We start from the raw sequence: 135,281 nt of genomic DNA, 5'->3' as shown, positions 1-135,281 counted from the left end.
TGGCTTTAATACTGGTATATTGGGCAGGGGAGGGAGCTTTCACTTTGGGGTATCACATCATTGGTTGCAATTAATTCCTTTGGTTTTGTGAGAGTGTGGGGTGTCGTTGCATTAGAAAGCATGTTTATGGAGGTAATCCACTTATCAGGCCAAGAACACGCTCTCTTTCTACTAGACAGCAAATTAGTTCTTCCCTTACCAAGAGAGATAATAAGGGATATTCTGACCCAGAGGAGCAGGGGAGGGCATGGCATGCAGCTGACAAGATCAGAAACAGAAGCAGAAGCAGGAGATGAAAAATATATTTCTTGAAGAATGGCTGCAAAATACAAGTGATCTACTGCAGCAACTCATTCATCAAGGGAATTTGGCCTTGCCTCACTCTAATCTAAATTGAATCTAATTTAGATTCCAAGCAAGGGATGGGAATCCTTTCCTGAACCAAAACAAGCCTTGCCACCTCCTACCTTCTCATTACTCATTCCTTAATTTGTTTGGGTTTGTTATGTAGGGCACTCAGGAAGAATAGCTTAAAGCTGTGTGTGCCTGTGCTAAATCTGATGTTATAATCACGGCTTTGCTGTACATTGGGTTGATTTTTGATGCAGTCGGAGCTGGTAATGTGCCTCTGCCTGGGGCCCCCAGGAACTCGGGCGTGAACGTCTTTCTCTTCCTGCCTGAGCGCTGAATTACTTGCACCGCTGCTTGACTTAGTCTGGGGGAGACTGCTACAGCCCTGGGCTCAAGCAGTTTTCTCTGGGCCTTTTTGTTCTAAAAATCAGCTCTGCTCATGCCTACGTACATCGATCAGAACAGTCCTGGAAGAAGGGGCTGGAAGATAAGTTTTTTTCATTTTTGAGTTACCATGCTTGCTGACCTACTTTCTGTTCTTGCATTATAAGCTGATAAACAGCAAAACTTGGCCTCCTAGTCTGTGCATGTCTGGGAAGACTAAATGGCATAATTCCTTCCCTGAGGCTTGTCAGGACTCCCAGCACCTGAACGGAGGTTCAGCCTGCGCTCAGGGCTGTGGCAGCATCGGGTCGGGGCTCTCTTGCCGATTGCCTCTTGAAATGTGTGCCGTGTCTTTTCTGAGCCCGTTTCCTGAGGAGTGAGAGGGGACGGGATTTGGGCATTGATTCCAGTAGAGAATCCCGTAACATGGGGCACGTCAGGACGCTGCCTTGGAGCATGTCCCAAACCATCACGCTACCTCGTAATTTTCAGACTCACTGCCTGATTCTTTGAACATGTGCTCCTCAGAGTCCAACCTCTCTTGCTCCTGGAAACCCATCCCAGTCAGAGGTGTTTGCTTCCCTGTGAATACTCTGCTGCCTTACAGAAACCTCCTGTGCTCCTGTGGGTACGTGCCCCATAGCCTGGTCACTGTCTTAGTACCGTAAATCTCGTCCTACCTACCTGTGTCGTTCCCATGCAACTAATTTGTCTCCTCCTGATTCTAAACAACATGCCTGGATCTGAACAAAATGGTGGGTTGAGCAGGTTGCTACGCCCCAAGGGTAAAGAAGTTGGTTGCCAGTTCAGGACATGGACAAAACCTGCCTGCAAGCAGTGCGAGTCCTGCTTTGGGGAACAGGAAAACTGAGTGGCTAAACAGGGATGGTCGGAGCGGCTTGGAAGAACTCAAAAAAAAAAAAAAAAAAAAGGGGGGGGGGGTTTGTGGGGTATCACGATGTCTCTTGAGAATTTGCTGGAAGGAAAATCAAATGATTAGTTTCCCTGCAGAACTGAAGGTATGAAAAGGGCTAAATATTTGCACTGACCCAGAGCGTATGTAGTTTACGTATCTGAAGTCCTAACTGAGAGCGAGTTTTCTGCCATCTCTATCTTAACGCTCATCAGGACTGTGTGCCCTATTTTAGTAGGGTTTGCCAGTTTGTACTCGCCGGCCTCCTTACGGAAAGTATTCTAAGCCACGTGAGACAGGTGGGTAATAAAACGCTTAGTAGCAACCAGCTGGTAATGGGAGTAAGGATTGTGGGCAGGCTGCTTCCTTCCCACTTCCGAGAACTGCACCAAAAAACAAGAACCTCTATCACATGCGAGCGCGCTGCACTCCCGACCGCTCCAGGCAAGGGCTGGGAAGCTTTGTTCTGGTTGCAGGAGGAAATTCCTGTCGAAACCAAGACTGGGTTGGCCTCGTTAGAGCAGGACACAGGCGGCAAAACATTTCCTTTCCCAAGATTCCTGTCTTGTTACGGAGATGAGCATCGGGGTCTGCTATTTAATGCATCCAGCCCCTTCCCGTGCTGCAGTCATTGTGCCGTCTTCTCCTCCAACCCGTTTTAGTGATGCCTTGTACTCTCGCCTGGTTTTTATCTCTGAAGTTTTCTCTCAGCTGCTGCTCGGCACTTTGATGCAGTTTAGCATGTACATACCTGGCGATACTACCATTTTGTTACATTTTGAGCTGAAAAGAATTTGCAGTTTGGTGTTTAGGGAGGTTTTTCAGACGTGTGGAGGACACCCCATGAAATAGCTGTTTTTTAAATTCTTAATAATTACATTGCCAAGGGAGGATGAGCCTAAATTCTTTTGGGTTTAAGAAAGTGTTTTTAAAAATAATTCTGAAACAGCTGGAAATAAAAAAAAAAAATTAGTAACTGACAGTCTTAACATGCAGCTGATGAGCTTTTCTGCCTGCTTAGCTAATTGACAGGTAGGACTTTATAGCTAAGCCCAAGTTCTGCTCGAGTAGACTGGGTCTGAGAGCTGTTTGTGAGGGCTCTTTGGAGTGAGCTGTGAGCTCTTTTTTCTGTGACAAGTGTTTCCATGTGACTAGGAAACGCTGCCACTGTTAGCATCCATAGATCCCTTTGGTGACAATGCCAATATTCAAATCAAAACTAGAACAAGCCAAGGAGCTAACTCCTTCTCGCAGCAGGGCCGTTGTCTGTGTTTTGTATCTTCCAACATAATCAGAAGACTTGAACCTTCCAAGCCAGCATTTTGGCTTTGAGGCTAAAATAACACACAGGAAAATCTATACGCTGCTGGAAATGTTCCTGGCTGCATTAGATCTTCGTTATCAATCTAAGCCTGCATTTGGAGCTGTGCCGTGGATTCCCAGACTTGTGTTCAGTGTTGCTCCATTTCGTGCTTGTTTTGAGCATGAGGCATGGCATGTCTATTGAGCTGGCTGATGACTATTTTCGCTGGAGAAGAGTAAATTAGCAGAACGTGGAGTCAGTATATAAAGAACTGTGTAGCTATTTGCATATTTAATAATTTGCAATTCATTAAATGCAAATGACTTAATGCCCCAAGAGGAAAAATGTATGGGAAGAGGAGGAAAGAACCATGAAATGTTTCGTTGTGAGATATTGCCAAGAGGAAAGCTGGTTGTGTCACCGGGTTTCAGTCTGTCAAGGACTCTCCGAAGGTGAAAAGCGAAAAGCAAAGGTTTTCAGTACTGTAAAGGTACTACAGCAGTTCCTGTGTGTGTTGGCAGCCCGTGTGTTCCCAGAGCGTGGTACAAGATGGGGAAAAGCTGGGACTGCAAAGCTTTGCCTAGAAAGGAAAGTGAGGTGAGCAGGTTTTGCTGAGCCAGGGGCACAGGGGCAGGAGAAGGACCGACGTTGCTAAACAAGCCCACGCGCGATCATGGGACAGCAATGAAGGTATGGGGGTCAGTGCTGGGGCGGAGGCTCCCAACCTGGTCATCGGAGCAGGAAACGGGAAATTACGGGCCCTCACCTCAACCCCGGAGCTAATCTGGGACCTTGAGCAAATCGCTTCACCTTGACTTACCTCTCTTTCCACTTTTCCCCATGGGAGGGAGGACTCAACACCTCACGGGTTCAGATGTTAAAAGACTTGATTCCTTTATGGGTGGATGTGCGTGCCGTACCCCCTGAAATCAGATGCAGGTGCCGCACTGACCTTTCTTGTCTGTGTCGTCTTTCAGATTCCACATTTACGGACCCCACAGTAGCTGGGAAAAGAAAATCACACTTAATACTCTGTCACAGGCGCACTCAGGCGTGTTAGAGAAAGCACTTTTCTTTCTAAATTGAAATAAGCTTCCAGCTTCTGCTGAGCATGTGTGAAATGTTATTTATGCCTCAGAAATAGCTTCATGCAGCACATGGCACTGGTGCATTTTATTTCTCTGTTTCTTAGAGGAACAGCCAGTGTTGACACTCATTTGTGTGCTGTTGCTCTTAGATGTCAGGAAAGGGTGGGAATGTCTGTGGTGTGGGAGAAAAAGACTATTTATAGAACAAACATCTCCTTTGTTAGGAAGTGTCATTCCTTGTATGGTTTACATCGGGATGGGTGTAAGAGGAGGAAGGATTATTGTCGGAGCACAGGGAGTTGCCCTCTGTGGTGAGCCATCAAACCCCACTGAGCATCTTGCACAGCAGCTGTCCGGGAGCCTGGAGTAGCTGCGATATGCCGGAGACCAGAACGTAATCCTTGCCAGGCAAATGGAGTATGGTTAAGTGCAGCTGACTGAGAACATCTGTCAGGGCTCTGGTTTATAGTGCACAGCTTGGTTTTTAATGTAATGAAAACCTAAAGATAATGTATTTCATTGGAAAAGTTTATTTTGTCTCTTCCCCCAAAGGCACTTCTGACAACAAGTGGACCCCCGTTACCATCACTCACCAAGTGTGCGGGCTCAGAGCGACCTCTGCTTCCCTCGGCCTCCCAGTTGTTCTGATCCTCTACAGAAAAGCCCACAGACAGTCTGGATAATACACCGTGTCTTGGGGGTTTAGAATGAAAGCTGTGCTTCCAAAAATGTTTTTAATCCAAGATTGTTCCCACTGAATGACAGAAGTATGAACTAGCTGCCGTAAATGTATTGTGAGCATCCTGAGTGCACGAATGATCAGAGTTTAATAGTTCAGGTACTGTTAGGGGCTGGTGGTGGTGTGTAGTGCCATTGGAATGGAAATGATCATGCCACCACTTAGCGCATCACATAAGTGGCCTTTCACCTCATTCTTACTGGGCATTTGTGACCGTGTGGACAGCTTCCAGCATAGCTGCTTTTATAGAGGCACATAAATGCGTCTCTAAGTGGAACATATGTTCATAGGGTCCTTTCATACAGTGTTCTCTCTCCCATACGTTCAGTATGACTCCTTATCAAAAATCACTTGTTATCATTGGATAATCGTACCTGAACGAGGATCTAATCCAAGTGGTTTCCTGTTTTGGTTATTCAAATGTATGCATAAGAATAACGATAAGGAAAAGGGTATGTAAGTTGCAGATAAAACTTAATTCTCTTCAGAACAGCAAGCTTGCCTCTCAAGTATGCGTAATACCAAATACCTTTTGTTTTTTTTAATAGGAAGCTGTACTCATAATAATAACCTTCTGGCAACATTGTGCCGATGTTTTGTATTTCTGCATGTGCGAGGGTGATCAGGGAGTGTACATCAACAGCGTCCCTTGCTCCCGAGTTGGACAGCCCCATCTCTGGCACTAGAAGGAGACTGTTTCTGTTTCCAAAGTAAGTACCATCCAAAAAGCTGGGTTTGGTTTTGTTTAATTTTGAAGGTGGGCAGGTAATAACGGCACCATTAGGACCAAAGAACACTCTTGAACTTGATTCATCTTCCATACGTTGCTGGCAGTTGGCACTGTATCTTTTTTTTTTTTTTTTTTTTTTTCCTCAGTCCTAGCTGAAGCACAGACTCGAGCAGATGACCTAGTTTCAGCTGAACTTGAAATAAGCAACCTCTGTGACCTTCAAGCAATTACATGCCTTGGGTAGCTGGCTATCCTGGCTGTGGAGCCAAGAGTGCTTTTGTTGGGCTCTGTTCAGGGGCTGTTGGTGCAATTGAATTATTCCACGTGCCTTCCAGCTTGGCCAGTCTCACAGACATGTTTTGATTTCTTATTATTTCATTTATCTTAAAGAACTGGCTGATGTCTGGCAGAAATACGCTGAGGTTTATACCTGATATCAGCAGTTATGGATTCATTCTTCCGAGAGCATCAGGGGGGTTTAATTATAGCCAAAGCCAGTGTTTTATTTAGCCTGTAGTTTCATGTAAAAAGTAATGACTTACTGTAATTGCTTACTGCATGCAATACAGTCTATTTTTGTGTAGCATCCTCTGCTCAGTGCAAACCACCTGACCTTTAGATGCTCCACGGAGCAAAGAGTCAGCACCTGCCGGTGGGCAGTGAGAGGGGACAAGGGCAGGTGAAGCCTGCAGGTAATGCTATGCAAGCTGGTGAAGCAGGAGAAAGTAAGGGCTGCAGTGGAGGGGCAGGAGTCAGGCAGGGCAAAGAGGGCAGCAGGAGTGAGGGAGAGGAGGAAGGCAAGGCAAGCATGTGGAGTAGAGTTGGTACTGTGTTCCGGGGTTTGGTCTGGACAGGAATTTCTGCATCCCTCCTGCTTCTATTGTGTCACAGAAATCTAATTCTGAAGCCTGTATCAAGACAGTGCATCACTTAAGTCCTTTATGACCAAATGCTTTTCAAATGTGACAGGTACCGACAGAAGAGCTGTTCTGTTTCAGGGACTTCATGGTTTTGCTAAATCAAGAACTTCAGATCTCTGGGGTGAAAAGGGAATATTTGCACGTGCACGCAAAGTGTTAAGTTTTGCAGCTGATTCAGTTGCTATGTGTGACTTTAATGGGGGTTGCACCCCCATGTTTTCCTAAGAGAATTGATCTACTTCTGTAGAGTTTCACAGTAACTGGGGGAAAGGTGTGATACAGCACATCATCTATTTGTAGATAAATTAGAGTTTTCATAGAGAGATTACTTTAACCAGTCACCAGCTGGATACTGAAGTAGTGACAGTCATTAGATCGTGGGACTGAGGCTACACTGAGCTCTTAGCCCAGCATCTGTAAAGCGCCTTCTCTGTGCTGGGGACTCTCCGAGGCGAGTAATTAGCAGTCATAACATCAGATGACAAACGGATGCAGCTGGAAAGACGAGGAGGGTCCAGAAACGGCAAGTTTCTGTAGCTCGGGGATGTGCCTTGCCTGAGAGCTGCTGCGGCGGGGAGCGGCGCTGGGCGCAGAGGGGACAGCGCTATCTGCCGGGCTGGGACAGCCACCGGCACTGCTCAGCACCACTTACCTGCACACAGCACACGCTTACGTACATACGTGCACACACATGTTCTCTCCCTCCCTCTTTCCCCACCCCCCACCCCGCCCTCCGGGATTTTCCCCCATAGTCTCTCCTTTTCCTGTGCATTATTTGGCCTCTGGATGGAAACCTAGGATTACTCAAAATTTGTTTGATTTTTCCTGGTTGTTTCTTTGTTTAAAGTTAATAAAACAGCTATGAAAAGTAAGCAAACTGCAGCGGAATACCTAGCCAGGAGAAGGTGCCTGCTTAGATGCTGCAGTGCTAGCGAGGAATTCCCTTTGAAAATGGTGGGTTTGAAGGAGGCAGTGACATTGTACAGATTCAAAGCTCTGTGTAACTTCCACTGTTTTACAAAGCACCTTTGAATTTGACCAGGGAGATGTTCCTTGCTGCTAGAAGACAAAAGACCTTTCAGTTCTGTTGTATTGAAGCTGGGAAGAACTGTTTCTCCTTTCTCTTGTGTCATGTCTAATATATTACATACGTGCTTGTCATTTTAGTTGAAAGACAATGACAATTGTGCGACTAGGAGGACAAAGCTGGAAACCCACAGGTGGAAGGCGTAGAACACAGCCAAAGATGTTTTCTTTCACAGTGGGAAGCTTGATTCTGCAAGATAATAAGTATATCCAACCAAACATCTCCAGTACAAGAAAAGTCTCTCAGCATCCTTCGTATTTCCTGAAGTCCTGTGAAAACAACCCACATTTGAGTAGTAGCCGAGAGCTGCCTTCTAGGGGACTCGGAAATGAACTGAAAGGTGTATGCCCGTGTTTATTGATGGCTGGGAAGGAGATGCAGCCTTGTTCACTGTTTAAGGAAAAAAGCAGCAGCTAGCGCTTCAGTCCAGCCAAGGTAAGACACCAACACTTGCTGAAAAAGCTTTTCTTTATGAAAACGCAATCATTGCACAGTGCTAAAACAATCAATGCATTTGTGTATTTTACTAGCAGTAAGAATTCAGAAATTAAATGAGCAAATGTGAATGAATATATGTGGCAGTCTAACATGCTAATGGATTTTCATCCACTGCTAAAGTGAATGAGCTGAGGAGAGGCCTAAAAGCATCTCTGCAAAAGTGCCACCTCATTAGACTCCAGATTGGTAAAACAGCACTTAGGTTACAGCACACAAAGGCTCGCCTTGTGCATATGCGCTACTTGATTTTGTTGGCATCGAGTCACAGAAAACAATACCCCAAAAGCACCTGGACCAACACCAGGGCTTAGAATTTCCAGGATGTATACAATAACACACTTCTAAATATGGCCTGTATTAAAGGTCTGAAAAAAAATATGTTTATTTAGTTGCTGACCACAAAATGTTAGCAGCATGTGGGAATGTAGCTCGGTGTGTTTCCTGGACCCAGAGGGGAGAATTTTCAACGTGCCTGCTGCTCAAAGGGATCCAGGTCCCCAGACCCTGCTGGTCCTCCGGGCATGCGCAGGCTTTGGCTTGTGCAAGGTTGTTGTGTGTTTGAGGAAGGATTTCTCCCACAGGGAGCACCGCTCTGAAGAGCACTGAAGGCTCAGCCACAGCTCAGGTTGCCTGCTGGCGGGGGCAGTTCACAGAGGGGAGGACGCTCACATCCCATCCTCCTCATTCTTAGGCCTGAAGGGAACACAGTTCTCGGAGCCAAGGATAAACAGAGGCGTGTTGGGCAGCTTCTGTTTTCTCTGGGAGGTAAAGGAGGAGCCCCTTTGCCATCTCTGATGGCAAAGGGGCTCCTCGGTGAAAGCAGCTGGCTAAAGGGTGAGAACATTGCCCATCCGCCACAGAGGCTGTGGTGGTCAGCTGGCATCTTCTGCAGGCACAAGGAGGCAGCTAAGCCAGGTCAGGCAGGAGCAGTACATCGGGAACGTGCATGATCTATATACAGTGGGGGGAGGTCCTGCAGCACGCGTGTGACAGCAAACAGAGCGGTGGCTCAGTACGGAGCAGAGCTTTCAGGAACCGTAGGGGTATGCGCAAGGGGAACCCCGCTTCGTTACATTGCCTGGAGAAATAGATCTGGCGGAAAAACAACGCAACACAAAATACCTGCCTGCTTTGTGCAGAGAGGGCACGTAGGACAGCTGGGCCACTCTGGGTACCTGCATCTTAGGAGCATAAACGGGGGCCGACCTTCTTGAGTATCGGGGCGGTGTGAGAAGGGCGTGCAGCTGGGGCTAGGGGCGCTTGAAGACGGCAGACCTAGTCCCCAGCACGGGGAGCTGTGCGTCAGCTGCAGATGTAGGTCTGCAGATGCAAAGATGTGCAGAGTATAGCTGGAGTTGTTTGTAGTTCAGAGCATACGATGAGGCTCTGGAAGTTGGCAGCTACACGGAGAATGCGTTTTAAAACTTGGGTGTGAAAAAGAGAAAACTGAATGAGCTTTTATAACCCTCCAGGCACCCTGTAAAGGCAACTAGAAAAGTCTTCCCTTGCTGTAGATTGCTGTGGAATGGTTTTTAAGGTGCGTGGGAAGAATGCCTTCTTCTATTAAATTCAACATTGTTAAATTGGTATGCATTATTCTGTAAGATTTCTCCTGCAAACCATTACTGGTTTCATACCGGCTCGAGGCTGCTCTGTGGGAGCAGCAGTGAGCAAGTGTAAAGGCTGCTCGCTTCATTTTCATGCTCTCCTTCTAGCAGCTGTGCATCGGCGGATTGCACTGCTGTTGTTTGCTTGTTGCACAGCTCTGGTGGCCTTGAGGTGGGGACGGTTGTCTGGGAGCAGTGGCAGGTCCGTGCTGGCTCCTGGCGGTCAGGAGGGTGCCCGTAGCATCGCTGGTGTTTAGCTGCACAGCAGAGGGAAGGCTCACACTGAAGTGCGGTGCTGTGATGCGGTGCTGTGATTGCGGGTGGCAGAGGCAGCGGCCGCGGTGGCTGTCACAGGGCAGCCAGGCAGGCAGGGTTTGTGTTCCCACTCCCGTAGCCTGGCTCCAGGACCACAGGAGTGACGGATTAGTGGGGGCAGGGTGCTGAAATTATTTTTATCTCCTCGTCTTGTTGTGCCTGTGCAAAAGTGCCAGCCTTCCCCCCCCCCTTTTTTTCCCCCTTGTGAAGCATGAACTGGGTGGGTTGCCATAGCAACCCCTGCATGATAAGTTGGGCTGCTGCTTGCAGCATTCAAGATTTCTCTCTCCCAACGTTCAGCCCCCTTCACCGTTTCCCCTGGAGTGCCAAAATGGCTGAGGGCTCTGCAGTGCCAAGCATCCTGCACCCTACAGGTTTCACCCTGCCCCCAGCCTGCTCACTGGGGTGCCCAGGGCTGTCTTGGGGCAAGAAGGAGCAGTGGGGCAGCCTCATGGTGGGTTTGGAGAAGATGGGCTCTCCATCTCTTGTACAGCACGCCAGGGCTGAAAATTGAAACAGGCTCCCAGTGTGGCATCCCATTTCTTTGACAGTTTTCCTGAGGAGGGCTGGGTTTGTTGCCCATTCAAAACAGGCACATGGAGATGTTGGAGTGGTTCCCAGCTAAGCCCAGATTCTAGCAAGAATGAAATTATCTTATCCTTTTATTCGAAAAACACCCAGTATCCCTAAGTCCAGAGAAGTTTTTCTTAAAAAAAAACCCAACAAAACCAAACCAAACAAACAAAAAAAACCAACCCACAAACCAAAACCAAACAAAAAAACCCCCAAACCCAACCGATTCTGGCAGATCAATAAAATGCAGAGACTACAAGTATTTATTTCAAATCACTTTTGTTTTTGTCTGTAGTACACGAAACGTGCTCTGGGTGAAGAATAAACTTCTCCAGGGCTGGGGGAGATGGTGTGAGCTCTGTTTGCTGCCTTGACCTATGGCTTTTTGTCCTACCATCCACCCAAAACCCAGTTTCACCAGAGATTGTCTTCACCTCTTGGCCCAGTTTCCCTTCTTTAGATAGCAGCTGGAACACTGGTCCAGCACGGAGCGCTTGAGGTCTGTACGTGAGTGATTCTGAGGGAGAGCTCGTTACTTTTTTAGGATGTTTGTTTATCGCTATAATGTAAATTGGTGGGCAGGTGTGTTCTGGAGTGCCCGGGGTTAGAGGAGAACAGGGCTCCTGCTCCTACCTGGAGGAGCACCACGGCACTGCAGGGCAGGAGTAGAAGGGGGTTGAAGGGTCGGGCAGCAGCTGCCAACTGAATCGGTGTTGTAGAGCTGCTGCTTCCTCTTAATCCTCTCAGACCCTCTCTCCCCTCCCTGGCAGGATGCTCCGTAATAGATGTAATTAGAGCAGCGGCAGCACAAACAGTACAGCTCTGCTGATCCGTGCCCCGTGTTTTCTGGCAGTGCACCTGGCTTCCTGGGAACAGATGTGATTTCCACTGTACTCCATGAGACAGGTGGTTGTCAAATGAGATAGCTGGGGCCGTTGTCCAGTAGTTCCTGTGTCTATAAAAAACCCACCATCAGCACTCATCTGCCACACACGGGCTGGATTGTTCCGGAAGAGTTAGGAGCAAATCCAGTGGCTTATCCCTCCCTTTGTTGGGTTGTTGTGGATATCACAAGGGGCAATGGGAGAGCAGCAAGGGGCTTAACGAGGGAGGCTACATCCTTCCCTCGTCTCTGGGTATCGCGGCTGCTGTTTTGTCTCCCTGTGGGGAAAAATCGGGGTTTAAGGTTTGGATATTCATGATGGATGGCTTCTAAGGGGGGAATGGGTATCTGCGGGCCACTGACTTACAAGCTTTTGGTCTCCATACTCACACCTGGCTCCTGGACCTATGCTAAGCGGGTGTTTTCTTTGGGTAACTTGCTGGTAGGGGCGCGCAGTTGCCCGAAGCAGCCTCGGAGCAGCGGGGCCAGCCAGCGAACCCCACTGGCCAGCGCGGGGCTTTGGTCAGTCCAGGCTGCAAAAGCGTTGGGGGTTGGCACAGGGCAGCGGCCTGTGCAGTGAGTGAAATGCAGCAGAACAAGGAATGGGGAAGATGCCCTTGGGTGGGAGTGACCTGGAGTTGTCACAGGAGCTCCACAGGGTGACGTGGAGGCGGTGGCTCTGCATGTGTGCATGGCAGGCGATGAATGCAGCTTGCTGGTACGAACAGGAGTTGATGATGTCTAAAGCGTTGGGTTGGCTTTGTTCTGTGGCCGGGCCCAGGCGGCACACGTGTGTCCTGAGCACCGAGCCCCGCTGCCAGGCGCAGTGGGGGCCACCGGGCTGCGGCGGTGACCAGCACTGGCAGCATCGTGCCTGGCTCAGCCCGTGGGGGCTGTGGGCTCAGGGCCGCTGCCTTCCCCCGGCCCTTTGCTCCGTCTGGGTGGGTCTCAGCACCACCAGCTGCCCGTGCGGCCAGGTTTGATCCCACGGATCGTGCCTTACGGAGCCGGTGCTGCGGGACGAGGCAGCGCGGTCAGCAGCACTGCGGGCCGTGCCCCCGCTGCCCCCTGTGCCCTTCGGGGCCGGAGAAGCCCTCGGGGCGCGGTGGCCCCCGGCCAAGCCGAGGAAGCCCGGCCCGCGGCTGGCATCCTGCCGCCGGCAGCCGGGCTGGGACGCGAGGTAATTCCCGGTAATTCCCGGCGGTGACCTTCAGCCCGGCGCTAAGCGGGTTAGAGGCGGCGGCCTCGCCGTGACCCCGCTGCCGCTCGCCCCGCTCGCCCCCCTCGGCTGCGCTCCGGCCGGCGCCCGAGCCCTGCCCCCCGCGCGGGCCGCGCCGCCCCGCTCGCTGCTGGCCGAGCCCCGCTGCCGGGAGGAGCCGGGGCCGGGGCCGGGGCTGGGGCCGGGGGAGGGAGGGAGGAGGTGGCCGCGCATGCCTGCCGCGGGCCGTGCCCCCCGCCCGGGCTTAGGCTGGGCGCCGCGCAGACGTTCGCGGGGCCGCGCCGCGCAGGGAAGCTGCGCCCCCCGCGCAGCGATGCGCGCTCCCTCGGGCCGGGCCGCCGAACAAAGAGCCGCCGGCTGCCACTGAGCCGAACCGAGCCGCGCCGAGCCGAGCCGAGCCGCGCAGCCACCTGCTGCTCCGCGCCCCGGCCCCTCCCCGCGCCCTGCGCGGCCGCGGCCCTGTCCGTGGTGCTGCCGCTCCCTGCGCGCCGCGGGGGCGGCCGGGGGGGCCGGCGGGGCCGCCCTGTTGCGCCGGGCCGGCGGGGAGCAGCGGCGGCGCCGCGGGAGCTGCGGGCCGGACCGGGAGCCGCTCCCGGAGCCCAACAATGGCTGCGCTGCCGAGGCTGCTCTGCGCGTCTTCGGCCGCGCTGGTGCTCTGGGGTAGGTGCTCCGCTCCCTCCGCTCCGGCCGCGCTCCCCGCCGGGCCTGGACCCCCCCCCCGGGGGGCTCCCCGCCGGCATCCCGGGCCGGGGACTCCCCTCCGGCACCCCGAGCCAGTCGCTGCCACCGGCACCGGCCCCTGAAGTGGCCTTTTTGCTTACGAGAGAAGGAAATCCCGCTCCTGCGGAGTTCGGGTGAATGCAAGGGAGTTGATACGAGCAGGGGAAATACGTTCCTGCGAAGCAGACTAAGGGCACAAAGCGCCGCTTTAATACGCGTGCAAGTTCCGTGCTGTGTCTTGTTCGTTGTTGCTTTGAAATTTGCAACGTAATTTGGCATTTAGCTGCCTCGGGGAGGATGTGCAAACCAGCTGGCCGTGCGTGCCAGTGCTAGTTTTCCGTGCACTCTACATAAACTGGAGTAAACGCTTTATCGCGATCAGTTTTTCTTCTGCAGCCGAGAGAAGGTTGGTCAGCTTTGCCTGTACAGCTCTATTCGATGCATGCGTCTGCCTACAGCCCTGGGTGGGCCGTATCTCCCTGCGCGTATCTAACTGAACCGGAGTAAAGCAGGATCCGGTAGCTGCTTCCTTATTTCTCCCAGCAAACTGGTGCTACCCGTGGCACTGGTAGTACGGGAGAATTGGAACCTGGCTGTCTCCAGGGTAGGTCCTGGGATGCTACAGTGCTGCGAGCGGGTTAATGGTACCTCGGGCTGGGGAGGAGGGAGCAGCCAGCGAAGTCAGCAGTGTCCAGTGAGCCACACTCGAGGCTTCGGAGACAGATTCGGGCAGGCAGAATCCGGTATGGGTTAGCCCAGGGCACAAACGTCGGCAGGGATTTAGTCCGAGATGTGCTGCAGCATTCCTTTTCTTAGCGAGTCTGTAGCTTCACAGACAAATGATTTTTGTCTTGTTTGGGCGGGCGGTATTTTAGAGTTGCCAGTACTGGCACCGATCAGATTGGAAGCGTTTTGAACAGGAATGCGTGTAAACCCAGTAACTCCTCCCGCTGCCAGGTTTACTCCACCCGAGCCCCTTGGTTCCAGTAGTGTTTATGAGACCTCGAGACAGGAAGGGCGGTCAGGCCTCCCTGCTTGTTTTGAGCACGTTGCCAGATTAAAACATCCAGGCCTCCCAGCACAAAGGGCGAGCTGGTCCTCCGTGCTTGGATTCTGCCTTTCTATCACACTAGCCTGCAGCTGCTACTGTAACAGAAGCATGCTCCGCGTGCATGGGAGAGAATGAACAATGCCTCTAAAGTGGCATCAATTACTATGGAAAAAACTAAAGTGGCAAAGCAGATACAGGAGAGGTAAATCTGCATGAAGCGACCACTCTCTGTTAATTATTATGAATTATTTCTATCTCAGCAAAGGAAGCTTGGTAAGATTTGAGACTTAACCTGTTGTCAGACAGTACTAGTAATGAATCGAATGGCTTTCCACTTTCCATCAGGTACCATGTGATCATAAATGCTGAGATGTGGATCACCGACGTCTCTCTAATTCTGTCTTATGCTTCTTCTCTGCTGATCCTTTTCCCTAGCTGGTTTTTGTTCAGCAGTCTGTGTTGAAGTTCCATCAGAAACAGAGGCTGTCCAGGGAACGCACATGAAGCTGCTCTGCATCTCCTGCATGAAGAGGGAAGAGGTCACAGCCAGCACGGTGGTGGAATGGTTCTACAGGCCGGAGGGTGGAAAAGATGAACCTGTATGTATGTTTGGTAGCTGAGCCCGTGTTTTCATAGGTCTTACTGTGAAACACAGTCCAGTGAACTCATGTGGGAGAAGCCAAAAGGTATTTATGTGAGAGCGTAAGTTTGTCCTGCGGCAGGATCCCTAAGGAAGGCTGTATTCAGGGAAGGAGAGGGACCCAAATACGAACTGAAGCTTTCTGCCACGTTCTCATTCAGAGTCCCTAGAAATGCCAGCAGGCTGGTTTTGTATCACAGAGGAGAGACGAGCTTGGAGTTCAGCTCTAAGCTGCAGATCTTCACAATTTTTGCAGCGTTTTCACCCAGAGCTTCCACAGCACCAACTCTAAGCGGTAACTAAAGTGTCTTTTCCCCGCTTAGCTCATTTCCACACTTGGGCACAGCAGGAACTCATAGCAGGAAAAACCAGAATCTGTTGTCGAGTTCAAACATTTGGGGTTGTATATACGTGAATGCCAAGTGTCCGGTTCCATTCCTTGAATACGTGAAATCTGGTGTGTGAGGAAATCAAGAAGGGAAACAGAAGTATGGAGTGACACCTGGTACCCTTGGCCACCTCTTCCTTCTTAGGACACTTCTGAATCCCAGAGCTGTTCTTTGGAGGTTAAATTGGGCTCCAATAAATCTGCAGGAGAGGAATTGCCTCTTTTTGCCTCAGAGAAAGCAGTGGTATCCTGACTGTGGGAGGATCCCTGTCAGGAAAAGGTAAAACTCGTTTTCAGAGTGAATCAGAACAGGCACCGTACAGATGAGGGGCAACTGGAATTCAAGAAAGAATGGTAAAACAGAGAGTAAGATAAAGCTTGAGTGCACACATTTCTTTCTAGCTATTTTATCTGAGTATGAAGTGTTAGGTCAGTGGTAGCGTTTCATGCTGGTTGAGCAGGGCCAGGCAAGATGACAAATATTCTCCTGCTGTCTGAGAACTGAAGGGACCGTGCTAAGGAATGAGATGGGAATTCCCTTGCAGTGACCCAAAGCCCGCTAATGAAACTGAGCTGGGGCGGGCAGTTTAATGATGGGGACTGTGGTCAGCCAGAAACTTAGAAAAGGTTAGGTCTGTGAAAGCCACCCCAGCTCTGTCCTTCTGATGCACCATTTTCACGCTGTCATATTTATCTGGCAACACTTGCATTTCACCTGAATATCCCAGGGCCTACCAAAAATGACCGTTTGTCTTTGCCACGTTTATTCTGTGGTTCCTTCTTAAGATGATCTCATGTGCAGGTTAGGCACAAAGACTTGCAATATCCTATTTTTTAGTTCCATTGCTGATCTTTTGTGTCATTGTCCACGTGTCTCAGTTTTTCAGTGCCTTGTTTTTCTACCTCTGTGATGGAGATAATTTGGCTTTCTGTTTTGTGTAAAGTACTCTTGAGATAATTGAGGTAAAGGGTGATAGAATATGAATAGCTGCTGTTACCAAGGAAGCCACAGCCCAGAACACACATGTGTGTAGCTCAGGACAATGATGATGTTCCTTGCATATGCTGTGTTGTTGTCAGAGATAATGAGTCGGTGATTAATCAGAATACCCTTTCACATTTCCTCACAGATCTATGAGTACAGGAAAACAAACCATGAATTTCCAAGCCGCTTCAGTGGTCGGTTACAGTGGAATGGGAGTAAAGACATGCAGGATGTATCCATCAGTGTGTTAAATGTGACCTTGAACGATTCTGGTATCTACACCTGTAACATCACCCGGGAGTTTGACTTTGAGATTCACCGGCCTCTCTTCACAAGCTCCAGAGAGATCCACCTCACCGTGGTGGAGGAGGGTATGAAGGATTGGCAGAAAGTGTGTTGTGCCTTAACGCGCCGTGGGCGTCGTCATCCAGGGATGTAGTTTATTTCATTGCATTGCAGGAGAGCGGTGACCGAGCTACCAGATAATTGTGGCTGTCTTTGCCCGCAACAAACACTACACAGGGTTCAGGAGAAAAGACCTGCGTTTTGTTTGCCTGCTGCGTCCTCTTTTTAGGCTCAGAGCCGTTGTGTGCGAGTGTGGGAAGGTACAATAAGCTCAGCAGGCTGGGGCACCAGCTGGGAACAGCTGGGCAGGCACAAGAAGCGAGCAGGGGTTTCCAGTTTCTCTGCTCAGAACGCTGGCTTCTCACCAGTGGCTCTAGGCTGCTGCAGCACAGCCTTTGCCAGGGTACCCGCAGCGCCCGTTTCCTTGCTTCCACCCCCTCCCTCTTGGAACGACTCAGCCTCCATTTTGATACCAGTCTTTTGCTTCCACCTTCTCCCAGTTCCTCCTTCCCTTTGCGGTGCTGCCTTTCTGTTTGTCTTGGTTTTGCTCAGTTCAGAGCTGAAATCCGGGCTTGTTAGGAATCAGTGGGAATTCTGCTGCTTTCTTCAGAGAGGTACAAGAGCTTTTAGCCCTCATCTTTTTCTGATGCATCTTCCCTTCCCTTCTTCCCCATAAGCATCTCTGTGTTTTGATCTCTTTCAAATCACTGGCGGCACAATAGAGTCAGGTAACACCAGCGAGTAGAATACACAAAGGAAGCAGTGTGAAGGCGAGGTAGGCTAACGGTGAGCAAACGGTGAGCAGCCTGTATGAATGTGTGGGCGGCAGAGAACACAAGGCACATGCGAGCCTGTGCATGTTTGACTCAGTTGGAAACGCGCAGTGGGATTGCTGCTGGCATGTCCTGTTGGCAGCCTCGCCTGTTCCCTCTTTTTTGCCCCCTCACAGTGTAGTGGCACCTGGGTATCTCTGGCAAGGTGGGTTAGGAAGGATGTCACGAGGGTAGAAAGTGTCAGTGGAGCTGCTGTGCTCCAATAGCTGCATGTAAATGATCTGAGATTATTTTGTTTTCTTAACAGCTGGAGAAGACTTCACCTCGGTCATCTCTGAAATTATGATGTATATTCTGCTGGTCTTCCTCACCTTGTGGCTACTGATAGAAATGGTCTATTGCTACAGGAAAGTCTCCAAGGCGGAGGAGGCTGCCCAGGAAAATGCGTAAGTGTGAAATCTCTCGAGATGCTAGCGGTTCCGCGAGGTTTCTTTGCATGTCTCAGTCCAGATCAGGCTGCAAGAAGACTGAACTTAGCTACTGCACGTTTCTCGCTGCTGTTTGCTGTGTCTGAAATCATTGCAATGTTTAGGAGTACCAAAGGAGATGGTGCGCTTGCACAATGCACCAGGCAGGGAGCGTGGCCACAGCGCACGGTATGCCCAAGTGGCCTGGTTTGAACTGCACATAGCTGCTCCCCTGGAAGGGCTGCGCTCAGAGCTCTGACTCACAGACACAACTGACACAGCAGAGATGTTCTCATTTTCATACTGGCCCGTTCCCATCTTTTTACGTACTTGGCTTGGATCAGGGTGCTCTTTGGATGCAGTAGGATGGCTGCATGCGTAGGATTTTACAGTAGGGAAGACTCGGTGTCTGCTCCTGACTACGCCGAGGAGAGTTCCCTACTGCGAGCATCTTCTACTGGTGATATTTGTTACCTTAGAGATACCTAGAGGCATTTAGTGTCTCTGTAAGGGTGAACGGACCTGAACTGGTTTTTGCACTGCAGCACTTGAGGTTATGCTTCCCTCCTTCCCTCCAACTGCAGGACAGACTATCTTGCGATTCCGTCGGAAAACAAGGAGAACTGTGCCGTGCCTGTGGAGGAGTAGAGGAGAGGAGTCAGCAGAACGAACGGCACCAAGGTAGGCCATGAGGAAACCGTCAACCGCTGCTTGCATTTGCCAACCTTGCAGCCTCAGCGCGGTGGGTTCGGCGTGCGTGGGGCTGTGGAGGAAAGGTGGATGGAACGAGACTCCTGGAGTCTGGCCATGCTCCTTCTCTGGAGCTTCCCCAGTGACCTCAGAAGCAATACAGTTGGTGGGTGTAGTAATACTACTTCAGTCCCCTAATCGGCACACGTGTTCGTTTTCAGGCCATGACGCAATTACTCCTCCTTTGCCTGTTCCTGTGGAGCTGGGAACAGTCACTGTCCCCTGTAGATGGGGAGCTGGGCTCGGGACAACGTACGGGCACTGTCCCCACAGGAGGTGTCTGCTAGGGAGGGCTTTGTGTACAAAAGAGCAAAATCTAGGCCTCTGATAGTCTTGTTCACATCCTGTCAGTTATTGTACTAATTATATCGCAGTCCTCGCTTCAGTACGGTCAAACGACTCGCGCTCCAAGAGGAATTCTCTCACTTGCAGGAGCTCTGAAGACAGAAGGACCACGTCATGCCAGCCAGGTTTGAGGGGGAGCTCTGTGCCGTCGGGAGGAATTACGGGGAAGTGTAAATTCTCTTCCATTTGCCTTGGACTCTGTACAGCCTTGACTCTGGCCTCATGACTCCATTCTGAGCTGCCTGCCCATTTGCTAAAGGACTCGTCTTTTGAAGCATGCTGAGCAAAGGGCAGGGGTGTGGGCAGCACGGCTCCTTCTCAAGTTTCAGTCCCATCATCACCTTAATGGCTTTGTAAATGTTAAGTGTCATTTCTTAGCTGCTGTCACCACCACCTTTATTTGCTGAATATGCTAGTTCTCCATTGCAGAGGTCAAGGGTATGTATGTCATGTCACTCTGACCTGCAGGACTGGGAATGAGGTCATCTTAGGGTGATGCTCCGCCATACATTACAGCCCAAGCAGTCTCACTGATGTTAAAGCAGGAAGAATTTAATTAATTAGTTGTTGCTTGGTAAGTTGCTCTGGACCTTGGGCTGCCCGTGCACAGGCAGAGTAGGATGAGGACTGTAACGCATTAGAATTGTTGCAAATGCGTAGTAGGAAGGATCAGTCCCTGTGCCATGTTCACACTTGCCTCTGAAGGAGGGAACTGAGAATCTAGATCCTGAAGTACTCCTACTTTGGGAGGCCATACGATGTAAGTATAAGAATCCCCCATACCCGCCCCTTCTGTTTAGTAAGCGTCAAAATTCTTAGTTCCTTCCGTTTGCCTTGCCTAGCAGGTTTACTCCTCAAGCTGGCAGAGACACAGTGATAGGAATAACCTGCGGAGCCACGTTCTACAACAACAGGCGAGCCCGCAGGACAAGGTATGCGGTTCACCTCTTTCTGGGGAAACCCCCTGAAAGGAAGATAGCCTGGTGCGAGTAGGCAAGGAAGGCAAACGGGGTGCACAGCCCTCCCAGGAAAAGGACGGAGAGCTCTGTAACATGGTAGTACTCCTCCTTGTAGCTGCGATGGTCTTCTCATGCTGTAGTGTAGCACCACCTAGGGGAACAGGCAGAAAGCACTTACTTTTTCCTAGCTAATCGTAATTTTTTTCTTGTGAGAATTAGTCCCTGGTTTGAATAGTCAGCATTCATCGTAAATGACCCGCTGCTGCACAGGAATCGTGCTTTAAATTCAATGTTTCCTATGCAAACTTACTTTTTCAATTGTAGTGGATTAAGCAGAATAAAAATTGTTTTCTGGCCTCAAGTGTAGATCACTTGAGCTCAACAGCTAGGATTACAAGGAGGAAAAAAAAGGCAGAAACATTGGCCGGGGGTGGAATTGTACCTTAAGACAAACCGGGGGAAGGTTTGTGTTCTTCATACAGCATATAGCTGTTACATCCCTGCTGCAATGGAGCCTATACTGCTTGCAAGAGTTGACAAATTTTGCTACACTGACTGCTTTTAAATAGTTACAAAGTGCTTGTGAATCAAGGCATGCTGCCCGTCTATGGAATTTCCCCTGCTTTTTTCTGCTGCTTTTTATGTGTTGCTAAAATCACAGAAATTACTCCATTTGTAAATAAGTCAGTCGGGCCCAGGCCAGATTTCTAACTGGCAGTTGTTCAAAATTCCTTTTTTAGAGTGGGTGTCAACTTCAGTAAACTACTACAATGCAGGCTTCACAGTAGGCTCGCTCTCGAGCGCCGAGCCAAGTCTGGCAACTTGAGGGCATTTTCCAGACGAAGCACGCTTGTAGTCTGGGCACCAGTTCTGTCAAACCTACTATCTAAAAAGGGAAAAGCAGCTCCTCTTCTGCTCCAGCTGGATGTCTTCATTTTCCCTAGGCCAACCTGCCTGGCCTCAGGGCAGTTTGGGGCATACTCCGAACTCTAAACCCACAGCAACAGAGGAGGGACTAGATTGTAACTCCAGAGTTTCCATCACTGACCACAGCATTGATGCCCACGGTGACGTGTAGGTAAGGTCACGTAACCTCTCACCCACTTCCACTCTCCTCCTTAGTCCCCGTGAAGCATTGATAAACCCTCTGGTGTCATAATGTGAAGTCGAAAAAGGAGTAAACTAAGAACTTCTTGAGAGCTACCTCAGGTGGTAAAGAAGGGCCGTCCTCTAGTCCTGTACCTTCCAGTATCTTACACGCATCTTCTCAAGATGCATTTTTTGGGATGTATCTTTCACTTTTCCAGTTCCTGCAAACAGATCTGACTATTGCCCTGTGTTGTTCTAGGCAGGAGAAAAATGGTGTGTAAATTTTGCTCAAGAATCTCCTAGGAAAAAATAGAAAAGACAGAAATCTGGGATTTTTCACAGGTGGTGTTCAAGGCAGGCTGTGTCCTGGAAGAGATGGTCCTGACTGGTCTCTGAAAAGACTCTCTCTGTATTTGAAAATGACAGAAGAGACTTTAGAATAGGCAGGATAATAAAAAGAACGAAACACTCACGAGTTGCGCTGTTTGTTTGATAGATATTTTTTTCTTTTTTAATTTATACCGTACTTCCATTGTACTAGCTACTTTACATTAAGTTTTGGCTGCATAGCCTTGACAATGCCTAGGTTCTAGCAGGTAAGTTTCATTATCATTTTACTGCATTTTGCGCACAGCGCAAAGTTTGTGACAGTTAGACAACTCCTAAAACAAAACCACGGTTCCTCCCCCACCCCACCCCAGAGTTCACGTTGGCGCATCCGTGGCCACCAGCCCCCTGCTTCCTGGGCTCCGGCAGTGCGATCCAGAAGGGAAGCATGTGCCTACGGGTGATCGTACAACCCACTCCCATTCCTTGCTGACGTGAAGCGAGGCGATCCTCGTTGATCCGCAGTTACGCACGGCAACAGCGGTTGCAGGATCCAGGGCCTCAGGTGGGGAGAACACACTCCAGGTTTTTAGCAGCTTTATCCAGCCCTGGAGCATGTGCTGGGAGCTGAACCGCCAGGAGAATGGCAACGTCTCGGAGGTGCCACAGCCACACGATGCCACTCCTGGGTGGCTGCGACGGTTCTGCTGCTTCTCCCTCCCTTTGACCTCGCGGGGCCAAGAGCCAGGTTAGTGCTTCCGTCTCTGCTCTGTTAAGCGCTGTGACAGGGGTGGTGGGCTCGTGCGGACGGGGAATGGCGCACGTGTGGCACAGGCTCCTCCGCTTTGCAACAGCTGCTCTCCCACATCCCAATGCTGCTGGGGCAGACGGGGCCGAAACTGAGACGCGACCGAATGGCTCTAGAACCTGAGCTGCACGTTGGTTTCATTCCCTAACTATTCTCGGAGTTTGGGTTGGGGAAGGTGGCCATTGAATGTTAGCAATGGAATTGGCCTAAATGAGTGAGGTAACAGAAACGGCCAGAGGAGGTACCTCCCTGAGCCATGTGCAAATTTAATTCCTTCAGCAGAAGGAAGTTCTTTTCCCTACTGAAAAAAACAAAACAAAACAAAAAAAAAAAACAAAACACATTCACTTAAAGAGCATACAGACTGCGGCAAGGAAAGGCGAGCAGGGACAGCACCAGGTCAGTCCTCCTATGACAGGGAATGATTGTCCGGCAGCGAAGGTGTGAGGGGAGAGGGAAAAGCCCTAACAAGCACTGCAAGACAGGGGGGAGAGGAGGGCATGGCACACCACGGGTCCATGCTCAGAGACAAGCCCGTGCTGTCTGGCTAGTTCGGGAAATAATCTCAATCGGCAGTTGATCAAGACATGAGGAGATTATTTGGCCGGTGTGCACGTCTAGAAAAAGAAAGGTATTATGGCACAGAGAGCCTCATGCTGTGGAGACTGTGAAGCACAGAGATCGAAGCATGCCAGGCGGGGGGAGAGGGCCACAACGCCGGCACGGGCGCATCCTGGACCTACAGTGATGCCAGCGTTCTGTGAGCCACTTACCTCGGGTGCTTTGGTTGGAGGCTCCGGTTCGAGCACTGTTTTAAGCAAGCCCCTGCCAAATATTTTAACTAGGGCCAAAAGTGTCTGAAAAGACTAAGCCAGAGTTCAGGTCACTGCGCCATGAAAGCCATCAGTGGCAGCAAGGCTGGCAGCGATCCCGTCGGCAAGAGCTCTCTGGAGCTCAGCAGGTAGCACGGGACACGCTGGTCTGCCAGGAGCTGCAGGGACAGACGGGACAGAATCGCCTCCCCTGAGCCAGGCGCTGCTGATGTACAATGTTTGTTACCGACTGCTTTTCCACGTGCTGTGGAACCAGAAAGGCCCACCTCTAAGGAAGTGGTTCGTTTCTGTCCTGGGAGAAGCAGACGCACACTGCCAGAGCGCTCCTGGTCTCGGCGGCGAGCTCAGCAAGCGCCACGGAAACGCTCCGAGGACACGGGGTGAGGTCCTGCCGGGAGCACAGCAGCTCCACACCAGCGGCAGAGGAGTACTTGACATGTTTGCCACGCTACAACTGAGCCACGCTGTGGACAGAGCCTCTTCCCACATCCCTGAACTTGGCTGGAGACGGGACCTTGCCTTCACAGATGGGTTTTTCGTAGACATCAACCCACACGCTGGCTTTGTGCTGTGGCCATGTGAAGGAACCCGACAGGAACAGGAGTCCCAAGTGTTTTGCCACTCCTGATAGCATGGAGAGACCCATCTAACGAGCCAGGAGGGATGTACTTCCCCAGAACGTCTGCCACTAACCTCTGTTTCACAGCTCCCTGCACCTGAGGCTGGTCTTTCTAGGGCTGGCAACTATCCCCGCCACTCTGTCCAAGTGCTGGGCGGTGCGAGCTGCAGGCTGCCCTCCCTGTCTGCCTCCTCTATGTAGGTGCCTTAGGATCACTGCATGATGATGGGAATACCTGCGAAGGCAAAGCTACCGCAAGAGCGATTAAGGCCATGTGCCACACAAGTGCTGCATTCCCCAAAACCTTCTGTTGGCATTTCTGATGTGCAGAAAGCCAAAGAGTGAGGTTTGCTGCCATCTTTCACTCTGCCTCAGTGTACCGCAGGCACCTTCTGTTGCCTTTGTACCTGCACAGAAATGACTGTAGGGTGTATCCCAAAGTTCTCGTTTCAGGTACCTGGGCCAAAAGTGTCTCCAGCCACTATTGGGAAAACAAATTTCTACCTTCTCGTATAAAGGTAGGAAAAAAGCATGTATGTAGGCTACCTGGTTTAGTGCCGAGCAGCCAGGGAGGCTGGATGCCTGTCCCCATCTACACCCAGGTGAGCTGGAACCCACGGGGTCTCTGCTCAGCGCACCGCCGGCGCACACCACGCTTTCTGAGAGGGGTTACGACAACGTAGGCACCGTTATTCCAGAGGCGGCTTTGTGCCGTGGCTCTAAACGCAGCAGGGCACCCTGCTTTGCAGCCTTGCCCCTTTCAGCGCAGGGCCGTACTGTAACAACGGCGCCGCGTATCGTTTCAGTTTCCCTTTATTAGCTCTGAAGCAGAAGGCAGGGTGCGGTGTCAGAGGGGGGCTGTGGCTGGGTGTTTGCATGCTCCGGTAAGAGAGATGAGAGCATCTGAGAGATGGTAGCAGAGATCCAAGTTATGCGACTTTTTTCTCCAAAAGGACTTAAGGGGGCCAGAAATATTTATGCAGCAGTATCAGTATTAATACTGAGGTTTTCTGACTGAAGCATGCCTTGGATTACCAGTTAATTCTCCAGCACCCAAAAAGGATGGTTATCTATTTAATTTATAGCTAACTCTTAATTCCTACCACCGCAGGTACCTTTTCTCTCTTCAAGGGGAATGTGCAGCCCCCGCACTGCCCGTCTTGGGCACATGCTTCTGATCCGATCTTACTACCTGGCACAGCCTCTGTCTTGTGTCTTTCACAGACTTTACGCACAGGTGCTGCACTCGATACGTTTGGGCTCTACTTTATGAATGCACGACTGCATAGCGGTCACCCAGGTCTGAAATCCACTCTGAGCTCAGGAACCCAAACAGCTCTTTTAAGAGAATCATTAAAAGGCGTCTATTTATCAGCAGTAAGATTGTATCAGGCTAGGATTAGTGAGTATATTATTCTCCCATATAAACAGGTCAGATCAACTTCCCAGTTTGTGTGAGCCTTCCACCCCTTCTCCCTCCTCCCAACAGGCAGCGTCTTGGCAAGAATCAGGCTACTAGCTGTTGCCATTAGCTTGCACATTGGGCTGGAGAAATGCTTTTTTAAGAATGTTGCTTTTGTGGTTGTCCAGGTTGCGCAGCTCAGGCCCCAGCTGTGCTCACCTGAAGGGTCAGAGGGGAGACTCGGTGGGGAAACATGTCTGCGAGGTGCTGTAAAAACACCTGACGTGGCATTTCTGGCAAGGCAAGCAAGTAAAGCAGCAAAACCCTGACTATGGAAGCCCAAACTCCAGCTGGGCTCTAACTGCTGGAAGGCAGAAGTACCACCCCCTGCAACGTTATTCAGGTTGCTTGGCCTTGCTTCTAGGTAGCGTTACTAATTTCTCCAGGAAATGTAATCATAAGCTGACAGGTCCCCAATTGTCTGTGGCTGCAAAAGGAATTAATCTGTCTATTGGGACTCAACTGCAGTAGCAGGCGATTCCCACCTTGGCTCTCTAGAGGAAGGTATCTAGGTGAAAACACACCGAGGTTTTGTTTAAGCCCTCAGCTATAGCGCTGTTGTGGGGTTTGCCTTAAGAAAAAGACCTTGGGCTTTTTCTCTTTTATTACTACAGTGATAAATGAAGAGGCAATAAAAGATCATGAATCCAATCCAGCTCCAAGCCCGACTTGCTGCCAAGTGGCAAAAAGAAACCTAAGGCCTCAAAGAGAAACCGTCCTTGGTCTGAAGAGCCCTGCAGGCACCTACAAGGTTCTGTTGCTGACCATCACCCTTGTGCTCTTTTATGAAAAATTTAACGTAGCTGTGTGTCAGGAATCTATCAAACATGTTAAACCCAGTTTAAGGTGATGTGCAGGCAGAACAAATGTTAGTGCTTGAGTCTGTTACAGCTGCCCCTGCGTGGCCTTGCACTAATTTAACCAACCTTGTGCAATTCTGTCTCTTGGGGCCAAGCCCAAGGAAACCACGTCAGCTGGAACATCCCGAACCTAACGCAACAGCAGTCTGGAAGAATGCTGCAGAGGAAGAAGGATGCACAGGTAAGTGAATGGATTTTTTTTTGTCTCCATAACTAGCAAGAGAATGTGAAATCGGTAAGAAACCACCTCTGATCACTAGCATTTATTTTCAACCCCCTTGGGACAAATGAGTTTGCCTCTCGGTGGGTTACGTCTGTCTATGTAACAAAACCCTCCCGGGCCTGGTGGCAGACACCCCCATTCCAGGCTTCTCTCTCAAGATGTGGCCTTTTTCTTCTCCAGCATGGGCAAGGAGGCGAGCACAGGGCTTCCTCTCCCTCTTCTTTCTTGGTGCTTGGAATTAAATTCTAGAAAAGTGGAAGATGGGCAGCGGGGGATTTTTCTGTTCTTAGTAATTGTGGGAGTGACTAATGGGGAAACAAGACTCATGGCCAGTGTGGCAAGTCACAGTGGGGAGTCGGGGCCCTCCTGTCCCAAGATGAGCCACAGAATGCCCTGCCTGGGCACTAGCACCTCAGTTTCATTGTACAGTAGCTATTTCAGCAGCCTCCCTGGAAAAAAGTCAGGGAGCAGTGAAGTAGTCAGCAGCATTAAATTAAATAAATAGTCATAAATACACATTACTCTCTAGTTGCCGAGGCATGCTTTTCCCACTTGTACCTTGCTTTCACACTCTTAAATGTCTTTTTGATACCCTGTCTTCATCCGTGCTCCTTCAAATGTGAGTCGTCTTCTGTGGGACATGTGTTCAGCACTTGGTCATGAAAATTGTAGGCAGGTTGGGAGAAATCGGGGGGTTACTTCTACATACGTTACCTTTCCCTAATTGGAACGCACGAGCAGGAGCTTGTGAGGGTTTTCCTTACACTCCACTCTGCCACCCAGCCGTGCAGTAAGAGTTTCTGCTATAGAGGTAAGAAGACCAGTTGCCCACCCTTATGTCCCCTGCTCTTTCAGCACCCACTGGAGCTGGAGACAATGGGTGAGCTGGAACTGCACCGTTTGCAGATGGGGAATATGCAGCTGACTCCCTCCTGCCATTTGGAAGGTGGAAAAATCCTGGTGTCGAACAACGAGGAGACTGAGGGCCTCACATATCACCTGATCTACACAGCTAGGTAAGATGCAGAAGCATTTATGAAACATTCAAACAAGGACCCTGCCTGCCAGCCAGGCACGGTGGTGGCTGTACACCACACGGCGCCGTCTCCCTGCCCCTCTCCCTCATTCAGCTGCTACTGGGAGTCTGGAATTAGCCCTAGAACAAGTACAAATCCACGCTGTCTAACACAGCCCCCCCAGCGCACTCGCTTACAGAGCAAATGCTTCCGAGATCCAGCTTAGGAGAGTCAGCGGGCAGATGCCTCACAGCATGCACACCCTCCGGATCCATCCTGCCGCCTCCTGACACTCCCTTTTCTCTTTTTTGGTCCCCTGACCCTTCCGAGCCTCTCCTGGGCTTCTGGAGGCCTTGCTGCTATATAGATGTGAATACCCCATGACGGAAAGGTTGTTCTTTTTCTCCCTAACGCTTTCCCGCAGACTTTGTAAAACAAGGTAAGGGCTGGGTGGTACGAGCAAAATACTCTCGCAGACCCGGGGCGGGAGAGAAATTTGCTAATAAGGGTAGTGGGAACAGTTGCAAATAAATACTAATTTTGGTTTTCTTTATAAGTTGGGGTTACTCCCCCTGTTGTGGGAAGTCACACAGGTAGTCACCCTTTCAGCACCAATGCAGATCTTCAACACAGGGATGGCTTAATGGCAGGGGCCCAAGCACAGAGAAAGCTGAGAACTACAGAAGATGAAAAGGGGACACTGTCAAAGGGAATGGAAGTGTGCTTTCTGTGGCGTGGCTCTCCTCCACCCATGCACCTTGTAGGCAGATACTCCCCTCCCCACCATCACTTCGCCTATTAACACAGTATCAATAAGAGGAGGCAGCAAACTAGTGTTTGGAGTGAACTTTTCAGGCCATTTACATTCTGTGCTTTGCTCTCTGAACCAGGCTGGCCGGCACGACAGCGAATTGGACTTCTGCTCCAAGAAGTATAGGAGGTGACTGCCAGTGAGATCTGCTTTCTATAGACCTACAGCAATTCTCCCAGAGGCCTCCTCTCCAAATGCAGAATAGTTTTGTAAGGGATTGACAGCGATTGCCAAAACCTCTCTGCCCTGAAGCCAGCAAGGTAAGAAAGTTGACAGTGTCCCCTTTGTATGTATAGATAAATACAGCCAACCAGGGACCTCCATGCACAGGGGTTGGGGGGGGGGCACTCGCTCTGATGCTTTCCTTTGAAACAACAAAAACAAATCAGACAGACAGACAAACAAACAGCCAGGAATATTACAGAAGTGGTGCACAGGCCCAGGGGAGCACACTCAGGCGTGCCCCTAAGCGCACCGCAGTGCCGGGAGAGCACAGCCCTCCCACACACGCACACGCCACGCTACCACCGAGACGCTCCATTTCAGCCAGTGTTGGAGGTCAATCCTTCCTCTCGATACGTAGGCTTTTTTTTTTCTCTTAAAATCTGTATATAATATATAGATTTATATTCTGTATATATATATATTTATATATATATATTTATATATCCTATTTACACGTATTGCACACCGTCCTCTGGCCTCCTGCATTCCTGCCTGTTAGTGGAAACGTTTCCGTTTCTCCTCTGGATCTGACCCGAAGTCCCGGGACCCGATGCCATTCTGAAGATTTATTAGTGAATCCTTCATCTGCAAGACAAGAAATTTCTCCACTGTGATGCTACCCTAGAGGTGAGGGTGCTTTGGGATTTCCTTCCCTCCTTCCATGTAAAGTACCGATACCATCGTCCCCTGGTTTTGGGGAGCAGCACATCAGGGCTGGGCTGTGCCAATGGGGACTGGAAAGAGCGGAGCCCGTGAGAGACCACTCCCCGAGATAACAAAGGGGCAAGCAGCGCTCTGCACAGAGGAGAGCAGCTTTCCCGTATGAACTATGCTCTAGGCAGCTCTCGGGAGCAGATACTGACCCCGCCGGCTTTGTGCCACCACGGGCCCATGCAAGGCGCGTCCCCTTCATCCACACAAGCTACGCAGGAATGCAGGGCTGAGGTAAGAAAGGCTGGCTTTGCAAACTCGGATGCCAGACACTTGGTACAAGAGCTGCTAATGTAAGGAGTTTGCCCCTGTAGAATTCCCTCCCTGACGTGCGTGGACCCTGTGAGGTGACGAGAATTTGTGACAGCCTGCAACCAGCCCTGGGGACCTGCTGCCCCCCACCACATCAGAACACGGATCTCAAGGGAGACAGTAGTGGAGGTGACGCACCTGACGGACAACCCGACGGAACTGGGAAGGACTGCGAGCGGGTGGCTGGGAGACGCGGTGGCCCTCTAGTCCCAGTGCTACCCGGCCATGCGGTCTCACCTGGTCTAGAAGCATCACGGAGGATTTGATGATCTCACGCCATTTCTGTAGCTCTGAGTCATGATACTTCTGCTGAGATTCTAGTAACTGGGCCCATTCTGTCTGAGACTGGGGTAACCTGTCAGGCAAAATATGAGCAAGAGTCAATCTAGGGAGACTGAAGTCAGGGGGGAGCAAAGCGGACTGGGAGAGCACGTAAATCATGTCAGCTTCTGTCTAATCATTTCACCCTTGAGGAGCAGGTTTTCTTGAGCAAAAGTGCATTTAAATGTGGTTGCTGATTTCCTACGTGTATTACAACCTACAGTGGTGCTCTGTCTTAACTGTAATAATTAATGAATAGCAAAGATGTGCCTTTTGCAGAAGTTGTTGTAGTGTGGGTGGAAGGGAAGGGCTGTTTGCCAGAAGGGAGCCTGAGGACAGGAGGCAGCGTGCTCTCACTGCCTGGGAGACGTCTGTCCTGAGAGACGGCACCGCGGCTGGATGGGGAATAGTGCAATGCAACGTCATGTTCCGGGACAGGTAGCCCTGTGCAGTGTCTTGGCTTTTCCAGACATGCTGCATCACTCTGTCTGTTAGAACAAATGGGCAGCACTGTCTCTTTCTTTAACGGCAGGTTAGTGTAGCTGGCGAGCTCCTCCCTTCAGGCCCAATTAATCCTCCAGAGCAGGGCTGGAGGCTGCCGAGTGGGGCAGAATCAGGACAGATGCAAGCACTCGAGGCAGGATCACCAGGACTGGCTGCCCAGAGCCGCTACTCAGGGCCATACGACAGGCCCCAGGACGGTGCCAGCGGAGAACCGGAGCTTCGCTGGGCCGAGACAAGGATAAATCCCAGTCGAGCAGAATGACACAAGGAGCGCAGTGACGAGGAGCGGAGTCAAGGCAGTTGGCAGGGCAGCAGTCCCCCTCTCTGCCCGTTTCTCAGGAGAGGTATGGCTCTTTAATTTTTGCATGCCCCCTGTTAAGACAGCTAAGTCATGCTACTTTCAACACAGCTAAAAATCTTTCCTACTTTGTCTTCTGCTTACCTCTTGGGGCTCTGCTGGTTTCCAAGATAGCTAAGTCGTCTTTCCTACTTCAGGCTCTGCTGCTTTCTAACATAGCTGAAATCCCTCATCTCAGGCTGCCATAAAGCTTTTCAAGCCCCCTTCATGGAAGTCCCCGTGTTAGTGAGAGCTCATCTGCAGCTGGAACTCACTTCCTGGGTTCCTCCTTTCTTCCTGGCTATGTAATGTAATAGTTGAACTTGTTCCTCTCTCACCTTAGCAAACGGGCAGAGTAGGCTGCCGCTGCAGACCAGCTGCCCTGCCAGCTGCTCCTTGCACCGCTCTGCTCAACCCAGATTTATCCTACCCTTGGCCCAGCCCCGGTGATCCCCCCATCAGCACCGTCAGTGCTTGCATCTGCCCTGCTCAGCTGGCTCCAGATCGAGAGGTAAACCAAAATGTTCATTAAGCACGACATTAAAGAAACAACACGAGTTAAAAAAATGGACCTGCTCCCCATGGTCAATAATCCTAGTGTCAACACTCTAGTACTAATAAAGACTGCTTTCCTTGGCTGAGTGGAGAGGCTACGTGCTTAGGATTGGTAGAATAGAGCTACCCATGTAATGCCAGTGCACATTACAAGCAGCATACAAACAGCATGTAAAGCCTGTACTTAAATACTATATTGTAGTGGTTCAAATAAATACCAGGAGTGCCAGAGGAAGATAAAGCAGGCAAAATCTCTTAATGTATCTATCCATGGGAAAGCAGCAGAGCTATTATGAAGAAAATAATAATTCCCTTCACTAATGAGGAGAAATGAGACAGCCTGTAACATGAGACAAATCAATCAAAAAATTCACCACGACGGTAGCACGTGGCTGTGGATGCTTAAATTTAAACCCAGCTTAGCAAAGGAACAACTGTGACCACACAAAAGTACAACCAAAAAGGGGACAAAACCACCGGCGTAAAGTGGACTCTGAATGGTCTCAGCCTCTGAAGACTGAGAAGAGACTGTTCAGAGACTATTCAAGGCAGGATACCTGGCACTTACGTACATACAAAATGCAGTCCCCTAAAAATGCCGAAGGAATTCAAAGCATGGAATTGCTGGCTATCAACTACGGGGCATCAGGTCACTGCGGTAAATGCCATCTACAGAGAAGTGCTCTGGAGCGCACCTGGGGAATGCGGACTGGCAGGGCTGCCTTTGACCCTAGACAAGATGGGGGGATCAGTAAAGACTGATCCCAACAATGAATTCAGTCTGGCTGGAGGCTGCTGGCATGCGTTCTGCAACATGGAGAAATGGTGCCATACAGCCCGGAGCTCTGCACAACTCGGCACACACCGAGTGGACACTACACGGAAACAGGGTGTCCAGAAAGCCTACCAGAACGCTACCAGTTAGTTATTAAAGAAACTTATGTCAAACTGCAATCACACTTCACTGCTTGCCATCTAGTACTGCCAGGGAATGCTCAGGTCACTAAGCAGCACCCTGTGTCCTCCTCGTGGTTTCTCCATTCCTCCCACGTGCTAACAACTTGCTGATACCTGGACCAATACCCTTCAAAGCACTCACCTAACAGCTGATTGTGTCTCAGGACCAAATCCTCCTCTGAGTACAAAGGATTCCTTCTAAGACACTGCTTTTCATACAGAGGGAAGCTTAGCCATCAAAAGAGGGGAGGTAACAACCTTGGCCCAAGATTGCAAAACATCTATGCATAACGCATCCTCGGTTACGTGGGATGCTGGGAAGAAGCTGCAGTTGTCTTAACTTTCTCTCTTCTGCTGCAGCTGCTCAGTGGTTTTGGATCTGGAAATGCTGATAGCCTTACAGCTTCAGCTAACTACCTGCTTCATCTCTTTTACACTAACAGGAAACAATCTACAAGACAGGCCAGAGCTTTGGTGTTCTGGGAAAGCCTCTTAACATCCATAGGAAGCATGCAAGAAGAGGCAAAGACAAAGCAGGCGTTACAGTACCTTTCCTGTAGCCGCAAGCCCTGCCAGGCTGTGAGCGTCTGCGTAGTATATTCCAACATCCAGAGTTTGTAGAACAGCATCATATTGAGAATGACCAGCAGCACCAGACTGAAAATAAAGAAAACTGTCAGTTTAGTGGGAGCATTCATAGGCCGTTGCTTGCCAGTTGCACCTGGCACTTTCAGAAGGCGCCTGGGGCCCAGGTCCGCACTGCAGGTGAGTGGGAATTTAATCTGAGTAAGGGCCAGCTGATCAGAACTCAAAACTTCACTTTGTGGAAGAAATGTGCGAGCAAGGAGGACAGACAGACAGGAAGACAGGGATGACGGAGCAGACAGAACAGGTTGGATGAGTGGTTGTGCTGAATGGGAGGGAAATGGAAGAGGAAAGAGGTAAAAAAAAGAGAGAGACAGTACCTGAAACAGATCCTAATAGGAAGCAGGGGAGAGAAAAGACGGAGTAGCTGCAGGTTAGAAACGGACTGACACAGAACAAGAGAAACTGGGCTGAGCGGAGAAGGCTCACAGACAGTCAGAGAAGATGGGGAGGGCCAGGGAGAGAGGAGAGAAGAAAGGAACAGTGGGAAGACAGGCAAGAAGGACAGACAAATAACCGTGTGCCTGCAATTAATGGTGAAATTCGCTCAGCAAAAGATGAGCTGCGTGTGGACAAGCCCGAAGCGCACCCATGCAAGGCACCATCTGACGTCGAAATACATGCTGCAGTCTGCGTCCAGCCTCACACCCCTCCTCCCACCCCTGGCAACGGATGCTGCCCCAGGCCGCTGCTCTGACCCGGTGCTGTACCGCTCTTCTCGCCGCACCACGCCGGGGCGTGTCTGCTCCTCCCGTCAGCCACGCTTGGGGAATAGATTCCCAAATGACATGCTCGTGCCTGTCTCTGAATAGTGCAGCTATTTTGCTGGAAGAATGGCCCACTATTGCCCAGTTTGGTCAGGCAGATGGCAACTGGCCAGAAGAGTATTCTGAAAACATTACGGAGGGCGCTCTGGACCGCTCTGAGCTAAGCTATTAGCCTGTCAGGAGAGATAGTCACAAAGCTTTTTTGCCTTCCTACCCAAAGTTTTAATTGCATCTCACCCAGCTCCAGATGCAGAAGATAGCAAGAACCTGTCTTCTCATCATTACAGCAACTAGCTGGGCTGCTGCTGCAAACCCCTGCAGTCTTTATCCCCACTGGGAAAAGGAAATGCAGGAAGGAGCTCAACTTGAAAAGTAACCGCAACCTACAAATCTCAGCTTCTTCCCACCTCAGGGAAAGGTAGGTGGTGCTTAAGAATGAGCCCAAATTCTGCTGTTCCTCTGGGGTGAACGGTATGCTTCCATTTCCCTATGCAATGAAAAAAACCCGCTGTATCTGGATTTCTCCTTTAGACCATACTGTTTCACAGCACCTGCCCAGCAACTGCTGGTGCACTAACACAGGAAAGCTACCATCAGCCCCAGAGGCAGAGGAACAGTAAATACACCTGGGTTTGGGCATAAAGGTTGAGCCACGGGGGTACGAGGGGCTCGTACCCAACTCACTTTGAGCGCGCATCCAGCCGAGACCAAGACTAGCAACTGTGAAAGGTGGTGGCAGAAACGGGACCCAAATCACATGTAGTTCTTGCTGCTGAACTAGTGAAATCATGCCAATCTCTCTTGCTTCATCTGTTTCTATCCTTATTTTGCAGAAATCATGTCTCAACAGTCCAGCTTCTTCTGAGATGGTATCTCTTGTCAAAATTGCTGCCCAAGAGCAGACCTGAATAGATTTGCCAGACCAGAGGAAAGAAGTAGCAGACAAGACTCCTCACATCAGCTGAGCCCTGTTCTGACAGCACAGTAACTCCCAGAGAGCTTTGCATGGTCATCTTTCGTGGTAACACCTAATTTGTCAGGAGATTACATTAAATGACTTAATTTAAATGTAAAAAAAAAAAATATTTCTAGATGTCACTGAAAATCTCTGAACTGAGTCCCTGAAATAAAAATAGACTCATTCCACTTGTTGGATTTCTTCTTTTTTAAGTATTGACTCTCCACATCTTGCACAGCTGCCCCGCACCCTGCTTGCGACTGTCAATGTTGCCTGTCCCCCGCAGTGTAGCTGACCTCTATTTAGGACTCCCAGAAACATGCAGATCTGCAAAGCCCGTGCTTGGTTAAAACAAGGTCACCACTGAGGGGAAGGGAGAGACTTTGATAAAAGAAGGTCCAGAGCCTACAGAGCCAGATCAGTGGCCAGCTAAGTACTGGCAAAAGCTGGGATCAAGCCAGACAAAACAGCTAATGGGGTAATTTGGGGGAAATCTCCATTAATTGTTTTCTGTCATTGCTTTTTCTGTCCTCTGTGCTGCACGAAGTCTGGGACCAGAGAGGGATATGAGGAAAAAAAAAAAAATGGCACAGGGGAGCACAGAACGCCAGAAACACTAAAGGACCACGGTTGTTAAAGGCTGACCATGACGGAAAGCAAAAAAATCGCTTACACAAAACTGATGACAAGGAGCAGCTTGGAGACACTCTGCAGGTGGAAGCCGCTGGGGCTCTCCTCAGGGATGTGCCGTGTCTGAGTGGAACCTGAGGAGACAGATGCGTTCAGGCTAGGAAGTGCTGTCCGTTGGGGAGGTCAACCCTCGTCCCTGTACCCCCCCTCCATCTCACTCAACTGTGTAATACATCCTCCCTGCCCTGGAAAGCCCTGGCCCCTCTTCCCATTAACCCTCTGCAAGCAAAGCTCCAGTTTGTCTCCAGAGGTACCCAACTCCCCAGCCCCAGGCGTGAGGGGGCTGCAGTTCCTTACCTGCCACGTGCTTGATTCGATGTGCAACCTCCTCATCTGTGGGGGTGGTGACGGGACTCAGCACCTCCTCCAAGTGTGGCACCCGCAGATGGGCATGGGCCCGTTTCCTCCGGCGCACGGTCGATTGCTTGCTCACCTTCTCTTTGGGGGATTGTCTGTGGACCTCAGCCAGGTACGTGCTTTCGGTTTTGGCCAGTTCACTCTCTGCAGAGACAGCGAGGGAAGGCATTTAATGGAAGCAGCGCTGGCCTTGCAGAGAAACAGACTGAAGCCCTCTAACAGCCCAGCTGCTGGGGCTCAGAAGTTGGCGGGGTCCAAGGCCCACGCCAGAGCACACACCACACACGTCCCCTGCACCTTTTGCCAAACTCTGACCCCAGCCTGCCTGTGCTCCTGCCGAAGAGGATTCGATGACCTGATTAATTCCAGCAAGTGCTCCCCACGCTATGGCAGTGACTGCAGCTGACCCCTTTATTCTGAGCCACTGCGAGCTCTGACCCCCGGCAGGCTGGCAGCGGGTATCACACTGTCATGCTGCCCACCTGCAGGGAGGCACGGACTAGGGAAGGTGCCACTGTGGGCTATTACCACTGCTCTGGTCATTGCCACTCTTACCCAAATGACGGAAATAATCTTCTAGGCCGCTCCAAAAATTCTTCTCAATGAAGGATTTCACCAGCCCCCAAGGCTGCTTCCTGTAACGTAACTCTGTGGAAACCCTACGTGAAGAAAGGAAAGTCTCCCAGTTTTGCTTCCTGGAGGCAATGTCAATTCTCAACCCTTCTCCATGTAAATTCAAGAAATAATCATGCATGCTGTTATTTCTGGAATGGTCTCAGCCTCCGTGTTTCTCAAGGAGAAGCACTGCATGGAAAGTCCTGCCGAAGGCAGCGGCAGGAAGGCCTCAAGGAGAGCCTCCCCCCAGAGGAGGCCTGAGACCTTCGCCCACGTGGCAGGCAGGCATTTAGGTTACTTGTTGACGTCCAACACAAAAGCCTATCGCTTCGCCTGGCACCAAATGCCTCTGCTTGTCCCCCCAAGCCCGTCTCGGAGGCGCAGTCCCTGAAGCATGTCCTGTTGCTTATCACATGTAGTTGATCGTGTGTGACAACTGGCCCTGCAAGCCACTGCTTCCGAGAAGGGGGCACGAAAGGTCTGTAAATCCTCTCCCTGACCCAGCTGTAACTCCTCGGCATTGGGTCTATTGTTTGCTCAGTGTCACCACAGCAGGCAGCTGCCCCTGCTGTAACTCAAGTGACAGAAGCGTTCTGGCAACAGGACAAAGAAGCAAGGCTAAGTTCTCCCCAGCCCCTTCTAATGTTCCAAGTGTCAGAACTCCCACCCAAAGGTGACTTTTGACCCCCAGTAATGCTCTTTATCCCACATGAAGCGTACCTGAGTCGGCTTTTGTTTCTGGCAACACGAGTCAACGTGTAGCGGTTAATGGTGTAGAAATAATCATGGTAGGGGACGTCGTGAGTTAGCACCTCTGCATCTATGACATAGCACTCGCTTTCTTGGCTGGCTTTGTACATTGTCTGCATAAAAGACAGCATGCAAGGCAACTATTAGTCTGGTTAGAATACAGCTTTGATAAGATTGGCACCTTCACTAGCACTTTAAAAACAGCTCTACCACAAACTGGAGATGACACCCACGCCCAAGCCCCATCTCTGCTCTTTTTCCATGAACAGCTCGCCTTTAAGGGAAGGCATTCTTGAGGAAATCAAGTGTTTTGCTCAGACGTTTCCCAAGGGCGTAATTCAAAAGGGCCATTCAGTTCCAGCAGCTCAACCTCAGCATTTATTATCAGAGAGGCAGCTACGTGCACTGCCACGTGAGGACCAGTTCTGTAGGACCTTTGCAAGTGGTACCTCTTCCCACTGAACTGATGCCTGGCTTGTCAGGGAGCAACTTCATCTAAAATCAGAGGTGACCCCACTTTGAGCAGAGGTCCTTTCTAGCATGAATTATTCTGTGATTCTAAACACTGTAAAAACAGGTCATTTACTTCTTTTAAGCGCTTCTGATCTGCTGCTTTCTTTGCCCAGAACAAACCTCGCAAAGGGGACAGACACAGTTAACTGCAGAGCCATATGCAAAAGCATGGCTTTTCTTCCAGACTGCCTCCACTCACCTCCGCAGTGAGGACACAGCAAAGTGCGCCTCCGTGGTTGACCCCAAACTCAGAAGAAACGAGGCCACGTCCCTGCTTGCCTGAAAGCGTACTGTTCCTTTTGCCCATGACTCTGCTCTCCCCTTTCCCTTCTCTGACCCTCTCTGCAGAGTCTTTGCTTCTGAACAGCATGCTTTATCGCATCTTCACAAGGTACACCTTGCCATTGGGACTCTCCTCTCCCTCGCACGGCATGCTCAGACACCCCATCTTTTCTTGGCTCCTGTTTAGTATTCCCTCAAGTTAACCCTCAGTATTTACCTTCGGCCACTTGAACGTATCTCTGGACACGAAACGGAGGGTTTTCCTCCCTGTCTGGCTGCAGCCTGAGTAGATACAGCTGGCCTGGCTCTTCCCGGAGCATTGCAGATGCTCCCCCGTTTTTACCATTTTAAACACATCATCTGATTGCCCTCACCAGTAATACTAAAGCCTGGACATCTCTGTGCAGAGCTGTGAGAAGGACTGGCCAGACAGTATTCACAAGTAACATCCGCTGGACTGACTGCAGCTCAAAAACCCCCAGCACCGGTGACAAACATAGTTCTTAGAATCTGCTGGCTTGTTTACAAACTCATCTGGTTTTGCCAGAAAATTTATGGTCCTTTCCTTGCAATGCAATGCAGTGCAAGCGTAAAATTAGGTATACACATTTGCAGTGATACTGGGTAGCAAGTTAACACAAGAAAAATGTGTAAAGGAAATGGAGATGGAGGATGAAAACGTGTAAAGGAGCATGCCCAAAAGAAGAAAATAAATCACAGATCTGTTTCTACGAAGCATTACACCCCTGCTCCCTATCACATACCTGCGTCTCAGTGACAGTGGCAGTTTTGGGGGCCAGAGGGTTGGTGAGGGTAATGGTATACAAGATCACTCTGGTCTGATTGCCATTTTCTTCCTTCTTCCAGGGATGAAAGATAATATCTGAGGACAAAAAGATTCATTCAACTAACTGGAGAGCTATCTCGGGTCAGTTCCCTAGGGGAAAGGCTAACCCTATAACCAAGCTCAGGACAGGAGTTCCCCTTGGAGAGCTTGGCTGCAGAAGCATTAGAGCTCAACAGAGCGTGAAAGAAAGGTCTCCTGTAATAAATGGGGAAATTTTCTCCTCTTTCAAGTGCAAGGGAAGGGGGAGAGGCTGGGGATGTATCTCCTTCAGCAAAGCTACAGTTACAGGGAAAGGAGGACTACAGCACATCGAGGGACATTCTCTTTGCATCGTCAACTGCACAGTCTGTGCCAGTGTCCGGTGTGGAGCTAGAAGAGCTTTTTCTTCACACAGTTAAGCCCCAAAACCAGGATCAGGCTTTAGCTGATGTTAAAAAATAAGACAGTCTGCTTCTTCCATAACTTAGATCTGGCTCTTAGAAAACAAAACTAGACAGCCAAACAAGGCTGGTTCTACCTGCTTTTGATTACTGTCGGTGCAGGCTACGGCTGCCCCAAGATGTGCTCAGAATATTGCCCAGTCCCTCTGCCATCGGGCAAAGCTGCACCTCCAAGGCACGGTGCCAAGACCTTCCTTCTGGACAGGCCTCTCCACCTCGGCAGGGAACACGCCAGCAGCTTACCAGAGAACCGGCGCTGCTCCATGAAGTCCCTCTGGAACTGGGAGTCCGTGAAAAGCAAGTCGTACAGTTTGTCCACGCTGAAGTTGAACACTTCGTTCACATACTGACGGCCGTTCAGATCCTCGTAAAAGGCTTGGACTTCCCCTGTGGGGAAACAGGCCCACAAAGCCCAGCTGTGATCCTCCAAGCCAGTGTCACAGGCTGTGCTTTTGCAGTACTGGGACCAGCATGTTACTTGAAGAGGAACCCAAAGAAGGTACTTCTGAACCTTTTCCTCCACTGATCCCAGGATAACAGTGGGAATGTCAGAAGGGGTAATTAACTACATAGGTTACATTAGGGACATCCTTCCCAACACCCCACACATTCGCCCTTCTGTGGCCCAGGATGGGAATTCTTTGTATCTTCTGAACTCTTAGGGTCCAGAAAAGGGATTCAGTATTTGCCGTTCCAGTCTCTCAACAAAGAGGACAGGAGAAGGCTGGAAATACCACCAATGGAACGGCCCTTCCCCGCATACCTTCATCATGGGTCTCTGATGAGTCACTGAGCTCAGTGGGAATGTCTTCGTTGTCATTGAAGTCTAGGGAAGGGGAGTTCACGGGGCCAATGATCTCTATCTTCTCTCCCATGATATTTGCAATGCCAAGGTCTTTTTCCACTGGACTCTCTGCCACTGCCTCCTCCTCTTCTGGTAGCACTCCATCAAACTGCAGCAAGGAAAGAGCATAGTGAGAGCAAGATCAGCACCTGGAAACTTGCAGTTATTTCTGAAAACTTTACAGCTGTGGGCCAATCTTCATACCTTTGGACATTTGGCCTCGACATGTCTGGAAATAAACTAATAGAGGGAGGAGGAAAGTTACCATACGGTGTTTTGTGCATATCAGATCACCTCCTCTCAAAGAACCACACCGGGCTCAAGCTTGGGACATACACACAGCTGTGTGTTCGCTCAGGCAAGCACACCAACAATCCCGGTTTTGCTCCCAAAAAAGTCCTACACAGCTAGGAAAATCTGAGGTTCTATCTAAAGAAGGTCTGCTCTGCCGTAATAGTGTGAGGGCACACACTGTTTCCAAGGGAATAACTAAAGGCAGAGAAAAAAATCATAACCCTTTTAGCTCCAACACTGCAGTTCTTCTCATCTAAAAGTATAGAAAGGAAAACACACTTGCTGCTGAGAGTCCCAGTTTACTGGCTTTTAGGACAGGCACGCTTTGCTCACTTCTTCTTGGCCAAATGCCATGCTCACAGATATGGGTGGTTCGAGGACTGAGGTCAGCTGCAGTGGAAGAGGAGCTGCAGGGTAAGCAGTTACCTCCACTGTTCAAGGATCACCAGCTGGATCCCAGAGAAAAGGATTACTGCTCCCACTGCAGCAGAGGAAGACCACTTACCGAGGCTGGCGCTTCACTGCTTCCCGTAGATGTCAGTGTGCTGGCAGTGACAGATTTCTTTGGCAGCTGAGGGCTAGCTTCTGGCTTGGCCTCCATGCTGCTTTTTGAGGAGCTGTCGTTGACTTCATTCTCTTCCACGGGGATTTCTTCACAGTAGCTGAGACGCCACAGAGAACACAGGTTTTTATGTTTACCTCTCTCAGTACAGCTACAACTGGACACACAGAGCAAGTAAGAACACCTCTATGAAGTTTCCAGTCTGACCGGGAGCAGAAACGGCTCAGGGCAGGGAAGATCAGGCCCAAACTTTTGAAATATTTATACACATACTGACAAATATCAGCACTTTCTGACCATGAAACACACTGACTGGCCTTGTGACTGGGATGCTTTGGCATCTACGAATTGCTCGTCTAGCTCAGCAAGTAGAGAGGCAGGCATTTCAGTCCGTACCGACTTCCATAAGGAAATGGTACCCTTTCAGCTTTTCAGACATTACACGTTTAAAGGTAAATATTTGGCCAGAACCCAGAATCTCTCACCGGGGACAATCAGCAGTTTGAGGTATACAATGTATCAGGACTCCTGCTCTCCTGAGGCCATCTTTTCTTCATCACAGGCAGATTTTACTCCTTCTCACTCACTCACCCCATTGTGTTGAAGTCATCATCAGGAGGCACGTAGTCTTCATCGTCACTGGTCAGACCCAGCTCATTCCCATAACACTGGTGGACAAAGTGCCAGAGCTCCTTTGGACACAGAGGCTAAAAGAGGGAACAGAGAACAGTACATATTGTCACCTGAGAATAATGAAAGACAATGAATTTTTAGAACTACCATTATCAAGAGTATTCCTTGCCCTGAAAGCAGAAGCAAGAGATTCTGACACAGCCCCTGATGGGAGGTGAGAGCTTTCTGATGGGCTCACCTCTTCCAAATTCCAGGGATGCTACAAGGCGGCTTGTGTGTGACTGCCACGCGGGCCCAGCCGCATGCTGGCTAGGGGCTGCAGGCATACGTATCCTTGTATCGTTAGGCCAAGCTGGCTTAGAGATTGCCCCCGTCAAGCAGTAAGAGGCCCTTTCACCCAGTAAGCCTTCACTGTCAGCCCAGGTTCTGCCCTAAAATCTGACTTTGTTATTTTTTCATGCCATAATCTCACGTTACTTAAGGCTATCGCAAAGCAAACATGGGGCTACACCCGGGGCAGTACATGAAATGACATTTCCCGCTTACACAATGGTGTGCACATAATAACGTAAACCATAAACTTGCACTTCCCTCCACACGTATTTTCCCTGCCTCTTCTGCTGTGCCTCCATTTAATGTTTGCTGCTATACCAAACCCCAACACCTTATGAGGTTTTTTCCCCTCCAAGTTTAAGTTAAAGCTGCTTAAAGAATTATAGCTGCAGGGAAAACCAGCTAAAACAGCAACAAAGAAAAACATTTCCTGTTACCCTTTGAAATCAAAGAGTTTCTCACTAGACACTACTGTGAAAAGCTTGTATATCCTTCCAGTTAAAAAGAGAAAAGGAATTATCAAGACCATTCACAAAAGCCCAGCTTTTTAGGGATGCGGGTCAGTTGATCACCATATGACTGCATTCCGAGGATCTTAAGAAATGGGGTAGGAGAACTTGTGATTTCAATAAGTTGTACAGGGATGAAAGGGGATGGATTTTTACCCATAAGAAATTTATGGCTAATGACAAAGATTTCTTATAAATGAGGGAAAAGAAATCTAGCGAACATTTTCCAAGTTGCTGGCTTGATTCTTCCTGCAGTTACTGCATGGGATAAGGCAGGAAATTTTTAATCTAGCTACCAAAAGTAGCAATCAAAAACATGGGAAAAAACCTCTAATGAGAAACTTTTATCCAGAAAAATGTCTAACTCTTGTTTCACCTTCTTCCCACATGCACTGTAATCCACACATCACGAAAAGCAGACCAGTTTGTTTCTCCCTCTCACCTGCCAGGCACAGATCCTACACTTGGAAAAAAGCTCTGGAAGTGTTTTCTGTCTTTATCACTCTACGTCTCAGTTCTCGTTTGCTTTGACCTTGACACCAAGGGCACTGAATTTTGTTAGAAACTTCAAAAGGCTGATCAAATTACAGCATATGGCAGCAACACAAGCTGCCCAATGCAAAGCAATCCTTTTGCATACTAAATACTACTCCGATTTTCAGGACAGAGTATTCTGGGTGTGTGATTACTTAAAGCCTTCCAGTACGGTATGAACTCAAGCCAGATCATTTCAAAATGCTCGTAGTGCTGTAACATCAGTTCATGAGTCTTACTCTCGCAGGGAGGCCAGAAATACTCAATGGACTGTGGACACTCAGATCAAATATAGGGTATCTGGGGCCTCTGGTGCACATCCCTGCCTTATTTTAACATCCAACCTCCCGAGCCCTTCCCCAGTGCACCCCACACCCACCGTATCTCGTTTGGTTTGGGGATGCCCTGAACACAAGCTTTTTCTCTCCTATCTCGAATCAACTCTACACTTCTGCAGCAGAGACTTCCCAGAAGCTTCACCTGCACGGTGAGCTATTCCTGTTACATGTTGAACTGCTTTCTCCTGGGCTGTTTCACTGGAATTGGGGACCTCAAAAAAAGCTCCTTCCCGAGACACATGCTTCCACACCTCAGCAGAGGCAAAGTGGCACCTACTGTGCGTGTAAGACATGTCTGTACATCGACAGAAATCCAAGCGAAACAGAAGAATTGCACCTGCAGTTATGTACTTGCTCTACCTCAACACAGGTGCTTACCGTCCCTACGTCATTTCATGCACATGCATTAGCCACAGGTATTATGGTTCTGCATATTTTCATCACCTCCCTTTCACCCCACCGCAACGCTGAGGTGCTGGTCTCTGTACCTTGTCAAGGAGAGCATTCTGCCAGAGTCTGAACATCATCATGTACGTCCTGTCTCGAGCCCCAAAGGAAGTAAAAAAGTGCTGAACAGGAAGAGATGGAGAGAAAAATCAGTTCAGAAAAGGCCCAAAAAAGGGAAGAAGCAGAAGAGACAAGCTGTTCGCATCATTTCCAGCTACAGTTCACAGAAACACTAAGCAAGCCACACAGCACAGCTGCTCAGTTCTTGGGCACAGGCTGAAGCTCACGGAAGCCTCGCAGAGAGGCCGAGTGTCTCAGGGAGCAAGTCTGAGCACAGAAACAGTCCCGTTAGAGATGTGCCACTGCGTCACCTGGATCTTCTGCCCAGCCCCCCACCTCACATCCGAGCTACGTGTGTTCCGGACTCAAGCCCAGGTTCCGCAGAAGCTCTGCACCCAGCCCTTCTCCCTTGGCGCTTCCTCCCGGGTAGCACAAGCAGTCAGTTTGGAAAAATCCCGCAACACATTCATATTCCCCGGCCCCTGACAGCCATAAGGGGTGGCCCCAGAGGTGGAGGCTTCAAGGATGGAGGTACCTTTTCAGTGTCAGTGCAAACTTGGATGGCATTAGGAATGAGCCGTGCTGTTTTTTCCTTGGTCATCGAGCAGATGTCCTTCAAGCGAACAGTCAGCTACAGTCAGAGCCATGCAGAAAGGGGAAGGCAGAAAAAGAACACGGGTAAAGAGAGACACCAATGAGAAAGACAATGGAGAGAGTGCTTTTAAAGCAACGTCAGCAAATATGCTGACATAAAACATGTGCTCAGCGTGGCGGTCTGACAGCCTTACCAGTGTCTCCCAACGGAAGATGTTGCTGTAAAAGCAGATCCAGTTTTCAGAGAGGTAGAGGCGGCCCTGCAGGAGAATGTCTCTTTGTAGCGCACATGAGTAATCTGTGGGTGAACAACAGATATCATTTAGGAGCACCAAAACCAGAAGACAGGACAGCCTAAAGGCGAGGATAAGCAGCAGCATCAAGAGGAGAAGCTACTCAACACAATCTTCCAGAAAGCCAAAGGCAGAGCCAGAAGGAACTGAGCCAACAGCCTCTGCTCTGTCCACTAGGTTCTGATTCCTCCCAAGGGCACGTCACAGACAATCTCTCTTACTGACTCATGATCTGCCTTAGTAGCTGGTCATTCTGTTGCACCCTACGTACTATTTTCCAGATTTTAATCTGTCTTTTCACCTTCTAGTGCCACTGTTCGTTTCTCTCACAGTTTAAGCATCCAAAACAATTTCTGTTCCTCTGCTAGGATGTGCATCTTTCAACAGTACAAGATACGGTGTGAGATCATCAGTTACATAAAATAAAAGAACAGATGCAATGCACTAGGCAATCACTAATCAGCTGCAAGGCCAAAGCCTAAGTGGATACGGGCAGGGCAGTCATGTGTGAATAGGGAGCACCAGGGATGTTAGGAAAAAGGGAAGCTCAGTGGTACTGACACATGACCCTGACTAAATGAGGAAAAAACTCAAACACTAACACACTGTCAGGTTTGGGGGAGCACTGTGGAGGAAAACACGCTCCTCAAACCACGAGGGAACCGAGCCGTGGCCGATACAAATCAGCATTGCTCCCTGAAGCAAAATGAATGAAACCCATCAGAACTGGTGAGGAGGGTTTCCATCTGCACACAAGAATAACACAATGGGCTTGCTCCTTGGTGGCAACCTCTCTGAAGAAGAAAAAGCTGCATGTACATGTGCTGGATTTCCCCCCAAAACCATGGGCCAACATGAGAGGCACTGCAGCAAGGGGCTGACCTTACCTACGATGAGGCGCTCCGTGTCAGGAAGCTGTTTGAAGAGTTTCCTGAAATCTTCATTCCGTTGTTTGTATGTTGGACTCAACACCTGCAAATAACAGAGTGCCTGTTAAAGAGAGGGGCAGGCATGAGTACAGAGAACGGAGCAGGAAAATCGGAACACCTTGGTAAGGAGAAGGGGGATCAGATGCACTTACAAAGCATGAGGCTAGGAGCTCCCATCACAGCAGACACGCAGATGGGAGAATTTGGGATTTAGTGCATCGAGTGAGAAGAAAAGGAGAACCTGACTTGGAAGAGCAAGTACAGAGAAGGGCTATACCCTTATCTGCGAGGTAGCAAAACAGAACTGCATGGAAGCTGCGGTGGCAGGAGAAATCTCTTTTCCTGTAATCCTAGACTGTACGAGGCATGACACATGCTCTGTTTGCAATGCATCAGTTGGCTGTCAGTCCCCAGCTCTCCCAGGAACCACACAGCAACTCCAGAAAACAGGCGCTTCAGTACAGCTGCAGCCCTGCCAGAGGAACTTGGATGATCGCTGTCACCAAGAGCTCAGGAATAACGCAGTCATCCCCGTTCCTCTCCCCATCAAGTGTTCTACCTGGCAGTCGGTGAACTCGCAACCACCCGCCGGTACAGTGAGAACACTTCTGCGGGGCTCAGACGAGGCTCTCGCAGGGATTCAGCCAGGTTCTGCACTTATTCTGCAGACACCTGGCCCCATGGAGGGCCTCAGAGAAAACGGTGCTGTTGGCTGGAGGGAGACCAGGAGCTGGCTCCTCTCTGGTGTTCACTGAACTTTAACGTGACTCTGTCCGTGTCAAACCACCTCCTACACACCATGCCCATGCTGACAGCTGCTCATAATAGCCAGAACATCGTTTGAAGGCAGAGCTGACAGACATACAGGCAGATGTAAACGCAGGCAGTCCGTATCTCCCACGTTAATCTATCACGTTCTTTCTCCCACAAACGCAGGAAAGGCAAAGCAACCTGGGGTACAGCCTCTTCCCACCCTATCTCCACCGCCACCCAACGACCCTCTCCTATCTCTTCCCGATGCGCAATACAAATCTCCCAACGCAGAAAGGGGGGCACACCTCAGATCCTTCCAGCAAGGGTCCCAAAAATCAAAGCGATTACAGCAGAAGGCAGCTTCTGTTTGAGAATGGTGTTGGTGGGGTCGCAGGGGTAGGAGGAATATGAAGTTTATTTAACATCAGCCATACAAAATTGTCATATTCTGTCAAATCAAAGAAGGAAACACAGACAACCCCCTGCCCCTCAAAAGTATTTCCTCTTCTTCACACCAATTTACCAAACTAGAAACAATTATTTTTTTTAACATCAGCACTTCAGATATTTGCTCCCGTCTTGTGGGCCCAAAGGAAAGTATCTTACTTCTGAATAAAATCTGCTAACCAGCAGATGACAGAAATAAGGATTTTACTTACCAAACTTTTGCCTGAACATCTAGAAAAGATCTTGGTCAGAGACAGGCTCCAGCAAGAGCCCAAGCCCAAGATTTCCCAGGACAAGCTGACAAGATGGGAAAGGAGGAGGGAACAGAGATTATAATCAGCCCTGAGCTTTGGGTTCAATGCATTACAGCAGCCCAAGTCAGCTGAAACCTCAGTTTCCATGTGGAACGGCGCTCCCCTCCCTTCCCCGCAGTAAGGGATGTTCTGACCTGTCTAAAACTCGTGCTGCAACAGACCCTTCTGCTTAGCACCAGAACTTCTGTTAGTGACAAACAGTTCAATTTAGAGACACTCACAGCTGGAATTTCATCTGATCCATGGCTGACACATTCTTGCGATAAGTCGATGAGCCCCTCCAGGTCCCACCGCAGACAGGGCAGTTCTTGATCCAGTACAAGATTCCAGAGAGCCCCGCACTCCAGCAAGGAATCCATAGCGTTCCCTCAGCACTTGCACAGCTCCCAGTGTTCTCAAAGTTGGCTTTTCCTGTTCCTGCTGTCACTGCTTCTTGTTTAGATTCAACATCGACAGAGATACAGCAGTCTGCCAGGAGTTCACACGCCTTCCCCGACTTTCTTGCTCACATTCAGGTCACCTGCCCTAGCAGCTCTGTAGAGCTGAGAGAGGATTTGCCCTCCAGAGGACTTTGAAATAGTGGCTCATTAGGGTCAGTGTGCTGGCAGACAACCTGTGCGCTCCTCTGCCCCAGTCTCACCAGCTTCTTGCTGTGGGCATCCCTTACAGAAACACTGGAAAAGCACCGACAGCCCGAGCAGCCGCGAGCAGGTCTGTGCAAGGCATGTGCCACCCCCCAGCACCCAGGGGTGCCAGAGCTGGAACCGACACAGCTCCGACTGCCAGGACCCCAGCGGAGCAGCTGGAACTCACGGATCTAGCTGCAGTTTCCAGGACCGTAAACACTTCAGAGACTTCAACTTTTTTGTCCTCCCCCCTTTGAAACCAGAAAAGCAGTTATTCTTACTCCTTCAGTGTCTGCCTCAGGCTCTCCTCTCTAATCCCTCTCTGCTCCGAAAGGCAGCTTCAGCCCGTGTTGGTGTTTCTCATGGAAGGAGCCGGGGGGGGAAGATCCCAAAATGACTGGCACATGCTGCAAGTTACTGTAGCTGGGTAATTCTGTCGGCCAATGCCCTGCAGTAACCCAGCCTCAGCCCGGCCTCCCAGCAGATGTTTCCTGTAATGGAAAGTTGCTGGACAGAGTGTGCTGGGGGAGGCGCAAGGGGAGTAAGGAGAGACCAGTCGAAAGCATATAGCTGTGAGAAATCAGCCATGGGAGACCCACGCGGTTAGAAAGCTTCAGGGCTCCGCTACTCCGATTTGTATCGCCGAGCCCTCTCAAAAAGCATAGGTCTGTCCAGGTTTCATTCACTACCAGGTGACTTTGGCAATGGAAGGTGAGGGTCCTTCAGGCTCAAGCAAACAAACACCCTGCAGGCCCCAGCAAGGCTGCATGGAGCACTGGGATTCCCCGTCTCCCTCTGCCCTCCGTGCCCAGCCTCTCCATCCCGCTGCTCAAGTGCGGAAACGTGCAGGTAAACATCCACCCCACGACACCAGTGCTGCTCAGCCATGATGCCAAGTCTGTGGAAACACGTATACTGAAGTAAAATGCTCGTCCTTCCTAACCAACTGGGCACACATCTCAGAACACCAAGCCGCCACCAACCAAGCCTTCACAAAGCAAATGCTTCACTCCTGGGCCCGTGGCTGCGGGTTGCCCAGTGACAGGGATGGCTGACAGCGAACTGGTGCACCACTACTGGTGCCTCACGCTGGTGCTAAATGGCACACAGGTCCCCCCGGTTAGCCCTGTCAGAGGGAAGCAGTACATCCATCTGCCACCCCAAGATGAGGGAACAATAAACAAAGCTTCCATAGGTTGGGAAGGATAAAAAATTAGGATTAGACATCTGCGAGGTACCAGCACCGCTTTACTGAATGGCCCTCTTTGCTGGAAACTGCTTATGGGATTACTTCCAAAAAAAAAAAAAAAAAAAAAATCCACCAGGATGCTTCTGTCTACACACCCACCCACCTCCCTTTGCAGAGATGAATGGCACAAGTGATCAGCAGAGCTAACCTGGAGGTGGAGGCAGCAAACATTAACTCTACTGCAAACAACCAGAGAGGAGACAGGATGGCACTGCAAAGGGTGGAGAGAGGAGGCTTGCAGGGGAGATGGAGAGAAAAGGGTGACTCCCTATGGTAAGATCTCCCTGTTAATACACAAACAAATCCTCCAACAGGACATTCAAAGCAACCATTGCTGGGAAATGGGACAGGACAGGGAAGTCTGACAACACAAGAACTGAGAAAGGCACCGTATCGTACAGGTCACAGAAAACAGGTGAGGAGGAGAGATGGCAAGAGGCAGAGAGAAAAGCGGGAAAGAAAATCTTATCCAATCTGCCCGACTGATGGGACTTGTTCTTAACCCTTTAGGGAAGATTTACATTGCTTCTGGACAGAACAGGAGAATTACTGGAAAAGAACAGTCCCTGCTTGTGTGGGAGAGTTTAGACCCCATGACAGCAGGACTGCTACGCTGATTAATGCCAGCAAAGAAACTGGCCACCTGTCGCACAGCATTTCTTCCAAACTCGGTCTGGTCTCTCGGGTTGTTGTTTTTTTTTTCCTCCTGTGTTCTTTTTTTTTTTCCCCCTTCTCATTTTAAAAGTGAATGAACAGCAGAGGAAGAAGCTTCCAAGTAATCGCTGGCCATTTGGAGTGGAAAGTGGATTTGAGTTCATCATCACATGAGCTTGCAGCAAAAGCTCACTCCTGATTTAGTGCCTCTACACCACAATAACTGTGGCACACCTGGTGATCCACCCATACACCTAAAATCATGGAAAATCAGAAGGGATGAAAAAATACCTGAAAGACAATGAGTTAACATTGCTCCACAAACAATTTGAAAAAATGGTTATTGGCACTTAAAAGATGATTGCACTGATTTACAGAGAAAAAGGCTGTTTGTTCAACACCGAACTCACTCATCATTGGGCTGGATTTTTGCAATAAAAGCTATTTACATGATTGCTGTTGCTGAGTCATACTCGGGCTGCCACCCATTGGAAAGCTGTGTCTGATGTTTTCCCTAAAATGATGCATAATTTCTCTCTCTTTGTCTTTACAGGGAACATTATACTCTTTCCAACAGCCAAGCCTCCCCCTCCACCCTGGTATCTACAAGGTCTCCAAGAGGGTTCTGCAAGGAAAAAAAAAAAAAAAAAAAGACAGTACACCAAGCCCAGCAAAGGCTGATTTCTTACAGTGTTCAGTCTTGTGATCACTTGACATAGTTCTTAAGGAGCTCAAGCGCTGCTCAAACACCTCCAGAAATCAAGGCCCTTTGTGGCATCACAATCACCACAGATCCTCAGCCACCCTAACTCCTAGCACGCATGCTTTTTGCCCCAGGAAAACCCAGGGCTCTCTCCTTTACATGGCTACTTCCTTGGATTTCACTGGATTTATTTTTGAGACTTCCACCTCTTGCAAGCCACGCTGCATGCTGCCCAGCGCGCCTTCGCCGAGCTGCAGCTGCAGGGCTCCTACCCCACTCTGTGCAAGCCTCAGTGCAGGCAAGTGGGGAGAACTGCGCTCCTGTTGATTATTTCAGACTTACCAGGCCAGTAAATGTTTCTAATAGTATTTTAAAACGCCTGAAAGAGACTAGTTAGTGTCTTTTCACTGTAATTTTTTTTTCCTCAGTAACCACTCTGGGGCACATAGGTGGAGAGGGGGCAGTTCAGGTCAGGGAGAAGGTGTCACAAGAAAAAGATTCAAGCATGGTTGCAAAAGAGAAGGCAGGTGAAAGGAACGTGCACAGACAAAGCAAAGGAGTACAGAGCAGGGCAGACCCTGGGATATAATAGTAAAATGAAAACCTCATGGGCAGATATAAATCATGCCTCTTCCCTGGTGTCAACTGTGTGCCCCAACTTTTCAAGATCATCTCATTCTCTTTTCTGGGCGTACGCCCTGTAGCTTCTCCTGACACCTGGTGTCTACCAGCACAGGGACTACAGGAGGCAATTTACAAAAGCTAGCCTCGCTATAGAGTGGCAGCTCAAAATGCTATGCAAAATTGGAGACATACACCCTAATTTATGAACAGTCACAGAAGCAGAAGGACCGACGGTCCAATTGAGAGAGAAGCAGGCAGAAAAAAGCACGGCAGCCTTGCTAGGCTCAGCGCCTCAACGGCACGCTGACCTCCAGACGCAAAATCTGAGTGTCCCTCCATGCTTGGAAAAGGGCCCCAAAGCCCAGAGAGAGAGAGAGAAGAACAAAGGAGATAGCTTTCATCCTTGGAAGCAAATTATCTCCAGTTTGTCTCTAATTTTAATGATGTCTTACTGGGTGACAAATTCCTTCTACCAACTTGTGGAGTTCCTGCCACCCTCGCAGCCAGCGTGACCTCCTCCTTCATGTCACCTGGGAAGTGATACACGAATTTCCCACATCACTAAGCACGCCTGGTCTATAGATAAGATTACAGAGAAAGTCTGGTTTTGAGGTCTATTTTTTTTTAAATAGAATTTTTTACATTATTTTTAAAAAATAAACCAATTAACAATAGTCCAACCTGTGGACACAAAAGTCCAAAGCAGACACACGCAAACTGCACCCTGATGGCTAAGCAGATAGATGAGACCTAAACCAGAGCTGATCAACAAACTGACTTTTTACTCCATGAGAGTAACAGCTGTTCTAAACCAAAGTCTCCGTGTCTGCAGTTCCTCACTGAAGGCATGAAGAACACCCACCTCCAGGACCCAGTGATGGTCGGCCTTTCCACAACGAAGACATGACCACAAAGCAAACCCCGTAGGGTTGAGTATATTTACTCTCAAAATGGTGTTCCTTTCTAAACCTCACAGTGCGCCTGGACCAGTTTGCTTTTGTCCCGTGGAAAGCAAAGCAGAGAAAGCACACAAAGACCAAGAAAGGGCAGGTCTGCCAAACCAGTCCGTGACCTTGGTTCACCCCTTTTCTCCCATTCTCCATCTGGCAGGGATGTCAAACCCAAAAAGCACTGGTACGATCAAAAGGAAAACACACAAGGTAAGAGCAGGAGGCAGCATCTTAAGGAAAAAGTAGAGGAAAAAGGAATTCAGGAGAGGGAAAAGAAGGGTTCCAACTGGCAAAGAGGGATACAGGGCTACAAGGACAAAAAGACCAGTTAAAAGCAGCAAAAACTAAAATCAATTTAGAAAACCGACATTCTGACCACCGATGCTCTGGGGATCTTTGAGGACCATGTGCTCTTTTAAGGCAAGGGCTGTATTTTTGGTTTGTGGTCGTACAGTGCCTGGCACCTGGGGCTGTTGAACTGGCACAAAGAACAACGTGGAGGGTGTTTGCTCCGAGCGTAGTGAAGTTAACATAAAACAAAAGTGAGGGAAAGTGAGTAAAAGCAGTTGTAAGGCTTTATGAAGGCAAAGCCTCCACAGATTCATTTCTAGAGCTGTTCTCGGCATGGAGAGTAACAGAAGAATCAGAAGGACTCAAATGCCAGAAAAATCCTGCCTGGAAGGCGTTGGCAAAGAAGGGAAACTATATCAAGGAGATGCATTAGCGAATTTTTAATGGCAGTAATACTGCCAAATAGGATCGACTGCCTTCCTGGGGTTTGCAGCCCATCTGTATTTCCACATTGCTGCTTTCATCTGGCCAGAATGTCCCTAACTAACTAGAACATGATTTGGTTTAGTTTTATTTTCTAAAGGACAGCAATTAGGGGGGAAACCACAAAAAATGCAGCCAGTGCTTACTCTCCGGATGTACTGTCTCTCATGCTGAAAATATATGGAGGAAAAACAAGAGAACAGAAAGATAAGATAGAGAGGACACAGAAACACAGCGACCCACAGAAGCAGAGCACAGCAGAGCGTCATGCAGCAGGGTATGGATCTCAGCAGCTACAGGCAGAAGCAGCTCTCACGTAACAGCAAAAGGCACCTTTAGCCGTGGCCACAGATTTTTGCAGCAGCCTGGTTGGGCCTGTGCATCTGCCCAAACTGCCTCACGCCACGTTCCTTCATCCGCCACTTCTCCGCTAGCCGGGCCTACCGTGGTTTATACTTAATTCTTAATGCCATTGCCGCTATGCTGCTCTCCGCTTCCGAGAGCGCCTCTTTTCCTCTCCTTGCTGATTTTCCTCGGTGCTGATTATACAAAGCAAGGAAGTCAGTCTGCCCCTCATGCCTCTGTCAAAGCTGACCACGCTGTTTATCAGCCAAAATCACTGGTTCTGACACCTCAGGCTGCAGTAAGGTAGGAGCTGTTGCTCAACAGGGAACGGCTGCTGCATTTGCCTGCTATCTACTTCAAAGCGCTCAAGGGGTGGGGGTTCAACTGTGCAAAAGTGACACCAACTGTGGCAATTTGCACACCACCAGCTTTGTACCGAAAACACTACCGCTCGTGCTTGCAGAACGAAAGGAAGATCAAGGCAGAAGCAAGGAGATGGTTTGTGTTTCTGTGAGGTCATCAGAAAAGGATTCCTCTCTCACCCCACACCACCCTGAGAGATGCAAAGGGTTTGCACGGTGGCAGCTGTTTGTCACCACATCAACACCAACTCTGCTGGGAAACCAAAAGGTACAGGATGTGGGGAGCATCGGAGGAGTGACTGAAAAGACAAAGCTTTTACCCTCTGTCTCTGGCATCCTTTTCCTCAGGACGTCAGTCCTCCTTCGCCAGTTCTAAGCCATTTCTGTCTCCTCTTTTTGGAAATGGCCGCTATGCCCCAGTGCCACTGCAGAGCCCCTTTGCATCTTCCCCCCACCCAGGTACCCAGCCCATATTCACCCAGGGACAAGAGAAACTGGAGTACTTACATTATACCAACTCTGGCTTTTCTGTAAGGACAAAATAAAAGAGAAGCATTAGTTAGCACAGAGATCTTAGAAAGATGGACAGAGAAACTAGGTCCAATCTGGTTTGTATAATTAGTGAAGTGAAAGTGGGATTAAACTGATGATTTCAATGGATTTCACACTGTGGTCTAACACAGTTATTTCCCGTTACAGGAACAAAGAACAAATCCAGAAGCACGAGTCCATAATTGGAAACAAATCAGGCTAACGTGTGCATGTCCACATGCACGCACACACACAAACTCACGCATGCATGCTGTAATCATTTTTGCAGAACGGCAGCGCCCACTAGCAACAGAGGAGCAAATAATCATCGTATTGCCAGCACTTCTCTTACTAGAGGCTTCATTCTTCCACGCCTGCTGGCTAGGTTGCAAAAATCACATTGCATTGAATAGACCCTGTGCAAATAAGCCCTTGAAGAACTGTTAGGAGGCAGGGACACAACTTTACTCACAAAAGCCATCGGGCAAAGTTTTCAATAGTACTTTTAAAGGGAGACATACACAAAGCCAGGAAAACTGCTGAAGAAAATTGCTAGAAAAGCTAAGAAAAAAAAACCCAAAAAACCAAACCAAACAAACAAACAAAAAAGACAACCCCAAAAAAAACCACTGGGGTTTCTTCAGAATTTCAGTGCACAGTGTTTTGCATCATCTGCACATGTGATTTTATTTTTTTTTGTCCTTATCATGGCTTTTCAGATGGGTTGGGAGGACAGGCCACATGTCACACTGGAGCGTATGAAAAAGCTAGCTCAGCTTGGAAAGTCACACTTGGCAATTTTCGGCTGGAGGTGAGATTTATCTGCAGAGGCAGGAAGAAAGAAGCTTCACAGTCCCGCTGCGGTCAGGCTGGCTTTCCGAGGTCAGGACACTGGGCAGAACTCACAGAACGTACAGGCATCCCCCAGTTCAGGGTGGATTTACCTTCGGGCTACGAAGCCGGGGGGCACCGTAGCCTTTCACCACCAACAGTGGTCAGCCACAGTGCACATTGCCGGGCACGTTGTGTGTTGACAGCCACACAGCTGTGTCCGTCCCCCTCTCCCAACCAGCAACGGCATCTCTACATCACACTTGGGGGAGCCGAGGCTAACAGACAAGGACTGAAGCAATATTTCACTGCATTTCTTTCTTTAAAGTCATCTTGCTTCTGACCTTGGACTGGGAGTATTTTTCACAGTTTTATACCCAGTTTGGAACACGAAGGAAAACATACTGTTCTCCAACTTGTAACAGAGCCTGCGGAAGTTTCCCACAGAGAGTTAAGTTCACATTCACCAAAACACAGAAAGTACCTGCACTGGGATAGCCCACGACAGGACCAAGGACGTACAGGATGTTTACCAAAGGAAAAAAGTCAGTGCAAAGCCTTAACTGGACCAGAGATTTCTATGAAGACATGGAGGTGCTCACACTGTTCTTTCCCTAGACCTTCCTGCTTTCAGTTTCCAGTGCTCCCTGTGTGCCGCTCCAGCAGACAACCTTACAGGCACCTGGGTCTTGTTCACGGAGCCAACATATCTGAAGGATCCCTTGCAACTTTGGGCATTTCTGCCAGTTTCGCTACACTGGTCTCTAATGGAAAACCCCACGGTATCATAGTTTATGCCAAAATACAGAAGTTTGACATTAAAAACAGGAACATTCCCAAGGCCTTTCCTGAAACCCTGAGGAAAGGATAGGAACTGAAGAACTGAATACACAGCAAGGCTCATCAACTAACCAGAGGAACTTCTTTGTACTTCCTATACTTTTCCATACTGGGCCATACCCTCCATTCATAAAGGGTCTGGCTGAAGTCAGCCCTCGCTGCAAGTAGGACATGAAAAAAGGGCTTATACAATTCAGCCTATACTAAAAAAAAAAAAAAAACAGGGGAATTAATCTTAAACCATGTACACACCACCTTGTCCTCAGGAGCACAGGGTCTAAGATGGAGTGATTTTCCTGCAGATTTGTTTTGCCATCTGTCTGCCTTAATGAGCAAAGGCATAACTCAAAAAATCCTGAGGAAAAAAATTCATAATCAAACTATAATTGGCATAGATAAAATAGAGACATTACTGTCACTGTGTCTTCTAAATCAGGGTGCATATGCTGTGGTGTCAGCACACTGCAACAGGACTTCATTCCCCTCTGCTGCTAATTGCAGTAACTCTTTTTTTCTCCCTTCACATTTGAATTTCTCCAAACCAAACCACAGCTCCTCTGGAAAGGAGCTCAGCAGCTCCTCCTTCCTTAAGCTCTTCCACACAATTATACTGACAGCCAAGGTTCATCCTTTGCCTCCACCAAGTGTTCTAAATATAAGAAGATTCCTTCCCGCAGCCCCCATTTTGCAGGTAAAACTGACTACAGCAAGTCCAAAGAGAAAGGAGACTACCCACATCCTTAATCTACCTTCAATTTTATTTACCTCTTCTTTTTTTTAAACTCACTGAGAGTCAGAATATAAGGGGATGTGAACTGTGAAAATCAAGAGACGGTATAATGAAGGAGAAAAAGAAAAAGGAAAAACATTCTTACTTTGAGCAGGTTAAGTCTGTCATACTGGAAAAAGAAACCATAAACATTAGAACTGAAAAAAGAAAAATAAGTAACAGAGGAATGGAGTTGCACACAGAAGTGGAAAAGATGTAACTGATTTGCAGAGACGATACTACAGGAGCAAATACCCGAGTTCATAGTTACATGGCGGATGTAACCAGAAAGAATTTCAGAGAACTTGAGGAAGGCAAAAAAATGGGCTATTTTCTCTGAGCCTTTAATTAATATAGCGTTGCCTCTAAATCTTCATGGGTTAACGAGCTCATATTTGTATATACTGCTATGGAAGACTACAGCTTTACAGTGCAGATGGGAAGCAGTGGATCACGCATATGACGTTCAGCCTACTAACCTGATGCCAACAGAAGTTTCCAGCTTTCAGCATTACTGGGAGCAGGATCACAACTCACTCCTACTTACTGTTGCTTTCAGGGAAATGGAAACCTTTTGCCAAGTGAATAATGACATGCCCTAGAACTCTAGAAGTATCCCTAAAGCCATTTTACAACAGAGGCAGAGAAACAGGGTGAGGGCAGAGCTCGGAACAGATTCCAGAGCCCTTTTTCCTGACCTGTGTACTTCCAAAATCTATACTAATCACCCGGCTTCTAAATGCCCTTGGCCAAATAACTCAAAGAAATTGATGACATTTATTCCCAAATCCCTCACCCCAGTCCCAAACCACCAGAATTTCATGACCTACTACCTAAAAGGGGATTACACCACCCAATGGGAGGGGTAAATGAGAAGACACGGCCAAACTCTTCTCATAATCGCACACCGAAAGGACAGGGTGCCACAGTCATAAGCTGCAGTAAGGGAAATTCTATTCAGATCGAAGGAAAAAGCCTGTTCACAACAAGAGTGGTTAAGCACTGGAGCAGGGGCCCGACAAGGCTGTGGGATTTCCAGTCTCGGAGGTCTGCGAAATGTGGCTGGCCAAGACTTTAGAGCAGCCCACCCTAACTGCATCAGGGCTTTGGGCGAGAGACCTTCAGAGATCCCCTCTGACCTAAACTGCTCTACAAGCTCCAGGGCCTGTATCAAAATTTGTGTTTTCCCCTAGCCTGGTGTTTGTCCTCAGCATTCATTATTAGCTATAGACAGTGGGGAAAATCTGAAGGATTTGCAACGGAGAGGAAATCACTTTTACCCTTGGGCAAGAGCAAAGCAGTTAATCTGTATTTCATCTGTTGGCTGCTAGCAAAAAGGGGTTTTTTTTTCTGAGTTCAGAAAGCTGTCCCAGAAGCAGTAGTGTTTGCCAGTAAAAGCCTAAGGCTGAGACAAGTCTACAGGGGGTTCGGTCCATGCCACGCTGGTGGAAAAGAAGCTCCAGAAGATTTCCTACAGGTGTCATCCAGTGCTTAAAAACTCCTGGTGAAGAGCGCCCTCTGACGGCAACGCCGCAGCACGACCACTCACGCACCAGACAAAGAGGGCAGGGGACTTCAAGCAGATCTGTCAGCAATTGTATAAACACAGCATCAAACTCATGGGCTCAAGCTGTTTCATTTCATTAGCAAGACAGGTTGGAAAATCCGACCGTTCTTCTTGCAGAAGATGGGTGGGGAGAGGAGAAGAAAGGAGATTTTAAAATCTTTGTCCTGAAGTTATTTGTTCCTAAAGTCTCCCTGGCTGCAACACATACCATCACCACGTGTGGGGAGAATCAGGGGGCGTACTAGCCTGAGTTCCCTCACTTGTACCAGAGAAAGCCATCTTGTGGAGCGCAGAAAACAGATTCAGCCTTCACACCGCTTGAGGCTCACCCTCTGCACAGACCGCGGGTGACCAGGTCTCTGATGCAGGCTGGCAGAGGTCATGCCCGGGATCCCCTTCCCTCTGTGCATCGGCTTCCTTGCACCAGAACTCATCCTGAGGTCCACTTCCCTCGTTTCTCTAACTGTCTTGAAGTTGGTGGCTTTTTTTCTCTCTCAGAAAAGCAAGGGGCTGGCTGCAAGCACATCGCAGTACCACTACACATACCTTTTACACATACGTTGCTCTCCACCCAGGTCCTTCCCACCAGTCTCTCTCCTAACAAACCTCTCCATAGCTTAGCTAAACCGCCTCCAGCTTACCACAGCCTAACCACGACCTGTCCTGACGCACACACCTCTACTCACCAGAAACCCTTTCAGGACTCTGCTACTCCAGACCTGCATTTTCCATAAAACTTCTCTCACACCTCACCTGAGACATCAGTCCCACAGTCCTCCTTTGCAGTTATCCAAGCTACAGATACCAAGCACAAGACAATCTGTCTAAAAAAAAAAAAACCAATAAAGAAGTTTCCAGCAGACACCAGCTATCATGCAAGATCAGGCTGGTTACAAGAGGCATTATGACCACAGGAACATGGTAAGCCAGCACTGTAGACTTCACTGCTCTCTGAGTACTTGCCTAGAAGGAAATCTAAGCCATCAACCAGGGAAAAGCCAAGGCACTGATTTCATGGATTATGAAGCCATCCAAGCCATTCTGGTTTCAACTTTACTTGTATACATGTGGAAAAGCCAACAGCCTGGCACTTTGTCCAATAAGCATCCCATCTGCATTTCTGATTTTTACACTCTTCTGAGGGTAGCATAGAGATGTGAGATCAAATCTCAAATGATCTTATCTCCAATCCAAGCACCCACAGAGGGATCTTCTACTTACTACCTTTCAGAGCAAGCCCATGAATTCTCACAATTCATTTGGGACAGGTCTGTTCTAACAGGTTTAAGCTGGGTTCATTTGAAATCACTGATCTTTAATATTTACATCACACGGGAAAGCGTGCAAGGGCAGTAATCTGAGATCACTGGCCACAAAACTACTATTCATCATAAAAAAGCAGGCCAGAAGTTATGGAGATCAACTCTTGTTTCTAAAAGGCATAAAGTAAGAAGAGAGAAAAAGAGAAGGAATTATGGTCCTGTTCAGCCTACCAAAGCCAGCAGGTTTCTCCCTGGCAAAGAGAGCAGCTCGCTTCAAGGGAGGGAGAGGGAAAGCAAACCTTAAAACAAAAGCTAAAATTAGGTGGAAGTAATTAAGGAGTGTGATGAACAGGCCAGTTCTCACACCATGTGAGCAAATATTAATGAGATCCCAGTGATATAAGTGAAACCAGCTTCTCAGCTACAGGCATCGAGCCGAGCTCTTGCTGACATTCTCACAGCCGCACCAGGAGAATGCCTTACTGGGGTCACCGCTCAGTACCACAGGGAGGGTTTCTCAGTGATGAAACAATTCTACAGTGGGGGACAGGAGAGAAAAAAGAAGGCTTACTTTGGAGAGGCGCTTGTGTGACTTAATCGGAGAGAAAGCATGCAGGAATGAAAAGAGAGAAATTAAGGAAAGAAGAAAAATTACCTCACAAATCAAGAGAAGGAAAACCCACAAACCCAACAGAAAGCATTACATCCCCCCCCTTCCTTGGGAAAATTACCAATAATTAAAGCCAAGCTTTAGTAGTCACGATGTTGGTAAAAATCACACTCCCGTGGCCTTAAATCACAGCACTCCATGACCCAGGGCAATGTAATCCCCCCTACCAAGGGCACCGCTCCCCTGACAGAGCATCCCCCGGCGTGGCTATAAACACAGCGTGCCGTGCATCCCGCCTGCCTCCGTCCGCACGGCGCGCTTTTGGGGACAGACTGCTGGCTCCACAATGCACGCGGGTGTCACCCAGTCCTGCTGTCCTAGGTGGCATTTGTAGGTTCCTGTGTAAATAGGAATCAAGTCTGACCTCAAGGGCCACCTCAGAAATGATGAGTCTGAAATGATTCATCTTGAAAAACCCCTTCGTCCCCCTCTTTTGAACTCACATACACCCCCGTTCAGTGGCGACACATCAGTTCAGCCCAGTGAATCCTATTTTCCCTGCTGACAGTCACCACAAAGGGGAGTGGGTAGACTTTTGTGTACGTGACAATTCAGCAATAAATCGGGCAGAGATCTAACAACTCATTTCTGAGTTACGCCTGCGTCACCACTGAAGTTATTGAGGCTGAAATATTTCACTTCAAAAACCTGGACAAACACAAGTGCTCCTGACAGCTATCTTACGATACACCATGGACACTGGGGTTATAATCAAAGGTTACGTTTGGCTCCCAAGGCCCTCGTGTGTGTTTCACCAGGCCCCACTGCTCACAGAAAATCAAGAGTCACCAAACCTGAAACCCTCTTCCTCAGTACAACAAAGACAAGGCTCTTTCTAATACGGTCAAAAGACAAAAAATACCTTTCTAGGGAAAATATCATCTACCCTGGCCAAAACAGTCGTAACACTGCACCGACTGGAGGCAATGTGCAGAGGATTGGCAAATCAATTCTGTGCAACTTGAACCTCATCTCAACACAGGGCTTAGACAGGACTGGAGAAATGCACGGGCCCTTCACAGGCTGTCTGCACAGAGGAACTTCTATTTATTCCATGACCCTCCATGATCCAGATGATAAAAAGTAATCACAACAGCTGCTTCTCAAGGTCTTTCTCCAAACCACAGAACCTCCCAAGAAAACGGGGCCTTGACTGCAAAAAGTTTAGCCTACATGAGCCCCTGTGGAACTGCAGTGCAAGCCATCAGCAACTCATGGACTCAGGTCACTGAAAGGATGACAGGGTTGTGCTGAAGTCTGACCTACGCAAACGGCTCCCAGCTAGGGAGAATTTTCACAGGTATGACAGGGGAGGAAGAAGGAAAGTTAGCCAGAGAAAAAAGGCACAAGACAAAGCTAGCATACTGCATTAAGAGAGTTTAGAACTGGGGACACGTGCGCATCTTGGCCAAAGTAATTTGCTTGCTTCTCACCTTGGAGTTCTTGGCCCCACTGCGTCCTGACTGAGAGGAACAGCTACGCTGTACACCCTGCTCCGGCGTGGAAGGGGATTTGTCTGACGAGTGGTCTGAGCCTTTTTCCACCATGGCGTCTCCTTGGGAGTCCTGCGGTGTCGGGGACCGGGAGCGTTTGCGCAGGATTGGGGAGCAGGCAGGCGTGCTGCGGTTTGAGTTACTGGCAGTACTGCAAAAGAAAGGAAGAGCAAGTTAATCATCTTCAACTCAAACAGAAAGCAACTGTACCCATGCCTTCAGGCGGTGCATTACCTGCAGATTTCTCCACTAGCACAGCAGACAAATCTGACCTCCTGAAGCAATGCACCCAATGCCACACTTGGGACTTACGTCCCCAGTAAAATTAGGCTGTAGACAGTTACAATTTACCAGCGGCAGAGGAAACTACAACGGCCTGCCAGTGTCTTTCTCCACCCACTCTTCAATTCATCTGACCACAGATGAAATGCCTACGAGAATGAACTCATTGTCTCCTGTCAACTCTGAGAGTTTAAAATGATGACCTGAGCTTAGAAAACCTACACTTGCACTCCAGAATGAGGGAGATGTCAGCGTGTTCTCGATACAGTCCCACTCTGCCCCTTCTTTATTTTATTTCAGCAAGTGTAACTATTCTCAACAGGATGCACAAAACCAAAATATCTTTTAAGGAAACACTCCATTAAAGATCATCAAAAACGAGGGGGCACTAGGAGGGAAGTCATGATGACAGACAATGCAGTCATGATTTCCTGCATCAAACCATCCTTTCTCACACCCGTTAAGAGTTGGGCATGAAAATGTTTTGCTCTAATGTAAAAGCTTTCATGATTTAAAAAAAAAAAAAAGTTTCCCTTTCAAAATGGAGAAAAGCAAGACCTTTCAGACTTTTAGAGAAATTATGAAACATTTAGGGAAATGGAACTTCTCATCCCATAGCGCATTTGCTGAAGGTAACACTGAAATCAGAAAGCTAGTTACACATTTATACAGAACAGGAAAACTCCGATTTCCTCATTGTCCCTTCTCTTTTGATGCTGCTTCTTCCTGCCAGACTCCTCAAAATACCATGCGCTACATCCATTTTTCCCCACGTAACTCATTTCCTTCAGCAGCCAAATCTATTTATGACCGGCCCAAACATCTCCGAGGCCTTTTCAGCCACGGCTGAACTCTGCAACCCGCAGGTTACAGTGGAACCTGGGCTGATGAACTTGGTGCTAACTCTGCCCTGCTGAGCTGTTAAGGCACCCTGTTATCTTCTCAGCATTATAAAGCAGACCACATCGGAGCGGCAGAAGAGTGAGCAATAGAAAAAGGGAATTAACAGCTGTAAGGGACTCAATTAAAGAAGCCAGTACAATCAAACTCTCACAGGTTATAATTTAAGCCCAATTACATATAGCAAACTGAAGTTTGCTTCTCACAATGCAAGGTACAATGAGGTAGTTAAAATGGATTGTTTCCTTTCTGAAAATCTAGAAAAGTTGAATTCACACCTGAGGCTTCATTAATTTTCAGATAAAAATCATATTGACCTCTTACTTCTGGGGATGCCTAAAATATTTTACAGATGTTAGTTAGCAGATACAGGTAGATAAAATAAACGCTCCTCCAGTAGTTACCAGGTTTCGTTTAGTTTGGTTTAGTACTGGAAGAACTGGCCTCATAAGTTATCCTCTATTTGCTCACTGCTTCTGCTAAAGCACAAGTGATGAAACCTTCCCTAAACAATCTGCGGAAAGCATACAACAAAGTCACTTGTGCAAACATTAACAGAATCAAATTTCATACTTGGACATGCAAGGAGCTTGCAACTGGCAAGAACAGCAGCATGACACTTTGCAGAAAATTCTTAGAAGGTACTTTCAAGAATATGAAGTGTGGAAGTTCATGCAGATAACGAACAGGCTGGAGAAAACGGGTTTGCAAAATGTTCTGTAAGCAGCAAGCAAGACGGATTAAATTACAGACTCCGCTCCATTACCTATTTCTACTTAACAGACTGAGAACCATATAGATACATAATAATAAAAAGCTACTTGTTCAAATGCCACCTAAACTGCAAGTTAGCTCCAGTGTGAAGACCTGCAGAGTAATTTCCCTCATTTAGCTTGTTTCTTCACAGTTCACACCTAAGAATGGCACATCTCATGAGTGAAATATGCCAATAGGGTCCTCCCTTCCTGGTCAAGACACAGGAACACTGAATATAACCACACGTAGAGCACAACTGTAGCAATATTCAAGCTTTAATCCCTCTGAATCGTATCTGAAACAAAAGACAATCTGGACTGTTCTCCCAGCAGCATTACCTGCAACAGTTTAGGTGTATCATGAAGTAAAACTATCAGGGTTTTTCCAGCTTATTGAAATGTACAAAAGTATCGAGTTTCTTTACAGACATCCAGCTGACCCAGTTAAAATGGGTATTTCACCTTTTCTGTCCTCCTGCTGCTCCTGCTCCTGCCTAAGCTCGAGATGTACACACTTTTTGAACAACCCAGCATAGCTGCATCTAGGGTACCAACCGAAGTCAGCAACTACATGCATGTGCAGAAGGTGCTGTGCAAACAGGACCGAGACTTAAGCTCATCAGCAATGCTTCCAGAGATGGAAATGGTTTTGAATTGCCATTTCTACAGTTAAGAACCCCAGATTCTGAGGCTGTATTGCTCCTGCTCATGCTGTGTTATGCTTATCTGACATTACATCAAATTTCCTAAATCTTGCCCCCAGCAAGCTTGATTCAACATGAACTGGTTTATATGAGAGGTCCCCAGAAATACAAGGCAAGAATTCAAAGCCAATGTTCCCAAGTCACACATCACTAAACTTGTTTGAACAGACATACGTGGTTTTCCTCTACAGCTCTACGAAACCCAAGTTTACCACGCACAACCTCCTTCTCATTTTCAGTTCATGGGAGAGCTCATACTCACAAGTTTCATTCTGAGTTTCAGCTTCAAGCAACTCTATAAAGACCAAGTCAAATTCTGTCAAGGTTCTGCTTGCTCTCAAGTTCCAGTTACAAAGGAGCACTGAGTTTATACTGCTCCTAAAGTAAAACACAAAATAACCCGTTCAAAACCAGAGTATAGCTGCACCACACGCATGTGAAATTCAGATTAAACCTGCTAAAACCTTTGTTACTCTTTTACTTAAACTGTAGTCATATGAGAAACCACAAACTTTGCCTTTTGTGGACTACAATAAACACATTAATACTGGTTCCAATATAGGCTCACGCACACACAGGCACTGAAGATACATTCTCAGTCTTCACACTGAGCACACACACCAGAACTGCCTTAACACATCTCGTACAGGTCCTGCCAAGCAGCGCGCAGCTGCGGAGGCCAATTCAAGCTCATCACCCACGGTCTTACAAAGCTCCTCAGGTGGGTTTTTCAGTCACAGTTGGGTAACCCACACTGCCGCAGCTACACAGGAGCAGCAGCAACACTAACTAGCTTTAAACCTGCGTGTGTGTGTCCAGGCTCAGTTCACGCTACCGCAACCACATGTTTTGGTGCCATCTCAGGCAAACTCTGGCCACCAAGTTCATTTCCCAGTCACTTCGCATCTCTGGCACGCTTTAGAAAACTAAAGCCATACATACACATTGTGTTAAGTACGTATGGATTATCGCCTTTGCAGAGAGAAGGAAAACAAGATCACTTCAGGGGCGCCTTCTCGGGCTCTCCCTTAAGCAAGTGGCAAAGAACCGATCAAACTCGGGAGGTCTGAATCCACCTCACACCACCCGATGACGGGGCAGTGGCGAGTGTTTCTCACACGAAGGACCCCACGGGTGTGCACGCAGTGAAGAACACGACGAGTCTGTTTGTTCAGCCTTTCACCTCTACCGCAGCGAGGAGGGGCACAACCCCCCAGGCCTGCAGCTCCATCCCGCGCCCCCCCTGCCCCGAGCCCCTCAAAACCCTCGCTGCTCCTGCTCAGTCTCGAGGTTTGAATCCGACCCAAGGCACAGCCATGACGAACGCTTTCTGCGGTTGCCATAGTGACCGAGGCCTGCAATTGAACCAGGAATCAACGCCTGAAATGCCAAAACGGCTTGACCCACTTTGAAAAAAAAATAATAGTAATAAATAATGCTTTACAGACTTAATTGACCAGAGTGCATTCAGGGCCTCACATGCCCCTGCGGCGCAGCCTTTAGTAGACACAACAGATGAAGTCAGGGACAGAACACAAATAATCCCACCTAAGCAGCAGCCCCTTGCTCCTAGGTGAAGCCCCTGCACAGAGTATATGAAAGCACAGAAGGCAGAGTACATCGTCTTGGTTTATGTTCATACTGTGCCTATGAGAAACACCTTGTCCTACGATTGGAGCTGCAGTAAAAATAACACGAGCAAGTGTGACACAGCCAGGAAGAGGCCAAAGTCTGTTCAGTCGCATGAAGGACAAGCCTCGGTATCTGGAGCAGCATAGTGAAGAACTGAGCTTTTCTTTAGGTGGTGGAAAAACAATGAATATTTGGCAATGCACAGACAAGCCACCCAGTCACATCCTACCCTGGACTCTCCACAGAGCAAGGACACAAGGCAAGATGCAAAAAGGCCAAACTTCTGCCTCCAACAGAGTATTTCCTGTAAAGATATGGACCAGCTGGTGAACAGAGACTTCAGCAAGCAGTAGCTTTTGGGAAAGGCTACGGTCTATACTCCAAAAGCTAAGCTTGGAATTCTTACAGTTACAAAGGAACCATGAGGACTCTTTGCAATGCTTTAACAGAGAACTCAACAAGAAACCTGACTCTGTTCAAGTCTCTTAAATAAATTCTGCATGAATGGCGTTCAGGCAGTCCTGAATCAACATGAAAGTCTGTCCATCCTACCAGATCTTCCGAAATAATCATTCCGTCTGCTGCAACAACACAGCCATCCCTGGGCTTAAGACAAGCACCCTGCAACAGGTCTTTCCCAAGTCACACACGCCCTGATAGCCAGCAGCCATCCTCCAGACACAACAGCTCGCAGAAGAGCACTGTCACAGCACCTGCAGCTACACTGTGCAATAGTACCTTGTTGTCCTCTTCTCAGGTGGTGATACAGACTAAGATGACACACAGTAAATCCATTTGAATCTGCCAGTTGCAGGATGCGAATCAAAATTTCGCCAGAAATAATCACTATGTTACGAAGAGTACCAAAGGATTTGTAGCAACAGGGGCTGCTCACCTAAGCAAGTGGCAGCTTCAGGTACACAATGCTCCCTACCTCCGTTGTGATCACCAGCCTCTCGGGCATCAATGACACCATTCCCTGCAGTGTATTTCTAAACCCTGTGGGCTTCCTCAAGAAGGTCCTGATCTGGAAAGCCACCAAATCGGCAGCCTCCAAAGTCCACCACAGTTCTCAAAAGAACTTGCTTTCCAAGAGTAAATCTGTTGAAGTTGCTCGTATCTCCCCGCAGCCCATAGCACCCACCCGACAGGAAGTTCTTCAAGGCCCAAAACTGGGGTTACCAACAGCACTGCAAATGCTGGGCTTAATTCTGGAAAGTGCTGAGCACCGTGTCCCCAAACAAGCAAGGAACTCAAGCACATATTCAACTCTGTACGTCTGAAATCTACGGGCTGTGCAAACAAAGTCAAGCCTGTGCTTACATGCTTTCCTAAACAAGAATGAAGGAGATCGTCAAGCATGAAACAGAACTGTACTGATAAAGTCTTGAAAAGAGCAGAAAAAGCTACAAGGTCAAGAAGGCACCTCTAGCCTGGCTGTAGTACAAAAAGCGTTAATTCTCCTCAGAAACAGCTAGTAAGGCAGTTAATCAGACGCCTACAGAGATACTTTTCTGTGATACAGTCTGACATCAGTGGAAAAAGATGAGATTCAGAAACTCATTATGCAGTCTACCAAACAGCAAGCAGATGGTAACAACTTTTGATCACCACCAACCTACACTCACTTCAAATTGATAATCCAAGAACGAAAACCTCCATATCTCCTCAAGCAATTCCCTGGGCTTGCCATTGCTCTACAAGCAATAAGAAAATGCTCTTACTTATATTACATCTCTCAGTGAAAAGGAAAAAAAAGAAAGCATTAAATTAAAAATCAATGACACCTGTAAGACTGTACAGAAACCAAGCAGTGTTTCATGACAAGTGCTCTAAAAAGAATAGCAAGAATAGTATACTTTCTGCATGTTTTTTAAACAACTAGTTTTTACCAGAGAAGTCCATCCCTGTCAAAGATTAACCCTGATTATTTTGACATTTCACAGAATGGTGTCCTATGACATTCAATAGCATGTTTACATATTCATGAGATAAAATTAATGCAATTATTATGCTTCAGGGGATTAGCAAATCACTGCAAGTATTACGAAGGTATTTGCCTTCTGCCCACATACAGCACTGCAAGGTTGGTCAAATGTATTATTAACAATGTCATTGTCTCCCTCTGAATCATCTGATACTGGTTACCACTAGAGACAGACTATCAACTCTGATGGACAAATGGTCTGGTATCTTACAGAAACTCCCACTGTGCTGTGCCTCAAACAATTCCTCCACCGCTCCCTTCATACTTGGAGTTATTGCAAAAATCCCAAGAAAAAGTTGGAAAATGTTTTCAAAATAGAACAAGACAGATCTTAATAATACTGTCCAATAATGCAACAGTCGTAATTTAGAAAGGATCATTAATCTGCAGAGAACCAACACGTGTTATAAATCACACACTAAACCCCTCCATCACTCACAAATTAATATAATTCCATCTGCTCCAGAGGACGACAAACCACATGGAACAAAGTATGACGGATAATACAATGAAATCTGAGAAGCAATAAAGGGGAAATAACGCAAAATAAGAATTTCACATCCCTCTGAAGCTGACAGCATGTCTGCTTCAGACACAGCCCCAGCACGGTCACCTGTGGGCCACTTGGTCTATAGCTGGCTGTACTTCCAAAGGAGGAACAGACAGGGGCTTTTGTTGCCTCTCCTCCCCCCACAATGCCAACGGCTCTCATCATTAACAGCAAGAACTGCAGTATCCGATGCCATCTTCAAAATCTCAGAGCCTGGAACGTGGCGTAGAACAGAGCTTGCAAGTCTTGTTCAGAAAATAAATATAATAATGAAGGACGTTCTTAAGCCATCTCCGATGCAAAGAAAAGTCTGAAAACTTGCCAGGTCAAAGAATAAAATATAAAATTAAAATAAATCCAAGCACATTTATTTTAAACCTCATTATTTCCAAGCTAACATCAAAATCTTTCAATGGTTTGGAGACGCTGCGTTGCTGTCATGCATCAACCCACGAGCATTGTTTCAAGGGAGAGTGAGATAAATGCAATATAGCACTAAAGAGCTGGTGATAAAGATCCATGTCGATTTTTAGATGGGGGCTTAGGCGTGATACAACTCCCAGGTTACCTCAAGAAGAGCACAAGCACTCTCCCTTTCTGCCCATCTCCTGCTATAACTTTACCAAGGCTAAGAGCATCCCAGGACTTCATCCCCAGCACAGGTAGTGTCCCCCTGAACACATTCTAATCTTGTGGCAGAGGTTTTATAAACCACAGATTAAACGTCTAACAAAGCCTCACACCACATCTCATCAGCGACAAAGCGGGGGTGGACAGGGATATTGTATACCTCAGGAGCAGAAGACAAAGCTACAGCTTTACACCTTCCCACTCACTCCTGCTGCTCATCAGCATCAGCTTTCATAAATTAATGGAAGATGCTGTGATCTTCAAAGCTGTGATCAAACCAGTTTCTTTTGCTCATCCCTTAACGTTTCATCCCTTTACCATGCTGAAAACAACAATGCAACAATTTCACATCCCCTCACCCCAATACCCTCCGTGCAATCTCTCCCCTTTGCTCTAACCATGCAGCAGCACTATCCAGCTGAAAGTTAAAAATAGAGAAGGTCAAGGGCCGCAGCCAATACTGGGAAGAGCCAGACACCCTCAGTGCAAGAGTCACACACTGTCCTTTGTCCTGAGGACCTGGTTTAGGCTTGTCCCCCTCCACATGACATATTCTCTCTTGCTTTATCCAGCCTTCTGGTTTTCAGCAGCACAGGCAGCTGGGGGCTTCCCTTGACATTCAAAGTTATTACACTGATGTAAAATACATCTCTGAGATTGGGCTTGAAGTTTCCTTCTGTCCTACTGAGCCAAAAGCTCCATCCTACATCTACCAGCTTCAAAAATTCTCAGATGCATGTGCCTTAATGAAGCAAAGAAACAGGAATGTACCCTCTTTACCGAATCAGCGATTTCCACAACAGACAGGGCAATGCTAGTCACCAGTAATCTTAAGCAGCAGCAATTTTGGGGGGAACGGGGATTCATCAGATTCTCAGTGCCTATAAACATGCACAGTGCAATGAGTCCTCATTTCCTACCGCTCTCCCCTGCTAAAAAAGAAAACGGGGGGGGGGGGGGGGGGGGAAGCCACCTGTATGGACTCAGGAGGACAGACTGGAAAAGCAGCACAAAACAAATTTTTCCTCTTCCCATCACTGCAAACAGACAAACCCAGAGAGGAATGCAAAGCAGAAGCAAGACGTCAGTGTGCATGCTCCGAGCCCTTTTAAAAGCAAGGGAGCACATGGGCAAACAAATACAGCAGATCCGCAGCAGCTGCCCTGCCGTGACGCACTGCCAGCCCCCCCCCGACCCCAGCCCCCTCCCGCCTCTCCCCGCACCCCCAGATGTTATGAGGGTAATAACTGCCCCTCCGGGGGGTGGGGGATGGGGGATACAGCAGGCGTAAAGGGAAAAGGGGGAGGGGGGAGGGGAACGAAAGCTGGGAGGGGGGAGCCATCAGATTTGCTCATCGGTGGTTTCAAACAATCGAAAAGGCTGCTGTAGCAATTCCGCTGCAGGAGAGGCAGGGCGCGGGCATGGGGAAGAACAAGGGGAAAAGGAATCAGCCTGTGGAAGGGGAAAGCCACGAAGCATCTCCGCAACATGATGTCACGCTGTCTGCTTTCGAGTCCCCCAAACAGAAAGGAGCAGCAGCAGCAACCAACATGGACTCCAGGTTTAATCTGCCTTGAAAGCGCGTGTCTCCGACGGCAGATTTGCTCGGCAAACCTGTGCTGAGCCCCGCACACGCAGCCCCGCGGCTCCTCTGGCACAGACGTGCACGCACACACACGCACACGTGTGCACGCACAGCCGGAGCCCGCAGGCAGCACAGAGACCGCGGAGGGGAGAGGAAGGGAGGCAGCAGCGGGAGGAGCAGCAGTCACACTAACCTGGTAGCCATTAGGGACCGGCGCGCCGCGGAGCAGCCAGGAATTCATTCATTCATTCGTGCACTCGCGCGTGGCGGGGCAGCGCAGGGGGGGCCGGCGGGGGGGGGCGGGGGGCGCTCACCTCCCGCACCATCCCAGAGCCCTGCCCGAGGGAAAGGGGGGGGCGGGGGTGCCCGGGGCCGCTCAGGGGCACGCGGAGCCCCCTCTCCCAGCGGCCTGGCACGCCGCTCGGGCTCCTGCCATGGCTCAGCCGCTCTCCTCCCCCAGCCCCACGCCGTGTGCGCGGCCGCCCCCCACCCCACCCCCACCCTTTCACACACGCGGCTGCACGCGCACACACACGCGCACGCGCACGCACGCAGCCCGTGGGCTGCCCCTTTACATAATGCAACCCCCTCCGCGGCTTCACCAGCCCCCAGACACGCGGGGCGGGGGGGCTCCTGCCATCCCCCCCAAGGCCCCCCGGGTATACCTGTCACTCCTACATGCTGCCCGTAAAGTTGGGCAAAGCCTACCGGTTAAGGTCCGACAGGCTGGGAGGAAGAAAAAAAAAAAATAACCATACTCATCCTCCCTGTGTGCACGCTGGACCATTCCTACGTGGGGGAGAAAGTTTCAAAACCTGTAAACATGTCAATACAAGAACAGCCTGGAAAAACAAAACCTAACTAACTGGTAAGGTGGATTATCTAAACTGAATGAAACACTGTGAGGACACACTCATTCAGAATTAAGGTGACCTCAACTCAGCTGAGCTTACTTCATCTAGGAAGCTAATTTGGTTTCATTTTTCATGCCCATCCATGCGTGAACAGGCCTGGGATTTTTAAAGAAACGTCACCAAGCCAAGTTTACAAGCCTCCAGTAGCATTAGTACCCAGTGCTTCTTTGGGGGATGTACAGACCACCATAACCCCACACGCCTGCTCATAGACAGCTTTATGCTAGAATAACAAGGGTTTCAGTCCCTCTCAAGCGCTCTCACAGTACAATATATATTACACAGGCTGAAGGATGAAAAAGAAGAGAGCAAAACAATCAGCTAGCCTGCATTTTTCCTTCCAGTATATGAAATTGGGCCTTATCTGTCCAAGGAAATAGTGTAGAACTTGATGTGAACACCCTTGATCTGAAGCCCAAGCGTCCACATGTGGAAGTACTCTGGGTTATCTTAGGGCTTTAAATGTGAAATAAATTTCTAGCGGAAACAAGCCTTAAAGAGTACCCAGAGAAGCTCCTGTACCAGTGTGGCTACAGTAGTTTAAAAATTTACACTGTGTATCACTTCTGTGCCTCAGCAGTCTCCAGTCTACATTCACATCGCCCACCTCAGGTGTTTATTTTCAGAGTCCCCTGCGGTATCAACTGAGCCAGGCAGGCAGCTCCAGAGCATGATTCAGAGCGAACCTGAGTGAGGAGGCTGACTACAGCCACCTTCAGACGCTGCGAATGACCCCCTCGGGGACTTACTGCTCCCCACTGATAACAGAAGGTGCTGTGCCTGAAGTGATGGAAATGCTCGTCACTCCACGTTTTGCTTTCTTTTGTTGCGTTTTACCCATTCCATACACAGGGCTGACCATTTTCTCTTCTCCTAAGAATCAGTCACAGCTTTCAATGCTAATGTCCCAAAAGAGCATCTCTCCAAAAGGCTGATTATGCATCATTTCGCTATAATCACAATCAGTGGGAGCAGGAGGTGCTCTGCTCTTAAGAATCAGTGCTCCAGCAGGCTCACACCACCATGCATTTCAAATGCTGCACATGATTTTAAATTGAAAATGCTATCACCATACACGCTTTTATCTGGATAGTACAACTGCACCATCACCCTTTTCATATTACTCAAAGAATACAGAGATGTACACGGGTTTACTGTGTATATTACCACCATTCAATAAATGCATTGCCCCATTAAGAGATCCATCAGCTTGATGTCAATTTGTGATGTCTATCTTGTGACCAAGCTTCCTTTTTCACCTTCTCTGTTTAGATGCTTATGATTGGCAGCACCATAAAACACACCAGCTTTCATCCCAAACATGAACTTGGCACCTGAAATCTAATTTCACAGAAACAAACCTGGTTTTTAGTCCTCTCATTCCATTAGCGCACATTTGTTCAGGTTTTGCTCTCAAGGTTTCCTCTGCAATCATGGGAGAAACTTCTATCAAAACGAGAACGTTTCTTACGTCGTTACACTTTTACAAGTACTGGAGATTTACAAAGGGTACCAAGCAAAATTAATCCAAAGCACAATCACAAGAGCTGACAATAATATTTGTCGCTTCACTCAGTAACATCTGACTATAGGTTTTAGATCTGCAAGTCCCCGTAAGGATGGAGTATTCTAGCTAAGTGGAAACGCACAGTCTCTAACAGGAAAAGTTGTAAAGGCAAGTAACAACTGGCAGTGAGGAGTTCGGGCCAAATCCCACACGATCTTGTCCTCCCACATATTGACCTTCTACCAACACAGAATTCTCTTAATTTTGCAATGCCTTCTCCTCAAAAGTTTATTTTTCAATCCATTGGACCACATTTCAGTGTTTATGGGTAAATCTAGTGTGTTTTGCAACTGGAGAAATCTGCATGCAGTAGTCCTGTGTGCCTCACCAAAAACGGAGCAGCACAAACCTAGGCATGACCAAGAACACAGCAAAATCTCATTATCCAGTCCGAGCAGCAGAGCCACTGTAACTTGCACCTTGACTTTGTATTTTCACGTGACCATTACAAGTTTCAAGTGCTTACAAAAGTTCATGAACTGGTGAATTTCCGAACATGTTTGAAGAAAATGGCATGTAACATACAAACTTTCCTACTCCCTGTGTCCAACGCAATGGTACCTCCGCATCTGAGGATGACAATTCCCACTGAAACGCTATGTCTAGGACTGTCTCTAGTTTCAACTCGTGAACAACGTAGCTAAATGTCTGGACAGGGTTCAGACAAGAGCGATGAACAATAAAGGCAGTGGCACTCAATCCACTCACCACAGACTGGAGGTCGAGGAATGGCAAGCTTTAAACTGGTGTTCCAGGTGAGCATTTGATAATACTGGGTAAAAGATGAAAGTGCAACAGTACCAAGTGCCGAAAGCTGAAGCCTGACAAATTCTGACTAGACAAGAGAGATGCATTTTCGGAACTAAACAAAACTAACCCCTGGAACTAATTCAAGGCTAGATCATCCATCTGCAGCAAACAATATTACACAAGGTACTGTTCTGTACCTCAAACCAGAATCAGTTCAGGCAAGTCTTATACCTTGCATTTGACAGGACTTAAAAGAGATATCTGAATGGTCCCATTTCGTTTTACAGTCTATGAAACTTTCAGTGTTTTTTTTTCTTATGGCTTTCAAAGATGTATGAAAATAGCTGGAAGTGTGATTCTCAGCCTCTACGAATTTTAGGATGCTTTGTCTAAATGACTGTCAAGGTTTGAAGGAGATAGTATTTTTCAGTGTTCACATGAGAGGCACACTTACCCAAAGGCTCTGGCAAAATTCAGTATAATGGCTACTTCAGATTCAGAACCATGGAGAACATGCAAAGGCTCAAAGCAGGTCATGAAGTGGTAGGATAGACTCAACACGTGACTTTAAAACCTACCCACTCTTCAGACTGTCAGGAGAGAAGATGAATCAAACGGAAGTTCTGCTTCCAAGAGCGCTGTAAGAGCAGTAGTAAAAATGCAAGACTTACTTCGAGAAAAGCTTCTTAGGCTTATCTGGGATGGCGTGCAAGAGGCAAAGTTATGGGTAATTTGAAAAATTACGTAACGCCTCAATAGCTTTACAAACTTCAGCAGACCGGCAAAATTCAACCCAGAACTCTCAGAAGAGCAAATACTCTCATTACATTTCTGGGTCTGTGCAGCGCCCTTCATGTCACTACAAACAGCTTGTTTCATGATGATAGTACTGGGATAATACTGCACTGAGAAGACGATCTTTAGGCGCCCTTAAGGAAGCTCTTCTGAACATAAAGCTACCAGTTCCTGGTTTTGTTCAAGAGCTGCAGAACCCATTTTATGTCGACTGGGTTTACTTGCACGTATGTCTCTCAGCCCTCCCTGGTACTGATGTTAAAAGAATCAGGACAAGCACTAGGGCATTATCTCATGTATGAAGGACAGCTTTAGGAGGGCTCAACTGCTGAGCTATTCACGGCACGACATGGTCACACCCCGAATGCCACAGGGACTACCAAGCCCTACAGAAAGGTGAACAGTCATTCACCACAAGCACCCGCCCAGGGATGCTCTAATTCAGAGCATGCCTATCTGTGGCAGGCCCTTCGCGTTCGCGCAGACAGTGCCAGGCGTACCTTTGCTGCCTGCTGGACTGAGCTGTGCCACAGACCCAGCCGTAACACAAGCATACTCATACATATTGCATCTCTCAGGTGAGAGGAAATAATGCACTGTTCAAGAAATTAAAGACCGGGACTGATGACAGATACACACGGGACAGTCCAGTGCCTCAACGCCCAGGTCTACGGAGCAACAAGTGGGTTTGAGATAAACTCTGTATGCAGGTAGAGCAACCTTACCCCCCCGTAAGCCACACCGGTGATACAGCAGCAAGCAGCAGTCTTTAGAAGTGTCTGCAAATGGCTGGGAACAATGAGCACCTGGATTTGAAACCACATAAAGTTTCTCATTTCCCCTTCCCTGAAAAATTCTTTGTCCACTTTTAATAGGATCTTTTTTGAAAACGGAAAGCCGTTGAGACAGTTATTCCCCAACATCTCTACTTTCCAGCTGAGTTCAGAACAGAACCAGGGGACACTAAGACTTACATAGGACTTCTGGCCATGTCTTCAGAAAGACTATCAGGAATGTCAAGAAAGCATGTCCTCAGGGAAAAGTCAGTGTAGTGCTACAACCTCAAGATCTGCAAGTAGGATTAGCATTAGTGGGTAACTGACGCATCTGGGTGGTAATTAGTATTTTCCACGCGTTCATTTTTTTTTTCGCTCGTACCATTGCTGGAGCACAGAAGGTGCTTTTCTCCTAAACACTCTCTTTGGCCATGAACGTACGGACTCAGCTTTTGAACGCGCAGCATAGTACAGGGCGAGTTCTCTGGCTGGGACATGTGGTCCTGTTTGCTAGCCCGTGCTCAGACCATGGAACACCCTTCCAGCCCCTGGCGTACAAAATGGGTGCTACTCTTTAAACCCCACCACATTCTCACCCTATTAAGCAATAAGAAGCACTGCCAAAACTCTTCCTCCTCCCTCACAGAAAATGGGCTCCTAGACAGGTACCAGATGAAGCAAAAATCTTTTTAGAGTCCTCTGAACTGACAATGGCATTTTCATGGAGCACGGAGCAAGATACAGTAGCTGCTACATTCCTACAGTAGTGGGGGATGGAGGATGGAGGAGGCAGGCAATCATGTGCTCAAAGGCATGGGGAGGAAGAGGGGGAGGCGGGGAACAAGGAGAGAGAGAACAAAGTGTCAACATCTTAACTGGGACACACAAAGAGCCAGTTCTTAATAAGAACTTAATCCAGGATTAACAAGAGGTCAGCTACCTCTGCAAGGAGACTGCACTAAAAGGAGCTAATTAGCTCTCCTTAATTGCACAAATGAAACCACACAGAATTAAAGACATTCACAAGTAGCAGATCCCACCTCGCCTAGGAAACTGAGCCCTACCTGTTGTCCTCAAGGCCACGCTGAAACAATCAGCACGTGGAAAAACAAAAGCAGAAAAGGTGAAGTGACGTGAGGAAAGAGGCTGCGGGGAGTTAGGCTCAGCATCGCCAAGTGAAGTGTCCGAGGGACAGCTGGAGCCTTCACACAGGACAAGCGTGTTTTGCATGGCCAGTACCTTTCTAGACAGTTTCTTCAGCAACTGCTGTCATCACATGTGGAACTGCCCAAAATTCTGAAAGCTATCACTTTCATAAACGGTTTTATCCATGAGGATATGGAATGCAGTTTTAGCCCTCTTTAATTCAGCCTGACTGCTGACAGTGAGGAGAAGGACAGCACAAGGGGAACCCGTCGGTTTTGCTCTGTAGGCCCCACTCTGCCCTGTAGGCTGAGACCAACAGAATCACATCCCAACATGGTGTGCAGGCACTGCATCCTGGTCCGGATAAGCAGAGAGCTCAAAGCAAAAGCATCATGGATCATGGACAGGTAATAGCTCCTGGCCTGGAAACAACCAGCTTGGGATGATGCAGTGAAAAAGGCTGGCTGAGCTGACCTCCCACAAGCTCTCTGTCTTGAATTCCTAATCATATATTACGAAGACACTTACATATCCTTAAGTCCCCTGCTGACTTCCACTTAAAACTAAATCCATCTCCTTTTTTTTCTCTGAAACCATTAGATGCTCTGTTCTACTGCACTGATAAGCTGGTGCGTATTTTACGCCAGAAGCACTTGCGCTGCACTGACAGATAACGTATACAGCAGTCAGCGTACTTGAAAATGAAGATTAACAAGCACATCAGTAACACTAACAGCTGTCTCTGAGATCAAGCACTAATAAAAGTAACGCCCATTTTTATTTGTTTTATAGCACTGTGCTGAGGGCTGGGCAGCTTGCGGCCAGCCGGGGCCCTCACCCTGAGGAGCGTACAGTGCAAGACCTCAGCTGTGCAGGGAAAGGCATGATGAGGCTGCACTAATTTCAAACCCTACACAATCCACGGAGCCACCTTCAAGCATTAGGGTCTGAATGCAGCCCAGCTGCGAGATCTCAGTGCCCAGTTTAAGAGAGGATGAAGAGAAAAGCAAAACAACAGGTTGACCAGGGGAAAACTACCACACTCACAAAGACAAATAACAACAGAAACGGGTGATCACCCATTAATTACAGGTCCCTGTGGAATCCTTACAGTACTGCCTCCATTATCTATGCATATTCCTTTTCTTATCCCTTCAGGACAAGGGTAAAATATCGTGCCATTGTGCTTCCAGTTACATTGAGAAGATAGCCACCAGGGGACAAGCAGCAGCAAAATTTCACCTCAAACCCAACACAAACAAATTATGTTCTTTGGATACCACTCTGAAGATGAGAAAGCCACATTCCCCCCCCCCCCCTCTGCTCCCAGTAATTGAGCAGCAACCCTCATATACGCTGCTCCTATGCAAGCTCAGCACAAAGACAGAATTCCCTGACATCTGGATAAAGCTTCAATGGCCGCCATTGGAGAGAGCAAAATGCACATCGGCTGCTCCGTGCCAGGGGCTGCAGCCACTCTCCTGGTACAGACATGCCCCGCTCCTTCAATCCCCTCCACCGCCGCCACCACCACCCCTCCGTTCCCTACTCCACACTGTACTGAGCTGGAACAGCTCAGACCTGTGAGTAGATTTTTGAAGAGAAGGATGAGGAAAAGGACCCTAAAAGGGTCCGATCTCTTTCTTTAGCACTGGCTGGTGCAGCGTAGGCTTCTGTGTCCTATAATCCAGTTACAGTAATGCCTGCTTCTCCACTCCTCTGGACTGTTCCGATCTTTTTATCCCAACCAAAATCAGCCTCCTAAAGCCTTCCCCAAAGCACTACCCCAATCTCTACCTTCAGCCTCCTCCTGAGCCACCTCCGATTTCCAAGCCCGATACCCGTTCACACACACTGGATTCATCCCCACTCTCACCGACTGACTTTCTTCACCTTGCTTGACCTTTCTTCCAGGATGGTCTCAGATTCCTGTAATCTGCTGGGCTCACCCAGAGACTCACTAACACTCAAGAGCTACTACTCAGTCCAGCCCCTGCTCCCACGAAGACAGAACATTGCTCCATAAGAATCTTGCTCAGCTTCTCCCCCCACACCCCCGTACCTTCCACCACCTTTCTCAGCCAAACCCTGCGTGTCCGGGTCGCAGCCCCGCACTGCGCCAGGGCATCCTTTTTCCTGCGGAACTGCCTGACCTCACAATGCACGCAGGAACACAAAAGAACCTGCACCCACAGGAAGGAGTCCTCCTGCCTGCCTGGGAGATGGAAAATGAAGAGCTAAATGATCGCATCGCCACCTGTTACCACATCGCATTTCCTGGGGCGCAGCTGCGTGTCCTCCCTGCTCCTCTGCTCTCCGATTCCGAAACCACCATTTAAACTGCAGACAGAAGCAATTCTGCGGGGGGAGAGATCATTAAACCATTCAAGAATCTTACTGCTCCGATGCATTTTATGCTTTCAAAAGTAGTTGACAAAAAGATTCCCTGCTCTGATAACAGCTTGGCATGGCAGAAACAAAGCCGCCTTTGCAACTTGCTACCCAGCTCTGGCATCTGAACTGGCTGCTGCCCACTGGAAAGAAAAGCACCCCCTGTCTCTTTAAGAATGCCCTGGAGCCCACATCACTGGAGCTCAGTTAACCCTGCCTGCTCCTCACTCCATCCACTGACGACAGCTGTAAAATTTCAGGACGACTTCTCCTCTCCTGCTCTTACCCACCTGTCTACTGCCCTGGTACAGCCTCTCCATGTTGTTGCACATCCCTGGCATCCCGAACATTTTTGCAGGGGCACTTTAGAAGAGTTTTATTAAATATCCCTCTATTCCCCACTGTAAAAAACCACCAGGGAGTACTTCCGTGATGACAAAGGAGCAGAACAGTCAGCATGGACCTAAGCATCCCAGTTACCCCAGGATTCAACTTCCTTACTCCCACAAAGCACTCTGACAACTCAGTCATTTCTGCAAACATACTGACTCCTCATCTCGCTGAGCTAGAGGGACTCTGCACCCTTCTCTAAACCTTATCAGACACAACACAAACCGTCTAACCTCCCTCATACAACAGCAGGCAGCACAGCCAGCAACAGGAGAAATATTTGACAACACACGGGTTATTTCCAAATATAAACCCTTTGAAAGGCCATCTTCTACAGAGAGGTTATAAAATGGAGAAGGTAGCAATGTGACTCATACTGAAAGTGTATATAAAAACACATACAAAAACCTGTCTCACAAGAAAAATAAACAGAGACTGTGACGGATTCTCTTCTGGGTAAAGCATGAAGAACATTAGCTTGACTTTGTACCTACTCCAAACAGGTATAATGCAGAAAACACAAAGTCATGCCCAGCAATTCAAAGAATTGAGAAAGCAAGAAAGCAGCAGAGCTCAGTAGTGTGCTTGCAGGGTACGAGCACAAAGCAAATTAGACATGTTCTTGCAAAATGATACAGGAGCAGGAAAGACTAACGTGATTCAGAGCTGCACAGTCTGATCAATCATACCTCATGGAAGGTGATGAAATATTTGCTCTGGATGATCAGTTCATCTCTATCAGGAACTTTATTATAAGGGTGCCATATAACCACAGATATATTTTTATAGAGCAGTAAGTTCAAAAGAAAGCAACAAAAACATCACACTATTCACGAACCTTATTTATGGGGGGAGGAAAGACCAAAACAAAAAACCTCAAAGGGCAAACAAAGTAGTCAACAAATATTCAAAGAATGTAAATATCAAAGAGAAACAGAAGTCGTATTAAAAGGTTATATAACAACGAGCAATGTGATAATATTGAGGGAAACAATTAGGCTGAAGTCAAATACTTGCAGTCAAGAGCACAAGAGAAATGGTATAAAGCCATTCACTTGTCATGTTTATAAACAACATTAGGTAACCATTAGTAAAAACAAAACAGGGAACTGTCCCACATTGGCAGGTGCATGGATCAATGCCAGAATTCCACCATTATTTTTTCTGTCTCCAGTTCTGCTTTCTGTAACTTTCAGCCCCAATATATACTTTATATATTAATATATAAAGCCCCAAAATATATACCCCAATTTTCAGCAGCCCAGTCCAACAATTTTTGGGTTTTTTTTTTTGCTGCTGTTTGCTAGCAATGCAAGACTCTCTAAAGGTTTGCATTTGGTTGGTGTTACAGCTCTTTGAGCATTACAATTTAGGTAATTGGTTTGACTTACTGTATTTTTGTTCCCAAAAACTCCAAGAAAAACATATCCACATGATTTTGAGTTTCACATGGGAAATCTTGCAAAGCGACATCTAAATCATCTGAAGTTCTTGATTTGGGCTGTGATCCTTGAAAGAACAAATGTCCTTATAGCAATTCTGGTATTTCCAAATATGAGCAAGACATAGCTTGCTGTGGGGCAATTGCATGGATTCAGCTTGTGACTTTGGAGGCGTACAGGGGATATGGCTGGCCGGTTTGCATTTCTGATGCTAGCTCTTACATCAATGCAGGCTGTTCCCTTTAAAGAACTGTTTTAAGCTGTAACAAGTTTTTGCTCAACTAAGCCAAGATTCCAGTAGGGGAGTTTTCTAGTATACCTCTATTAATAAACACGTTAAAAGTAAAAATGGCTGTAATCTCCGTGTGCCTCATCTACAAACCAAGACCAACACCACTTCCACCACCAATACTATGTAGGATGTAAGCCCTTCAGGGTACAACCTATTACTGGACACACCTGAAAATCTCCCAGCACAGCAAGGCCCTTCTTCTAGGGCCTCTCTCACTGTAAAACAGCACTGTCTTAGAAACGGATCCATTTCAAAAATCAGTTGTGCTATCACCTGTCTTTGAAACAGAAACTCAGAAGAATCAATGGGGAACCTATTCTTCCCGTTAGAAAGGTTGGAAAAATAACATAACAGGCATTCAAAGCAATGATGTACTTTTGCTGCCTTGAACCAGCCACTGAATACTGCTCAGATTCTCTAAGCTCCAACCCCTAGACACATCCCTTCTTTCATAGCCTACAGCTAAGCAACAGTTTGCCTCCCAAACCTCATTCCTAAAATGTCCATCAGATTGAAGGCCACCACATAAGTACACCATTTTTTAATAATTGACAGCTCTGAAAAAAATAAATTCCAGTTTTGAGGGCTGCACAGCCACAACCCAATCTCCTCATGAGCAGAGGGCACTTTTTTCAGACCTCTGTAGCTGCTTTATTTCTATTCCTACAGCATCAGAAATACCCTGAAATTACAGCTCTTAATTTTCCACCAGCTTTCTAAAATGCCTCCGTTTCCAGTGCAAACCTTTTGGTTCACAGCACTTCACATGTCATCACCATACACGTAAGGTATGAGACCTTCCAACCGACTTCTCTGGAATCCTCAGACCTTGCCATCTCTTCCTCCTATCATTTAACACAGCCTCGTTTGCTTAGCATTTTATTAAAGGAACTATTCTAGTTAGAGAGCTGTTCTCACACTAAAGAGAAACAAGTCGTCCTTCCTCCCCCACCTTACAGCTAATCTGGTCCCTTATATTATGTGCATATATGGACAGTTTTTTCTGTTAGCAAATCTTTGCTTCTCCTGAATATACACCTCCCTTCTTTCCCCCCGCCCCCCCCCCCCCCCAAGTCTTCCTCATGCAACTCCTTTTCTCCTCCATTTTCCTTCTTCCAGTTCCAAGGCCTGAAATTAGGTGCGGTCAAGCCACATTCTTCCAAACCTGGTATTCCAAGTGGTTTGAAAATGATTCAAAATATATACCCTAAATATATACCTACCCCTCCCACCAAAAAAAAAAAAAAAGCCACCAACAAAAACCCCAAATTCCTCCTCCTCTGCTGCTCTGCCATACACATAGGGTGGTTGTGATGTTGTCAAATGAGAACGGCAGCATTTTACATCTTCTGTTAGCTGAAAGAACGCAGAGATCTACCCCCAGGTCACCTGGCTGTAACCACAGAGAGCATTCTGTCCACGAAAAACAGTTACAGAGAATAAACCACCAGAAAATATAAAAAGTATAATCAGCAGCACAAACCTAAAGCTGGCCAGACGTAAAAGTTTAGTAAAGGAGAAGCTCAGAGAACATTCCACCATCTTGTATTCAACATGTGGCTCTGCAAGAGCATATGAGAGTTAGCGAAGGAAAAGAAAAGCTACTGATTTGTGTGCAGCATTTGTTTTGGTCTCTCCATTTCCTGAACTTCAATATTTTATACTTCAATGCTATTATTGCTATTATATCTCAATTTATATAATTTACTTTCACCGGATTCAAAGTACTGAAATTAGCAGTTACCATTCATAGTAAGTATCAATTATAATAATAATAAGGGGAGTCTGCCATTAAGATGCACTTTCTACCCAGGACTGAAATCAGAGGCATGCAAGAGAAGATACAAGCATAAACACAGCAGCTGCCTAATCAACCGAAGGAACGCCACTAACTAGTTTAGAATAAAGAGCAAAGAAAAGTCCTGTTCCTAAGAGGAATTTCAGTTGGCAAATGTGATTAAGCAGAAGAGATGTTGACCAGGACACAAGCGATTCTTGCATAATGTGCCACAAGACCTCTGATGGCAACATTTGGCCTTAACCGTGCCCACTTGCTGAGCAGAATCGTCTTGATCAAGAAGAAACTTTTAAGTATACGAGTGTTTCCATTTAGTTCAATGGAACTATTAACACACAGAGGGTGAATCACATGCTTACAAACTGCGGAACAGTGTTCAGCGCGCCCTTTTCTAGCACTTGTCATGTGTAAGTATCAAACTGCTTCAGTCAGAGCGCACACAAGGGGAGGAGGAAGAGACAAATGGTATGCCTCATTTTGCAGACTGGGAAACTGGGCAGAGGCAAGATAATGATACAACTGGTCAATGACAGATCCAGGCACAAAACTGGCCCCTCGCGACTTCCAACTGCGACAGCCAGGACCTTGCTTCTCGTCTGAAGGGACCACGCAGTTAAACGGCACACAACAGTCTCAGCTCCACGTGTTAGCTTTGAAAGAGAGAAATAGTACCTGCTAAATTTTATCCACAGCCTCCTGAGAAATTTTCCTCTTTCCATGCTTTTTCCTTCTGCATATGAGAGGGAAAGAATCTCCAGAGAACCTCACTGCAGCCTCATTCTTCTCAACTGAAGGCCCTGAGCAAATAATGGCTGCAGAATTCCAGAACCGTTCCAAGCAGTTTGCCCTTCACTTGACATTTATGAGGCTGCTGAAGGACTAGAGAGAGAGCAAGGTGATTTTACCATCCGATAAGCAGAAAAGGCAATTTTAAAGCAAAACAAATTATTAGGATTCAATTAGCCAAAATAATCTGCAGCCCAAGGAGAGATCTGAAGGAGAGATTCTGCGTGTTGGCAGCAAACGCTGCACAGCACAGCATCTTCATGGTGTAAGTCAAAGAACTCTTCTGTCTAGTTGCCCTCAGAGAGGTTTTAATAAGCACATACATACCAGAGAATGAAATGGTATTTGTTTATCCAATTTTAAATCAAAAGTTGATGTCAAAAGCATACCACGTAACAAACAAAAAACACGAAAGGGGTACTTCTGCCAGTCTATCATCATACAGAGCTACACCAAGTCAAATCTCAGACCAAGGGCTTCATAATGACTCGGTTTTTCTCCAAATAGTCTCCTTCCACTGTATTTTTTTTTTAAAAAACTGAAATAGTCACTTCACTTGTACTTTATACCATACTGCCACTGAAGGTATTAATTCAGCACAGCCGCATGCAGTCCAGGACAAAAACTAGTAACGAGCTGCTCTTGGTTCTATTTCTGGCTGTGTGACTACAAGTACAGTCCAGCCAAGTGAATTGCCTCAAAACTTTTCCCTGACATTAGTGGACTTGGATTAGGCCCCTAACTGCTTACTATCACTTCTCACTACTGAAAAGCCCAGATAAATTAGCACAAAACCTGCTACTTACAACTTCACTGTACTACAGAACCATTAACAAAATAAATCTACCAATACTGCTCAACGTTGTTCTTCAGGTCACCTTACACAACATCATAATGTTTCTTCCTGTTGAGAGAGAAAGGATAGAAACTGTATTTCACGGACAGAAGTTCAGTCAAAATGTTCAGAATATTCTGGGTGCAGGGAGAGATGAGCAACCTATTAATATGGTTTCCTCTTCCTACCGCATCGGCAGCAAACGGGAACGTTCTGATTCCTAAAATCCATTTGCAGAATTTATAAGAAGCGAAAGCCTCTTCCTTCCAAAATGCTAGAACCGTATTTATATGTATGTGGGTCATCTCTGATGGTTTTTAGCGGAGGATTATCAGCACTTATTTTTTCCTTTTGAATAAAAAGCACAAAGAAGAAAGATGTAGACGCAGAAGAATCGATGAAGGCAGAGGTGAAAAAAACCCACTGAAACATAACATTTTAACCTCTAACGTGAAGGTCAAACTACACAACACGCACAACAGCACAATTATGTAACTCCAAAGGAACTATTCAGCTGGCCTTCTCCAAAAAAGTGAGGAAAAATTGATTTGGAAATTCATCTTTCATTTACAACGCAATAGAACAAAGTTCATTTTCACTGCACAGGGTACCTATTTAAGTCTCTGCAGTATCAATATGAAATTGAAAGTGATTTAAACGCCTTCATCTTTTCTCTATGTAATAAGGAGGCAAGAAGCCCAAACACCCACGTTTGTCACCTTTTTGTATTACAGCAAGTACTAATTCTCTACAACTGAGGGCTGAATGCATTTCTCCTGTCTCTTTTTCACTAACCTGTTATTTTAGACTTCAAGTAAGTTGCAAGACTAGACCGTAAGGACGGAGCTGTGCAGGACTGGTGTGATAGCTTACGAACCCCCCTCCTCTTACATACTCCTGGCCCTGAGACACTGACAAACCAATTGGAAGAGCAGATGTCGTTAGCCTGGTCTAGATACAAAGAACTTCTGAAGTGGCAGCCTTGCAACATGCATAACTGAAACTGCCTAATGTTAATCTTCACTGCTCCCTGACATCAAACAACTTCTAATTTTAGCTCTGCTGTTCTGTAACCCTACCTAGTTCCCATCCCACCCCCACAACTATAGAATAGATCCTTCCTTCAGATAAGTAGGGTGTTGGAACATTGAGAGGTTTTTTTCTCACCCACAGGCACTCACAGAAAAATGAATTACAGATTTTATTTTTAGGTAGAGCCTTTGGCCCTTATTTTCTCTGTAGGTTCCATATAGCAGGTTCTGTAGCTCAGAACTATTCCAATCAACAAATCAGCACAAGCAATTCAGAAGGAACTGCATAAGAAGGAAAATCAGATGAGCAGAGTTTTGTTCGGTACCCCATTTACAGGACATCAAGTTCAGCTACCAGTTTGCTTTTGTCCCTGAAAGACTCTTCAGTCATTTGATTCTGAATTTGCATAGAAGATCCAAATTATTTCCCATCTATGCTGGATTACAAGCGCTTCAAAACTCCTGAACAAGGGAAAGCGCTAACGGCAAGCAGCACTGCCTGAGGTTTGAGGGGAGGGCAAGCCTGCCTGCCCTGCTGTTGTAGTTTCTGGCTTTCTGAAATTTAAAGCTCGGGGCTTGGCTCGTGATAGTCCCTAAGGATCTATGAGATAACGGTGATGTAAGACTGGAAGCAAAAGTTCTCTCCCACAGTACCACGCCACAATGTAAAAACATATGCAATGGTATTAAAGTATGACACTGTGACATGAACGTGGCCTCTTAAACCAAGATACCAGGCCCTGCTGAGACAAACGTATGCGGTCGTACAACAACTACGTACCAGGGGACTGCAGTACCGTTTCTGATAGCAGGGTGCTGTAACAGCATGGTGCTGCACTAGTGCATCAGGACCTCGCGTCGTGATACAATACAGTCACGTTTTGATGTCATAAAGCTATAATGGTTACACAGCAGGATTCTGCTGTACTGCAGTGTACTGTGACCACCTAATGACTCCATGGTATGCAGCTATGCTGTGATATGATACCAGATGGTGATGAGATCATTTTGGGCAGAATTAGGTGGCGTACTGCAAAAACGCATGACATCGTATTAGAGATCAGCACATTGCCTTGCGCCAAAACAAGCCTGGGCTGAGACTCAGAGGTGGCCAGAGGTTCCCCGGTAAAACACACTACATTATTGTGTGCAGTCTAACAGCACGAAATGAATGGGTGGTCTAAAATCGGGCAAAAGGAAGTCGTCTTCCTAACGGTCAGAGTGGGCTGCTCCTGCTGACAGCATTCTGTCCCTGTGCTACTGCCCTTCCTGGTACAGAAAGAAATCATGTGTCTTTCTGAGAACAGCTCCATAAGGAAATCTGCATTAACCCCAGAAGTGCCATCTAGAACTGGAGTCACCACTTCTATAGCAAGGACCAAAAGGTCTGCTCGTATACCACGCGTTTGACACGGTTCTATCTTCAGCCAAATACTAACCCTGCAAAACCATTTCACTGCAAATATTGGAGGCTGTGTAACCCAACCAAGTCTGACAAAGAGCAAAGAACAGGGAACTCTCTATTCTGTACTTAGATCTACGCTCCTCTAGAACCACGCCAATCAGCCCAGTGGTGACAAATGCATATACTCAGGGAAGAGACAGGATTTGAAATAACATCCTTAACTCACCCTTCTGTGCCTAGATATTGCAGCACAATTAAATAAGTAAAACTGCCTATAAACATCCTAGAGAGGGAACAGAGTAACTACTGCAAAGCTCCAAAATGCTGCACGCTTTTATTAATTAAAGAAAGCAATCAGAACAATTGACTTGTTTCTCTTGGGGATTCGGGGAAAGATTCAGGAGTGGATGCTGAAGAGGTAGCCCAAGCAGGGCTTGGTCAGCACTCTTCAAGTGTTTCCAGGAGAGCCAGAGGAACCCGTCAGGACCTTTACCGCACTCCCCACCAGACCACAGGCAGCCAGGACAGCACAGTTCCCCTAGGACCCTGCCAGGAGCCCGAGGAGGAGAAAACTCAAGAGGGAGAGCGTCACCTACTGAAGCACCACTGGCATTTCATCCCGCACAGGAGTCTTCTTCCTGCGTCCCCGCATCCAGCTCCTGAACCCAGCAGCCTCACTTGCTTAGCTCTCAAGCCTGACAAAATTGCCATGCTGGCTTCGACCTTAATTGTGATAAATGGTGTGATAGAACCGGGTATGCAAAAGCTCTCCAGTGACACAATTAACAAAAACACCCAGTGTTGCCCATGGATGGGTACAGAAATGAATGCAGTGGGGTGCCATGTTATTGCAGATACACATGATCACGGCATTTATAACACATGCTTTGCTCTCCTGGTAGTACGCTAAGCTATTATGCAACTCATCAGCCCAACTGCATACCACATAGAGCAGCAAATCAGTACAAGAGTTGAGTGTTATATATCTATATATATATATAAAAAAGTAAAGAGAGAAAAAAATAGTGTGGAAGATTTTCAAATGCTAATGGCTACATCGTTTCTACAGTCTATGTTGCACAGCGCCATGTATGCATAGGAAAATTTCAGAGGCTCTCAGTGTAATTAAATAAAAGACAAAATTACAGAAATTAGAAAAAGAGATGACCTATTGAATCATCCCTGGCTCTAGTCAGTCCCCTGGGGCCCAGTACAAGATGCTTCCTAATGCTGTGCTGTAGTGCTTTCATTTTTTACACAGGGGAAAAAAAAAAGCGGCAATAAATAAAACAACAAACAAGGAATAACTTCACTGCTGTCTCACACTTTACAGGCAAGGATCTCAAAGTACGAAATTCATATTGATGCAAAACAGCACACTTGAGAGGAAGGCTGTTATTTCTATGATTATTTCCTTTTTCGTTACAGAAAAAAGGGATTAAGAATCAGGCCTTCACGTTGCTCTTGTCATCCACTTTGCAATTTCGATCCAAATTACAAAGCCACATTCCACTATTAACTATGGAACTGTTCCCATCTGATAAAGTTCTGATAAAATCAATTCCACCACAGTAATTCAAAGACTATTCCAGCTAAGTAGCTCTGACATACCGTAGATTTAGAATAGTTTTGATATACTTGAGATTTTACATAAATCTTTGTTGGCCAAGTTTATATTAGGTAACTGCATCCATGTATATTACATACATACATACTTACCTACCCATACAAAACACGAACTTAACCAACAAAAATATTTATGTGCAAACGTTTTAGATACACATGCAGCCTTGTTGATCGACTTTCACCCACACATTTTCTTTCACTACCCACTTGTCCAAACCTGGAGAGATTTCCCCCAAAACACCCAGCACCGATCAAAGAATTAATGAACGCTTTTAGTACCTTCCAGGAAGCTGTTAGTCCTCTCGACTCCCAACTCTTAACACATTATTACAGAAACATACCAACAAGGTGCGTCCCCAAAAGCAGCTATTTAAAGGACAAGCTGAGCAGGAGCCATTGCACGCACATCAGATTCAACACATTTTCTCCACCTCGCTTCAGAAAAAAAAACCGCACACGCTTATTTTCTCTGCCTGCAAATAGATACCAAGTCCAGACACTCACGTGTGCGGGTGTTATGCGTGTGCACACAGATGCAAATTCATGCACAACCATAGCGAAAGCTGGGAAGCGGAGGCGAAGGGGTGGCGGCAGCAGGGAGGAAGATGCAGCCAGACCAGAGGGAGGCTCACGGCATCACAGTCCTGATGCAGAGATGCCCGGACGAGAACGGCCCGCCGTCGCATCCACCCCCGATGCCCTCCCCAGCGGCTGCCCCCCGCCGCAGCCCGGCTCTGCCCCCGGCAGCCCGCACAGATGTCCCCCCGGCGCTGCTGCAGCGGCCCCGGCTTTGCGGCGCAGGCACCGGCCAACTTAGCGGAGCGCATCCCTTGGCCGCGCCGGCCCCGCCGCCTCCCCCCGCCGCCAGCGCCGCAGCGGGGCCGGCGAAGAGACACGGTTCGGGAAACGGGGTGGTCGCGTCGCCCCCCGCGCCCCAACGCTCCGCTTACCAGGCGAGCTTGAACCCTTTCATTAGTACAGTCACGATAATCCGGTGCCCGTGTCCTTGTCTGCCCACTGACAGCTCCAGAGGTCCCAGGACATATTGGAGGAGACCCGGCCGGCGAGCGTCCCCCGGGGAGCGCCGAGCCCCATGCACAGAGCCCCCCGCGCCGGGGCACGGCCGCCTCCCGCCCCGGGCGCCCCCCCAGCCCCCCGCCGAGAGGCACAGGGCTCCCCGCACTAGCAGCGCCAGGGGCTGAGCCGCCCCGCTCTCTGCTGAGCATGTGCAGCACGGGCAGGACAGCGCGGCGCGCAGCATGCCATGGCAGCCCTGCGCCCGCCGCGCCGCCCCGCGGGGCTCCCCCCGGGCCCGGCCCCGCTGCCCGCCCAGCTCCCCCCGGGCCCGGCTCCCCCCGGCCGCAGCCGAGGGAAGGCGCCTTCCGCGGCCCGGCCCGTCAGGGCACTCGGCGCCGGCCCCCCGCGCTCCCCCTGCGCTTCACGAACCCCCGCCCCGACCGCAGAGCCCCGGGCGGGCGGAGGGGCAGCGGCTGCCGGCAGCCAGGGGAGGGCTCGGGGCAGCGGGCACAGTCCTGCGCCGGAGGCAACGCGGGGGGCGAGTACCTTACGGCACCCGGTGCCAGCAGCGGCCCAGGCAGCAGGGGGGGCTCGTCCCTACTCGTTACTTCCCACCCCTCGGCCACGACCCCTTCCCCCGCACCACATCGTACAGCTTTTCAGTACCGCTGCACGCAGAGGACTGGGGCAGGGGCAAGGCCGGACCAGGAGGGGGAAAGAAGTGCCAGTTACTGCATCACCCCCACCCCCCCTTTCCTGCAATACACCGCACTTTTCCTGGGATTTATTCTGTTTACTTTGCAGTATCTAAAGACAGCTCCACAGCAGAGTGGTTAGGCAGCATGGCAGTATATTCGAAATAATCTACAGTTTGACTACTTCCCAGTAAAGGATCATCTAAACAACTCCAAGAAGTGAAGCTTCGGAGGGTCCAAGGGTGAACACAAACCCTACAGCAATCCAGCAGTTTCGGGGTGGTAGAACAAAGGCGGCAGTCAGTTATAAAAAGATGTTACTAATCTTGAAGGGGGGTGAGGGGTGTCATGGCTCTTTTGCCATTTGCTTGCACCCAAACACACACCTCCACCCCACTGACCGCAGCTGATGTCTTCAAGGGGAACGATACAAAAATGTTGACCTGTAAAATCATCACCTCAATTCCGTTCGCCTCTCAGTGGACAGGAGAGTGCTGGGGACGCTACTTCAGAGTCTCTGCTCTGGTTTACAAAGTTTTTGTGACATTTGTCCTCATCGCCTGAAGAAACATTGAGACTGTGATGCCCACATCCTCTTTGGGAAGTAACAGACACATGCTTCTCCACTTTCCTATTTTGCTTAATAAAGGCACCAGATCTTTTTGCTAATTCTCCCAAACCCTGAACAGATGGACAGAAGCAAAGATCCAGTTCTAAATTCAGCAGAAAATGACTTTTGTAGGGCTTTGGTAATTCCAGGACAAGTGAAAGGAAATAGGATCATGGCAGCAGGGCTGAAGTTTCAGAAACTGCGCAAGTAACCCTGAAACATCTTTCTGGGGAGTGAAGTCACAAAGGGAGAACTCTGGCTCAGTGACAACTCCCTCCAAATAGCTTCCCAAACACTTGTGACATGTGGCAGTCTTTGCTTCGTTATTAAATACCATCATGCTTGGAGCGGGTGCCGCAGAAGGAAGTGACTAGTGTGAGTCGGCATCCTGTGTAGAACTGTCTTCCACTCCGTTTGTGAAGGAAAGTGATGGACCGTACCCTGCAGGAGCCCCATGCTAGGCACATCATGGAACATGAATCATTTCCAACATAAACTTTGCAACACACCTTTTTGTTTCTTTCTAGACAAAAAGTATTAGCCATAAAGCTGGGCACACTCATTTTGACATGACAATCAGTATGGGAAACATTCGCACTCAAATCTGGCCCCACGTAATCCCAGATTCAGCCCTCATTAAGCCCAACCTGTACCAGATGCCTGGCTTGGACTCAGCTTTCCTCCATGAGATGCTTTTTATCTGTGGCCTGCAGGTTGTCAAAAAGGGAAGCAAATCACAATGCTGCAAAATGGGTCAGGAGACCTGCAAGCTTGGCAAATCTGGGACAGACTAATGCTGCAGAGTCACATGTTTAGAAATCAAAGCTCAGGCAAGAAAGGTATTAAGAGATAAGCAGTCATGTACTTTTTTTTTTTTTTTTAAGTAACATGAGGGTTAGGAAATTATCAATGGAGATAGGACACTTAGAAGAAGAAAGTGTCTGTTTGTCTGTTTAAGCATTTGGCTGCCAGGTGCAGCCACCTCTGCCACAGTTCAGCTGGATCTGCTCTCTGAAACCCTTGCAGCAGGAGCCTTGGTGAAGGGACTGTGGGTCACACACCATCTTCAGTGAACCCCAAGCAGGTGACCCACCGCCACTGCTATTTACAGTCTCAATTCGACACTGACTTGACTGGTCCATCTGTGTCAGCTAATACTGCACAGGCAAGCCCTTCCCTTTTTCTCCATCCTTTGCACATGACCACTCCGGGGGGGGAAATAAAAAAGGTATTTAAATTTTAATAACAAAAGAGCATATGTAGATATCAAGAGGAATAGGCTATGCACAGCCACCCTGTCCACCTCCACAGTGCTAAGAATACCTAGAAGTCACACACAACCTGAATTACGCTAATTTATCTACCTACTCCATCCCAAGCAGCCATCCCACAAAACAGAAAAATGGGAAAAAAGAAAAAAGCACACTCATAACTATGGCTAGAGACACAAGCCCATTTATGGCTCTGCTACAGACCTGTTTTGAAAATGGGTAAGCCCTATAATCCACGGTTTTTCACTCACCTGTGGAACTATCTGTCATAAGAAAACTTTCTGTACATGGTTGTAATAATCATCAACAATATGTTGTTTTGGATTGTATAAATGTCCAACATAGGTGACAAATGATCCTTGATTATCATGTTTTGCATGAAAAAGACCTTTCCCAAGCCACTGTTATTTTGGTAAAAATTCCTTTATTTTTCCATATGAATAGTAAAAAATAGCAAAAATAGTAATAAAAAGGTAAGCATCAGTTTCCCTTTTAGTTTGTTTTCATGGAACATGAAAACAAGCATAGTCATTGAAAACAGTAAAAGATTTCTGAGAGCAGGTGTCTTTTTGGCCAACATCAACAATCACAAAATCCTGAAAACACCACAATAATACTGTCTCCTTTATGTCTCACCTACCATGGCCTCCCCTCCCTTGCCTAACCAAAATCTCTGAATTAAACAGCAGCAATGAAACATACAGAGGTGCCCTTTGCTTCTGCTGAGAGAGGCAGTAATCTCCAGAGTACAAATGCTGAACTAGAGCACCAGGATCATCAACCAAGTTCAGGGTGCCTACAGCTTCTGTAACCCACCTCCCAGTCAACGCCAGCCCTTCCTCCCCCACCCACATACCTCTCGCCATACAGGATGCTGCAGGTGTGACTCTCGTGGCTCTGTTTATTGCCACCTCTGTGCCCATATCAAAACTGCATCTTTGGCCTCTCCCTAAACAACACACTTCTCCCTACACCTGCTCCTACTGCCTTCTCTCTTTCCCTTCTTTATTTTAAATCCCTCCTCCATCAGCTATTTCATAACTTTTGTTGACTGCCTTCACAATCTCTCAGCGTTGTGTTCTGTTCTCAGCTCCCTTCCATCTCACAGTCATCAGATCACCTTCTCCCCACCCTCAACCCAATATTTTTCTTATTATTTCTTCCTATACCAATCTCTTCTTTGTAGTAGCTTGTATCTGACCTATTTAGAGCCATAGGTATGTTTGCACCAAAAACCACCCTTCATACAAGGATGTTAGATCAGGTGTTCCTAATTTTCCCTTCTAGCCATATAATCTGTAAGTCAAAGAATTTGCCTATTGCGATGCCATTTTGATTGTTTGGGAAAGAGACCTCCTTTTTTAATTGCAAAAAAATTAGGTTCATTATTTGCTAAGTATAAACAATTAATAATAGTAAGACAAGTTTACATTGTGTCTGTTGCCCCACCTCATCCCGTCACTCCCCCCTGGCAAAATTCTCATAAACTTCAAAAGGATTAAACAAGATAATTTGGATCCTGGCCTGCTGCCAGTAACTTTTTGAATACTTCTAGTCCAGAGCAAGAATACCATGAATACAGCCTCCCTTGTAGCTTCTGGTTGCTTCCACTGCCAGCCAGGATGAGGAAGTCATACAGCACACGCACTAAAAACAGCAACAAAGTCAAAACCATGCAGAACTTTCTCAAACTGAAGAAAGACTTGGATATCGTGAGCGGCAGAAAAAAGGAGTTAGAAAAAGAGGCCGGATGTTTTCCTGACCTAAAATGACAAACTGCCAAGGCCACATGGATTTTAAAAAAAAAAGTTCGGGCTGCAATACACAAAACCAGAGTTACTTTTTCTTTTCTGACCTCCAACTTGGAGGAAAGAAATTCTAAATGGTACTGTCCAGATGACAACAGTGCTTTATACGCCCTCTGCACAGGCAAGAACATCTGTACCAAGTGACAGACTAATGCATTAGGTCTTGGTTTTCTCTTGCATTCTGGTCAGATGGCAAGAAACAGGTAGTTGATACGCAGCGTTTTGCCACCTCCCTTGTCAGGGTCTGGGTGAAGCTGGAAGCAGAGAGGCAACTACAGAAATTAAGTCATGTAACAGTGTTTAATATTTAGCACTATTCTATTCACATACCAGCTATTTTGCATCCTGCTGTCCTTTTCCCCTTACACATACTTCACCAAGCAATCCCAGCCTGAGCAACTGCTATTTAATAAAAGCCAAGGAAATAGTCTTTCTGCAGTACTGTAAATAGGCATCTTTTCTGGCTTCAGTCATCATTCCCATTACAGCTCATAAGTGAAACACATTTCCTTCAAGATGGAACAAGTAAATCGGGTGCTTCAATATCTACCCCTACCCTCACCCTGAAAGGTCTGAGGGCTTTCCACGTGCGTACTTGCAGTACAGAGAACAAGAACTTTTCAATGTCAGGGGAATGAAAATCAGCTCACTGATTTATGTTCCTCATTTCCACTAGATGATTACCTGGAAAGTGATTCATGCTTTCCCAGGAAGCAGTCTAGCTTCACATTGTCCCAATGTATTATTTCTTTTCTCCTTGGCACTGAGCAAGAAGCAGGGACAAAACAGGGTTCCTGCTTTCAGTGGAGAACCATGTAAGCAAAGTTGTGAGGTGACACGGCACCATGTCATGATCCCAAATCAAAGTGCCCCAGAGCATACAGGGGACAACCCGGTCTCCAATTCCATCAACAGTTCTGAAAAGCTTCAGCATGAGGATGACTGATTACCCTGAGATCAACACCACAGACTGCAAAATAGTAAAAGCTGCACTCTATTTTCAGTGTGCTAAATACAGGGCCATTCTTTGGCACATCAGGAAATGCCACTTCTTGAGATACCCTGAAAGGTGCCCCAGCAGAAAAGGAAGCAACAGTGCAACACAATGGAGGGAGAGCAGCCATGGAAGTAACATCCTGGTATTACATCCCATGGCCACTTTTGGCATCATCTCAGGCTGAGAAAATAAATCTGTTAAACCTTCTCAGAAGTTTGCTGCTAGCTCAGGCTAACCCTAACAGAAGTAAAATGAATAGCATCCCTTGGAGGCACCAAAGCAACCATAGCAGGGGTAACTAACCCAAAGTCAGAAAAGAAAAACAGACCATGGAAGAACATTTGGGTTTCAGCAAAGAACAGGGGACTAAACATCAGCACTTGCCATGGTGTAAGGCCAAATAAACCTGTACATGTTACAGTAATATTTACATCGTAACTAATTTTGAAGATATATCCATTTTAGAACGTTCAAACTAGACTAAATTTTTCACTCAAGATACTTTCCTGAAAAGATAATTAGGTTTCCCATACATTCACACTAAAATGCTGCTTCAACACTGTAGATCATGTTTTCCTGCAATTAAAACCAAGAAACTACAAAAAACAGGTACAGACAAAAAGAGTTAAGGTGATTTTGTTGGTTTTGTTTTTGAAAATGTGTTTTTCAACACAGAAAAGCTAGAGTCCACCAAAATGCCACAACAGCTATAACTGAAATAGTGTCATTTACAGTTGACTCCAATGCCAGTGGCCCTTCAGCATTCCCAGTGGTGATTTTTTTTTTTTCAAGCGCTACAGCTGTTAAGCGGGTTTGCAGTGACAAGCAGTTGAAACTTGAGCAAACCCGGTAGTGAGGATGATTTCCTCTTTATAGAGCAACATTTAGCCAGAAGTAATTCATACGATTTATTGACCGACACTACATTCTCAAAACCTGCACTGACATGCAACCCAGTTCCAGGGCAAAACAGGGCAGCTGTTCACCACCATTCACCCAGGCTTCTGGGAAGTGGAACTGGAAAGTATACAGTGTTTAGCAGAAACAACTGTGAGAAGGAAAAACTCACACTCCACTTGAATTCTAGCAGATATGTAAGAATAATCTGTTAGCACCACAGGGGCTGGGTTTTTTTTAAATCACAGACTCCTACCCCCAGGTAGAACAGTTACCTCCTGGAACGCAGCGTGCCATATTGCCATGCTAGAGCATCCAGTTCAGTGCAAGCTCAAAAGCTGGAGTTTTATAACTACTAATGCTATTTCCCACTCTTTGCAAGCCATGGCTCTTTTCAACCATGCTTAATTTCAGACCCTGCTGAGGTAAAAGCACAAGATACACTTTGCAGACACATCGCCTGCACTTTACGAGGGTTCTGATGCCAAGGGAAGTCACACTGGTGGCAGGCTCGTGCTAGAACACAAACAGTTTGCTATGAAGACGTGATCAGCGGTCCCTGCCAGGAGATACAACCATTCAATGGTGAGGGAGTCTCGGGCCTCCCAGGTCCCACCAAACCATGCTGAAGCCATTGCTACCGCACGAGTCTATCTGGATCCATCTACAGTTCCATTCCCACAGATTTCCAGCCCGCCAGCCCCCAGGAAAGCAGAGCCTACAACCCGGTAAAAGCAAGCAGCAGCACAGGCAACAGAGAAACCTCGCAGAAAAGGGCGGATGCATCTCTAAGCTTGAATTATTTTCTCACTCGGCACTCCCCCGAGATCCTTTCCAAAAAAAAAAAAAAAAAAAAAAAAAAAAAAAAAAAAAAAAAAAAAAAAAGGAACGAAGCTGCCAAAAGGCATTTCTCCTCGCACAACATTGCCCAGGAGCGGGAAGCCTGCCCCTAAAGCACCCTCTACCGTCAGTCATACAGCACCAAAGCCGGCTCCTGCCAGCACCCCGGCTCCCCCCCACCCCCCCCGCCCCCCGCACCTCCAAACCGCCACCGAGAGCAATGCAGTCCCCCTTCCCTCGCCCACCCACCCCCGACCTTCCCTAGAGCATCAACAGCCCAAGGTTTTCCCAAACCTTCCCAAAAAAGCAACACAGAGACTGTGGCCATGACCTAAGTTCCTCCCGCAACCTAAATCCCACCATCAACCCCAGCACTAGTACCACTCCCAGCATCAGGAGAAAGTAAAAAGGTTGACAGACAAAATAAGAAGTTGCCAAGCGAAACCACTTACGCACAGTGAGGCCGGCAGCATTTCCATCCTACCTTTGCTGTCGCCATATCAGACGTCTCCATGTTTTCTGCTTGGCCTATTAGTAAACAAGAGTGTTGAAGGAGAAGGGAGGAAAGAGAAAGGGAAAGTCAAAAGAGGATGAAGAAGAAGAGAAACAACTTGACAGGAGGCTGAGAACAATAAAGTCATCACTTCGGAGCTAGTCCCGAGCTTTCCCTCCTGACCCCAGAGACAGGCAGATAAAGCATCTCAAGCAGGTTGTCCCAGCTGGAATCTGGCACAGGACCCAAGTCATTGCCACCCCCTACACACTTCTCCCCCCTGCCACCACCCAAAAGTCTAGTAAGATGCTGAGTAACAGAGAGGACCCTCTGCCCAGCTTCCTGCTGAAGTCTGTAGGAGCAAGCAAGCAACCCATCTTCTGGACATGCTGCTCTTTCTCCCTCTTGCTTTATGGAAAGGGAGAGTGACACAACCAACCCCCCAGACAGGTACGTCAGGAATCGGGGAAAAGAAAGAAATCAAGTGGGTTCTGGGCAGTGCACAGGTACAGGAGGGATGATCAGACAAGAGGAGGATGGAAGTAGGGGAAGAAGAGGCAGCTTCTAAAAGGAAAGTGAAAGGGGTCAGCCACATGGGTAGGGAAGCAATGGTGCAAATTAAGCATACCAGAGACAGACCGTTTAAAAAGATTTACACGTGCAGAGAAAAATGCAAGGTGGAGGCTAGTCATCTGCACCCTACTGAGCACACTCACCTCAGAGTAACCCTCAGAAATGATTGGGCCTAAACTAGGAACTCTTTGGTGCTGCCTCTCAGCTCAGACTGAAAATACCAAATCATCATCTAAGGCAAAATCTGTCCCAGCATCAAAAGCCATCGGTAGCGGCGGCCTCCTGGCTGGGGCCAGCCCTGATTGGCGGCGCACGGTGACTTCATGCCGCCCCATTCATCACCCAGCTTCTCCCTCCCCGTCCTGCAGGCTCCTCCTGGCCTACTTTACTACACTAAATCAGTCTGGAGCCTATTAGCCAGCCCAGGAACCGCTGTACGCAACTCCTCAGAGCGCCCTGGCACCGGCAAACCAGGCTGACTGGAGCAATCCTGGCTGGGAGGGAGGGAGGGAGGGAGGAAAAACACCGCAGAGCTCAGTCAAATTAAGAGCCTCTGAGGGCTGGAAACATCACTGCTTGAAAGTGCTTATTCATACAACAGTGCAGCAGGCTGCGCTCAGGCACACAGCAGGCACCACAGCATAGTACACAAAGACCAGGGGCGCTGGCAAATCATTTACAATACACTGAACAGTTCACATACATTGAAAGGCAGCTACGTAGTCTCTGCAAAACCAAACCACTACACCTTGTGCACAGGTATACACCCCCCACACACACAGAGCAGACCCTGTGGGTTTTAATATACTGTTTTGCAGTCCTGCCATCAATGTGCACTGGAATACATAACGCAGATGTCACTGTTGTGCAGATGTGCAGTGTAAACAGTAAAGGGGGCCCAGCGATCCAGAGACAAACAACAGTACTTGGCACTCAACCCACCTCTAAAAAGGACCATCACAGAGAACACTCCCACCCAGTCCCGTCCTGGCATACAGGAGATGTATGTTTCAGGTATGTGTTTCTGTTGTGATGCATTCATGCAGCCACCTGCTTACACAAATCAAGGCTGACACACTTAACTTTTTATTTAGTATATTCAAATATACCAGCCTCATGCTCATCAGGGACATAAAACCCATCTTATAAGCACACCTTTTTCAGTCTCCATCCCAAGCACTGCTGTGGATATAACGGAGCTTCCACATACCTGATCCTATGCCACACAAGAAGACTATCATACCCCCTGAGTTAGTTACACTTACTAGGATGAGGGTTGTCATCCTTGTTGCACACTAGATGGATTTCCAAATACCTCCTACACTATAACGTTGATTTCGGTAGTCCAGAAAGAAACTGTAAGATATTCAGTGCAGACAGAGATGGATAAAGAGCAAATGTACACACTGTGGACAATCTACCTGCCAACTCCTCTTTTATGGAGCCACCAAATTCCCTTAACACAGCCTACTTGTGTAGCATTTTCCTACAAGTATTCATAGCAGGGGGTGGTGGTGGTGGTGGAAGCCCCAACAGCTTCATGACAGATTTTCAGCAAATCTTAAGCTGAAAAACCAGTAAAGCCTGACTTTGCAATTCAGAAAAAGTTGAATTTCCATGTTGCAGTCTCTTCACAGCAGAGGCTATCTGTAGTTCCAGCAGGGTGCAATAGCTCATGAACTTAGGAGCAAACAGGAAACATCTCCTGAGGAAGTCCACTTTTCCGAAGGGAACAACCCACTGTGACATACTTGAGGTCTGGCTTGGAGTTTGAAATTCTATAAATAGCTACAGCAATAGTCACATTAGGTCAGGGTTTGAGCTTGTCATTGCCTCCAAAAAGATACCTTACAAACTAGAAAGCATTGCTTGTTAAAAGCACTACCCAAAAATGTCACTGCCCCTTCAAATAGTCACACACTGTCACAACTCACAGCCGTTGGGGTGTCCTCCGTCTAGATACATTGTTGTGGCTTTACTACAACATTACAGTTCTAGCTTCACACTAACCAGAGCAGACTCACCTCTGAAAGATTCATGATAACTGAAAAATTTACTTACTCAAGTACCCATGCAGTGGGAACAGGGTGCTCAGAAGGCTCAGACAGATTAGTTAACTAGAAAAGGTACGTGACCTGCAGGCACAAAACGCAACATGCTACCTGCGAGGCACCACTTCAGCTGTTTGATTCTCCCATATGACAAGAACAAAAAGCCTACAGGCGTCGGGCAAGCAGTAAAAAAAAAAAACAAACAAAAAACCCACAAGCAAAAAAACCAATCCCTGTGCCTCTGTGAAACATACGTGCAAAGCAAAACTTATTAGTAACTGAACTAGTGGGAGTGAAAACTGGAAGCAACTCGGGGAACTTCATGGGGAGAGAGAAAGAACTGCTACAAATAATGCCAGCAAGTAAGGAAGAGATAGTTCAACTGTTATGGACCTTCATGTACAGATGGCCAGGAAGGTGTGCCAGATGGACAAACTCCTGAATCCTTTCTGAAGTCAGCAATGTTCTGGAGCTCTACAGCCTCTCCTGTCAGAGAAAATCATATGAAATCACACCACCTGCAAGCTAGGGCACACCTCCATTTCCCCAGGAAAAAAAAAAAAAAAAAAAAACCAAAACCAAAAACACACACACCAAAAAAAGAAACCAAACCACTCAGGAGGGACTCCCTCTTTGCTGCAGCAGCTGGGAAGTCACATGAGACTTCATTTCCAGAAAAAAAAAATGCATTTCAGAATCTTGGCATCATGGGAGCTGTAGTCACACTGTACAGAACGAAGTGCTTGTAGTAACCCATTTCTTTCTAAGCTATGTGAATGCAGTGCTTGTCACAGCATGCAAGTTAGAACTTGGGGTCTTGGGAGAACAAAATAGACCAGCATCACAGCAGAGAAGCAGTATCTCCAAGCAGCCTGGAAGAAGAGAAAGGAGAGAAGCTCCTCTCCGTCAAAAGGTGAAGAAAAATAATGCCCTATTAGAGGCTCTGGGGAGCAAGAATACTATTGTGTAAGGAGAAAGAGGGTCAGTGTCAGGAAGGTGGAGAAACTGGGATGATTCAGATTGTTACTGCTTCTTTCTTGAAAAGTATTATAACAGAAGAAGGCTGCTGCTTTCACAGTCTTTTGGCTCTTTTTGCTCTCATTGTCTTGCATGTTTGAACTTTTAACCTTCCATTTGCTAGAGATGGTGCAATCATCTCACTCCCCCCCCAAAGAAAAAAAAAAAAAAAAAAAAAAAGAGAGACTCATCATTCACTCTGAAAAGGGGCAAGCTAACAGAAAACTTCATGACTCATGGCATGCTTCATAGACAAATTCCTCCTTGGTTTGAAATCATCAGGAAATGAAAAGCCATCTTCTAATTTTTACCTTCCTTCGTAAATAGCTGGCAGCCACCAGCAAAAAGGCAGCAAGACTTTATTACCTTGAGCTGAAATATTATGGCCCGATCATCTCCCTTTTCATTTAGGTCAAGATATTCTAAAATAACTGATGGCATGAAATAAGTCACATCACACCATAGCCCAACACCTTAACAGAACAAGATTTTCACTCGGGATAATGCTGAACATCTGGTCTCTCAAAATCAGAGTACTTCAAAGTGCCTAACAGCCAAGACACTTAGGATCCTTTGTAAATTAGGAGCCTTTTAAGTGTATCAAGCTGATTCTTTATATGGAGTCCAATAGCTTTCATTCTTTGGGCTGGCACTGCCTCAGGATAATCTGTACACACATGTAGGTAGCACACCAGAGAAACAAAGCCCGTGTACACATCTGGACCCATGGGGTGTATAATGCAACATCCTATCCCAAGCAAAAACCTAGTCTCGCATGTTTTAGATAAACAGGCCAAAACCTTGTAGCAAGAACATACAGCACAATATTTTGGCTTAAAGAATAAAAACCTTAGAGGAATGACTGCAAATTCATGAGAGGAAGAGAAAGGCCCTGGATCCTTCATTTCTGAAACCTGAGACAGAAGAAAGCAGCTAAAGCAGAGGCTCAAGACCCACTTCTTAAACACAAGCTTCCAGTTCGCAGAGAAGCATTTCGCATCAGCAGTGAAAGCCTCCCACAGTCTGAGTCACTCACTACCTCTTGCATGTTCAAGGGGTCTTCCAGTAGCAGTGGCATCACCAACAGGGTAGAGCAAAGGATGGCAGCCTGCATATAGGAATACAATACACAGAGAATGCCTGTTTCTCCCACACTGTCACATACCAGAGTTACACTTCATTGGGGAACCCAGAATAAAGATTCCTGAGGGGTCTGATACATGGCAGGCGCTGCACAAAGCAACAGCCTGCTCAAGCTCGCAAAAAGAAGTCTGAGCACTTACATGTCTGAGCCTGAAGCAAAGATTCTTCTCCAGAGTAGAGAAGTAATGAAATCTTACAGCGCTGGAAACTTAGTTAGACCCTTATGCCTCAAGCAGGCCTGTATTACATATAGTCTGCCATTTAAACAAGAAGGGGGTTGGGAGAGAGAACACACAACAGAGCATACTACAACCAAAGGTTTGTGCCAGGGTACTTATGCAGGAAGGGAAAACAAGCAGCAGATAAGGCTGAAGTCTTAGATCGAACTTGCAAGAGAACAGAAAAAAAAAAAAAAGCAGAGGGGCTCAGGGACAGACCTTATCTAGTACCATTGCAATGCCTGACCTTGTCAGGATGCATGGTGCGGGTGGGGAGACACATGCTGCCATCAGTGAAATGCACAACAAATACTCTGCAAAGACCAAGAAAGAAACTGATGGGAAAAACAAGGAAAGAGGAGAAGGAAAAGAAGAAACGCAGAGGTCAGTGAGCACTCACACGGTTACAGTCATCTGCAGAAATGGGGAAGCCTGTCCAAGTGCCAATGTGCTCCCCAGCAATCTGAGGAAGCGTCACTTCAGCAGCAAGGGAGCAAACACTGTTGAACTGAAAGAGGAGGGAATCCCAGCTTGGTCACACACGCACAGTAGTTTTGGGGAAAAAGCAGCACAGAGCGGTGACCTCAGAATCCACAGTGGAAAGATGTAATGCCACCATTGAGACAGTTCTAGGATGGCTTTTATTGCTATTGTTGTAGTCACTGCAGTTTGGCCCCCGAGGTAGGGAGCAGTGACTAGGCTGATGAGAAGGCAGAGCGCTATGGAGAGATCTCCAAAGAGCTTGATCTGCGCAAGAGGCACTGGTCTCCTTCCTCTGCTCTCAGATTTCTTCCACCACAGGCAATTCAGTTTTAAAGGCACAGCTGCCTTTTAAGTTTCTTCCTGATGTGCTGCTACTATGGAATAAGATGCAAAAACCCAAGAGAAATAAGAGTTATCTATTAAAAACAAAAAGAATTTGAGGTTAATAATTACCGGAATGAAATTCAAGGCCAGAATTAACCAACTGCCATTTTTCTTGCACTAGGCTGCCCAGTACCAGGTGGAAGCGTGTTAGCTTTTCCCAAGTCTCTGGAAACAGGGGGAGAAAAACTGGTTTGAGCATCAACATCACTACCAGTTTTCTTCTTCATGAGAAGCATGAGTGTCTAGCTCAGAAGAAAGCCAGAGCGTGGCTTGCAGAGGTAAAGTCCACAAAAGAATGTTCCAAGCTCAGCTGACCCTTTGCAAGTACTTTTTCTGCTCTTTGCCTTTTCCGCTAGGACTCTGATCCACCGGTAAATGGAGCAGCCTGAACAGCCCAGTCTGAGCTATCAGGTCACCGCAGGACCCTGTACGCTTTCTGCTTGATGATTAAGGTGCTGCCCCCACCCCCAGCCTTCTCCCACCAACAAACCAGCACCAATTAACACTTCCTCCCAGAGACACACAGATGAGCTTCTCTTACTGTGTCCAATGCTTTGCTCAGTGGAGTTAGAACCTCAGGGTGGACAGAAGGTATGTAAAAAGAGGCTGGTAAAATATAAAGTTACAGCATGGTCTTTGTAACTTTTTGTGTTACAAATGTAGGGTTTTTTTGTAAAATTTTTTTTTAAACTTTTTTGTAAAAATTTTGTTTTTTGTAAAAACCAAAATGTCTTTGTAACATTTAACTACCTCATACATTAAGTACCTACACTTTGTGCTCCGCATTTCCGAAGAGTCTTATTTCTTATGGTCATAGAATGCAACAAGAATTAAGTACGTACTTACCATCACCACATAATTCCCCCCTCCCCACCCAGTGTTGTTTCTACCTCTTAATTTTGTATTGCAACTCATTTTGAATGCTTGGTCTTACCCCATGTAGACAGACAACTAAAAACTGTAAAGATGCACGTATTTTCCAAGGTAACCATTACAAATACTTGCATACGCCAAAGAAATAACACTAAAAGTATGGAAGAGACCACGATACAGTGTTTATGCGCTGACTCTAAAGTTCAGGAAAAGCTGATTTGTTCAGCAACTCACATTGAGAGCACCCTGTACAACAGATAGTAGTTATCTTTTATAAGAGTAGGAGGATGTTTCAGCAAGCAAATCCAAAATAATTTGAATTCCCAATTCAGACAAGTGCCCTTAAGATTTTGGGGAAATTTTTCTGTCCCTGCAGAAAAGCAAGAAGAAATATCCCGCACTGAGCAGCTGGGTTTCAGAAACAGCTGATGACTGCACTGTAAACAAGGGCCTGTAAAGGTCTCTGTGAGGGCAGCAGCACATGCATTCCAAGCTGAAAAAAAAGCTATTCCCAGCTCCCCTTCCACCACTCATATAACCTGCCACAGTCTCAGGGGAAGCTGAGGCAGCAGCACGGGTCAGCAGCACTTTCTCCTCCAGCTGCAGTCTGAAGCTTAGGCAGAACGATCAGTCTCCCTCTGTGCATTCAGCTTCCCTAAGCAATCAGCTAGGAAGCCAGGGCTGTGAACAGCGATGCCAGCTCCGATTTAGATATAGTATGGTCCCAGACTCTCAGAAAATTGAGGTGGGAGAACTAAAAAAAAACAAACCTATAAAATATAAGCCTTCAGTTTCTGCCCTTCAACATATGCCAGTCCTGTCTGTCAGTTTATCGACTCAACAAGCGGGTTTTAACTTACTTATCCCTGCAATACTTCTCCCCACCTAGTCACTTGAGCACTTACCTTTTCTATGCCTGCTGCATTATCAAATAAGTCACTATAAATTAGATCTTACTCCATCTCATCTCCAGGATTGTTAGGTAGAGCTTGAAAGTTTTGAGCTCTTATTAACAATCAAGGCAGATTAGAGCTGTAGCAATTTAAGATTAGAGCTGTAGCAACTTATGTGGCTACTGCCTCGAGACATCTTTCTCACTCTGCTGCTTGAAATTAAACCCCAGCACTAAGGGTGGCAAGAGACACCAGGTACTCCTTACAGACACCATGACCAGCGACTCAGTCCGCCAACTTGAATAGTCAACAGTAGCACCAGCTGAGACACCGCCTGGTCCCCTCCTCAGCTTGGATGTCTGGCATCACATTTTAGCCTTTTATTGTTGATTATTAAATAGATACACAGGCCTCGCTTCCACCTCCCAGGCAGTATTCTTGTTGCAGCACAAGCAAACTAGCAGGCTGCAACAAGGCTTTACTGTTGGTCAGATTCTACTGTCTGTGCTGCATCTCCTTCCTCCAGAGGTCAGACCACACTGCTCCTCCTCCATCAAACACCCCCCCCCACCCATCCATCCTCAGGGCTATTTAACCATTTAGCAGGAACAAGCTACACCTGCACATCGTCCATGTCAATCAGCCCGCTGCCTCTGAGGCAAGGCCACAGCTGCATGTTATCAATGCTCATCAGCCCACTGCCTTCATTCCTCTACATATTCTGGAGAGCGAAATGTCTTCTTCAAACTGGCTTTTTGGCTCCAAAGCTCCACGAAGCAGCTAAAGGACAAGTTCTGTTATCTGCATTCTCCCGTACTGTATGTCTTCTCTATCAACTGACTGTTGGCTTAAATATACAGTTGCATCTAAGATCTTCTTTGGCTTCCACATAAATAGCACACCGGGTCCCAGACTATGACCAGGAATCCCAGGCACTGCTGTATACAAATATTACAAACAGATTTCGGTAACATGACAAAGTAGATTTGCAGGTATTTTGCCTGGGCAGGGGGCACAGAAGAGACCTGGCTGAAGACTGAAAATAACACAGAACTCCAGAATATTTGAGATATACATTTGATGTTTGCCCAGCTGTCTCCCTAAACACACACACACACACACACACCCCCCAAGGAAAAGGGGTTAGAAAGGAACCTGAAGAGCTGTACGCCATCCAATCGTGTTTTATTTTAACACCACCTATGGATTAGTGCACTGTATTAATCAGTCATACCACATAAGATGGAAACAAGGAACAATGTACTTTTAGAGCTTTTCTTCGCAGTGGGAGCACCAGGTGCATTCACGATGTGACTCATAGGTACATCTTGGTTTCTGATGATACCTCAGTTAAAATGTTCCCAAGCATGAAGAAAGGTAGATTTCTCTGACAGGAAGACAAAGAGGTATTGCCTACACAGTGCCCTTTTTGAGGAAACGTTGCACTGATTTCTAGCATCAGTTTGTTTCTACAAGTGCTGTCAAGAAGAGATCACTGGGTACAGTTAAAATTCCTAGATCCTTCAAGTTTGGAGCACATGCAATAAAATAGGAAGGACAGTTACAGTCCCTAGCTGTTTCTCAGGCCACACCCCAGCTTATGTTGGCATCCTCATCAAAAGGGATACGTTCTACACCTTGGGAAACGCTGGCCTAGAGCTTTTAAGTACAAGTCCGCAATACAGGTTCTACAGCAGTCACTCCCTGCATCACTGCATAAACCTGGCTACACACTAACAGAAATAAGCATCAGGCTCCCTAGAAAAACCCTCACTTCTCTGCATCTTTGAAACCTCCTAGCTCTGGCTGTGAGAGGCTGAGATCAGTTAAGTTCTCAGACTCTCCAACGGCTAATTTCATCGCAGGATTGAAGTTTTAGTGCTGCAACAGAAGACCACAATGGCGTTGTCTGTCTTTATTGATCTTCCCCGTTATTTGGGTCAACAACTGGACAGCTTTCAGACAATCTCAAGAGGCCCTAAAACAGGCTTAATGCCAATACATTCCCTCTCAGAATGCCCTCCTCCTTCTCCACATTTGGTACGAAGCGGAAGGAGGTGTAAGCAGAACAAATCTAAATTAGTCTTCTGAACAACCAGGCTCGCTCTCAACAGCCAGTTGGCATCTCACAGCAATGACTACTTGAAAAAAGCCTTGGGTAGAACATGCGAGCAGGCAAACAAAGTTGGAAGTGTGATACATTCTGCACCACAGCCACTGCGTGACTGCAGCGCTCCTTGGGGGATATGAGTTAGCCAAACCTGGGTACTTCTAAGCAGGTTAGTTACACCAGGAGACCCTGTCCAAGGAACACAGGGATATATCTTTGATTAGCTCACGCCAAACTATAGGTAACAGCATGCTCTTCAGCATCCAGTTGGTAGCCTCACTCCCTCAGACCTGCTGTTAGCAACTCCGGGAAGGCTCCGAGGCACAGTGAACGTTTTGTTGCAAGGTGACACCAAGCAAACTGCTCAGCAGCTGACAGCATACTGCACAAAAAAGCCTGCTAGCAAGGGCCAAGGAGGCTTACATACAGAACTGGAGACCTATGAAAGGGGATGGTTAATTATAATGCATCCCAGCCTCCTACCCCCTCCTCTGCCGCTTCTCCACATGCTTCAAGATAGCTGTGCTGCTGTATTATTCTGAGAATCACAGTGCTCCCGGAGGATACAGAGCTGATGGGGTGACCATTACTTAAGGTCTGCAAGTGAAGTGGAGTTACACAACAAACTTCTGCTCTTGGGAACAGGAAGGAAGGGTAAGGAGTCTGCCCAGTGTCTCAGATAAGGAGAAAGAGGGACATTAAAACGCCTCCTCACCTCCTCCTCATGTTCTCGAGCATCACGAGCTAGTGACGCAGCCATGTGAGGTCTGTCAGACCTCCTCTGCATTCAGTGATCTGAAAGGCACATTGGGGTTTATCTAGTCTTAACTAACACTAGCCCAGCAGAGACAGAACTGATCAGGCAATGGAGAAGCAAGATCCACATCTTGGTTTGTCCTGCTCTTACCATCCAGTGTTAAAGTCATGCCTTTTCTTGTGAAGTTATATTACTGATCTGTACGGGGGTTCTCCCACCACAAGCTCTGTCTCAGAGCTAACTTTTTAGAAGGGAAATAGACAGATATCATTTTGCCATGACAGCTTGAAAGAAAGGGCCAAATTCTAAGAATTACTTCTTTTTAGTGATGTTAGGAATTCACACAATCTGTTTTACTTATTGTCTGAACAAAACCTATCCACGATGTCAATGAAACTGTCTCATGAGTGGCAATCAGCTAATGCCCAGAGGTATGGTATTAAACTACATTACTACAGATACGTAAAATAACCCTGTTCTCAAGTTTGGTCTGAACTCTTCAAAGCTTCAGGCTCCCATGCACCGAGCAACCACCGCCACCAAGTACAGGAAGAGGCACAAGGAAGCCAGTTAATCCTGCAAGGTCTTCTCCTCATCTCTGGCCCCAGTAAGAAAGAGGAGAGAGATCTGTCCTTCCATACCCCTCACGGTCATGGCAGGGGGAACAACAGGGACTATGGCCCTTGCTTCAAATCTAAGTGCTCTCAACTCAGTCTCCTTAACATAGAAAGGGAACAGGAATGGAGGAAACTGCAAGCATAGCACAATTTTGATGAATCAAATCCAATACTGACTTTCTACAAAAAGAACAGCCTTACCTCCACTGACAGCAGAACATAGGCATACTATGCAATTAACAGCAGCCCATCTTCTAAAGAAAAAACAATGTTGGCATATGAGCAGATGACATTTCCATTCACAGTAACTCTACTGACAGTAGCCAATCTGGCATTCCAAGTGGAAGAGACCTGATCTTAAGCTGCTCTTGTCTTTTACAGCAGAGAACCTATCCTGGGGAAGCAGGAACAACCAGAAGGTGAGGGGAAAAAGGATACTAGCTCCAAATCTAAATATTAACCATCTTTCCTACGTGACAGATGAGACTTGTGCCATTCTGGGTTAACTTTCTATTTAATATTAAGTCAAACTGACTCAGAGTTTGAAGGTAGATGCAAATCCAGACTCACCCTAAGTTATTGCAAGAGCATCAAGGTTCTTTTCTAGGACCCTCTGAGAGCTCATCAGCCTCCAAGTCTTCTCCACAGCAAGGTCTTTAGCACCACTTTTGGAAGCCTCCCTAAAGATGATACATGAGGCGTCCATCCATGACTGATAAAAGCTATTCAGCTAAAGCTACTCAGCTATTTGACATACTACTATTAGGACCCTTCCTACCAAGGACTCAAAACTCGGGCATCCCTTACAGCTAGCACTGCTGGAAGGAGTAGTGAGCTAGTCTCCCCTGATCTTACACTCGTACTGGAAAGCAGCAGCTGGCTTCTACTTAGCCATCACCTTTAAAACAGTATCCACTCCCTTTTAGTCCAGAAAGCTTTTCTCCTTCATAAAGCAGGAGGCCAGTACTACGCTGCATGGGTTGGCATAGCTCAGGTGACAGAGATACTGCACTCTGCTCCTTGCAGAATCATCACATGCAGACACACAAACAGGTCCCTGGGCTCTGTTAGCCCCTACCCTCCCCTTCCAGGAACAGGCCCAGCATGCATGGCCACATTTTGCTCTCTGTTCTCACCAGTCTATCTTCAGCTGCCCTAAGCAATGGAAAAAAACCCTCCACTCTCCCTGAAGCCGCAGAGGTAGCAATCTTCGCTGTGCCTTAACTTGCAGGCGAGCAGGGCACAGTGTGTGTGTTAGCGCCAGCCTCTTTGTATCAAGGGGAAAGGGACACAGGCTAGGAAGATGCAGCATAAGCAAGCCCTGGGTACATAAATAAAATATGGAATTTACCCTGACCTCTTACACACACCCCAAGGATGTTGTTTTGGCACATTTCTAAAGTCTGACTTCTATGATCTTTATACAACTTCCTGGGAATCCAAGCAGCCAACAGATTTTCATAAACTTGTCTATTTCTTAAGATGTTCCCTAATCTCCTTGCAAGCTCTCTTTTGTGATTTTTGGTCCATTATTTGAGAAACCCTTATTAGCTTATGCAAAGGAAAACCAAGCCCTGCAGGCCTGGATCTAGTAGAATGAGGTACTGCACAGATTAAGAGCTTAATTAAGCTGCAGCCAAGATGTAGGACATCGCAAACTTGGAAATACCTTAACATACCTAACTGTTTTTCCCCATTTCCTCTATTTTGATATGATCTCTAATATAAGTTTTGATTTACATTTAATTTTTTTAGTTAACTATTTTTATATATCTCTTCTGAACTGCCACTCACTTTCCACCCCTCCATTTCTCCATAGCCAGATACTCTCCACCCCTGTATTTTCTATGCTCTCCTCTCCAACAGTCTGCCTCCTCCTTAGACTGAGTACGAGTCTAAGGGCTGATTTTTCCTCTAGTTCAGTAGCTTAACTTTTAATTAAAACATACTCTGCATCCTAAATTTGACGGCTACATCAGTGTCATGACAAAGAACAAGTCCTTGGATCAAGCAGAAGCAGGCTCATGAACTTGGACTTAATCTAGATGAAAGCTCAAGGCAATTCACACATAACCTTGTCTTGTTACAGTGATTACCGAGTCTGTTGCGTGCACACATCATCCCCAAATCTCTGGCTGTCTCCACCCCAACCGTACCTACTTTTGGAATCACTTTAAGTCAAGCTGCTATTGCGAGCACAATTATTTGGACACTCAGTAACTCAGTTCTGCGTGTCTTGGTACTTATAGAGTTGTGGTGTTTCAGCATCTGAGCAACTGTCACTTAACTCCCCACCTCTATTTCCCTGTAAGGCAAAAAAGAAATTCTCTGTATTTCATAAAGAGGAACATGAAACGACTCACCAAACTCACGCAGGCAATCGGAGAACAAGAAGCTGAGCCCTAAGTTCATACAAAACTGACTTGTGACACTTTCTAGCCTGTCCCACTAACTTCCCCCTTCTGTGGCTCTAAAAATACCTATAAAGCACAGAGTTACCCCAAATATAAAATAAATACCCCAAAATAAAATCTGTATAGGCTCCCTCCCAGCATAAACCAGGCACGTTAAACACACAACAACTTACATGACTTTGCGGAAGGAAAGCTTTTTCCTCAGAGAAGATACACACAGATGGCAGACCTGCTTCGCTGCTGTGCCGCAGGATGCCTTCTCAGGGTATGGGTTCTGGCCCATGGCAGTACTTGACAATGTACAGGCCACCAGCAGCACTCACACCTCAAGAAAAAGAATTGCTAGGGAGCACCGAATGCATCTGCCAGCAGCAGGACAAGATTCTCAGTCTTCTCTGAAAAGACTTGAGGGTCGGAGCATGGTCCTTGGAAATCTGTCACTGAAGTTAACTCCACTAGCAGCACCCCCAGTACCATCTTTTACAGTAAGAGCAGGGTAGAGTTCAGATCTCAGCTGTGCCTAGTCCAGATTTCAGCCATCCTCAGCTATGTATTCCTCTCCATTTTTTTTTTAATCTCAGAGTCACCTTAGCAATTCAGCATCCCTTTACTTTTGGCCAGAGTAGCTTCTTTCAGCACTTCCCCAGATGTACTGAGGTTGGTGCAGATCCTCATTTGCTCTCTGCTCTCATCCTCCAAGTGCAGCACACGCTGCTGTGATAACAAAGGCAGTGTGCCAACAGAAGGTACACCTTTCAGTATATGCCACATGGTTTCTTGCTTTCCCTTCTGCCCTACTCAGCTCAGCTTTTGTCACAGCTTACAGGACTGCTGAAACCCTGGGTGGCTGTGGTTTTGTTTGGCATTTTAAGTGGGTTTTTTGGTTGTGTTCTGTTTTGGTTTTCCCTTTTTTTTTTTTTTTTTAAAGAGCTGCTGTACAACATTCAATTGACCAAGTGATCAGAACTGCCTGTAGGTCTTTGTATCAGAAGCAGAAAATTCCCAACCTGTGGGTGGAGGACCTTTTGTTAGTGGTCGAAAATACCACTATAAGAGCAGTAAGACAGACCCTCCTCATTCAATTTTCACAAGTCCAGCAGACTCAAGATGCCTCAGAAAAAACCTTCAGCTTTGTTAATAGGAATAGTAAATAGCAAGCTCCCAGTGGTTTTGTTAGCCTGCTCACTAGTTCATGTCCAGCTTCACACCTTACATAAAACTCAAATAGCATACGAGTTATTTTCTGGTTAATTTTCTTAAGTCCATGCCACCAGGAAGGCTATACACCAGTGGAGCCTAATGTAATTGCATTAGCAAAGGAGGAAAAAAACCCGAAGTAGCAAAGGCAATTTGCTATCCCTCATATGGATCATTCTCGGATCAGTATCCTCCATGAAAACAAAAGTTACTTGCAATTAAATCCTGGCAGCAGCAACATTGCTGGTCCCCAATAAGAAAGGTCAGCAGGCTCAACATCACCCTGGCTCTGCATAAATAGGTCTGAGATCTGATTGTGCTGCACCTAAAACATGTCCCTTCCGGACAGGAAGGTATTCTTAGCACCAGTCTGAAGGCTCCAGTTTAGTTTACATCTGAAGCAGCCAACACTTCCAAATGATTCCTTTCTTGCTATACCCAGAAATCCCCCATCCAAGTATTAACTAATAGTGTTTAACCTGTGAAATCCCAGATCAAATGGTACAACAGCATGCACTACACAGAAGCAGCCCAGGTATGACTTAAGTACCCATCTGCTTTGCTGCCACATTCTTTGTTTCCTGGTTGCAAACACCACTCCCCGCTAGTCAATTATGCCAGGCTCCGCAGTACCAGAGAAATTGATAATTGAAGTGAAACATACGGAGGAGTGCTAATTCTGAGCCAAACTCTGTTGGGATATTAATTAGCTCTTCAGGTCAGGATGTTCTCTCAAGTGAGTCAGTTCCTCAGATGCCTACTCAGCTGCTACTCAGTCTTTTCAGTCCATTAGCCTTTGACATCCTAGCAGGGAATCTGAGTTCACTAAGCATTTGCCCTACTACAGTTAGTAAGAAAGAACACTGACCTCAGAGACAGCTTATGTGGAATAACTGAGTAACAGACCTGAAACAACCCTCTTCTGAGGGACCATGCCCAGACACAAGCATGCAGAGCGCAGGACACCACGTTCAGAGGCTTCTTGTAATCCACCACGCAGCAGCACGAAGGAATCTCAGCATAGGCCCTGCTGTGGGCTCACTCTAACCCTCAGTCACAAGATCAGCTGAGTAAAATGCAACATAACTCCACTGTGCAATGCAGTAACAAAATAATGGGTATTTCAGAAACCAAAGTCCAGGTGTAACACTGGATCCAAGGATGTTAGTAGGGAAAGAGGCCTGCAGGAGCAGGCCCAAGATAAAAAGCTGGAGGTAGCTCAGGGCTCATAGCTCATGCACAGAGCAGAAGAAAATGAAGCAGGTTAAGGCTCAAAAGATGAACTACAAGACACAGCAAAACTCTTAATCATATGGCTCCGAGCAAAGCAACAATAATAAATCATGCACACAAGCAAGAATTCATTTTTCAACAGCTTTTGTGCCAATGCTGCAATTTGAAGCAGCCATTAATCAACCTGAAGTACAAGAAACGTAAGTTTCTTCTGGAGCTTCATGGCAGTTCTCATCCAGCTGCCATACATGGGCTCTAGATACCTCAGGACTATCACAACATATCAGAAGTTAAATACAACGGTCAAGCTAAGGCTTGGCTCATCCTTGCTGAGGACAAGAACCACATACAAAATTTCACTTGTGTATTTTCAAGGATCAGAGTTGCTAATCATCAATACACAGCAAGTTTGATGAAGCTATCTACACCAGCTACAGTTTTGGGGAATGAGTCTCGAAAGAAAGCACAGGCTACTTCAGGAGTTATTTGTTCCACAACCTCTACTTTTAAATAGATGAAAAATGCATCTTTTTAGACATTGTAAGAATGGTGTAAGACCAATGTAAATCACTTTTCTTGCCACACAACTCTGAGAAATACAGGGAAAATAAACAAGGACCTGAGCTAGCCCAGGCCATTTAATTTCACCGAGTAGTTTACAGCAGTCACCCAATTCAGCCACAGACTTACCTGTCCTCGCGCATATGAGGGCTCAGGAATCGGGACGAGTCATCATCGTGGCTGCTTTGCTGGCTGCTCTGTTGGCTGCTGCAATATGAGATGGGAAAACAGAAGCAATTAGACAGATTCATGGAAGTCCCTATGAAAAACTCTGGTTTAAAGCCCAAGAAAGAAGAACACTTCGTACTTGGGGGCGCAAAGAGAGACCAACAGAAGACAGTAAGTTCATATATGACTTACAACAGGCATGACTGGTACGAAGCCTCTCAACCTCACTTCATGCCATTTTCCTAAGAACCTTCTGAAATACAGAAGTGACCTTACACATTGCCTATACACAGTGTTTCATCGTGCCATCCCAGAACAAGGTCTTACAGCTTAACATTCAAGTATCTAACTGCTGCTTGTTTATACACCCCCCCACTTCAGGCAGCAAAACAAAACAGCAGTTAAAGCAAACCCTTACTATGGATGAAGCGGCCAACACCAAACTCCTGGTGGAGAGCTGCATGCTGAGCCCACAAGATGTCACTCTCCCCCTTTAAATGGGTGTTGGGGGTGTGTGTGTGTGTGCGTGTGCAACGTTTTCACTCCTGCACATCTATTCTAACGAGTTCGTCTTGGTCCCTTCTACCAGCCTCCACCTGCTCCAGGGACTCATTAGTATTTCTGATTCTCATTCCTATAGCTTCATTTCTTTGCAATAACTTTCCTTCGCGCAGCAGATAGGTCTGATTCTGCCTGCAGGTAACAGACTGCAGCGCAGAGAGCAGATATCCCTGGGCTCGCTTTAATCTACTTCGTCTGGGTACCACTGGCTACGGAGTCATGGCAACACAGCTTTAGCACAAACTGCACAGTCCCACCTGGGACACTGGGTACACCTGCCTGAGCACACAGGCTGCACTAAAAGTGCTGTGCTTCACTACTGGTAGGACCTAAACTGCTCAAATAAAACTACTCAGGTATACACATGCACGCTTGCAATCACAGTTTCTACTGCACTGTACATAATTCTGCAACACCACATTGCCCAAAGGCACAAAAATACAAATGCAGTATCAAAAAGGATCAAATTGCATCTTTTCATTTTAAAAAGCAGTAATTCTCAGCCAGTGAAATCTATTTTGGGGGGAAAACCACAGTACTAAAACACTGCAATAGTATTTTTCTGTGAAGTCTACATGCTTGTTTTGGTTGTGTTTTTTTTTCACCTGGCCTGGACCTTTTTAACCACTACAAGGAGGATCCTGCCTGCTGGAAAAAAAACACACGCTTCTGCTATGCAAGAAGCATTCTCTTAACTTCTGTTTCCATGTCAGCAATACAGTCTTTCCCTCTTTAAATTAATTTCTAAAAAAAATTAACAGACATTTTTCTTCTCTAGACATACTCAATGTTCACACAAAGAAATTACAGCTATTCTTACCTACACCTGCTTACACTTTACAACTTAACTACAGAAAGGATACCTCAAGCAGTAACAAGTGTATTGACTTGAATAAATTAAGTCCCATACAAAAAAAAAAAAAAAAAAAGGATTACCATCACAGAATACTAACAGAGAAAATACTTGAAAAGATTTAGAAGTTTATGTATAATCTTGTCTTCATATTCAAAGGAATGACAAAACACAGCCAAGCAGGCAGGGAAGGAACTAGAACCAGCAAGCACCCCAGTGACAGATGAGAACTACACGCTCTGGTACTAAACAACATTCCTCCAGCAAATCCGTACAAGTAAATGGCTCTAACAAGCCCCCATGTTCACTTTTCAGGGATCTGAACCCTTCAGATTCTTGTCCTCCTCCCCACAAAGTATTAATTTATTTGTTTTCTTGCAAGACTGTTCATAAGTTTTAAGGTGAGCACATCACAATCCTTTAACATGACCATTTTTCTCTTTTCTTCTTAGAAAAAAATAAAAAAAAAAAAGGAGAGAAGTGGGAGGACTTTCTCTTCCCCCCTGAGATCAGAGTTTTTGCCAAAGACATTTGCAGTTTCCTCTGAAAAAAAGCCAATGATTCTTATTTTCAGCAGCCACCTTGATTCTGACCAGCTGCTTCTCTGAAATCTTCAAAGACTCCATCTTATTGAACGTGACATTTCTGAAAAACACAATAGCTGTCTTGGGGACCCACTTAGCATTTGAGAGACATCACACACACCTGGCACTGTCCACTTTTTACTGCCTGTTCAGAACGTGAAGCAAAAAACTGTTCCTTACTGTTAAGATAGAAAGGAGAGCAGGCTAAAGCTTATAGAAGAACAAAATCAGTATTTATGAAATCCTAAAAAAAAAAAGAAATTAAATTCACCTTTGATATTGGACGTACAAACTCACAAAACTCATGCAGCATTTATGACTTTCAGCTACAGAGTCCAAGTATGTGCATGGTGCAGAAGTCATAGGCATGCGTCTTGTGAGGACACATACACACGGTCCCACAGAGCATACTTTGCTTGTTCGACCATTCCACAGTGTATAGTTTTACCTTTTTTTTTTTTTTTTTTTGCAAAAGCCTCTCAGCAAGGGGACAGATATAATTTTCTCCTCCCATACCCACATACTTAGTCATTGTTTTCTTAAGTGCCTCACTGTAAAAAGGATAATCAGAGAACCAGAATTCAATATTGGCTTCAAGCTATATATCAACAGCTTGGTAAGAATAATATACTCCAAAAAGCAAAGAAACATCTTTCCTGTACTTCTGAGCTTAATTATAGCCCAGTGAACTAGTTTGGAAGGAGCACAAAAGGAACCATGCTTCCCCTCCTAATTCAAAGGATTTATCACCCTTTTGATATGAGAAAGCACGGCAGGGACTATTCCTATCATGTGTTTCTTCACAGAAAAACCCTCCCACAAAACTTTGCCATGTCAATTCAGATCAAATATAACAAAGCTTACCAAGGGTAGAATTCCCAGTATATCACAGTCCAACAATATAGCACCTGCAATGCTGGTAATCCAATGTGAAAGTTTGCTTTTGGACAGCTATACAAGATGAACCTTAGACCTTTTCATGCTCATCCATCCAGAGTTAAACTTATTCAGAAAGGCCTCCAAATCAAGGTTTAAAATTTAATGGAATCCAAATATTGCAACATACCACCTTATCCCCTTGTCACGAGTGAACACAAAGATTACAAGCAATGCAACTCAGACCAGGAGAGAGAAATTAGTTTCTACCCACTCATCTATTTGACAGTACTCAACATGAGCTATGTTTCATGATAAATGTTTTGTACAGAAGCTTCGCAAAAGTTTATGAGCTTTTCACACAACGAAAATAACTTCAACATTCTGAATATTCAACAGTGCAGCTCTTTAAAAACCCTAAAATCTATACAGCAGTTGAAATGCAGAGCCTATTGTTTTATTTACATTTTTAGTCCATTTTAAGTTGAACTGCTTTTAAGAAGACAACGCTCCTCTGAAATGGTATAGCAAGTCACTAAAGTAGAGATAATATAAGGAGGTCAAAAAAAAGGTATGGTTTGTACTGAAGAGTAACATGGGGGAAAGCTTTTAGATACAGTCATGTCAGTTCTGTATCTGCAGAGAAGGCCAAAAGCTGGTTAAAAATCCCAGAAAATCAACAAATCAAGCTTATGACATTCCAAAGCTCAGCAATAATAAACATGAATTTGGACATGGTTAAATCTTTGGGTGCACAGGCCCAGTGTGCCCCTTTTCTTGTTTCAAAAGATGCTAGACATTACTTTAAGGCTTATACCCTGTGGTTTTTCCTCAATTCTCATGCAAACATTCAGACTTATAAACTTGCTCACTACTTTAAAAACCGATTAAGAGTTTTAAATGCAGGTTAAGCATTAATTTTAACCATTAAATCTTTGAAGAGTCTACTTCCACTGCTCCTCCATCTCACTGCTCCCAAACAATTTACCCAGGTAGCCAAGTACAAAAGAAACATTTTTCTACTGACTGAAAAACAGGCTTTCTGATCACACACACCACCAAATCTTGCTCGAATGTGGAGATAAAAAAAAAAAAATCAACAGTTTTGCACCATGTGCAAGACTTCTGTTTGCTGAAGAAAAAATAAGAGTCAATTATACAGTGGAAGTTTTGTATCATTTAAGAAACAAGTGTATCTTGACAGGTGTATGAAAGAAAACAGATCCTCAAACATCTTCAAAATCAAATTTATATTTGATGTTCTACTTCTCATTTTCTTAATATCAGCTCAATTGCCAGTTCATCTTTCTATCACATCAGAAGACCCAACCACCACAGTTCTACAGAAGAATTACATTCCTAAGAATGCTTATTCTGTTACCTTTCTGTTCTACCACCTGTAATTTGTTACAAGCCTTAAATAGTTTTTACTGACTTCATGGCCCATGTACACACACATATGCTTAGATGAACATTCAGGAGACAGTTACACTAAAGAATCATCTTTTCTAATTCTTGCCAGCTGTCAATCTAGACAGACTGCAGGTACTTTAAAAAAAGTGCAAAACTTGCTTTTTTTTTGTCTTAAATATTTAAAGGCTTCTCTCTCACTTGGTCTTGGGAATTTATGAGCTATAAACTAGATTTTGTCCTATTCTTATCCTCGTGCTTTTTTTATTTTTTAATGTCTCATTTTGTTCTGAGGTTTCAGTCTCTGAATAAGGCAGAACCAAGGTCTCTTATTTTATGCATGAATAGGCTTTTAAAGTTAAAGCAGATCATCTACTAGAAGATAGGTACTTGTCCAGATCTCACAAAGTTCAGACACTCAGGTCAACGTTTGCACACTAGGAGCCTTCTGGGATTTCTATACCCTCTAGATGTGGGTGATAAATCCACTGTGTTTTTATATCTAGAGATGTGTTTGGCATATTTTTATTCAGAGAAAAAATTTTCCAGCAGTGATGCATGAATGAGGCATGCAAAGGAACAGGAAAGAAATGGCTGTTATGGAAATAGAAAATAGAATCAGTTAATGAGTTTGGAGAATTATTCATAAAAATCTGTGTCTTTCAGCAGGCTATTGTTATCCACAGCTATCAAGCAAGGTTATGAAGCTGAGTATTTTGTATTCATTTTGCTTAATTAACCTCTGTATTCATAAGGCTTTGGGTTCAGTATTAAGAATTTCAAAAAGGAAAATAACAGACAACTGACAATCAGGTATACAAATATTATTCAATTGCTTTGAGCAACTGTGCCAACAGATTTTGGAACTAAAAGCTACTAATTATGAGATTTCACAATACACGAGTATTTTCATCAACATAGATTTGGGAACTAATAGATATGCAGTTATAATCAATAGAACAGTGAACATGCATCAAGGTTTCTGTTAAAATTTACAAAGCTTTTTGGCTATTTGAACAACTCAAGAGTTCTTTTCATCCTTACAGCTGCAAGCACAAGGACTTGAGTCTACCTGCCTTAATATATCCCAAAATAATTTGGATATCTGAACAACCGCCGCCAGAAAAAAAAAGTATAGAAGTACTAATATCTGGTGAGAGTTATGGTCACTTCCAAGCTAGCAAAGAAATTACATACATTGTGCCTTTTAAATGGTATTCTTATATTGTCAAAGTCTGTATTATTTTAAGCCAGAATTTTAAGTCTAATAGAATCATAATGAAAACAGAAATTTTAGACAGTGAATTTCATGATGCACAAGTAGTCTTCATTTGAAAACTTTTGCGATAAGTGTTCTTTGCCCGTCTTTCTTTGGTGACATAAACACAGAATAATAAAACCAGACTGAACTTTTAAGACTCAGGTGTGTCAGAAAAGATCCCTCAGTGTTTTCCCACAGGGGCCTTAGAACCTTGTTAAACAGTTTTATCGTTCAGTTTCACCCTCCTGCTTTGCTCATCCTTCCCAGAACACAGCCCCCCTCCTCCGATTTCTCATGAAACAGCAGAAATAGACCTCCCAGTCCCAGCTGCCTAACAGTACCTCATTGTCCTTGGCAAATTAAATTCCTGTCATCAAAAGCTCTATGTTACTATGGTTGCACGGATACGTAAATGACTGTGCCATGACAAATGTCAAGGAACTGTCAGTTGGAGGGGAAGAAGAAAAGAGGGTAAGTGACATGAATCCAGATATCACTGACCTAAGTTCGAAGGGACAACAGTCTCTCTCAGCACAAGGGCTGTCATTTGATAGACCTAAAGCTTTCAGTCTGTGAATTAAAAACCAAGAACACCTTCAGCTACACAGCTTTCCCACAGATGCTGCAAGTTCCCACTCTCAGCACACAAGTGTAAAGTTGTCAGGGGAAACATATCCTTAACACTGAAGGCACCAAGCTAACATCAGGCTTTATTCAAAAAGTTAAGGAGGATTCATGTTCAGCAAACTAGTTGCTGGACTGAGACCAAGCCCTATGGGAGGCAGGTACCACAACATGTCAGGGACCACAGCACCTTTCTGTTCACATAACCCTGCTCCATCTAAGGACTGACTCTGAAGGAGTTTCTCCAAAGCAGCAGGCACCAAGCGCCCTGCTTCTGCACACATTTCACTGAACTTGAGATGAAGATATGGAGAGGCAAGAGGAAAATTTGTACCCAAGCTTATGTAGTGAATCAGTGCAACAAATGGAAGGCAGACTTGGAAGGCGAAATTTCAAATGCCTTTTTTAACCTAGACTTAGAGCATGCACTACCTGGAGCCTCATGTTGGCAGTATTCCTGAGAACCAAAGGGGCAGTCCTACTCCAGACCTTCATATCTTTTTATTAACTCGATTTCATAGATGGGGGGATGTAAAGCAATGTTTACAGTCTAAACCCATTAGTAATGGGCAAAAAAGATAAGGGGAAAAGATAGTTGTGAATATCATGTAGGCCATCACCATAATTAGTACAAATTGTGTCCTTTGCAGTCATATTCAGAATTGGAGAGTCAGCGTGAACCTGTAGTAGTCACCTTCTCTCCCTGCTGGAAAGGCTTACAAGGAGCAGGACAGGCAGGTTTTCTCCTCTCACTGCATTCATTTTACAAATGAAAACATCAACCTTCACAGCTGTCAAGGCAAGCCCTTCCATCAACATAATATTCAACAATGAACAACAGACATCTTGATTTTCAAAACACAATCCAGTGGAAAACAACTGTGGTAACGAACACGATAATTAATAGTTAAATACCACTGACAGGCACAGTGCTGTCTAAGACATGACATTCAGACAGTCCAATGGTAAATATTTGCTGACTAGATAAGATCAACAGCATTTAAATTCCAGGCTGTTTGTAAATTACTCAATTTTGATACTCATGTGACTGATCATCCTAATCCACACAAATACTGAAAGGCAAACGTTTAAAAAGAAAATCAAACTACTGCACAAAGGCAGTAAGATTCAGCCAAAACAAAGATAAAGCTGGTGGGATTCATATTCACTTGGTACATGTTATCATAAAAAAAATGACAAAAACCCTGCAGTTACAGCAAACGGTACATCAGTACTTTTCATAAGAGATACACATGCCTCAAAAAAAAAAAAAAATCAGTTCACTGTAAACAGAAATTAGGTCTTATTTGAACTTGCAGGTTCAAAAAGAAAAACAATTACATTAATAGCTAAGTTGCTACTGAGCCATCGTTCCGGCACTCTCACGTTTCAAATTAAAAAAGATATCATATAAATGGAAGTTTGTGCTTATGGACTTTCCAAAGCTACCAAAAGCAGAGAAAATGGGCTGCTTGAAGAGATCTATGAAAAAAACCTCAAACTTTTCCCATTTTTGCTTTAAAGATGCAAAAGAGTACGTATACCCAACTATGTATTCAAGTCCCAAATTCAATCCACAGGATATTCACACATCACTCACAGTGCTTCCATTTTCTCCAGAAATCAAAGTTTTAAATAGTTTAAAATATTAACAAGGATAGACATTCTAAACACTTGGGACAGTATTAAAACACGTAACAAAATCAGTTGTGCCAACACCTCTCTCCACTTCAAAACACACCACGTTTGACATTTGTCCTCCCAAAAACCTCAGTCAACTCTAGCTACAAGCAGAACATGAGAAAGATGCGACCCATTTGCCTCTTGCATTATGAAATTCCTATGGAGCTGTCAGTTCCTTACAGAAATAAGATTTCAGCAAGAATTTTATCAAAGCTCAAAAAAGCAAAAATGAACCAGCAACCCCAGTATGCACTCATCTACCACTTCCTGCAGCAGCTTGCTCCATTTCTGACAGAGAAGCCCTACTTCCTCTCCTCTGACCTAAAACTGAAACATGTGAGATGTTCACGAACACCAGAGAAATCGAGGACTACAACTTTTATGAAGTTCCTCATTTTGCAGCTTCTTGGAATTGTGTGGCATTAAGTGAATGAAACCTTAATTCACCAAGCCTTTCTAGTCCTCTCTTTAATCACAAGCAGCACAGGGCTTTAACAGTTTTCTGTTCACCAAATATTTTTTCTAAGCATAGTAAATACTGCCACTAATATTATTTAGACAGTCACCTTGGATTGCATTTCCATAACGTGAGGCACTATCGCCTTTAGTTGTGTAGCTGCTGCCTTTTTTAAAAAAAAACAAACAACAAACATTTACCAGTTAATTTCTCCCCCTCTCTTCTGGAAAAGAATCACATCACTATCTCAGGCTTCCACGAGAGCTTTTTCCTCCAGAAAACACCACAACATGTGTAGAAGGAAGATGAATGACACACTGATTTATTTCTAGAAACGTTGAGCTAATTTCGTTTTTAAGGAAAGCAAAAGCACTATGAACTACTTGAAATTAAAGATTCCTTTTTATAAGAAAATTCAAAATATCTAAAATACTTACTGTTAAACAATAATTTTAGCATAAGCTCCGACAAATTGGCAGTTCACTGTTAACTGATGTATCTCACTAGGGTGACCAAGAGACTTAATGAGTAAACTTTTTTCCTAACTATGAAAACAGTTATGTTACCTTTTTCTGCCGCAGGATGTGAACAGTAGCAGTCACAGAGCACATTGCTGAACAGTGCTAAAGATTCTCCTAATGTGTCATGTTTCGTATCATCAGATAGACTATGAATATTTCATCTGTAAAACCTCCATGGTTGTGTCTCCAGCAGCTCAAGAAACTTCCCAGTCCTCAGCACATACCCTTTTCTCTAAGATGATGGAACGCTTCTGATAATATACCTCATTTTTTAACATCTTGCATTAGAGGCATTTTAGGGCATAGGTGAGTCTCTCTCTTTAGCTGAACCTGTCACTTAGGATTTCAGTGTCAAGAGTTTCCAGCAGAAGATCAAACTGAGTACATTCATCTTTAGAAAGGTCACAAGCTACAGCACAATCTATGCCCCACTGATCCAACAAAACCCACCAGTTTTACATTCTTTGGGGCACCAACATTTTGCTTTTCATTATTAACTAGTCTGGATGCTACCATTGACTACACAAATGTTTAGGACAAGCATTAACAGAAGACAAACAGGGTGATCTTTGACAGCTCAAGGGAAAGGGAGCTCTAGGGAAGAGCTGCAGGCATTGGGACACAGCAGCTTCCAGGACCTCCTGCACAAGCAAATTCAGCAAGGAATAACGACGAGTAAGAGATGGGTCAAACATCTTACCATCCTTGGCAGTCTGGCTTCTTTCTTCTCACACTAGGGGAGCGTATTCACATTACCACTAGTACCATCTTTACCCAGTACGAATGTCTGATGGGAAGGTGTTCAAAGAACGGAAGATGTACCCTACTTCACCTATTTCAAATGTACTGGTGCTGAGCATACACACAGTCTAAGTCAGGCAATGGCAGTGCAGGGCTCACCTGTTTACTCCCAGCTTCTTCCAACAGAAGGGCAGAAGCACAGGATATCATTCCAATGCCGATCTTGGGCCAAAAAAAAGAGCAGTCCCTTAAGCCCGAGTGATCTACCCTCTCAGTTCTTGCCTCACACATCAAGCATTACATGCAGCTCCAGAGATTATTAGCAAGAGTGGCTTTAAAGTAGTAAATAATAAATTAAAGCAGATGCATTTTTGATGTGAGACTGTATGTTCATTACATGCATAGCAAAATGCTAATAGATTGTATCCACTAGTCTGCAAGGAAAGAAATATCATCATGGCTTAAAAAATTTGCACACTTTTGCACAGAGTTCATACTTTATAAAGCTGCATCAGGTAAAAAATTTTCATCATCACCTGGGTAGCAAACGATGGAGGAGCTGTCTGCATCCCTTATGAAAATCATCCTATTTATGACGCGTATAGGCCCCCAGAGCATCAAACTTGTAGGTTAGATCATCATGCTTTCGTACAAGGATCAGTTACAAGGAAACTTCTGCCCCTGAGAAATGGCTTCTTCCTGCTCTTTCACCTTGAACAAAACCACATCATAGGCAAGCAAGGCTCTTACATGTCATCTCTGCTGGTTAATGACAAGAAATAAAACAGTCTCTCTTCTGCTCTCACCATCAGCCACCTAACAGCTTTTAGAGAACCAGCAGGTAAACAAACTTTACAATTACCCAGGCTGTTAAAAACTAACCAGTGATACAGAACATTTTGTAGGCTGGAGTTTCCAGATGAAAAAAGCAGCCAGCCTTCACCGGATCTGGAGCATTACAGACAGATTTCGAGTCCTAAAAGCATTTGTTTATTCACTTCGATGCTTACTGTATGCTAATGGTCACAGAGCTATTGCTCTTGCTTAGGGGCATGCAAGCAACACATGCATCACTGGAGTAAGTCAGCTGGTGCACAGTTTGCTCTCAGCTACCAGCTTTCCTTGGAAACCACTGCCATATAAACAGGCAGATATCTGGCCATATAATGAGACTAAAGGTTACCGGACTCAAAAAAAAACCCAAACCAACAACACAGCTTCAAACTGCTTGACAACAACTGAACTGGAAAGAGGGAGTGACTAGAAGCAAACTGCAATCACAGCTCTGGTGGGAACCTCATGCTGATGGCTGCCCCTTTACCAAATGAAATTTGGGAACCCGCATACTTAGTAGCATAGCTGCACTCCCAGCAGATGTTCAGCACACTGACCACACTGGGAATCTCGTTACAATAGTGCTACAATTAACCAGCAGGACAGGTCAAGCATCATCACTGTAGCTCAACCCCCAAGACAGGGCTCAGTGGAAAAGCCACTGGACAAAACGTTTCAGCCTTTACTCTAGTACAGTAGTCCCTGTTGCCCTTAAACAAGTGAAAAGTACAGTGACATCACTAGCACCTCTTACAGCAACATGATAATGAAACAGCAGCAAGAGCGAGCCAGTACTCTAGATGATTAAGTCTAAAGCAGGGGAAGGGAGACAGGCAGTATCTACCCGCTTTGCAGAAAGCCAGCTTTCTACCCAGCTATTTTAGAGCAAGGTTTCATATTCAACAGCCCCGGGGCATAGTAAGGTTTGCCCTACAGCACTAGCTGCTAATCTCTTCCAAATTAATGCCACAAAAACCTTTAGGGTTCATCACTCTTCCTGTGACTAACTCCCCACAGATTCTGCTTTCTCCGAGTTGTTTCCATGCCTGCTGAGTTTTGAAAGCCCAGTGATGACCTCTGCTTTCTGCAAACCCAGAGGCTCAGCAGAAAGCGACTGGCAAACTGGTCCCCCCCACCCCCCCACCATACCCTGGACTAGATAGAGAAAAATTCCATTTGAAAACATCATGTATCCCACTGCAAAAGGGATAGATTTGGAGCATGCTGCATATGAAGAAAGGAGGCAGCATGCTAGCTTTGGTATGCTAATCATCCATCAACCACTTCAGCTTTTTTTCCAGTCACTGCTTCAAAAACATAACTAGAAGAGGTTATGGTAGAAATATCTTAATGATGAATAAGCAGAAAGCTGTCAGCATAGCCATGGAGATATCATGTGTACAAGAACAAACTAAGTTTTCTTATGCATTTGCACCAAAAGAAATGTCTTGGCCTCTGCCTCAAACATATTCACCATCAATAGATTCAAATTAAATCCTTCAGCTGAACAGCCATCTCCTCTCTGTTGAGCTTCAGACATGAACTTTGCAATTCTGACACTTTAGCCTTATGCTATTACAGCATAAGCTAAAACAGCACATGCCTTATGCATTATCTTTCCCATTTTCTATGCTGTAACTGAATCACTACTTGTATCACCACAGCTAAGCGAAAACCAGTTATGTTTCTCAACCAAAGAGATTATTTTCAACGTTAACATTTTGCGAGGGATTATCAAATTCCTGACGGCATGCGTTTATTGATGAAACTTCCCCAAAACTTAATAAAATGACGGACTGACCTTACTAAAAGGGACCTCATGCAAGAAGAGCTCCTACATAATTAGAGCAGGTATTAGCAGAGGAAAAAGCACTGTCCTATAGACACTTAAGCAACACAGCAGTCAGGGAGTTTGCATCTATATCTAGTATGTTGTGCGCAGTAATGGTAAGAGACAAGTTTCCTTTTTTAATGGAAGTGCAGTACATACTTTCAGGCATAAACCCACACATACGCTGCATGGGAGTTGCAAAGCAACAGAAGAAAGATTGGCCCACACTAATCTAGTATAAGGATTTATAATGCATTAATTTATTGGAGAAACCTTTATAGTATCTTGTGTATTTTGGGCCTTCAGGAAAGGTAGATTGTTCCACTCTCCCATTAAGGCTAAACTACACTGCATGTTGTATACCCTGAATTGCACCTGCAGAGGGTTACGTATAAGGTACAGCTTTTTCTTTGTATGGCCACACAATAACTCCCTGGGCATTAATTTTCCTGTGTTGACAAACTCTTGGAGATCTTTAATTACTTGCCCCCTTTTGAGCCAAAGGGCTGAGTGACTTCAAAGTCTGGAAAGCAGTCAAAACCTGAACCCAGTCATCTTGACCTGCAGACCCAGCAACAAGGCTACTTTGTTTTTCTCTTTTCCTCATGTTCTCCCAGTATCAGCTACAGAACAAAAGATTTCAAAGAAGGTCTCAGCAGTGGCAGCAAACATCACACAATAAACACTGACAAAGGCTTGGCATCCTCACTCCCTGTCCTGATAATCCCAGCAAAGAGGTCACCTCCTCTCTCTCAAGTACCTCTTCAGGACACCTTAATAAAGTTAAGTTTTACCACCCATTCTTTCAGAACAGTCTGCCTCACTCAGAAGCAAGATCTTTTCACCGGCTCTGTATTACCTCTAGAAAATACGCAGAGGACCACCAACAAGGTCAGATCCTAGCACTGCCATTTCTAACGTGCCTACTGTTTGCACATAAGGATTAGAACTTTTGGTCTTACCCATTCCAGCCAACAGGTGAGAACGAAGTCCCAAGGAGAAGCGCACCAAGATTTCTAGGGGAACAACAGACCCTACCTACCCATTGTGGACAGGATCTTCTTGGAAACAGCGAAGGGCAAGTGACCAAAAACATACCTGCTCTCACTGTATTCTTTCTTCTCTCTCACACGCAGCCACTTCCGAAGGAGGAAGCGCTTGCGCCGTGGCGAGGCACTGGGTGTGGAGCAGTTGGACCAGGGAGCATCCTCATCACTGGAAGGGGTGATTTCAATGGATGGAAGCTGCAGGTATTCCTTGCTGGAGGAAGGAGAATCCTGGTACCTGCTGGCCTCCAGGCTCTGCTCCTGTACATTCTTCATCCGCCTCATCTTGAAGCGCTTCCTGCGCAGGGTTGGGGTGGACGAACTGGACCAGGCACGGCCACTCTCCACCACCGGCTGCTCTGGGATTTGCAGTGCTGGGAGCTGCAGAGTTTCTGTCATGTTGGCAGCTGGCATCAGATGCCCTTTCTCCTTCTGCTCCCACCCCCCTGGCACACTAGCTCTGATCTCGGTGTAAACCACAACTTGCCTTCCTCCTCCCTCACCCAGTCCAGCACTGCCCTCCCTCTCAAGCAGGAAACCTCATGTTCTTCATGTGCTTTCATTTAACAAACAGCAGGGTGGGGAGGGGATGTTCAGGACAGACATGCTACAAGGGAAGCCAGTTTCAAGTTTCGTTTCACCTTCCCCTCTCTACAAAACAAAGTCCCACCCCTGCCCGGTCTCTCTCAAAGCAGTAGCTTTAGCACCAAGACAAGGGTGGCCAGCTGTGCCTTGGCTCACTTTTGGCTTCCCCCACCACCCCCGGCCCCTCTTTGCCTTCTATCCTCTTTGCCTAATGTTGGCTCGGGAAAGAAATTCTCCTGGGGCTGGCGCTAGGAAACTCAGCTGTGGTCTTCTCAAGAGACGAAGCAAGTATGGAGTGGAGCGGCGTGGAGCTGCAAGGAGGTCAGAAAGAGAAACAAAGAGAGGGAGGGAAGCAACAATACTAGATAAAATCAGGAGAAAGAGTAGGAGGAGCAGCATGTTCTTTTTCTGTAGCGGGTAAGACATACGCAGGCAGCTGTTGCAACTGTAACTGCACTCTTAATCCTAAGAGACAGGGTTTATATTACCAAATACGCTGCGGCTACAAATCAACCAAATGAAAATGGGTAAGACGGGCTAACAGCGTTCGGTAAAAGCCAATTGCACAGGCTGTGCGCTCGTCCCACCCGCCTGCTCAGACAGCCCACCCGTGGCAGCAGGGAGCGAGCAAACTTGGGACTTTCAGCCTTCTGTCACAACCAGGGATCTTTTTGTCCCCGTTGCACTGCTCACAGAGAAGGCAAAGGAGAGGGACTGAGGAGCGGCTGAACAAGCAGATGCAGCAGGTAGCACCAGAACTGGGAGGGTGGTGGGGTTTTTAGCTCAGGTTCACAAGGGTGAAAGCTGATAAAAGGAGTTCTTGGAGGGCAATGCTGCTTCCAAAATGACAGTGGGTGGTGGATGGTGTCAGGTTCAGGAACCAACAAAGACACTACATAGAAACAATCAGACACGCAGAACAGATTTTTAGACCAGGAGAAAGACATACACTACATGGAAGATTCCCAGGCATTTAATACGCTAAGGAAGCTCTACCAAGGGTCAAGCACCAAGAGGAATAGCAGCCTCAGGACAAGCCTTGCAAAATTCTGGTAATGAAACCAAATTAGGAAAAAACAGTGTGACACATTCCCCATTAAGATCCCCTGAATTTCACTGAATGCTCCTGAATGAAGCTGTATTTTCAGGTGGAAAAGTGACACAGAACTTAAATTCTCTAAGGGTGCGGCTAAAATTCAGCTGTGTGAATTTCAAGCATGCTGTCAGAAAAAACCCCCACATACCTAAATCAACCCAACACAGCCTTCATTTTCATTGCTCAACTGCCTGAACCTTTTAGAGTATTAGTTTCATGTTAGAAAATATTTGTCAACCCAAATGAAAATAGTTTTTCTTGCGTAGACTGCCTCAGGTTTTTTTGAAAATAAATTTCACAAGAACTTTGAATATCAAAACATGCCATCTAGGACATGAATAACTAAACATGTCAGAAAAGGAAGATTCATAACAGCAGGAAAAAGGAGGAAGGAACCATTTCAATAGTATGTGGTGGTTTTCTTTTTTTAATCCTCAGTTGCTATGTTCTACTTTGTTGTACTGTCCTTTTTGCTCTGCTAATCCTCTAAGAAAATAGCTTGAGCAACCCCTTCAAATCAGTTTCTGGAGTTCCTGTCACTTTGGTATCTACGCATCAGCTGCACGCACACACACACAGTCAGAATGCCTTCTACAAACACCTACTTAAAGAAATAAAGTCAAATAAAACACCTTCCCCCCCCCCCCCCCCCAAGTCTTAGAGACAAAAGTCGACAGACAAAACACCAATATCCATATTTGAAGACTTGCCTGGGTAGCTGCCATCATCTCTGCCTCTCAAGGGCTGACACCTTTTCTTCCTCCTCTGCGGTAGGAAGAAACCTCAACCCAAGCATTTCAGCCACCCGTTGCCATGATTTCTGTCACACCCATTCAGGAACTACCTGTACATAATGTTACCGGCTACCTGTTTAAAACAGAAAATTAACTTTCATCTTCTTCCCGTGACATCTGGGAATCAAACCCCCATGCTATCATTCCTAAATTTTAACCAAGAGTGAGTATGTGCAACTGTGGGGGAAGGGATGAGTAGCCCTTTGGGGACTATCATAACTAAGTTCTGCTGCATGTATTAATGAGCTTGATCTCCTGTGGAATCTTTTAGCAACTAGACAGGATTCTCATTTAATTGCAGAAGCAAGTGCAAATATTCTTATTTGTTTGCACTTCTGCAGGCTTTCTTTAGTAATAAATTGCACAGTGGATATTGCAAACCCTCCAAGTCCCCACAGACATTATCTAATTAATCAACAAGAGATTCATACTACATTGCTCTGGGCAACAGTCACATTTGGCAATCATTTTCTTGGACAAGGAAAAACTGGCCCTTTCACCAGTCTGCTTTTTGTTGCTTGCCATGGCCATCCCAGGACAATTTCTTCACCCTCAGCCTCCTCTCACTGAACACTAGTGGAACTCACTTCAGCAAGACAGGGGATCCTTTCCCACCCCCTTCATGCACACAAAACTGAAATTAATTCTCAGGCTGTGCCACGAGAATCCTTCCACTTAGGACAGGGTACAATGCAGGGGGACTATCCCTTTAATTCCAAGTACTTCACCGATTAGTAAGCCACACTTATTTGCTCTCCAACATTCTCGGCACATTTTTATTTTGGAGACAGGATGCCCACCACCTGTCTGATGCTCTTAGGAAAAAAAAAAAAAAAAAAAAAAAGCAGCAGCAATGTAACAAGAGAGACAGCTCAAACACCTGACCCACAAAGTGAAAAATACCAGCCATGATCAAGCACTATTTCTGTACAAATTGCGACAGTACAATTTGACTGCTTCCATGCGAGCCTGTGTGTTGCTAGATCCCTGTTTAATGACTACCCTTGCAGTTTAAGGATCTGCCTAGATGGATTTACTAAAGCAGCAAATTGTTGCCAGTGCTTCAGGTTGATCAACAACCTCTCTGCCTTTCTCCCACTGAAACATTCTGGGGTTTCCAGTACCCTCACAAGAGGGCTTATGGACTAAGCAAGAGGAAAGAAAAACCCCTTCCCTGAATGAAGACACGAGCTAATGCCAACCCAGATTCTTTGGCAGTTCTTTCCATAATAGCTTTCCCATGTGTTTAAGGGACAGCAAAATGTCATCCCTGGTAAATGAACAGAGGTAGATGGCACTGAAAGAAAACAATTTATTAATTAAAAGCCGTTATTTTTAAATACAGGAAATAGATACAACTTATTCAGAAAACTAAGAGTCACTCATATGCACAACAGCTAGCTACAGAAGCTCTGTCAGTTCGGGCAAGGAGATTGCCGCCCTCACAGACTTGAAGAAATTCAAGCCGTGGCTTCCCAAACTCCCCCTTCGTTCAACGGCACGGTTCACTTGCTTTCCTTTCTGCGGACACGGTCCAAAGTGGCTGCTTCGGCATGAGAAACGTGCCATGCCTACACACAGCAGCCTCTGCTAGGTCAAACCCCTGATTTTTCAGATCCCAGAACTTGTATGTTTCTTTTGTCTGTGAAAATTCTGGAGTTATTTTGTGAGTTTAGGTGAAAAACTGATACATTTATCTGCCCGTACTTTTGCATTCCAACGGCCTTCTGCAAGAACAGTCATTTTATCCTTGGTACTGGAACACTTCCTGACGCTAGGTCTTCAGCCATCCTTCAGTCCTCACATGTTAAATTAGAATGAGGTCTATTACAATGTGACATATGATGACTTGTGGATACATGTAAGGGGCATGTATTGGCTGACCATTGTTACTTCCCTACGGATCTGTCCCTTTAAATCACATGCTACCAGCCAGCAGTTGCTATCATTTGAACACACACAGTCAATTTTTTTTTTTTTTTTTGGATATGTGATACTGGATACCTGCACGTGTTGTTCTGTGAAACCCAAGGACTATGTTACAAGACAGATGACAAATTTCACAGGCTACAGGGCAAGAAATATCAGCAACAGGCTGATACTCCAGTGTAACACAAAGCAAGATGGAGGCAATCCTGCGGTCATGCATTCCCCAATTCTTCCCTGCTCAGTACAGTATTTATTCAGCACTGCCCACAACCTCTTCCAGAAGCAGCCCAGTTCAGAAAGCAGTCTTGCACATTGTTTAATGACCACAAATCCTGACTGTTTGGGTTCAGCACTGTCTCAGCACCTCTTCCTTCATCTCCCAAAAACACGCTGTGAAGGAACATAAACATGTTCTTACCCCAAAGGACTCAGAATGTCTCTTCCAGCCCACCTGACCAAATAGAACAGAGAACACTTTTGGCTGTAGTTTGAATAAAAATAATTAAAAGTGCTTTCAATGAAGTCTCCAGTCAGTGAGAAATCAGCTTTTGGATAAATTACATAAACTGGCCTCTGGCAGAAGATTTTAACATGTCTGATATCTTGGTCAATAATTATTGGCCTCTGAATTAAAATACAGGCATATACGTACTTACAGCCTACACGTGCTATATGCATTACAGAAGGTTACACAATCCAAAAGCTAGGAGTGGTAACTCAACTCCTTCCAGAATCACACCACTCATCACCAACAGTGTGAATAAAAACATGGGACAGAAAGGGGCTGCAGTAGGCTGAGCCCCATTGTGTCCAATCTCTTACCAAGACCAAACAGCACTTGTGGAATTTATGTTTCTTACTTATTAGCCACGGGCCATTTTAACAACACTTGAAAAGGCCAATTCCAAAAGGGCTTTCTGCTTAGAGATTAACCTATAATCTGTTTGTCTTCCCTTCCAAAGAAGTAATTCTCATGTCAGCAATAATCATTAAAGACTTCAGTCTGAATTCTTACTAACAGAGTACCACACTTGACTAGGCATTTAAATTTTGGCCTCATACATAGTAGCTATCCCCAGATTCTTCAGATACCATCAGAATTCCAGAAATTGTCAAGCATCATTCAAATAGCCCAGCACATTACATATTTTTTCAGCATTAGGACAATACTTTCACAGTTAATTTCTTCAGCTAGTGCTCTTCCTCCAAATTGAAGGGGACAGCTGAGCCAAAGATAGCAAAACAAATTAGATAGTGTCATGACTTTGCAATAATTATTAATCAGAAGATGGCAGCAGAGCAAAGGTTCCAGGACCTTTTTCCCAGCTTGTACTTTCTTTACAGTTTAGAACTCAAGTGAATTATTTGACATTGTCTATTTACACTGCTCAAGACTCTCACTTGAGCATCAGAAAGGGAAGTTTGTTTCTTCTTATAAATCTAATGGAGGGGATCTAGGGTAGATCAATTAAAATCGGTCCCTCACAAAACACAGAGCTACCTGTTAAAATGAATTTCCATAGGAGCCTGGCATTTGGTTTGCACTATATACATTATGCATGAAGAAGCAAGGGGATTCTCTCCAAATTCCTTGGAGTCCCTCTACCTGTGCAGCACTTGCCTAACGCGTCACAGCTCACAGTACACACCATTAACCACAGAGAACAAGCTTAAGTACAAAAGGTCTCCGAACAGTACATTCTTCCCTATCCAGCTAAAATATCTACTTCCCTAGCTCAGGTCAGTCAAGTTTGCTGCATTTAACCTAAACCTGCACAGAGAAACCATGCATACCAGCTGAAGGGCCCCAAGCACACTGGAAAAAACTTCACTATTTGGGAAGATAAAACCCACTGCCTACACAGCTGTGAAACTTAGTTCTCATTAAAATTTTTAATATGCTTAAATTTTATCCGCCCCAAGAGCGGCAAAATTAAGATTAAAATAAATTCTTGCTTCCTTCTGCTAAACCACATGCAAGAAGCAGAGAGCTCGATTCCAAATCACACCCTCACAAGTGTTCAGCATAGCAGTAATTAGGCCTTGTAGCGTTTGTGAGCAACCCAGCCAATACTCACTCAAGCACAAGGGGCTAAAGTCAGACTCTCGACCAAGAGCGGGGGTGAACAAAGAGGTTCTGCACTGCTCACCAGAAGATAATTCTTCTCCCAGGTTCACACATACATAGTCTCACAGGTATTGCAACGGACACACCTACCCTCTGAAAAAAACCCAAACATTTTGGTTTACTGTGATATGTTCATCACAAAACAGTTTCAGTAAAAGCTTAACTCTTTCCCATCTTCAGTTTAGCCACCAAAAATTAGGCAAGTGGCTTAAGTCCCAGCACAATGCTTTTGGAATTAGCATCAATTGTGGGTTTTGGACAAATAACTGAAACAGCCCCTTTCCCTCCAATACCAAAAATCAGCACCTAGCAGACAATTCTGAAGAAAAGCACAATATCTACATAGAAAGCATGAAGAAACTTCCACAGATCAAAATCCCCTCTGAAGCAAGCACAGACCTCAAAATACAAGCTGTTACTGGTTGAGGGGGGGGGGGGGGCGGGGCAAGAGGCAATATAACACAATTCATAAGGACAAGGCAAAGTACAACAACAGCAACATTTTGGTATTTACTTCCATTCTGCACCTGAACAAAACAAAAAAACTTTTTAACAAAATTAAAAAAGAAGGAATGACATTTTGTTAAAGAATACCCTACAGTCCAGTGGCTGAGGCTCTCAAGATCAGTAATTTTCTTCTCATTCAAGGAACATGCAGCTAATTACTTGTACAAAAAGCAGTCAGTCTGGAAAAGGATGGCTTTTCCTAATGAAAACAGCTTAGGGACATGAATCTCAAATGCCTACAACACATGTGGTGCCCTTCCCATAAGCAGGGGTTCTGTAGATCTGTTTCCCACCTGGGCCGTTGTTTTATCTCAGAAAGGAAAACACCAAATGCTTTGGCAAGTACTATACTGTCCTTTCTAGGATGGCCAGACTCAAATTAAATTTCTATCTGGCTAAAAGCAGCGATTCCCAGCTCATGATTGATACAGGAAATACAGGAATCTAGAACTACACCTAAAGAGAATGAATGATACTGTTACCCATAGATCATTTTTTCGTATCAACAGCACGGTTGGAAGTAGAAGTTTTAAGTATTTCTGCTTTCTATCTTATATTTAGGACAACTAAAACCAATTCTGAAATATTGTCATCTCCTCCCATATTTCTTTATGGAATAGCAAGAAGCAGAATATTTCTTCATCCAACAAAAATACTGAGGAAAGGAATGCCTTCCAAAAAAAGATTGTCTTGTCTTATTCTGCAAAAGGCTAAATGGAAACCACCAAAACTAGCTCTGAACTCCCAAGAGCCACTAAAATGACAGTAGAACAGAAAAGGTTCTTTCCTGTGATTAGTAAATTTTATAATAAGCCTATAGAAATTGTTTTATAAATACTGTTCCTGCCCATCACCTCAATTATCCACAACTGCAGCAGCAAGGCTGACAGAGCCCATTCTTTCAACTAGGCAAATGCCTGAAGACAACTGCCATTTTTCTTCATGATCTGGGCACACGCTATTTGGGAAATATTTCATGGACAATTGAAAAAACATCTCCTCCAGCTGGCTTTGCCATTCACACTTACAATGCTGCACTTGCTGCAATGAAAATGAAGCCAGCCACGTGCATTTCTTCCTCCCTAGCACATACTCAACATACACATATCATATGATACAGACACAACTCTCCCGATTGATGTGCATTACATGCCATAAATGTGAGGCATTAAATATGCACAGACTATAAAACTCGTACCCATGTTTCTTGTTTGCATAACAGAGCACATATCAGTAGGTCGAGATTATGGTAAACGAGCACGGAAGAGCTCAGATCACAAAGTACAGTCACATGCAGCATCACCAAGTACGCGCCACATTTGTAATGTATAACCAGAATGCATTGGCTATGCCCCTCAGGCAGAAGTTTTATCCAAGTATGCATGCATAGGTGTGAAACCACTGATAAATACCTCTGCAACACACCAAGGAGTGTAGCAGATCCTGTATATCTTAGAAATAGTCGTTACAGCTATTGCCCAAATGTGACAAACGCCACCCTCCTAGTCACATCATCCCAGCAGCAATCTGTCACTACATTTTCATTTACTAAGGCCAGCGATGTCTTTGCTGCAACACAGTATGTTACGCTGCTAATATAGGTTATAAATAAGCTAAATATACATACACACAATTTCAAGTGCCACAGAATCTCTCACTGACCTAGTTCC

The 135,281-nt window shown here is 46.4% G+C and overlaps 2 protein-coding genes across 19 annotated transcripts; one reads left to right on the top strand and one right to left on the bottom strand.

The window, feature by feature from the left end:
- Positions 1–7,858: 7,858 nt before the first annotated feature.
- Positions 7,859–22,589, top strand: SCN3B (sodium voltage-gated channel beta subunit 3). Of its 4 annotated transcripts, none has more exons than XR_005107790.1 (7): positions 12,797–13,270; positions 14,817–14,980; positions 16,540–16,765; positions 17,820–17,958; positions 18,564–18,660; positions 19,162–20,006; positions 20,978–22,589. XR_005107790.1 is itself a non-coding variant. In XM_037409743.1 (6 exons), the coding sequence occupies exons 2-5, from the start codon at positions 14,882–14,884 to the stop codon at positions 18,625–18,627; spliced, it is 528 nt and encodes a 175-aa protein (XP_037265640.1). In that variant the 5' UTR covers positions 7,859–7,950; positions 14,817–14,881; the 3' UTR covers positions 18,628–18,660; positions 19,162–21,594. The 4 variants fall into 4 exon arrangements, 2 of the variants coding, with proteins under 2 accessions (XP_037265640.1, XP_037265639.1); XR_005107792.1 differs by having other exon boundaries at positions 19,162–21,111; positions 21,465–21,594; XM_037409743.1 differs by lacking the exon at positions 12,797–13,270 and adding an exon at positions 7,859–7,950 and having other exon boundaries at positions 19,162–21,594.
- A 3,646-nt stretch (positions 22,590–26,235) lies between these two features.
- On the bottom strand, positions 26,236–128,436 carry GRAMD1B (GRAM domain containing 1B). 15 transcript variants are annotated; one of them, XM_037409728.1, is made up of 24 exons: positions 126,625–128,436; positions 113,252–113,329; positions 60,942–61,152; positions 59,410–59,430; positions 56,116–56,139; positions 53,546–53,566; positions 52,478–52,501; positions 45,196–45,280; positions 44,210–44,313; positions 43,957–44,052; positions 43,403–43,483; positions 41,159–41,274; positions 40,511–40,667; positions 39,631–39,820; positions 39,111–39,254; positions 38,345–38,463; positions 36,756–36,898; positions 35,976–36,079; positions 35,361–35,564; positions 35,047–35,137; positions 32,969–32,980; positions 32,553–32,660; positions 29,567–29,684; positions 26,236–28,891 (listed from the first exon to the last, which is right to left on the bottom strand). In XM_037409728.1, exons 1-24 carry the CDS (start codon positions 126,984–126,986, stop codon positions 28,802–28,804), a joined length of 2,703 nt encoding a protein of 900 aa, XP_037265625.1. In that variant the 5' UTR covers positions 126,987–128,436; the 3' UTR covers positions 26,236–28,801. The 15 variants fall into 15 exon arrangements, with proteins under 15 accessions (XP_037265625.1, XP_037265626.1, XP_037265628.1 ...); XM_037409729.1 differs by lacking the exon at positions 52,478–52,501 and having other exon boundaries at positions 45,196–45,298; XM_037409731.1 differs by lacking the exon at positions 52,478–52,501 and having other exon boundaries at positions 126,625–128,435.
- Positions 128,437–135,281: the final 6,845 nt, after the last annotated feature.

This window comes from Falco rusticolus, chromosome 16 (genome assembly GCF_015220075.1).
Source record: "Falco rusticolus isolate bFalRus1 chromosome 16, bFalRus1.pri, whole genome shotgun sequence".
Lineage (NCBI taxonomy): Eukaryota > Metazoa > Chordata > Aves > Falconiformes > Falconidae > Falco > Falco rusticolus.
Note: the sequence above shows the minus strand (reverse complement) of the source record. Positions and strands in the feature narration are given on the sequence as shown.

Excerpts from the sequence above, each read along its gene's own strand:
- SCN3B (XM_037409742.1), top strand. The coding sequence starts at position 13,216 with ATGGCTGCGCTGCCGAGGCTGCTCTGCGCGTCTTCGGCCGCGCTGGTG. Across the intron at positions 14,981-16,539 it reads AGGGTGGAAAAGATGAACCT|ATCTATGAGTACAGGAAAAC; the intron begins GTATGTATGTTT and ends ATTTCCTCACAG. Across the intron at positions 17,959-18,563 it reads GAGGCTGCCCAGGAAAATGC|GACAGACTATCTTGCGATTC; the intron begins GTAAGTGTGAAA and ends CTCCAACTGCAG.
- GRAMD1B (XM_037409728.1), bottom strand. The coding sequence starts at position 126,986 with ATGCCAGCTGCCAACATGACAGAAACTCTGCAGCTCCCAGCACTGCAA. Across the intron at positions 61,153-113,251 it reads CCTCATATGCGCGAGGACAG|TACTGCCAGTAACTCAAACC; the intron begins GTAAGTCTGTGG and ends TTTCTTTTGCAG. Across the intron at positions 59,431-60,941 it reads GTGGGGCCAAGAACTCCAAG|TCACACAAGCGCCTCTCCAA; the intron begins GTGAGAAGCAAG and ends TCTCCGATTAAG.